Source organism: Acinonyx jubatus, chromosome X, assembly GCF_027475565.1.
Source record: "Acinonyx jubatus isolate Ajub_Pintada_27869175 chromosome X, VMU_Ajub_asm_v1.0, whole genome shotgun sequence".
Classification (NCBI taxonomy): Eukaryota; Metazoa; Chordata; class Mammalia; order Carnivora; family Felidae; genus Acinonyx; species Acinonyx jubatus.
In genome coordinates, this window is record NC_069389.1 from 84,707,402 (window position 1) to 84,851,580 (window position 144,179).

The following is a 144,179-nucleotide window of genomic DNA, read 5'->3' on the forward strand; positions in this document are numbered from 1 at the left end:
AAAGTATGGTTTTAAAGTCACTTGATAGGTGGTCATCTATGAGCAAATATTCTGTTATCCAGCAGGACTTATTCAAACTGTCTATACTGCCATGCTCAAGTTAGAGGATAAGACCAAAGAGCAGCTACTGGAAGACATTGTACTTCCTATCCTAAGAACTTCTTACAGATTGAAAATGTCATGGCAAGTATTTGAGCTATCCAAAACCTGTTATGTGGAAAGGACTGTGCCCTTGAAGTACACAGGTGAATGAATGCAGATATAACATGCACTACTTTGTGGCTTTGGCACAGAGCATAGACACAATGTAAGCATGGGGAAAGTGTGGGTCACACCACACATAGCCTGTGCTAGGTAAATCCTATATATGACAGTAGGGCCGAATTCTGCTGCTTAACCAAACTGTCCAATGGACACATTGATCAACAAGTTGATGGAAAAATTCACCAGAGTTGCTGGGAAAGTGGCAAAGAGCAGAACAAACACTATATACTGACCATTACACCAGGCTTGGAGACAATTCTAAGAAGATATATATCCTATTGGCACAGAAGCTATACACACTACATTATGAATCCACTAGGTGGGATAAGTGGAGAATAAATGGCTAAAAAGACAAGTAGGATAGAATTGCAACTTGAAAGCAAGGCCACTAGGAAGTACTCTTTGTACCTGTGTATAACTGTAGCCGGTCCCAGTGGTAGGTACCAAGGGACAAACATTCAGAAAATTGCACTAGAAGGAAAATCAGGCTATTTCTAGCTCTGCCAAACTTATTAACTGTGGAATAATAGCTATTCCATTTCCCACAGCATGCCTTTCCCCACTTTAAAAGGGAGACAGCGTATAAAAAGCTTTGAGGCAGTTTATAAAAAGCTTTGAGATTTCTAGATGGTATTCATGGGCACAGAGGTCTTAGCATTAGGTAATTTCACAATTTCACCCCAGATTTTATGACAAACTGAAAAATATGCCTCATTTGTCTTTCTGACAATTTAATAAGATTCGTTTAATTAAGCAGAAGTTCTTCCTTAACATAGACATATTTTCAGTGTTTGTCCTTTTGAGATGCTTTGTTCACAGCACACTTCTGATGAATACATTAGGAAGCAATTATAATTTCCAGATATGGAAGAAGATGCAAAAACCAAGTCTTCTCTAGAAGAGGGATAGCATCACTCATCCAATATTAAGAGTAATCAACTGTGCACGTCTTTCAAATTCCCCAAATGAGATAGCATAAATGCTGTTATAGAGAAAATAAATATAGCATCTTTTTCAAAGGACAAAAAAAAAGTAGATAATCACTGGAGAAGTGTCAAATTTAAGAACTCTCCTTCAGCTAATATCTTGGCTGGTCTTTAACTGCCAGGAGAGGCTCAAGACTCTAGTACCTCACAAAAATCTTGCCTTAAAATGGGTTATTTGTGATTTTTTAAATTAATATTTGGTCAACAATGTCTTTTCGACATATGTTAGAACCAGAGTCCAAAGGAACCTTAGAGATGAGTTAGTCCAAGGCTCCAGATTCCAGACAGTACACTGAGATCTACCAGTAAATCCTACGGTGCTACTGTATTGATCTGGAATCCACATTCCATCCACTGGCCTCTTCTATGTCCTGGGAAAAACCCTAGAACTCCCAGTGCAAATTCAGTAGTACTTTAGTCTCCCCTTTTATTTCACTGAGGAACTTTTACAGTAAGCATTTACTGTTAGTGAAAAGATATAAAAGCATCACAAAATTACAGAGAAGTGAAAACTAGTTTCCTTCACTTGGGAAGGCCTTATTAATATGGTTAAACTCTTTCATGGTATATATAAAAGATAATGCCCAAAATGAAATTATTTTTCCAGTTAATTAAGTAGGGACAAGACTAAGTCCAGTGTTTCCTCTACTATACTATGTACCTTTTACTGAATGTAGAACTTAACTTACACAAAGATTACTTTATAGGAGTTGAAGCTCCAAAAACAATAAGGAAAATGTCTTTATCTAGGGTATAACAGAAATAATACTGGACTCGAAAATTAGACAGTACTCAAAATTATACCCAAATGTTCTCTACCTACAGAAATCATCCACAAAATTATTTGGTCTCTGGATTATTTTCATAGTCTTACATTTTGAGTGGTAACAAAACTTACTTGATAAGCTGCTAATGTAAGAAGTTTGGGTAGGAAAAAAAGGCCATTTAAGCTCTGATACTTAGTTTACTTATAAGGTGGTAAGAACCACTAATACTCATTTCAAAAATATTTTCTTCCTATAATGTGTACCCCTCAGGATGGTCATGTACGGTCAGTATAACAGGAGTTTATCTCAGTAATTATAGACAACTAAGCTCTAGTCACTCAAAAACTTTTAAGTAAGTTTACTTTCATGTTACACTTTTATTTTTTAGAATATCATCTTTATTTATGCCTTACGTAAAACATGCAACATGAAAGATCAAACTATTGCCAAGCTAAGAACAAGGCTTTTTCTTGAAAAACAAACAAATATACAAAAACCAACAACTATAAATCATATGCTAAAGCCAAATAAAATAAGGTTATCTATACATAAAAAATACATGAGTTGCCTAAACCTTACCCTTTTAAAAATAACCTAATTCAAGGCCCAAATCCACCCTAACTTCTCTTCTTCTCTGAATCTCTATAGCACACTTTCTGTAATTCACACACTTCCTTGTATTGTCTATATTGTTTTTATACAGATAGGCATTAATTTTATCTCAAACTAGACATTATGTTCCGTTGAGGAAAAAGACTACAGTATCTAGCACTATATGTTGAAAGTTAAGAGGCACGCAGTAAAGACTGGTTGGGCATCTATTTCTCGTCAAACATTTCTCTATGATCCGGTTAGAGTAACAAGGACAATGTTGTGCTGCTGGTAGAATATGGAATCTAGGAGAATATAAGATAAAATTACACACACAGCGTCGACATCTAATAGGTTGCAGCCTGGTAAAGAAGGCAAATATAGTTCTGGTTTGCTAATATGAAAAGCCAAACTACAGAATATTTCTCAACAGCCTAATATTGAAATAAAAAAAAAAACCCAACAACGTGCACACTTTATTGCAACCAAAGATTAAGTAATAATTGTAAATACTACTCTATTTCACATCATCACAATTTGTAGGTGATATATAATCCCAAAAGAACATGCTGAAGATATGGTCATTCAATCAAAAGCAATCTTGACACTGCGTTCCAGCTCCATGTGATGATGATCCTCAAAAACCTGTGTTACCTCTTCTACCTTCCATTGCAGCATGCCTACAGGAGGAAAAGTCATGAATCGTTAATCCAAGGTCAAAATGTCCCAGGAACATAATAACTTACATTCTCCCTTCAACATATGATTTATAAAACATTGAGTTTAATAGCTTTAAGTATTAGAAAATAAAGGGGGGAAATCGTCTATTTAGAAACTATGGAAACAGTGGACAAGACTGTTCTTGATTTGCTCTCTGTAGTTTTCAGGTAAATAACAGTCTACATGACATTTTTGTTCTGTTGAAGAGAATTGAGAACTGCGTGTTACTCATTACAGCCTAAAAGTGCTTTACAGGGTGGTCATTAAATTGAGGGTATAGATTTTGGTAGGTCTTTGCTGTCTATAAGTGAATTAGTACATGGAGTATACTCACATTTCTGTTCCTTTCTAAGGATTTATTTAACTTGGTGGTCTTCAATTTGCTCAGGGGCAGAGCAACAGAAAATACCATTAACTTTAGCATATAAAACACTAACATTCTGTAGTAAAAATAAGTTGTCGATGTAAGCATGATAATCTTAGGTTTTTCTATTAATATGCAGTTGGCCATTTGTTTTAGTGTTCATTAATGCTTATTAGCCAATAAGCAATGGCTGGTGCCCAAGACTTAAGAAAAACTTTAGGAGAAAAACTAAAAATTTGAAACAATATACTTTAATTTTCTTCAGCCAATTAGAAAAGCCCCAATGTTATTCAGTTTTAAAGTATAACAATACATCATCTTATGACATACAGGCATTTTGCAAGATCACACTTTAAGAACAAGTAATTTAAATGATGGTTGCCTAATGAAAGGCTACCAAAACAGTGTATGTTAAGCCTGGCAAAATATATCTCCTTTTTGTTGAAATAACTGCAGCTTGCAAATTTTTACCCCTAAATAACATTTTTCAATGTGATAGAAACACAAATGAGCACTCTAACAAACCATTAACTTGAGGCCAGAACTGTCAACATAAGGAAAATCTACTTAATTTGCTGATTGATACATATTAAGTACAAAGGAGTACATTTATAAAAATTTAAAAAATCAATGAAATGTCAAGAACACAAGCCAGCATTATTAAGAGAGCTTTACTATAAACATTTTGTCATGTCTTCAAATTGAATTCTCAGGACTATTCCTATAGTAACATACTTTAAATTTTTTAGAAGTTTCATTATTTGAAGGCAAAAACTGCATCTAGGCACTCAACTGCCCAGAGTTCAGTTTCCATGATATGCATCAGTGATTGGTTCCTGCAGACCTCTGAAATTATATACTATACTAGATCAATGCTAGTAATAGCCAAAATTTGGGGGAAATACATTATACACTTTTTGAGATTAAAATTAGTGGTACTGAACAATGTGAAAATGAAATTAAGAAAATGATTCCATTCACAACATCATCAAAAAGAATTAAAACACAGTAGAAATAAGCCTACCAAATGAAGTATAAGACCTGTACACTGAAAACTAGAAAATACTGCCAAGGGCAGTAGATCTAAGATCTAACTAAAGAAGATCTAAGAAAATGAAGAGATATCCCATGTTCATGGATTGGAAGACTCAATAGTGGTAAGATGCCAACCCCCCAAAGACTGATCTACAGATTCAGTGGAATCCCTATGAGAATTCCAGCCAGCTGTTTTTGTAGAAATAGAAAAGCTTTACAGTTTACATGGAAAGGACCCAGAACAGCAAAGCAATCTTGAAAAAGAATAATGAACTGCAAGAATTACACTTATAATTTTAAATCTTACTACAAAACTACAGTAATCAAGACAGTGTAATACTGGCATGGGATAGCCATAGAAATCAATGGAACAGTAAGAAAGTCCAGAAATAAAACATATTTATGGTCAATTCATTTTTGATGAAGGTGACAAGGCAATTCAGTGGGGGAAAACACAGGCTTTTGCAACAAAGGGTGCAGACAATTGGATATTCAACTCAAGGTGAATTATGGACCTAAATATAAGAGCAAAACTATATTTGGAAAATAAAACACAAATGTCAATCAACTGATGAATACATAAGCAAAATGTGGATGTCTGCACAATGGAATGATACACAGCAATAAAATGGAATGAATTACTGATACATGTTACACATAGATGAACCTTGAAAACATTAAGCCAGACAACAAAGGACACATATAATATGATTCAATTTATATAAACTCTCCAGAAAATACAAACCTCTAAAGACAAAAAGTAGATTAGTGGTTGCCTTGAGTCCAGAGTAGGAATAGGGATCAACTACCAACAGGCCAGAGGGAATTTTTTAGGGCAATGAAAATATTTTCAAATGGACTATTTGATGTGTGCACAACTCTTAAGCTTTAAACAGCTATTGGTTAAGATGGTAAATTTGTGTGTTTAAGGTATTTCTTAAAAACCACTCCCCACCCCCAGAAGATTCTGGTAAAATTGCTCCCAGCCAGTCCCATTCTGTTGAGGGGACAGATGTTTTCTTCACTTTAGCCTACTTACAAATATTTTAGCTAAAGATTAAAAGACTTTCATAGTAGGGGCACCTGGGTGGCTCAGTCGGTTGAGTGTCTGACTCTTAATTTCAGGTCATGATCTCAGGATCATGGGATTAAGCCCTATGTCATGCTCTGTGTTGAGTGTAGAGCCTCCTTAACATTCTCTCTCTCTTTTTGAAAAAAGAAACAAAAAGATTCTCTCTCTCTCCCTCTTTCCCCCTCCCCTACTTGTGATCTCTCTTTCTTTCTCTTTCTCAAATAAATAAATAAATAAATAAATAAAAGACTTTCACGGAGAATTATGAAAATAAGTGAGTTGGTCATTCAGCTTTTTCTATAGTTATTTTTATTTTAAGTATTACATGTAAATATTAATAGATAATATTAAATTCACTGTGAAAGGAAACAATGTACTTTCACAAATACTGCTATGGTACGCCTCTTATTTTCCTCTTAGAAAAACAAATGGGGCAGTTGGAGAAAAAAATATCCTGAAAAAATGGTCAAAAGACACAAATAAGCAACTTAGAAAGTGAAATACAAATTGTTTATAAACATTTTTCAAATACTCAACCTTATTAGTAACCAGAGGAATGCAGATTAAACAAGGGAAATATTATTTTCACCTATAAATGTTAGCAAAGAATGATGGTGATGGTGGTAGAATGCTAGAAATTATTTGGAATTAGCAGAACTAGGTAATTCAAAGTGGTGCTGAAAGGGGGACTGTAAGCAGAAATATGAATGATTAACAAGCTGACCCCTCTTTTCCTCCACATCCTACATCTGGGTGATTTTCCCTACCCAAGCCCAGCAAAGGACTTTTTAGAGAGGGAAAACCAGATGGGCTGTTGCTCAGGGACACCAGGTAGAGTTAAGGACAAGGAATCTGTACCAAAAATTGGGATTAAATGGAAGTTCACTGCAAGGTGAACACTGAGCCCTGGTCCCTTCTCTAACCGTTCCAAGAACACTGGCTTACCATTAGGTTTATTAATCTCTAGCCAAGTGTTGGAAGATTCTTCTTTGGAGAATATGATCAACTGAAGAGAAAAATCCTAAAGGTAATGGTTGGAGATTCTCCAACGAAAAGCTCTTGCCAAATTATCCTACAGTAAATCAGCAAGGCCCATCTACAATTTAGTGTCTCATTCTTGAATACAAATGGACAACCAAGAATCATCAGATACTTGAGGAATGCCTCTAATATAAGAAAGAAAAAAAACCTGAAAGAAACAACCCAGGAAGAATAAAACATTTTAAAAAATCGATAATATCCTCAGAGAGATGATACTGAATCCATGAAATAAGAACTGGATGTTATTTAACACACACACACACATACACACACACACACACACACACACACACACAAGTCATAAAACAACACAAGCTCTTGCAAAATAAAAATTATGACAGGAAGTAAGATCAATAGAAAGACTAGAATAAAAAGCTGAGTACTTATCTGAGAAATTTAGCAAAAATGCAGCAGAAACCTAATTCAAGAAAATTCTCCCAAACTGATAGTTTCTTCTGATAGAAGAGCTCACTGAATACCATGTCAGTGGATGAATTAAACCTACATAGAGGTACATGATCTGAAATTTCACTATTGTGGGTAAGATCCTGAAAACTTCCATAGGGAAAAAAAAAACATAAAAATGAAGGAGTCACATAAAGTTTCGGGAGTCAGAATGGACCCTCAAAGCTAGAAGACAGTGAACAACATTTTCAAAAGTTTAAGAGAAAATTATTTGGAAGCTAGATTTTGATAGCCAATACTATCAATTAAGTGTGAGGGTAGAATAAAGACCTTTTCCCAAAGAAAATGGAAACAGTAATTTGAAAAGATATATGCACCCCTATGTTTATTGCAGCATTATTTCCAATAACCAAGATGTGGAAGCAGTCTTTAAGTGTCCATCGATTGACGAATGGATAAAGAAAATGTGATGTATATATACTATGGAATATTACTGAGCCATAAGAAAAAGAATGAAATCTTGCCATATACAACATGGGTGGTCTTAGAGGGTATAATGCTAAGTGAAAGAAGTCAGTCAGAGAAGATAAACACTATATGATTTCAGAGAAGATAAATACCATATGATTTCACTCATGTGTGGAATTTAAGAAACAAAACAAACAGATAAACAACAACAACAAAAAAAAACAGACTCAACTACAGAGAACAAACAGGTGGTTGACAGAAGGGAGGTGGGTGGGGAGGATGGGTGAAATAGATAAAGGGGATTAAGAGTACACTTATCTTGATGAGCACTTTGAAATGTACAGAACTGTGGAATCATTATATTATTCACCTGGAACTAATACAGCACTGTATATTAATTATACTTGAATAAAAAAAAAACTTTTCACATGTGTAATATCTCAAAAAATGTACCTCCCTTACACTCTCAGGAAGCTGATGTAACACACGTTACATTAACACAAGGGAATAAACCAGAAAACAAGAAGTATAAGAGCCACGAAACAGGAAAGTCAACAAAGAAAAAAATAGAAGGAATACAAGATGCGAGAGAAGGAAGAATCTAGTTGAGCAGCAAACCAAGAGAGCAACAATGCCAGATAGTAGATTAGAGATAAGAGGGCTCTGGGAGAAAGGAATCCAAGGAGAAATTGATAGATTTAAAGAAAAAGAAGGGAGTTAGAGAACGGACTACTGGTAAATATATAGAAAATTAAGCAAATGATGAAATAAAATTCAAAGGAAAACAAAAACTTGTACAAGCAATAACATATACGGGCTCCATGCTGACAGCACGGAGCCTGCTTGGGATGGGATTCTTTCTCCCTCTTGCTCTCTGCCTCTCTCTCTCTAAAATAAATAAATAAAACTTTAAAAAGAAAAAAAGCGGGCAGCTGGGTGGCTCAGTCAGTTAAGCATCTGACTCTTAATTTTGGCTCAGGTCATGATCTCACAGTTTGTGAGATTGAGCCCCACGTCAGGCTCTGCTGCTGACAGCGCAGAGCCTACTTGGGATTCTCTCTCTTCCTCTCTCTGCCCCTCCCCTGCTCGTGCACACTCTCTCTCAAAATAAATAAATAAACATTTAAGAAAAAAAGAGAAATGACATAATATAGCATGTTACATGGCCAGGCTGTGAGTGACATTTATACAGTCAGAATTCAAATAATAAATACTGTTCTATGTATAATTTATGATATACCTATATTGGTAAGATGACAGAAAAGTGTACTTACATGCATACATTTATATACTTCTCTATATGTAATATGTACATATACTGGGGGGGCAGTATGGTGGTATATTATATACACATACTTAGGTACTACATGCATATACACACATATACACACACAAAATGAGGGTGGTATAAAATAGTTAAATCCTTGCCTCCCATTTTGGGAAGTCAGTACAGAAGGCCTAAAATGGAAAAACTAAAAAGAAACAGTATACATGGTATTTAGAGATCTAGAAATATGTTTTAGGGGCGCCTGGGTGGTACAGTCAGTTAAGCGTCTGACTCTTGATTTTGGTTTAGGCCATGATCTCACAGTTGGTGGGTTCAAGCCTCATGTCGGGCTCTGCACTGTCTGTGCGGAGCCTGCTTGGAATTCTCTCTCTCTGCCCCTCCCCAACTCATGCTCTCTCTTTCAGAATAAATTAAACAAATAAATAAAAGAAAAAAGAAAAAAATTTTTTAAGAAGCAGCTAAAATAATTGAAAGTGATTGCTTCTAGCAAGTGGCAAACGGGGTGTGGACAGGGGAGCTGGTATTTTTCATAAACCTTATTAAAAAACCTTATACTCTACTATCAAGGTGGGAGATGAAGAAGACCTGAAATAAGGCAGTGATAGGAATCTACTGAAAAGATTCAAGAGCTATTAAGAAGTATAATCATCATTACTTACTGGAGAAATAGAAATAGTCTACCTTAAGTTCCCTGAGTAAATAATAGCAATCGTTAGCTGAGAAAAAGAAAAGTAGGAGGAGTTACTGATCTGAGAGGCCCAGGAGAGAGTGAAGATAATGAGTTTAGTTTTACGTAAGTTTAATTTGAGGTGCCTTTGGGTATGTATGTGCAGGTGTTTGTTAACATGGAGCTTTATAATGGAAAGTAAAAGAACCATTAGTAAAACTGATGGTTAGAGATGACAACTGATGTTTAAAAACTGCTGATTATCAGAAAGCCTTGAAAGAGAATACTATTAGAAACAAGGAGAGGTCTCAAATCCATAACCTAAGTTCCTACCTTAAGAAAATAGAGGAAGAGCAAAATGAACCCAAAGCAAGCAGAAGGAAGGACATAATAAAGACTGGTTATCAATGAAATTTAAAACAGGAACACTATATAGAAGAATCAATGAAACAAAAAGCTGATTCTCTGAGGGTAAAAAAAATCAATAAAATTGATTAACCTCTACTAAGACAGAAAAAAGTAAAAATAGAGAGAAAACACAAATCACCAATATAAGGAATGAACAGGGCAGATCACTACAGGTCCTGCAGCCATTAAAAGTATCAAGAGGAAATGCTAAGAATAACTATTCTTAAAACTCAAAACTTAGCAGAATTGTACCAATTCCTAGAAAACCACAAATTATGAAAATGCAACCAAGACACTCTGAAGCATATTCCTATAAGCATTATAGAAATTGAGTCTGTAATTAAAAAGCTCCCCAAAACGAAATACCCAGGCCCATATACAGTTTCACTGGAGAATTCTACCAAATACTTAAAGAGAATCAATGCCAATTCTTCACAAATTCTTCTAAGAGGCCACTATTAACCTAATAACAAACCAAGAAATGATGGTATAAAAAAGAGAAACTATAGACCAATATCTGTCATGAACATTTAAAAATCTCTCACTTAAAAACTTCTAGAAAATTCTAGCAAACTGAATTCAACACTGTATAAAAGAAACTATAAACCATGACCAAGTAGAAGTTATTCCACAAATTTAAGGCTGACTCAACATTAAAAAAGGTATCAATGTAATCCACCATAATAACTAATTAAAGAAGAAAAAACATATGATTATATCAATTGATGCAGAAAAAACATTTGACAAAATCCACTACGTATTCATGATAAAAATTCTCAGCAAGTCAGGAACAGAGCAGGATTACCTAAACTTGATAAAGAGCATCTACAAAAAAACCCTACAGCTAACATCATACTTAAAGCAAAAGACTGAAGGCTTTCTGTGCAAACTCAGGAACAAGACAAAGATGTCTGCTCTCATCACTTTTATTTAACACAGTGCAGGAAGTTCTAGCCAGTGCAATGTGAGGAAAAGAAATAAATGGCATACGGATTGGAAAGGAAGAAGTAAAACTATCCCTATTTGCGGATGATAGAACTACCTCTGTAGAAAATCCCAAGGAATCAAAAACAAAACAAACAAAAATTCCTAGATCCAAGAAGTGAGTTCAGCAAGCAAGCCTACATACAAGATCAACACATAAAAATGAATTGCATTTTTATGTACTAGCAATGAACATGTGGAAACCAAAATTTAAAACATAATACCATTTGTAATCACTATAAATAAAATGAAACAGTTAAGTATAAATCTAACAAAACCAAAATGTACATAATGTGGGTGCTGAAAATTACAAAATCATATGAAAGAAATAAAAGGAAATCTAAATAAATGTTGGGTCATGCCATGTTTTCATGGATGGGAAGATTCAACAAAGTAGAGATGTCAATTCTTCCCTAAACCGATCTATAGGTTTCATGTAATTCCTATCAAATCTCAGCAAATTTTTGTGAGAGGGAAAAGGAAATAAAGTAGCCAAAACAATCTTGACAGGAAAAAAAATAACATGGGAGGACTCACTCTACCAGATATTAAGGCTTACTATACAGCAACAGTAATAAAGACAGTGTGATATTAGTGGAGGAAAACACATATAGGTCCATGGGGTAGAGAGCCCAGAAAAAGAACCACACAAATATGCCAAAGTGATATTTGCCAAAGTGTAAAAGCATTTCAATTGAGGAAGGATAGTCTTTTCAACAAATGGTGCCAGAGCAACCAGGATATCTGTAGGCATAAAAAGGAAAAAAAAAAAACTTGATCTAAACCTCACATCTTATAGAAATATTAACTCAAAGTGGATCATGGCCTTAAAGGGAAAATTTAAAACAATAAAACTTGTAGGAAAAAAAGAGGGGGGGATTTTGGGGATACAGTACTCAGCAAAAAGTTCTTAGATTTGGCACCAAAAGCATAATCCATAAAAAAATGGAGAAACTACACTTCCTCAAAATTAAAAATTTTTGTCCTGTGAACAGCTCTATTAAAAGGAATAGACAAATGAAGACTAGGATAAAACATCTTCAAACCACATAAGCCAACAAAGGACTAGTATATACCCTAGAATATATAATAAACTCTCAGAACATTAAAACAAATAAACCAATTAGTAAATGGACAAAAGAAGAGACATTCCACCAAAGATGATATACTGACAGCAATATAATAAGCATATAAAAAGATGTTCAACATCATTAGCCACCAGAGAAATGAAATTAAAACTGCAATGATATTGCTACACATCTATCAGAATGGTCAAAAGGGAAAAAACAGTGAAAATGCCAAATGCCATTGAGGACACAGACAAATTAGATCTATCACACATCACTGGTGGACATGGAAAATGGTACATCTACTCTGGAAAAAAAAAAGTGTAGCAGCTTCTCATAAAACTAAACATGCAACTACCATATGACCAGCAATTGCACTCTTGGACATGTATCCTAGAGAAATGAAAACTGCTGTTCATACAAGAAATCTGCACATAAATATTCACAGAAGCTTTATTCATGAGTAGCCAAAAACTGGAAACATCCCAGATGTCCTACAACCAGTAAATGTATACATAAACTGTGATGCATACATACTAGGAAAACTGGCATATTAGTCAGCAACAAAAAGGATAAAACCACTGATATATGTAATTTAGATCAATGTCAGAGGAATTACGTTGAGCAAAAAAAGAAAGCCACATGGTTATATGCTGTATGATTCCATTTATACAATATCTTGAAATGATAAAATTTTAGAAATGGAGAATAAATTAGTGGTTTCCAGGAATTAGGATCTGGGTTAGAGGAGTGGGATGGAGGTGGTTCTGGCAATAAAAGGGGAATATGAGTAATTCTTATGGTAATGTAACTGTTCTGAATTTTGACTATGGTAATGGATATACAAACCTACACATGTGAGAAAACTGTATACAGCTGAACGCACACAAACATAATACAAGTAAAACCAGGAAAATCTGAACAAGACAGATTATACCAATGTCAATATCCTGCTTGTGATACTGTTCTACAGTTTTATAAGATGTTACCAGTGGGGAAAACTAGATAAAGAATAAACTGGACCATGGGGTGCCTGGGTGGCTCAGTCGGTGAAGCATCTGACTCTTGATTTTGGCTCAGGATATGATCTCATGTTTCGTGGGATTGAGTCCTGCATTGTAAGCCTGCTTGGGATTCTCTCTCTCCCTCTGCCCCTCCCGTACTAGCTTGCTCGGTCTCTCTCTCTCAAAATAAATAAATAAACTTAAAAAAAAAGAATAGGACCTCTCTATTATTTCTTCAGGACCTCTCTATTATTTCTTACTAGTGCATGTGAATGTACAATTAACTAAATAAAAATTTCAGTGATGAAGACTAACACAAATAAGGATTAGATTCTCAACCTCTTTTCTTGGAAGTGCCTGCTCAATAGGCACATAATACAACTATTTATATGAGGCAACAGTTTTAACAAATCTGTTCTCACTACTTAATATGGTTGGCCATCTTTTTAGCCTTCAATATGGTTTCCCTCATTGTTGCATGCCTGTTAAGCCAAAGCCATATTTTAGGTTCTCGTTACTGCACTTGATCTTAGCCAAAAGTCCAAGAAGCGATAGGTTCTGGTTACTGTAGAACATACCTCTGTATTAGGTTAGTCTGCTGTTTAAAAGCAATCTTGAAATTTCGGGAGGGTAATATAATTAAGGTTTATTTCTCATTCAGATAAGGGAAGAGAGAGATAGGAAGGGGGCAAGGAAAGAAGAGAGAGAGAGAGAACACTGTCCTATTTGTCTTAGCTACTTTTTTGAGAGAGAGAGAGAGAGAGAGAGAATGAATCCCAAGCAGAATCCCATGGGGCTCGATCTCACGACCATGAGATCATGACTTGAGCTGAAATCAAGAGTCAGACGCTTAACTGAGTGAGCCACCCAGGTTCCCTGTCTTAGCTAATTTTAAGAAGATTCCCAGTTTATTAAAACTGAAGAAACACTCAGAATAAATATACCTGAATTCTTAGTACTAACTATGGTCTGATGGGAAGAAGAGTATTTCTAGATGATGCGCAAAGCTCTCATCTCTGCCATGGGAATGTTCATCCTGGTCTTGCTACTGATACATTCAAGTGGTACTCTCTGCTTGTGTATAGCACTACGCTTCATACAAAATTAATAAAATATACATTTCAAGGAAAGGTATAAAAAGAAAAAATGGTGAAGGTATCCTGAAATCTTCGAGGCGACATGGCGGAAACAAGGTAGTAGAATTATTACATTACATCATAAGTGGTCCTCAGACAGTCATCCTATTGAAATATCACTCACTCTTCAAGTCTCATTTCAATTCTACCTCTTCCAGGAAATCAACTAAAGATGTTTCTCTTTCTTTGCTGCCCCCACTCCACACTGTGAACCTGTTCAAGGCAGTGTAGCACTGATGTTTATACATCCTACACCGATTGACAGTGCCATGGCCCACAGTAGGTGTTTTGTATGTAGAGTCACAAATATGTGGTTTTGACTTGCATCTAAAAGAACACATTCCGGGGCGCCTGGGTGGCTCGGTCGGTTGAGTGTCCGACTTCAGCTCAGGTCACGATCTCGCGGTCTGTGAGTTCGAGCCCCGCGTCGGGCTCTGGGCTGATGGCTCAGAGCCTGGAGGCTGCTTCCGATTCTGTGTCTCCCTCTCTCTCTGCCCCTCCCCCGTTCATGCTCTGTCTCTCTCTGTCTCAAAAATAAATAAAAAACATTAAAAAAAATAAAAAAAATAAAAGAACACATTCCAATTATACAGTACTTCAGTTTTCAAAATGCCTATACATATCACCTTATTTGAGTCCCACAATATCCTAAGATGGAGAGAATGAAAAACTCAAGAAGGTAAGGTTCAGTAGCTTCCCAAAGGCCAAAGCTAATGAAAAACGATACCAGGATTCTTATCTTCAGACTCCCATCTACAAGTGCTTTTTCTATTACAGTGTGCCTGTTTATCAAATGCTGTGAAGACCTCAAAGAAAAAGTACAATGCTGAGCTAATAATTGGCACAACAGCATAACGCTATTTGTTGTCCCTTCAAATACTGAAGGGCTCAAAATAAGGCAGGTCTATCTGAACCCCATCTGGGTAGATATCATTGGTGAAATACTATCAGGCCATTTTATCTATGAGGTGGCCATAGAGCATGGGCACAAAAACACCATTACAGCAAGACTCCAGCATATTTACAGTTTTTAGTCACTACCAGGAAGAAAATTGCTTTGGAGAAAAATCTGTATATCTCACAAACAATATAAATCCTATTTGGGAGTGATTTAAATCATGCTACATATAATTCATCTGAGGAGGCTCTCCAGCTTGAAGAAATTCACTTGGGCACAAAATGTACATAAGGAGGATTAGGGAGAAATCTAATTCTGCAGATGCACTGAGTGTGTTTCAAATCTGGATTTACATATAGAAAAGGAATTTTAGAAGTGGAGCTCTGAGAATGCTAACCATCACGCACTACTTCCTAACAGGAGCTGAAGACTTCATCATTTTTAACCTTCGTACCCTAATCTAACCTATAAGAGATTCTTTAGAATCAAGGAACAATGATGTGACAATAAACCTATTTTGTCTGTAAAGGGGAGCAAAGATGAGGAGGCAGCTCATTAAACAATGGAAAGACGTTAAAGTACCTTTTAGTTAGCTGCAGTGGGAAGAAGCATGTGAGTACCTGTCTCTGCTGAGCTTAAGAGACCCTTAAAGTGAGTCTGCATTGTTGCCACATCTCTGGCAGATCAAGAATGTTTGCTTCTCAAGTATCTGAAGTGGAACATTATACTCCAGAACACAATAGATGACTTCACTGATCAACCGATGTCACCAAGATTTCCCAAAGAATTTAATAAAAAGAGAAGGTAAAAGAAACCACCTTAATCAGTAAATCAGATTCTATTTGAGAAGATGAAAGAGGAAGAAGACACTCCATTTGGAATTCAAAGACATCTTTTGGCATCTCAGCATTTGATGCTCTTCAGATTTAAGAGGGATGAAAATTAAATATAAATATTTTTAGAGCATTTATATGGACCGAGCTTCTTTTTTTATTTTTATTTTTTTCTTTTAGAGAGAGAGCAAGCAAGCGGGGGAAAGGGGCAGCAGGAGAGGGAGGGAGAATCTTAAGCAGGCTCCATGAGTTCAGTGCAGAGCCTGACACGGGGCTCGATCTCATGACCCTGGGATCGTGACCTGAGCTCTAATCAAGAGTTGGACGCTAGGGGCACCTGGGTGGCTCAGTTGGTTGGGCACACGACTTCGGCTCAGGTCATGATCTCATGGTCCTTGAGTTCGAGCCCCACGTCGGGCTCTGTGCTGACAGCTTGGAGCCTGGAGCCTGTTTCGGATTCTGTGTCTCCCTGTCTCTCTGACCCTCCCCCATTCATGCTCTGTCCCTCTCTGTATCAAAAATAAATAAATGTTAAAAAAATTAAAAAAAAAAAAAAGAGTTGGATGCTCAACTGACTGAACCACCCAGGCACCCTTTGGACCAAGCTTCTTAAAAAAAATACAGCACGGTGGCCATAGTTAATAATACTGTAGTACATATTTGAAAGTTGCTAAGAAAGATATTAAAAGTTGTCAACACAAGATTCCTGTGATGAGAAAAAAAAAACCTTTTTGTAACTATGTAAGGTGACAGATGTTAACCAGACTTATTGTGGTGATCATTTAACACAATGTACACAAATCTTGAATCATTGCGTTGTACACCTGAAAATACCATAATGCTATATGTCAAATATGCCTCAATTTTTAAAAAAGCGATTAAAAAATACTCAACCCTGGGGCACCTGAGTGGCTCAATCGGTTGAGTGTCTGACTTCGGCTCAGGTTCTCGCAGTTCATGGGCTCAAGCCCTGCATCAGGCTCTCTGCTGTCAACACAGAACATGCTTCAGATCCTCTGTCCCCCTCTCTCTCTGCCCCTCCCCAGCTGGTTCTCTCTCTCTCTCAAAATAAATTTTTAAAAATGTAAATAAATAAATAATACCCAACCCTGAAAAATCTAATTTAGAATAATCCCCTCAACCAATAAATATTAACATTGGGTAAAAATGAATTATGATTGTGACATATCACAAAAAGCTGCTTCTCTGAAATGATCCTGAAGGCATTTTATACAAGAGTTAGTCATGCCACACTAAACAACTTAGAATGCTTTACATCAAAAAAGAAAAAATAAGGTGATCACAGACCAGTACTAATGGGACTATATTTTGGAAACACCACAAAATTCCAGTAGCATTTTTAGTTACTTCAAGGATTCTTCTCTCTCTGCCCTAAATAGCAGCCCAAATGTTGTGAGCTGCTATTAAATAATCATGGGGTTGTAACCCATAAGAGACTGCAAAGATTATGGATGAAATATATTTTAATCGTGATGCTTTAGGACACCTCACCAAAAAAGCAAAATACCATGAAAATATTCAAGGAACTTTTACTTTTTTTTAATGTTTATTTATTTCTGAGACAGAGAGAGACAGAGCATGAGTGGGGGAGGGGAAGAGAGAGGGGGAGACACAGAATCTGAAGCAGGCTCCAGGCTCTGAGCTGTCAGTACAGAGCCCACAACGCGGGGCTCAAACTCACAAACTGTGAGATCAAGACCTGAGCTGAAGTCAGTCGCTCAACCGATTGAGCCACCCAGGCGCCCCTGAAGGAACTTTTAAATAATGGTAAGTAGATGATTTACACTGCACATTCCTTTATTGTGGCACATGATATTAATATTATAGACACAACAATGGTTTGGTATACGAAGAAACAAAAAAATGCTTGTCCTTCACCCCTATCTCCCCCCTCTCTCAGAGAAGTAGCTCAATATATTTAAAATGAATAACAAATTAGCTCAGATTGATTGTCAACTCTGTCATAAGTGGTCCCCAAAGAGCTGGAGTTGCTGCAGTTTCGGTGACTCAGAAGACAGATGTGTGACTGCAGCACCACCATCCAGCAAACCTTGAAATAATGCTGTAAATTTTTACAGAAAGAGACAAGAATGGAAAGTGGTATTGGACTATCATTACTATTAACTCTCAATTATCTATACTAATCAGGAGGAAGAGGCAGAGATAATGTTAAACAATGGATGAATATCAAATCGGAGAACTGGTCAATATCAGCACATGTTCAGACATCCCCTAATTCAATACTTTTGTACTTATCTCTGACCACTTTCTAGCTCAATCCCATAAATTGGTTCCATGTATGCTAGAGAAAGAAAGGGGCCTGCTTCTCTATAACTCACTCATCAATAATGAAAAGTTGACTGGACAGTGTAATACTTTAATATATTTGAATTTTGATGTATGATTTCTTTTTTTCAATGTTTATTTATTTTTGAGAGAGACAGAGTGCAAGCAGGGGAGGGAAAGAGAGAGGAGGCCAGAGGATCAAAAGTGGGGTCTGTGCTGACAGCAGCAAGCTCGATGTGGCATTTGAATTCATAAGCTGTGAGATCATGACCTGAGCCAAAGTTGGATGCTCAACCAACTGAGCTACCCAGGTACCTCAAAAGTGTGATGTATGATTTCCAAGTCACTTTTAAGGATAAGCTGATTCTTAAGTTAAGCACATGATCCTATTAGCATTACAGTTGCTATGCTTTAGGGGCGCCTGGGTGGCTCAGTCGGTTAAGCGTCCGACTTCAGCTCAGGTCATGATCTCGCGGTCCGTGAGTTCGAGCCCCGCGTCGGGCTCTGTGCTGACTGCTCAGAGCCTGGAGCCTGTTTCGGATTCTGTGTCTTCCTCTCTCTCCAACCCTCCCTCGTTCATGCTCTGTCTCTCTCTGTCTCAAAAATAAATAAACGTTAAAATTAAAAAAAAATTTTTTAAATAAGAAAAATTTTATACCAATGTTAAGGATATTAAATCATAAAAACATTTCCCAGAAACCTTTTAAAACACAGATTTTGACATTAAAGCCATTTTAAAAAACTATACACTTAGAGATTTTTCTTTAGTAAAAAATATATTATTTTTATTGTGAAAATAATGTATTAATTTTTCTATAACTATTATTTGGATGTGAATACATGGACTCATTGAAAAGTTTAACCTTAAACTTCTCAGTCCACAGTCCTGATCAGCAGATGTGATCTCATTAACTATTAAAAAGCAAAATAGACCATCACCAACAAAAATCACCTCTTAACATAATTGAACCCTGCCACTCTCCATTACTTGATCATGTCATTTCCTGATATGAAAAGGAAAGGTTCCTTGGGTGGGAACAGCAAAAAGGAGCTCACAGTATCAAGAATTACCAGGCTTTTCCCCCATCTTCATCATGGCCTCCATTGTCTCAGTTGAGGATCTCATTTTGTCTCCAGTTCAATTGCATTTTAAGCAAATAAGTAACTCCCAGTTACTATCCATAACTATCTTATTCTTACTCTTTTTATCCTGTGTTGACTGAGAAATTTACCCAGAAATTAGAACAAAATGTCCCACACAAAGTACTACCATTATCATATTTTGAAAAACCCTTGTCCTCTACTGTTAGGTAACATGTTTGTTTTTACATCCAGTGATGCCTATATTAAAATTGTTTTGAGAGCATACCAGTAGAAAGAACATTATTCTGATAATCAGGAAATTTGGATTCCGGTCCTAGCTTTGCCAGTAATTAGCTGTGTGTTCTCAGGGAAGTCTTTTAAACTCTCTGGGCCACAGTTTCTTCATTTATATAAAGTCCCCTGCAGTGCTAACAAACTTAAGTTTATTAGTAGGAAAACATTGGCCTTGATATTTTACTTATGACAAAGATCTGAGCCAGGAGAAAAAAAATTGACTATAATCTTTCTTTACAGCCCCATTTACATTCTGACAACCCCCGCCCCAATTCCACTCAAGAAGAACTGTTCACTGTAGGAATACAGACAGGAGGACAACTGAGTCAGACTGCATAATCTCATTCCTCAGTGTTTTCCAGTCACCAACCTTCTCCCACATATCAGCCATTCTTACAACTTCTCTAAGGTGAGTGGTTTTCAATGATAATCTACCTGGAACTGCCTTTCCTAGACCCAATTTAACAACTACTTCTCGTCTTTCTCCTTCTCTCTCTCCCCTATACACAGTTATCTCTGATAACCAGTTCTGCCAGTGTCTTACTGACCACCAACCTGGGCCAGGCACTGCTCAAGGAAAGTTCAACATTGCTTCTTTTAATCCTTACAAAAACTCTGAAAGGTAAATATTATCCGTCACGTTTAAAATGAAGATACAGGGGTGCCTGGATGGCTCAGTCGGTTAAGCGACTGACTCTTGATTTCGGCTCAGGTCATGATTTCACGGTTCGTGAGTTCGAGCCCCACATCGGGCTCTGTGCTGACAGTGCAGAGCCTGCTTGGGATTCTCCGTCTCCCTCTCTCTCTCTTCCCCTCCCTTGCACACACTCTCTCTCTCTCAAAAATAAACAAACCTTTAAAAAAGTAAAAATAAAAATTAGTAAAATGAGGATACAGACAAAGAAATTAAGCAACAGTTAAGGTCACAAAACTATTAAGTGATAATGCCTTGACTTGAACCCGTATCTATCAGACTCAGAAACATCTACCCATCAGGTAATTAATACTAAAGCAATATAGAATTTAACATCCCTATGATGATTCAAGAGTTTGGAAAAGGATAGAACATTTCTTCTGAGAGAAGGAAGTAAAGGTGAATGATGATATAGGCAGGTCTGAAAGGGGGGAAAGATGAAGAAGTTCATGGTTGGTGAATTCTTTTAATGAAGAGAATGAGGAATCTAGAAATAAAATAATACAAATGAGAAAACTTGTATTATTTTCATACTACATCTTTAAAAAGAGTAACAACTCTGATTGCCTAACTAGCCCCTATTTATCTCCATTACTAAAGCCTCATTATAGTCCATATTTAGGCAAAAGTCTATAAAAATTATTTCCTTCCCATGTTTTTATTTTAAATCTATAGAAAGTCAAGAGAATAGTAAAAATCACAAACTTGTATATCCTTTATGTAGATTAACCCACTGTTACCATTTTGCCTAAAATTGTTCAATCTCCTTCTCTTCACAAGATTTTGAACAACTTGAAAGCTACAGATATGACTTCTTTAAATAATGTAGCATACAGCTTCTAAGAATAAAATATTTTCCTACACAACCACAACACATGAAAAAAAATTAAAATTTCATTAATATCAATTAATATATAGTTCATATTCAGTTTCCCCAATTATTCTAAATAACATCTTCTTGAGAAAACATAGGTGAAAAGCTCCTTGACACCAGTCTTGGCAATGACTTTTTGGGTCTGACTCCAAAAGCAAAGGTAACAAAATCAAAATTAAACAAATGGGACTACATCAAACTAAAAAACTTCTGCACAGCAAAGGAAACCATTAACAGAATGAAAACACAACCTACCAAATGGAAGAAGATATTTGCAAATGATATATTCAATAAGGAGTTAATATCCAAAGTACATAAAGAACTTATACAACTCAATACCAGAAACACAAATAATCCAATTTAAAAAGGGCAGAAGACATGAACAGACATTTTTCCAAAGAAGCCACAAAGGTGGCCAACAGACACATGCAAAGATGCTCAGCATAACTCATCATCAGGGAAATGCAAATCAAAGCCACAATGAAGTATCACCTCATACCTGTCAGAATGCCTATTATCAAAAAGATAAGAAATAACAAGCGTTGGTGAGGATGTGGGAAAAACTAGGACCCTTATGAACTATCGGTGGGGATGTAAACTGGTGTAGTCACTATGAAAACCAATACAGAGTTTCTTCAAAAATTAAAAATAGAACTACCAATGATCCAGCAATTACAGTACTACGTATTTATCTGAAGAAAATGAGAATATTAATTTGAAAAGATTTATATACCCTTATGTTAATTGCAGAATTATTTATAATAGCCAAGATTTGGCTACAATCTAACTGTCCATTGCTGGATGAATGGACAAAGATTTGGTATACAGAGGTGGGTGGGGGGATGGGTGAAATAGGTGAAGGGGATTAAGAGTACACTTATTGTGATGAGCACTGAGTAATGTATAGAAACTGTTGAATCAGTATATTGCATACCTGAAACTAATAAAACACTGCTAATTATACTGGAATTAAAATTTAAAAAAAGAAGAAGATTTGCGGGGTGTCTGGGTGGCTTAGTGGGTTAAGCGTCTGACTTCAGCTCAGTGATGATCTCACCGCTTGTGAGTTCGAGCCCCACGTTGTGCTCTCTGCTGACAGCTCAGAGCCTGGAGCCTGCTTCAGATTCTCTCTCTCCCTCTCTCTCTGCCCCTCCCCTGTTTGTACTCTCTCAAAAATAAAAAAACGTTAGAAAAATTAAAAAAAAAAAAGAAAAAGAAGATTTGGTATACATACACACACACATACACAGACACAATGGGATACTACTCACCCATAAAAACATGAAATCTTGCCATTTGTGACAACATGGATGGAACTAGAGGGTATTATGCTACGTGAAATAAGTCAGACAAAGACAAACACCGTATGATTTCACTTATATGTGGAATCTAAAAGACAAAACAAATGAACAAACAAAACAAAACAAAACTCATAAATACAGAACATAGCATGGTGGTTGCTAGAGGGGAAAAGATGAAATGGGTGAAGAGGGTCAAGAGGTACAAACTTCAGTTATAAAATAAATAAGTCATGGGGAGGTCATGTACAGCATGGTGACTATAGTCAGTAATACTACAGTGCATACTTGCAAGTTGCCAAGATAGTAAATAACTAAAAGTTCTCATCACAAGAAAAGAATTTTTTTATAATTTTGTATGGTGACAGTTGGTAACTAGACATATTATGGTAATCATTTTGCAGTGTATATAAATGTCGAATCATAATGCTGTACATCTGAAACTAACATAGTGTTATAGATCAATTAGAACTCAATGAAAAATAAAAAGAAAGGAAGGCAGGCAGTAAGAAAGTAAGGCAGGCAGGCAAGGAAAGAAATAAAGAGGGAAAATGAAAAAGAGAAAGAAAAGGAAGGAAGGGAGGGAAAGGAAAGGAGAGGAGAGGAGAGGAGAGGAGAGGAGAGGAGAGGAGAGGAGAGGAGAGGAGAGGAGAGGAGAGGAGAGGAGAGGAGAGGAAAGGAAAGGAAAGGAAAGGAAAGGAAAGGAAAGGAAAGGAAAGGAAAGGAAAGGAAAGGAAAGGAAAGGAATGGAAAGGAGAGGAGAGGAAAGGAAAGTCTTCTTGGTTCTGATCCAGTATCCAATCAAAGTTAACATAGTAGACTTGTTATGTTTCTTTTAAACTAAGACAATTCCCTTAGCTTGGTTTTGAATTTTGTTTCCCATGACTGACTTTTTGAAAAGTCCCAAGCCAATTATGTTTCACGATGTGCTACACATAGAGTGTCTGATTATTTTCTTGTGATTTTATTCAGTTAAACATTTTTGGTAAGAATATTACATCATCTTTCAAACTATCTCACTGGTAGAATGTCTGTTTCTTATGATTAGATTCAGATGAACCATTTTTGATAAGAATATTACATATGTGATACTGTATATTTCTTATCATGTCATGTCAAGAGGCACATCATATCAAGTTATCCTGCTACTAGTGATATTAAATTTTATCAATTGATTAAAGTGGTACTTGTTTGGGGTATGTAAATTATACTTCAATAAAACTGATTTTTTCTTAAAAAAAATAACTCAGTAACATGCAGTCTGTATTTGGTCCATTCCTTCTAGCATATTTTTTCTGCCAAGAAATGATTGACAGTTGAAATATTTATTAAATGAGGTAATGGGGCACCTGGGTGGCTCAGTCACTTAAGTGTGCAACTCTTGATTTTGGCTCAGGTCATGATCTCACAATTCATGAGATTGAGCCCCACATCAGGCTCTGTGCTGACAGTGCAGAGCCTGCTTGGGATTCTCTCTCCTTCTCCCTCTCTCTGCCCCTCCCCTGCTCGCTCACTTTCTTTCAAAACAAATAAATAAACTTATTTAAAAAATATTTTATTTTTTAATAAAATATTTTTAAAAATAAATAAATGAGGCAAGGAATTCAATTTCAGGGTAAGCTTAATAGAAGTGCTCTGTTGAAATTTTCTTAATTGTGGTTCTCTAATTCTATAATTCCTTCTATAATTATTAGCTGACATGTTTCTACAAAGACTTTTCCCTGTACCTCCCATTTCTCTCTAGAGTAGCAGAGATTTTCCCCCCTCAATGTATCATAGTAATCCACTTATTGATACTCTTTTTGATGTTCAAACCATCCTAATTTGGCCAATAGAAGCCCATTCAAGCACCATCTTGTGTTCTGATATAACCTCATTAGTTTTGAACAATCTCTTTTCTTGCATAAAAAGTTCCAAACTCACCCTGTACATTCCCTGCCTGAAACCTGAGATCAGATATTTCCCTAAGAAGCCTTGGTTATAACTTTTAATGGGAATGGTACTTTTTTTTAAGTAGGCTTGACATACACCATAGAGCCCAACATGGGGCTTGAGCTCATGACCCTGAGATCAAGACCTGAGCTGAGATCAAGAGTTTGATGTTTGACTGAGTCACCCAGGTTCCCCTAATGGAAATGGTGTTTAAAAACCAAGATTTAGGTGCTTGAGGTGCTGTTCATTGCTATTGGGGTTTGTCATTGCTTCTTCGATCTTTCTTTTTTTTTTTTAAAGGGGGAGGAGCAGAGAGAGAGAGAGAGAGAGAGAGAGGCAGGCTTCGCACTGTCAGCACAGACCCAATGTGGGGCTCAATCTCACAAACTATGAGATCATGACCTGAGCCGAAATCAAGAGTCAGACGCTTAACCAACTGAGCCACCCAGGCATCCCTGCCTTTTCTATATACAGAAAAAGGGAACAGGAATTCATACTAATATTTGCAATTCAAATTTACAATACAGGGGTGCCTGGGTGGCTCAGTCGGTTAAGCATCTAGACTTTTGATTTTGGCTCAGGTCATGATCTCATGGTTTGTGGGATTGAGCCTCCTGCTGAGCTCTGTGCTCTTAGCACAGAGCCTGCTTGGGATTCTCTCCCTCTCTCTCTGCCCCTCCCCCACCCACATGCACACATGTGTCTCTCTCAAAATAAACTTTAAAAAATTACAATACAAATATAAAAGGAAGAGAAAAATATCTTCTCTTTTATCTTTCAATGAAAATCTTGGTTTCCATTACCATTACTATCCTCATGCCTTTTCTTTATCCTACAATATACAGGATGACAATATTATTACATTAGAATATATATAAACACAATACAGCGCATTATAATTGTGAAACTAACAATAGCCTCTTAAGAAAGTTTAAGATTTCCCTGCAGATCTTTTTATCCTTAAGATTACATCCTAGTAAGAATGTACTGTCAAGAACACACGTTCAAAAATCTGAGCTGGATTATGTTATAAATTAGTTACACGGGTTTGTTTGGTTTCAATTTGTATGTATTCGATTTTAGCACTTGTCTTTCTTCCCACTCTTTTTGGCTTCTTAATTTTGAGTATTTAAACTTTTAGATAGGCCAAAAATCAAAACTATGTCAAAAGGTATACTTGGAGAAGTCCTGCTTCTTCCCTAGCTCCTCCACCTCATTCCTATACACCCCCTAATTTCATGAGTTTCTAGTTTATTCTTCACACACTTATTCTTTAGTGTTCCATTTTATAAAAACAAGCAATTAGACTTCTTGAGAGTTAATGTATACATTCCGTCAGTTAAGCAATACCCCTATAACCAAACTCTCATTTGAGTGTGGTCATGGTGCACAAAAGCTGACTTGCATCACGTTTTCTACTTGTAATAATGGATACCTTCATGTACAAATAAACTCCCACCTGAATTCTCATTAATCCACTGTAGAGAGTCCATATGAGCATTCAGAATTTTGCAGATCTGCTGGAGCTAAAAACACACACAGAAGCTTTAGATTATGGTTATTCAGATACGGTAAGTAAAACAAACATAAAAAATTGAAATTACGAAGTAACTTTTCATTTCTTTTGGTAAGAAATGGACTGAAGATATATAAAATATTAATGACTTTTTGCTCTTTCATATTTGTAATGTTCATTACATCTTCATATTACTTCAATCTAACAATTTTGTAACTGTCAAGAAAGATGCCTATAATTCAATAAGACTGACTACGACATAAAAATAAGTAAAAAACATTAACAGACATTTCACAAGACAAGAAATTCATATAAAACTTAAAATGTTACTTTTTTCAAACAAATAAGCAGCTTTTTATTGAGGTACAATTGACAAATAACATTTTATTACTTTCAGGTGCATAATATAATGATTTGATATTTATATATATTGTGAAATGATCACCACAATAACTCTTGCTAACATCCATCACCATATGTGGTTAAACACATTTTTTCTTGTGATATTAACATTCAAGATATAATTGCTTAGCAATTTTCAAATATGCAACACAGCATTATTAACTATAGTTACCATGCTGTATACATTACATCCCCATAACTTATTTTATACCTGGAAATTTGTACCTTTTGACCACCTTCACCCATTTCACCCACTGCCTACTCCTTGCCTCTGGCAACCACCAATCTGTTCTCTGTATCTATGAGCTCATTTTTTTTGGTGCCGGTGTTTTTCAATTCTACACTTAAGTGAGATCATTCGGTATTTGTCTTTCTTGGTCTCACTTATGTCACTTAGCATAATGCCCTTGAGATCCATCCTATTGTTTAAATAGCAAGATCTGCAAGTCAGCAATTTTTAATAAATGGTAATACTCAGTTGTCAAGTGTATGGAGAAAACAGGTACATTCCTATATAGCCTATAGTAATAAAAACTGACCCAACCTTTCAAAATGTAAATTTTTACAATATATATCAACAATCTTAAAATATTCATATCTTATTCTACTTCTAGGAACCTATCCAGAAGAAATAATCAAATCTACACATAACTGGTCATTATAGAACAATTTTATAATGGCAAAAATTTGGAAACAATATCTCCACCAATTTAAAAAAGCAATCCAATATATTATGGTAAAGTCACCTCTAATGAAATATTATAGAGTCATTAATATTTTCAAAGATTTCCAAAGTTTTCAAAGAATGCTTAAAATTTTGAGAAAACACCATGAAAGAATATTAAATACAAAACTCTATATATGTTTGCTTCCAATGCTGTTCAAAACAAAAGGAGAATTTTTACCAGCACAGCAAAAAGACTTGGAAAAAACATACCAATGTATTCACAGGGTACTGGTAATATAGGTGATTTAATTTTCTTTATAGATTTCCACATTTTCCAACCCTAACACATTGAATAAGTATATGTATTAAGTTTGTAATGAGACACACTAGACATTTAAATTTTTAAAAATATTTTTATGACTATTGTAGTAAAGTCCAGGATATAATAGGAAGAAATGAAAATGTTACACCTAAAAGAACAGTATGTAGTGAAAGTAGCAAATTTAGTGTGTTTTAACATAACAAATAGAAATACAACTTGTACTAGGAACAATGAATTTTTTAAATTTTTTAACATTTATTTATTATTGAGAGACAGAGAGAGACAGAGCATGAGCATGTCAGGGGCAGAGAGAGGAGGAGACACAGAATCAGAAGCAGGCTCCAGGCTCTGAGCTGTCAGCACAAACCTGACGTGGGGCTTGAACTCACAAACCAAGAGATCATGACCTGAGCCGACCAACTGAACCACCCAGGCACCACAATGAGATTTTTTTTAATGTTTGTTTATTTTTGAGAGAGTGCATGTGGGGGAGGGTGAGTGAGAGGGGTATGAAGGATCTGAAGCGGGCTCTGTGCCAACAGCAGGGAGCCTAAGGTGGGGCTTGAACTCACAAGTGGCAAGATCATGACCTGAGCCGAAGTCGGCTACTCAACCTACTGAGCCACCCGGGAAAAATGAGTTTTTGTAAGACAATGTGACTGAATACCATTTGCCGAAATATGGATTTACTTAATAAAAATTTCAGGTATTAGGTTTTCCCTCCCATCCCCAACCCCCCAAAAAGTAAAAACAAAGGTAAATCCCATCATTGTGAATATTGTTAAATATCGTTGCTATCTTTCTACCCTGGTGTATGGCCCACGGTAAAGGAGCTCTGTTGATCTAGTTATAATAAATTATCTGCAAGAATGTTATTGTTCAGCAAATGTTTTCTCTGCTTCTTGTCCAATGATCTATGCTATCTGAGAAAAGAGATGAATTGTTGCTGATCTCTTGCTTCTTTTGTCCTACTATCAAGCAGCAATTATCTTTAATTCACTCATCTTAAATATCTCAATCACCCTTGCCAGGAAAAACAAAAACAAAAGACTCACACCATTTACTCCCTGCTACCAAAATAAAGTAAAACAAGGCTAAGTAAACAAAAAGGATAAGGATAAGATTACAGGCCCCTTTTACTTGCTCTGTTCAGAAACTTCTCGTATTTTAATTTAACACAGAGAGACTAGACAATAGGTCGGCCTCATGAGTAAATCTGCATGTATTTGTCTATGCATAAAAATTCTTTTATAAAATAATTTTGGATTTTATAATCATAATGGTGACCTAATAGGTCATAAAAAGAAAACTTATTTTCTGTCAACTTGCGATCATCTATGTGAACACAAGGAGACGGTAGCATGGATAATCCCAGTCTAATTTGTATTTGTCTTTGTTCAATTTTAGATTCACCCAAAGTAGAGAATGGCATAATTTTTATAGTTAGAGGGTACTTCAAGATCATTTGGTCCACCCTTGACATTTTGCAAAAGAAGGAGCTAAGATCCAGAGATTAAGTGACTTAAATAAAATTCTAATGCTTTCCTAAACTATGCCATGCTGTCTCTTTATAATTAAAAAAGTTAGTAATGTATACATAGATAAAGAACTATCTGTATGATTGGACAAAGAGCTTACTAAAGAATAATCACAATATACTGTATATCCTTTGTCCTCACCTGCCCAGATCCTGGTCCCACTCCGAATTATAATCAACAGATAGAAAGTACAATAGGAGTTCCCACAATGGAAGATTCCTCTTACCATTACTGCCATGGAGTGGGAGGGGGAAAAAGAACTTCATTTAGCTGCTATGACAATAGGGAAAGGTGGAGGAAATAAGCTCTTTAATTGGAGCACAGATAAAGGAAACAATCCTTTCTCATGGCCAAATTAATTCAAAACATCTCAATTCTCATTGGAGGCTCAGCTTTATTTTCTCATGCTAAAATACACTTACATTATAAGTGAAGTAGAATTCTATGAGGCAGACAGAAACGTAATGACCACATCAAACAAAAGTTCTATGGAAAAATATATTTTAAGACTCAAATGGCTGACTTATCAAACTTTTGAGATAGATCCCAGTTATAAATTAAGGATGGCCTGGATATACCTAATAAACTCAAACATATAAACTCACAATTATATGAACACATAGAAAAAGGAAGAATGAGTTAGCCAATGAGTAAGTTGACAGAAAAAGTAAGTACAGGGACATATTTAGCTGTGTGAAGAGCAGGGAGAAAACCCTGAAAATTTAGGGAGGAAAGTCATTTTTTTTTACCCTCCTAGGAATAATCACACAAAAAAGTCATAACCTTTTCTGCTCATAAATATTTCCTGCCCCACTAACTACACCCCAAAGTTCAGATCAACAAAGGCAGGTAAGGAACACAAGAGGACAGGACAAGGTGACTAGCTAGAGGAACCCACAGAATGCTAATTTCATACTAAATCTTGCTTGTCTAAATAGATAAAGCAGTTAACGCACCGGGTCAGTGACGTCTGCAGGACTTCCGAATGTATTCAGGTTTTCGATAATGTCCTTGAGATCTTGGGCCATTCGCTTCAGCTGAGCATCTATATTTTCTGCTAATTTGTAACTGAAAAGGCAGGTAAAATAAAAAGATTAACAAGAAATGCTTTCTCTGCTACGTCTTGTTACTGACATACAAAGATGATGCTGCCAGCTGGATTTGCACCAATCCCCCCCTTCTAAGTAGGTCTCAGTTATGACAAATGACACATTTTTATGTAGGCAGCATTCACAACCTTATTATTAGCATAGTCTAAAAAGACTCCATAGGTGAGGCCTTGTATCCATCTTGCCATTTTTATAGTCACCTATTTACTCTCTGGACAATGTTCCAGGGAGCTCTGAAGCAAAGAAACTCTTTTTAGCTCTTATAATAAACTCCTAAGACCCTTAGATACATGGGAAGTTATTTGGTGTTTACCAGTATTCAATAAGTGCTGAGAGGTCTTTAATGATTTTAAATACTAAATTCTCAAAGTAAAACTTTATATATATCCACCATTCAATAAAAGATGTTTTGAGAAATGAGATTAACAATAATTAAAGGCAGATAAACCTGTTACACATTCACAGCAAATATTAGTTGGCTAAATTCTCAAGAGTTCTACCCAAATTATTTACACACATACATACACACTTACCTAGTCAATAATATGCTCATGAATTAAAGTGGTAAGAGAGTTTTTCAATCTTAATGTGTATAAAGATTAAAGGATTCAATTAGATTTATTCATAGCTAACTATTGCCTTTCCATCCCAAAGTAGTTAAATAAAGGTAATTGGTTGCCTTGATTGTTGAAGATCTTACTAAAGATTCCATCACACTATAAATCTGACTACACAAAAACAACTGGAAAGGAACTAATGTTTCAATTATTCCCTCAAATTACAATTAGGAACCCATGGCCAAAAATGTAACTCTATATGCTTCAAAAAATGGCAGAATGCATAGAAAGCAATGCAAAAAAAAAAAAAAAAAAGATTCACAAAGGTGGAAAGACGAAGCCAGAAACAGAACTAAGGTCCATACAGATTAGCTATACTTACCATATTTAATGCGCCTACAACAAAAAGTTAATTTGCAAACCTTTAGAAAATAAGCTCAGTCTTAACTCATGAATAAGCCATTAATAAAGGTAGTCTGATTTGGTCTCAGTCTGGTTTATGTAGCACATTCAGACAAGTTTTCCTAACAACACTTATTATTTGGCCTGATTACCAAATTTCAGTTGCGGAGAGATGAAGTTACAGTGGGAACACTGGTAATGTTATCAACAACAAAACTGAATCACACACAAATATATTTAGCCCAAGACACTGACAAAAATCATTCAATTTTTGAAAGCTATGCAGCCTGCCCCCAGATTAACAAATTGCCTTTAAAATAGCCAATGATTTATCACTGAAGCAATTGCATGAACATTAGGTTTACAAGAGTCAATATAAATAGGAAACCATAAATATCTCACAATACTATGACACCACACACATAAAACTGGTATTTCTAGTTTAAGAAAAAATTTGACAAATAGAATACCTTTACTGTGGTCATGTATAAGCTTGAGATTAATAAGTGTACACAATGCTATAAAACAAAACTGCCAGAATGATTACTTCATTTTCAAGCATCGTGAAAAGATAAACAGAAAATAGTCAAATAAGTTGAAAAATGGCAACTACAAGAACTTGTCCTTTCCTACCAATTTTTATTCCTTGTCTTTCAATTCTATTTTTTCCCTTTTTTTTTCAGTAGCTAAGTTTTTGCCCCATTGCTTGATCTTTATTCAGTTACTTACGTCTTCCCAGGCTCCGCATCTTCATGCTGCAGATAAGCAGCCCCATTCTGGTCCTTCACAAACTCCTCTAAAGGGGTCAAGAGATCTTCTAGTTCCTTCTGCTGTGACAGGATAAAATCCAATTCTTGTTCCAGCCTGAAAAAACAAGTCAACGGAAGGGCTTATGAAAAGAATTGGGAGTGGCAAAATAAAGTTGAAAAACTAGAGCAAGGGGGAAAAAATGGACAAAGAAATCGATCTTTAATCTTTCAACCTAGAGAGTCTAAGGTTCTACCTTTTCTGATCCAGTTTCACTTTTTCCACTTCTCCATGCAAAGTTGTAATCTATAAATGAAAATAAGGATATGATAATGCAAATATTTGAATTTATATTTAATTTTAAAGCAATATTAATTTTCTTATGCACACTTCAAACATAGGCAATTTACTAAATCAGGGCACTCATTACATAGGAAAAGATTTGTAAGTTGATCATCAAATAGTGGAATAGAAAATTACCACAAAACACAGGTCTATACTCTTGTGTTCATCTGAAAATGTTTGTACAATACACGTAGAATAGTGAGACTATCTTCTTACCTTCTCACCATTCTCAATCAGTGTACGGTCCCAAGCATTGACCTGAGTGGCCTGGTGAAGAAAGTACCTCTCTTGATCCTCTAAATCAAGGCTCCATTTGTTTATCAGACCCTCCAGCTGACCATATGTCATCACAGGAGTTACGATTGCACTAAAAAAGAGGGATGCAAAGGGATACAGGTGTGCTTTTTTAAAAGGGCACATGCACCCCAATGTTTATAGCATCGCTATCGACAACAGCCAAAGTATGGAAAGAGCCAAATGTCCATTGACAGATGAATGGATATGTGTATATATATATATATATATATATATACACACACACACACACACACACACACACACACACACACACACACACATATATATACATACACACACACATATACATATATACACACAATGGAATATTACTCGGCACTCAAAAAGAATGAAACCTTGCCATCTGCAACAGTGTGGGTGGAACTAGAAGGTATTATGCTAAACGAAATTAGAGAAAGACAAATATCATATGACTTCACTCATATGTGGAATTTAAGATACAAAATAGATGATCGTAAGGGAAAAGAAGCAAAAATAATATAAAAGCAGAGAGAGGGACAAAACATAAGAGACTTTTTTAAAATGTTTATTTACTTTTGAGAGAGAGAGAGAGAGGCGTGAATGGGGCAGGGACAGAGAGAGGGAGACAGAGAATCCAAAGCAGGCTCCAGGCTCCAAGCTGTCAGCACAGAGCCTGACGTGGGGCTTGAACTCACAGACTGTGAGATCATGACCTGAGCTGAAGTCGGACGCTTAACCGACTGAGCCACCCAGGCGCCCCAAAACATAAGAGATTCTTAAATATAGAGAACAAACTGAGGGTTGGTGGAGGGGTTGTGGGTTGGGGGGATGGGCTAAATGGGTAAGGGGCATTAAGGAAGACACTTGCTGAGATAAGCACTGGGTGTTATATATAGGGGAGGAATCACTGGATCCTACTCCTGAAATCACTATTGCCCTATATGCTAATTAACTTGGATGTAAATTAAAAGAGAAAAAAAGAGAAAAAAAAGGGGAGCCCATTGTGGAGACAGGCTGAGAAGAAAAGGAGATTTCTTAGCAGAAGAACAAATTAAAGTCCTCAGGAAAATCTAAAAAAAAAAGAGGGATGCAGTATGATCATCTTTTAACTGTATTTTTTGAATGAATAACATAGGAGGACTTAGAGAAGAAAAGAGCACATGAGGAGTTTTTCAGACCTGCTCCCCAACAAAATCATCATAGCTGGTAAAGATTATTTTAAAAAAAACCATTCAAAATCTTTGGAAATTATCCTAGAGGAATATGGCAAATTATAAAAGCTCTACTAAGAAATCTACTAAATCTCAGTAAGAACAGCTGAAATCTGTGCCACACCTGCTTCCTTCCTTCCCCCTCAGCTCAGCATGATACAAGCTCCCTTCTGGGTGCATGTGGCCAAAGAGACAGGACTCCCTCTTCCCACAGCTCTTAATCAAAATGATCCATTTCCGGTCTAAGTAGTATCCACAAAACAGAGTAGGGAGCTGATCTTCCATCCTCCATTGGGCAGAACCGAACAGAACCATGATTCCCCTGCTGGGTGGTATCAAATAGGCTAAGCAGGTGGCTAAGTTTCCATCCCATGACTGGTGGAACCAGGCAATGCCTTAATTCTTCTGCTGGGGCAGTGTCAGCAGGGCTAAGCAGAGAGGTAATCATCAATTCTCTGCTCGCCAGAGGCAGGTAGTGTTCTATTCCCTTCCTCTACCAGGGTCCTGTCAGCGAAGGCCAGTGACAAGCTGAATCTAAATACCCACCCAGCAGCAATCAAGACATAATAAAGACAGGGTTAGTTACCATTAGGTTCCCCCACTTGTCACTAGTGTCAGTGAGACTCAATGGGGGGCTAAACTCTATGCCCACCTGGCATCATCACTGAGAATGAACAAAGTAATGCTAGTCTGCACTCGGCCCCCCTGCTCCCCAGAGCCTGTGTCAGTGAGGCCCAGTAGGGAACTAAGCTTCCATACCAAGCCAGCATCAAGAGGCTGAATGAAATTGGAAGACACAGAATAGTTGATATCCTGCTTCCTCACTCCTTTTGTGTCAGTGACACCCAAAAGGAAGGTGAAATTCTGTCTCCACCCTGCAGCACCTAAGTGGTTAGTCCCCCACTTCCTCTTATTTTGGGGACCCAGGGACCCATTGAGGCAATGAAGTGGTGGGACCCAGTGTCCCACCTTCTTGGGGAATGAGTCAGCAGGGCTGAGGGGGTAGCTGAACTTCCACACCACTCATGTGCATTGAGGCAGTATGAGTCAGCACCCCACTTTCACTGGGGTGGTGTAGGCAGGGTCTAGTAGGAAGCTGAAGATACAAACACACCCAACCCCTGCATTACACCCCAACAAAAGGATTACCTGATTGAAAAAAATTAAAATAGGACCTGGACTCTCCTAACATGATAGACATAATGTCCAGGATGCAACTGAAAATGGTCTGTCCTACCAAGAACCAGGAAAAATCACAACTCAAGAGAGAAAAGACAGTCCACAGGCACCGACAGCGAGAGGTGTCAGATGTTGGCATTCTCTGAAAAGAATTGTAAAGCAACCATCGAAAAATGCTCCAAACAAGCAATTATGAATTCTCTAGAAACAAAAGAAAAAGAGAAAATCTCAGCAAGGAAACTGAAGTTATAAAAAAGCAATTGAATGGAAATTATAGAATTGTAAACTAAAATGAAGGAAATAAAAAGCTCACGTGAAGGGTTTAATAGTAGAGTGAAGACGACCAAGGATAGAATCAGCAAACTTGAGAGTAGGTCAATAGAATTTTCAGAACAGCAAAGAGAAAAGAGACACAAAAATTAAAAAAAAAATCTAAAGAACCCAAAGGACAATAATTAAAGTGGTAACATTTGTATCATTGGAGTATGATAGATTAGAGAGGAAAAGACAGTATGGGACTGAAAAAGTATTCTGTAAAATAAAGACGAAAACTTCCCAAATTTGGCAAATGATATAAATCTACAGATTCAAGATGCTGAGCAAACCCCAAAGTGAATAATACAAAGAAATGTGCACTAAGACACCTAATACTTAAATTTCTGAAAACTAAAGATAAAGAAAGAAAAAAATCTTGAAGGTAGCCAGAAACAGCACATTACTTAAAAGGTAATACCAATTCGAATGACAGCAGATTTCTCATCTTAAACCATGGAGGCTAAAAGGAAGTGTCACAACATTTTTCAAGTACAGAAAGAAAAAAAAAAAACAAAACTGTTGACCACAACTTCTCTATCTGGTGAAAATGTCCTTCAGAAATGAAAGGAAAATAAAGATATTCCCTTGCAAGATTTTTTGCCGCTGGCAAACCTACTCTTGAAAATTGGCTAAACTGGGGGCACCTGGGTGGTTCAGTCAGTTGAGCATCCAACTTCAGCTCAGGTCATGATCTCACGGTTTGTGAGTTCGAGCCCCACATCAGCTCTATGCCGACAATGCAGAGCCTGCTTGGGATTCTCTCCCTCTCCTCTCTCTGCTCCTCCCCCACTCGTGCTTTCTCTCTCTCTCAAAAAATAAATAAATAAATAAATAAATAAAAGAAAAACGAAGAAAAAAGAAAACTGGCTAAACAAACAAACAAACAAAGAAATGAAAACAGAAGAAGGCTTTGGAACTTCATAAAGGAAAAAATGTCATAATGAACAAAAAGGGTAAATATAAGACTATCCTACTTCTCATGAATTTTAAAAATCATATTTGATGGCTGAAGTAAAAAGTATAACACCACATAATGTGGTGTTCAGTACATGGGGGAAAAACTTGAGACAAACTTAAAAGATAAGAGTAAAGGGAGCTACATGGAATTACCAAAGTGGTAAAATGTCAACATGACTAGACGATTCTAAGTTACATATGTATACTGTAACACTTAGAGCAACTACTAAGAAAATTAGACAAAGCAATATACTCAGAAACACTATAAAAATAGAACAAGGGGAGCCTGGGTGGCTCAGTCTGTTAAGCGTCTGACTTCGGCTCAGGTCATGATCTCATGGTTCGTGAGTTCAAGCCCTACTTCAGGCTCTGGGCTGACAGCTCAGAGCCTGGAGCTTGCTTTGGATTCTGTGTCTCCTCTCTCTACCCCTCCCATGCTTATGCTCTCTCTCTCTCTCTCTCTCTCTCTCTCTCAAAAATGAATAAACATTAAAAAAAAGAGCAAAATAGAACCCTAAAAATGGTCTTAATATCCCACAGGGAAATTACAAAACAAAGAAAAACAAAAACAGAAGTAGCAAACAAAAGACAAATAATAAAATGGCAAACTTAAGCCCAAACATACCGATAATTAGCTTAAATGTAAATGTGCTAAATATACCAACAAAAAGGCAGAAATTGGCAGAGTGGATGAAAATTATGACCCATCAATGTGCTATCCACAAGAAACTCGCTTCAAATATAAAGACACAAATAGGCTGAAAGTAAAACGATGGAAAAAGATGTACATGCAAGATTAATTTTAATGGCTATATTAATAACAGATGAAGTCAATTTAGAGCAAAGAAAATGACCAAAGAGGGACGTCGCATAATGATAAAGGAACCAAAGCACCAGGGAAGGCCAACAATCCTAAATGTGTAAGGCAGCCAACAGCAGAACCTCAAAATACACAAAAGCAAAATTGATAGAGCTAAAGGGAGAAACAGACAAACCCACAATTCCTGTTGAGGACTTTAAAAAGCCACTCTCCAGACTGAAAGGAGCTTTAGAGAGGAAAGCTGCAAGGATACAGATCTGAAAATACAACAAAGCAGGATCTAATCATCATACATAAAACACTCCTCCCAATAGCAGAGAAAACAATTTCCAGGTGCCCATGGAACATTTCACCAAAAAAGACTAGATCTTCAGGGTGCGTGGGTGGCTCAGTTGGTTAAGCATCCAACTCTTGGTTTCAGCTCAGGTCATGATCTCATGGTTCATGAGTTCAAGCCTCACCTCAGGATCCTTGTTGACAATGTGGAGCCTGCTTGGGATTCTCTCTCCCCATCTCTCTCTCTCTGCCCCTCTCCCCACTTGCGTGCATGCATGCATATGCTCTGGCTCTCTCTCTCTCTTCCTCTCTTTCTCAAAATAAACATTAAAAAAAGAAAGACTGTATCTTCATCATAAAACAAACCTGAACAAATATAAAAGGACTGAAGTCATATAGAGCATGCTCTCCAACTATAATGGAATCAAAACTAGAAATTGATATAGAAAGAAAATAAAATCTCCAAGCACTTGGAAATTAAACAACATACTTCTAAATAATCTATGGGCCAAAGAGTAATTCACAAAGGTAATCTGAAAAGTAGACAGAATTGAATGAAAATAAAAGTAAAACATAATAGAGTATGTGGTACACAGCTAATGCAATGGTGAGGATATTTAGAGCATTTAATGCTTACATTAGGAAAAAAGAAAGGTCTCAAATCAATAATCTATGTTCATTACTCAAGAAACCAGAAAAAGGGCAATATGAACTCACCACAGAGGGAAAGAAATAATAAATGGTAGATATCAATGAAATTGACAATGAAAACAATAGAGAATAATCAATCAATAAAACAAAAGCTATTTTTTTAATTAAAAAAATTTGTTTAATATTTTTATTTATTTCTGAGAGAGGGAGCGAGCTCGAGTGGGAGAGGGGCAGAGAGACAGGGAGACACAGAATCTGAAGCAGGCTCCAGGCTCTGAGCTGTCAGCACAGAGCCTGACACGGGGCTTGAACTCGTGAACCGTGAGATCATAACCTGAGCCAAAGTCGGATGCTTAACTGACTGAGCCACCCATGTGCCCCCAAAGCTACTTCTTTGGAAAAAGATGAATAAAATTGATAAAAGAAAGGTATCAACATACCAACATAAGAATTGAAAAAGCTATTAAAAGCACAAGAAGGAAATACTACAAACTTCGTACTCATAAATTTGACAACTTAGAAAAACAGACCAAATGAAAACCACACACTACTAAAACTCATGAAAGATGAACAGATAACCTGAGTAGTCCTAAAACCAGTAAAGAAATTAATTTGTAATTTAAAAGCTCCTGCAAAAGAAATATACAGGCCAAGGTTTCACTAAAGAATTCTGCCAAACATTCAATAAACACAATTTGTTACACAATTTTACACAATTCCTTCTATGAAACAGAAGAAGATACTTCTCAGATCATTTTATGTGGCTAGCATAATCCACATATCAAAACCAAAGACAAAATAAAAATGAAAGAAAACAAAACTACAGACCAGTATCTCTCAAGAACTTAATAGAAAAGTCGTCAAGCAAAATACTAGCAAACTAATCTAGAAAAGTATAAAAAAATTATACACCATGACCAAGTGGGATTTATCCTACATTTGTGAGGCTGGTTCAACATTTGAAAATCAATCAATGTGGGGCGCCTAGGTGGCTCAGTGGGTTGAGCATCTGACTTCGGCTCAAGTAATGTGAGTTTGAGCCCCGCGTCGGGTACTGTGCTGACAGCTCAGAGCCTGGAGCCTGCTTCTGATTCTGTCTCCCTAGCTCTCTGCTCTGTCTCTCTCTCTCAAAATAAATAAACATTAAAAAAAATTGAAAATCAATCAATGTCATTCACCATATCATTATGCTAAAGAAGAAAAATCCTAAAATATTGTACCAATTGAGGCAGAGAAAACATTTGACACAAATATGTCCAACTGATTTTTGACAAAGATGTGAAAGCAATTCAGTGGAGGAAGCTGAAGACTCCCTTTCAACAAATGCTGTTGGAAAAATCGGACATCCACAGACAAAAAAAGAAAATGAACCTTACTCTAAACCTCACACTTTACAGAAAAATTAACGCAAAATGGATCCTGATTTAAATGTAAAACTGTAAAACTTTTAGAAAAAACTGAGAATCTTTGGGATCTAAGGTTAGGCAAAGAGTTCTTAAACTTGATATTAAAACACGGTCCATTAAAGAAAAAACTAGACCTCATCAATAAAAGTTTTTGTTCAGCAAAACTCCCGGTTAAAAAGATGAAAAGGCAAGTTACAGAGTTAGAGAAAATATTTATAAACTACAAATCTGAAAAAAAAACTGAATCTAGAATGTAAAAAAACTCTCAATACTTGAAAATAAAAAAAGAAATTCAAGTAGAAAATGGACAAGACATGACATGAACAGACACATCATCAAAGACAGACATGCTGATGGCAGAGAAACACATGAAAAGATGTTCAACATCACCAGTCGTCAGGGAAATGCAAATTAAAACTGCAACGAGATATTATTTCACATCTATTAGAAGGGCTAAAATAAAAAAATAGTGACAACATCAGATCCTGGTGATAATGCAGACAAGCTGGGTCCCTTACACATTGCTGTTCGGTGTGTAAGATGGCACAGCCACTCCGGAAAAGAACTTGGCAATATATTAAAAAAAAAACACACACACACACAACAACCACACCACTCAGTAATTGCACTCTGGGCATTGATCCCAGAGAAATGAGACTTACACTCACAAGAAAAAACCTGTACACAAATGTTCCTCACAGCTTTATTTATAACTGCCAGAAACCAGAAACAACCTAGGTGTCCATCAACAAGTGAATAGTTCAATTATAGTTCATCCACAATACCATGGACTACTTCTCAGAAATAAAAAGGAAGAAAGTGCTGATACACATGACAACCTTATCTTAAGGAATTATGACTAGAAAAACAAAACAATCCTTAAAGATCACATAATATACAATTCATTTGTATAACATTTCTTTAAATGTCAAGGTTATAGAAATGGAGAACAGATTCCTCATTGCACAGGGTCACGAAAAGGAGGGGAAGGTAGTGAGTGTGGCTATAAAAGGGCAACAGGAAGGATCCTTGTGCTGATGGAACTGTTCTATACCTTGACTATATCAATGCCAATATCCTGGATGTGATACTGTACCTCTAGCATAGCAAGATGTTATTATCGGGGCATACTAGGTAAAGGACACAAAGAATTTTTTGTATTCTTGCCTAGAAGTACATGTGAATCTACAGTGGTCTCCAAATAAAAATTTAATTTAAAAACCCAAACAAGGGGTGCCTGGGTGGCTCAGTTGGTTAAGCATCCCACTCTTGGTTTTGGCTCTGATCATGATCTCATGGTTTGTGAGTTCGAGCCCCACATTGGGCTCCGTGCTGACAGTGCGGAGCCTGCTTGCGATTCTCTCTTTCTCTCTCTCTCCCTTTCTCTTTCTCTGCCCCTCCCCCACTCACTCTGTCTCTCTCTCTCTCAAAAATAAATAAACTTTAAAAAAGTAATAAAAAAAAGGGGCGCCTGGGTGGCTCAGTCAGTTGAGCATTTGACTTCAGCTCAGGTCATGATCTTGCGGTCCGTGAGTTCGAGCCCCGCGTCGGGCTCTGTGCTGACAGCTCAGAGCCTGGAGCCTGTTTCAGATTCTGTGTCTCCCTCCCTCCCTCTCTCTCTGACCTTCCCCCGTTCATGCTCTGTCTCTCTGTCTCAAAAATAAATAAACGTTAAAAAAAATTAAAAAACCCCAAACAGTTAGAGAGGGACATGGTATAGATTCTAAGATTATAGGCTCTGGAACTCAACTGGCTGAATTTTAATCCTGGCTCAACCATTATCAAGTGTACAACCAGGGGCAGATTATAAAATTTGTATGTGCTCCAGTTTTCTCATCTATAAAATGGGAACAAAATAGTGCCTACCTCATAGGGTTATTGGGAAGATTAAATGATATGATGTTTGTAAAGCACTGTCACATTGCTAAATATTTAGTAATTGCACAACAAATGTTAGCTATTATTAGTAATAGTAATAATAGTATTATAATGGTAATAAGACAAACGCAAGCTGTTAATTGTTCAATTTATGAAGCTACAGAAATCCTTTATCTGCTCCTTTGACGGAGTCATTTACCTAAAATTCAAACACTATTCTACAGCTATATAAGCAAACTATACTTTGTACATGATAAATAAAATGAAATTCACACAAATTTTCAAATAAACAGGCTTACTTAACAGTCGAAGTAAAAGGTATGGAATTAATACCGACTGGAACAATGCTATTAATCCCAGCTGATGCCAGTGATCTTAGATTCAAAGTAAAGCCACTGGTGGTTGTGGTAGTCGTAGTGGTAGTAGTGACAGTGGTGGTAGTCGTTGTTGATGCTGTAGCTGGAAAATAAAATGCGTGTTATGAAGAAATGAGAGACTTACTTAGTCCTTGATCATTCAGGATAAAAACTATAGAAGCATTTATTTTTATTTATTAATTTTTTTAATTTTTTATTTTATTTTCAAGAGCAAGAGAGACAGAGCACGAGCAAGAGAAGGCATAGAGAGGGGGAGACACAGAATCCAAAGCAGGCTCCAGGCTCTGAGCTAGTCTGCAAAGAGCCTGACGCGGGGCCCAAAGTCACGAACCTCAAGATCATGACCTGAGCCGAAGTCAAACGCTCAACCGACTGAGCCACCCAGGGGCCCCATTTTTTTATTTAAAAAAAATTTTTTAATTTATTTTTGAGAGAGAGAGGCACAGAGTGTGAGCAGGGGAGGGGCAGAGAGAGAGGGAGACACAGAATTGGAAGCAGGCTCCAGGCTCCAAGCTGTCAGCACAGAGCCTGACGCAGGGCTCGAACTTGGGAACCACAAGATCATGACTTAGGCCTAAGTTGGACCCTTAGTCAACTGAGCCACACAGGTGCCCCTACAGAAGCATTTTTTTTAAATGTGAATTTGAACTCAAAGTTGTATGGATTTGCACTTAACATTGTTATAATATGAAGTGATATACAGCAGGCCAGATATCTGGGTTAACTCTTCTGCCAAAAATTAAAAATCCTGGATATATTTGTAGAAAAATAAAATTTACAACTTAACCAGACCTGTAACCATTAAAGAAATTGAATCAATCCTCAAAGCTCTTCCCATAAAAAAACCTTCCAGACCCAGATGAGTTCGCTGGCAAATTCTACTAAACTTGTAAGGAAAGAATAATTGCAATCTTATACAAACTCTGTACATCTATACTTTTGTATACTTACATGAATAGATCTGTGTAATTAATTCCTAGAAATGAAATTGCTGGATCAAAGGGTCAGCATGCCGTAAGTTTTAATATATCTTGCCAAACTGCCCAACCAAAAAGATTTTGCCAATTTACATTTCTATCAATAGGGGAGAGCACCTGTTTCTCTACATTATAGCCCATACTACATATATCTTTGCCAGTCTAATAAATAAAAGTCTCTCAAAGTTTCATCTACAGCCCAGACCTCACTTCTATGTGTCTTTTCCTATTGCACCCCTACTAGAATTCCCAGCCCTCTCTAGATGAAATCCTCAATATACTTCATGGCCTAACTCAAATTCTTCCTTCCTGGTATTTGTCACCCACTTCTCTTCCACTCCACCATTATCCCTTAGTTTTCTGAAACTTCTATAGCACTTTTGGTTTTTCCTACACACTGAGCACTTAAAGAACAATTCACAGAAAACTGTGCCTGGTGGGACCTGCAAATGTCTTCTTTTCTTCTTTTTGGTTCTCTGTATTTTCAAATGTTCTCAGTAATTAATAGATGATGGTTCTGTAACAAGAAATTTGTTATAAAAATATATTATAACACATGTACACAATTGTTTGTTTTACATTAGCCCTGCTTTCCCAATTAGCAGTGTTTTCAGGTTAGTGGCCGTATTAGATAAATACATAAATCATGGTGCCTGCCAAAATATTCACAGCCTATACTGAGGGGAACTGGCCTACTCTGTTCCTGCTGAGGGGCCAAGCTCAGATATTCCTTCTTTATTCCAAGAATTCTGTCCTTTGCTCCTGATTCACAGTCAATTGGGACAAGGGTGGGCATCCGAAGTACGGTATCCATCCCATATACTACTGGCAGCTTATACAAGGGTCTGGCATAGAAAACTCTAGCCAAGCAAGGATAAAATAGGTCAGCATCTCATTTTCAAAAATTTGTAACTATGGAAAGAATCAGACTATAGGTAGAAATATGGAAATATTTCCAAAAATATGGAAAGAATCAGACTTTAAGCAGAAATTTGGAAGTATTTCCAAAAGTGTAGGAAAAAATCAGACAATAGGCAGAGGCGGATTGAAAGGACCTACAGAGGTCACACATGAAGTAGAATTAAGGAGTCTGAGTAAGCCAAAATTAAGAATAAGCTAAAATCGGGGTGCCTGAGTGGCTCAGTCAGTTAAGCGTCCAACTTCGGCTCAGGTCATGATCTCGTGGTTCATGAATTCGAGCCCCGTGTCAGGCTCCATGCTGGCAGCTCAGAGCCTGGAACCTGCTTTGGATTCTGTGTCTCCCTCTCTCTCTCTGCCCTCCCATGCTCGTGCTCTGTCTCCCTCTCTCTCTCAAAAATAAACATTAAAAAATATTAAAAGGATAAGCTAAAATTGTAAGGTAGAAAAAGAGGTAAGGAAACCAATGGAAAGTTTAAAAAAGTAAGGGTAGACTAAGGGAGAAGAGCTGAATTATGTTTATGCAACAGATTCAGGGGGTCCCTAAAAGTTGCCTCTAGAACAACTCTTAAATTCTGATTTCTTTCAAGTTCAGTGCCAGGACAATACCTGTGTTAGATTTCTAAAAGATTCCATTTCCCTTTTGGCCACAAGAAATCTTAAAATAATTTCCCCATTTTTTGTGTTAGCCTTTCTGAGGGTGGAATGAACACCACAAGGAAAGACCATATCCAGTCACAAAGGATCCCTGGGGTCACTTATCACTCCAAACACTTGAGAAGATTACAGACTGGATCCCATGTGGCATTCTTTACAATCATATGTCATCATAATTTTCACCTGAGAATAAAAATGTTATCTGAAAAGAAATCCTTCCCCAGAAATACTGAAACTTAATGACACTATCAAGACCCCTCCTGTATTGATTAGTTCAAACAGAAAAACAGAAAAGCAATTAAGAAAAACAAAGAGTCCTTTTTATAAAGCTTTTCTTCACCCAAAGATTTTTTTCAAAAAAAAAATAGTAATCTGTTTTGGGGCACCTGGGTGGCTCAGTCAGTGAAGTGTCTGACCTCAGCTCAGGTCATGATCTCACGGTTTGTGGGTTCAAGCCCCACGTCAGGCTCTGTGCTGACAGCCTACTTCGGATTTTTTTCTCCCTTTTTCTCTGCCCCTTCCCTTCTCATGCTGTCCCTCTCTCTCAGAAAAAATAAATAAGCATTAAAGAAAGTAATCTGTATTTCCTGACATGGACAGATGTGCAAAGATGATATATAAGAAAAATAATTGTAGGATTATGTGTGTGTGCGTAATTATCCCATTTTTGCAAAACAAATAAATTCAATGTGTGTTTGTATGTGTTTGGAAAAAAAGGCTGGAAAGATAACTACCAAACCATCCTTTCTAGAGACAGTGATATATGTACAGACACACACACACACACACACACTCACACACACACGCACATACGTGTGTGTGTATGATTTTTATAAAAAGAAAAGCAAGCATCATCACTACCAAAATATCTCCACAAAGATGTTGAGTGATACCTTCAGGAAATTAATACCTGTCAGCCTAAACATAAAAGCATCCTGAGTCAAAAAAAATGGTATGATTATTTTAACCTTTTAAGACAGTATTTATCTTTGTTCCTTAGCTTTTATGGTATTTTTAAAAGGTATAAATTAGCTCTGGCATAGAAGATAATACTCAAATGCCAACAGTATTTCAATTCATACACAAAAAAGCCATGGATTTGAGAATGAAAGTTCCATCACAGTCTGATTTTGTAGGTTATGACTTTGGTCTAAACTAAATGCAGCCATCTTTACATTATCTGTGTAGTAAAAGGGAAGCACAGTTCTATAAATACTAAGACATAACTGCCTATCACATTTGTATTTAAATAAATCTCATTCTGATGTTCTTAAAGATGGTTATATAAAATAGTGAAAAGATCCTTTAAAACATCCTACTATCTGATTTTTCTATCCAAACAAACATTTTCCATACAAAAGATAAGACTGATAAAAAGCAAGCTTTCTTGGGGCACCTGGGTGGTTCAGTCAGTTGAGCATCCGACTCTTGGTTTCTGCTCAGGTCATGGTCTCACGGTTCATGGGTTCAAGCCCCATGCTGGGCTCTGTGTGCTGACAGCATGGAGCCTGCTTGGGATTCTCTCTCACTCTCTCTCTCTCTCTCTGTCCCTCCCCTGCTCATGCTGTGTGCTGGTTTTCTCTCTCTCTCTCTCAAAATTAAAAAAAAAAAAAACTTAAAAGAGTTATTATTTAAAAAAAAGCAAGCTTCTCTTAAAACTTGATTATACCTAGGGCAGAGGATAATGCCAAATGGCTATAAATTTGCAGACACAGACACTTGAAAGCTGCCCTACAAGGCTGATCTGTGAGGTGAAAAGTCTGAGCAAGTAAATATGCTTGGGGAGAAGGAATGGTAAGTAGGGGGAAAAACTAACTCTGGGTTAAGGGTGTCAAGTTGAGACATCTGATGGGGAGATGGGCATATAAGGTAATGGTAGATGCAATGGCAATAAGGGGTGGGTTAGGAGCAAAGGTACCAGTTTGCAGGAAGGAATCTGAGACCTAGCTAGGGAGGGGGTGAGTTATGGCCGGGTCCTCAAAGCACATGCAAATTCATATTTCAGTGACTCTACCCATGGCTGAAAGAATCAGTTCTTTGTTCAGCATTTTAAAGGGGGAAATTATGGGTTATGTTATTTGCAAATATGGTAACTTTTAAAGTTCTCAAGACACACCCTTCACAACTCTTATAGGTTGGCTAGTTGCCTAGTACACAGTAGAAACTCAGGTAGGTATCAGTCATGCAAAAGAATAAATAGATGGTGGACTTCTCTGGTTAGGAATAATTTCTTTAAATTTAAAAGAGATTGACTTTTAATTTATGCCAGGTTTGAAGAAAGAATCGTTCAGCCTCAAGTAAACTTTTTAAAAACATTTTTTTGAATGAGCACAAGTGGGGGAGGTGCAGAAAGAGAGTGGGGACAGAGGATCTGAAGCGGGCTCCATGCTGAAAGCAGCGAGCTGGATGTGGGGCTCAAATTCGTGAACTATGAGATCATGACCTGCACCGCAGTTAGATGCTCAACCAACTGAGCCACCCAGGTGCACCTCAAATAAACTTTTAAAATAAGACAAGTAAAAGTTTCCTAAAATGGAGTCTGACTTAATGGTAGGTTTAAGTAGCAACTGACTCCTAGCCACCCCGCTCACTACAAGGCAACGACCGGCCAAGTTCTCTTCAACCTACAACCTAACTGGCTCCTAACTGGCAGAAATAAATTTAGGATGGAAACTCTTGTAATCAGCTTTAGGATAGGGTCAACTTTAATGCAGGTCAAAACTTAGATTAAGTTCTAGGGAAAAATAACTATCAATCTCAATCTACTGGGTCAATGTAAACACTATGATCAATAATAAAAATTCTTAAATTGAAAAGTTGACAAGAATTTGATAGCAGCTTTAAGTATGGTCATATCAAAGGACTACTAGTATCATCGGTATCAGATGTCTCACTACACTTTGGCAATCGTCAGTACTGGTGTACCTTTTGCATACTATGATGAAATGATCAAAACTTAGACGATACTAAAAACTACAGAAATCAATGTACTTACTGCTTGTTATACAGCATACTTCCAATGAGCATCCAAACACATCACACACCCCAATAATTCTAAAATCTTACTAGATACAGTATGAGCTCCTCCACCCATTCCAGGAAATTTGAATCCAAATCCCAAAGTTAAACCACCAAATGCTCCATTTGAAGTTGTTGGGGAAACAACTGCAGAAAAGAACATAAAGATTACCTATTACACCTTAATTTAAAAACAGTGAGTAGTTTATTTAGGGTCTTTTTCATCTGAAGTGTCCTTTACAAACTTTTGGCTAAACTCCAAAAACCTGTGGCTAATCCATTTACAAGAAATGTTCAGAAAAGGCAAATCTATGGAGACATAAAATAGATTAGTTATCTGGGGCTGAGAGACCTTATTTGGATGATAGAAATGTTCTAAAACTGGATTACAGTTTTAGTGGTAGTTACACAATTCAGTAATCTTATTAAAATCACTGATTTGCATGCTTAAAATAAGTTAATTTTATATGTAAGTTTTACCTCATTAAAGTTAATTTTACAAACACTATGGTAGAGCTTTCTTTTCATTTTGTAGGCAAGGACATCAAAGACAGGAATGAAAACAAGCCTGTCAAAGGTCAGAGGGCAAGTCTCTGATTGAAAATCAAATTCATGCAACAACTATAAGTTCTAACCTCAGACATGGTCTTATTCACAAAATCTATCGTAGTGGAGAAGGATATTGCTTACACATATCAAAACGCTTCCAGAATCCCAGTCATGTCTCAAAAGTGGAAGTCTACTTGGTAGAAAATACAACTCAGGTGGTAACCAGCAATTTTAACTAATGTTTACCTATGCCAACTTCACAAGAGGGTAGGGATGGCAGACCACTATTTTTCACCCTGAAGTAGGCATGAGCATTTCCTGGCAAGTTTTATTCCTAGGAATGGCGACAATCTTCCTATAACAGGGCTGCGGGGGAGGGGGGTGGGGGATGGAGGGCATATTACAGCTAGGGTTACAATAACAAAGTCTAATGATAAATGTCATGGCACTGTGAATATATCTTGAAATCAGAGTCAGTTTATATGGACCTGTAAAAAAAGAATTACTCAACATTTGTTGTTACTGTACTAATGGAAGATACATAGCAAAGAAGTTGGGGTTACAAGATAATTAATATCCCACTTCTCAGCTCTACACATCCAGATGTTCCTCTTCAAGGAGAGAAGCCACAAGACATCACACGGTGTCAATTAAAACCCCAAACTGGTCCTTTTGTCATCCATCACTTCTGATAGGTAAAGTGTAAGGACCACAAAACTGGTCTATCTGCAAGAATACATTATAGCAAAACTCCAACATTCATTTCCCATTTTATCTTATTCACATGGATAATAAGACTTCTTCTCTTTCAGACATACTTGGCAAAACTCCCATCTTACTATTCCCATTAGCTTCAAGAAGTTGTTTCAAAACATTACAATGTTAATGAATTATATGCTTAAAATTATCACTTTAAGCTGGAATAATCATGTTAACATAAAATTCACAGCTAAAGCCATGACAATTGGGTTCTTAAGCAAAGCTACTATTGATATCAGCAGTTACAGATGGGTTCAAGCATAATGATAATTTACGAGATGCAAGAGATCCATAGCTTATATTGGCAAATTAAGCGAAGTTGCCTGATGCGAAATACCAGGCTTTTCTCTGCAACCAGTAACTTACATGAGAACCCAGAAGCAACAGTGGAGGTAGAAGCATCTGACACTGAAGTAAACAGCATGGTGCTTGAATGAGTAGTGGCGTCAGCAGTCGATGCTGAAGCCGAACCTAAAAATCAAAGTCATGAGCAGAAATATATGTCACTGAGCAATTTTTAAAAAGTAAAACACCATTATAACAAGGTTCATTTATATGGAGAAACTGAAACAGAGCAAGGAAAATCAGATACTCTGAAATCTAATAAATAAAACACAATAACAGTCTGATTAAAAAAAGTAGTTTATTAGTAATACTGAGTACAGCCAGTCTTCTAGCACCATCATAACAAAGAAATTCCACTTTATGGAAGAGGGGGATCCTCCTCCAGAGCTGCAACATAAGAAGTCCTAGGGACCTATATTCCCCAGTGAAACAACCATAACTGGTAAAAAAGAAAAAAATAATAATAATAAAATGTTGAAATCTCGGGAAACTGTCCTACAGGTATACAGCAAATAAAGAACATTTACTCAAGAAAATCTGCTAAGACTCAGTAATACCAGTGAAAGTCTGGCATATGACCCACAATCCACTTCTCTCCATCCCCATCCTCACCCTGAAGGAAGCCATACTCCAGGCAGGAGCTGCCAATAAGACGGGCCCAGACTCCCAAACAAGGGACAAAGCATTTCATTGGGGAGGGCAAGCAGCCAGCATATCACCTCCAATGCCGATTTAATGGGTTGAAGCAGATTTAATGGGCTGAAATTCTTGGCAAGTACAGCCAAGAGTAGAGGGACTCCCTTCCTTAGGTTAGCCCTCATTCATAGGGCAGAGGCTCTACACCAGGCACATCAAGTTGAGAATACTGGAGCCCCATCACCCTTACCCTGACTGCTTTGCCCCAGCTCACTTGCAGGGCTGAGCTTCCACACCTGAAGAGATAAGCAAGATCAGAGAAAACTGTCACTGCACAGCGCCCAAAGCAATGTTTCAAAGATTTTGCCCAAGGGTAAAGGCGGCCCATAAAAAGAGAGTTCCCAAGCTATCCCCAAAAGAATTGACTTTATTTGAAAAAGAATGTGAGGAAATTCAAGCCAAAAGATTCTCTCTCAAAAAAAAAAATTTAATTAAGAGGAAGCAAGTACCTTCATGAGACCAAGATTTAGGCTGTAGACTAGTTAGTTTACCAGAGGTAACTAGGGAAAGAGAAGGTTGAAGAGGCCTCCTCCTGAGATCAGAAGAATTAATACTCATACATGCTACACTTTGGATGAATCTTGAAAATAGTAACCTAAGTGAAAGGAGCCAGACACAAAAGGCCACATAATGTATGATTCCATTTATATGAAATGTCCAGAATAGGCAAATCCATAGAGAGAAAGTAGACTAGTGGATGCCAAGAGCTGGGAGGAGGGGGTAATAAGGTCTGACTGCTAATGGGTACCCGGTTTGTTTTGGGGTGATGAAAATATTCTGGAATTACATAGTGGTAATGGTTGCACACTCAATGAATATATTTTAGAAACGTTGAATTGAATACTTTAAAAGGGTGAATTTTAAGATATGGAATTATACTTCAATTATGCTATAAAAAAAGGATCCTCTCAATAGAAGCAGAAAAAGCATTTGCGAAAATCGAACACAGCTTCATGATGAAAAGGTTCAACAAACTAGGAAGAGAAGGGAATTTCTTTAACATGATAAAGAGCATTCATGAAAAACCCACAGCTAATATCATATTTAATGGTGAAAGACTGCATACTTTCCCACTATCATGAAGAACAAACTAAGGATGTCTGCTCTTACCAACAATACATTGGAAGTTCTAGTCAGGACAATTAGGCAAGAAAACAAAATAAATGGCATCCAGATCAAAAAAAAAGAAATAGACCTATATCTATTTACAGGTGACATGATCATGATTACAGAAAATTCTAAAGGAGCCACAAACAAAATCTATTAGAACAATAAACAAGTTCAGCAAATCTGCAGGAATCAAGATCAACATAGAAAAATGAATTACAGGGGCACCTGGGTGGCTCAATCAGTTAAGCATCTGACTTTGGCTCAGGTCATGATCTCATGGTTCATGAGTTCAAGCCCCATGTCAGGCTCTATGCTGCAGACAGCTCAGAGCCTGCAGCCTGTTTCAGATTCAGTGTCTCCCTTCTCTCTCTGCCCTCCCCCACTAACACTCTGTCTCTCTCTCTCAAAAATAAATAAACATTAAAAAAATTTTTAAAAAGAAAAATGAATTCCAATTCTATATACTAGCAATGAACAATCCACAAATGAAATTAAGAATGCAATTCCACTTATAATCACTCAAAAAATACTTAGGAACAAATCTAACAAAAGAAGTACAAGACCTATACCCAGGAAAAGATAAAACATCATTGTAAGAAATTAAAGACATCCTAAATAAATGGAAAGATCTCAGATTTGTGGATCAGAAGATTTAGTATTGTTAAGATGATGTAGTAGACAGAAAAATGGTCCCCAAACATAGCCACATCCTAATACCCAGGGCCTACAGACATATTACCTTACGTGACAAAAAGGTCTTTATAGATGTGATTAAGGTTTAGTACCTTGAGATAGGGAGATTATCCTGGATTATCCAGGTAAGCAAAATCTAATGACATAAATCCTTAAAAATAGAGATTATTTCCAGGCTATGGGCAGTGGGAGATGTGACTACAAAAGAATGGTCAGAAAGATACAAAGTTGCTGATCCAAATGGCCATCTAACACATGAAAACAAATTCACTGTCATTAGTCATTGGGAAATTGAAAATCAAAACCACAATGAGATTCCACTTCAAATGGACTAAAATGGCTATAAATCAAAAAGTCAGATAAAATCAAGTGTCGGTGAGGATGAGGAGAAATTGGAAACCTCATACGATGCTGGTGGGAATGTAAAATGGTACAGCCACTCTGGAAAGCTGCCTCACACTTCTTCAATGTGTTAAGCATAGACTTACCATATGACCCAGTAATTCCATTCCTAGGTACCTACACAAAAGAAATGAAAACATATATCCACACAAAAACATGTATGTGAATGTTCATAGCAGCACTTTTCATAATTGGCAAAATGTGGAAACAACACAAATGAACATCAACTGACGAATGGATGAATAAAATATGGTACATCCATACAATGGAATTTTATTTGGCCATAAAAAGGAAAAGGAGCACTGATATATGCAAAAACATGGATGAGCCCTTAAAATTTTATGCTGAATAAAAGAAGCTAATCACAAAAGATCACATATTTTATGATTCCTTTTGTATGAAATGTCCAGAATAGGGGAATCTAGAGCCAGAAAGCAGATTAGTGGTTATCAGGGACTGGCAGAAGGGAGGAATGGATAGTGTCTGCTCATGGGTATAGAGTTTCTTTAAAGGGTGGTGAAAATATTCTAAAACTGCGGTAATGACTGCACAATGCAGTAAATATACGAAAAAGTAATCAATTGTACATTTAAAATGGGTAAATTACACAGCATGTGAATTAAATAATAATAAAACTGTGAAAAAATAATAAAAAAGAAGTCTGGGATAGTTTCAGAAAACAGATTACCTGCCTCTTGCTTTAAAATTTCAAATAAAAAATAAATAAAATAAAATTTCAAATAAAAAAGTATATAAAAAAATAAAGCTAGGGCGCCTGGTGGCTCAGTCGGTTAAGTGGCCGACTTCAGCTCAGGTCATGATCTTGCGGTCTGTGAGTTCGAGCCCTGCATCGATCGGGCTCTGTGCTGGCAGGCAGCTCAGAGCCTGGAGCCTGCTTCTCTCTCTTTGCCCCTCCCCTGCTCGCTCTCTGTCTCTCTGTCTCTCTCTCTCAAATAAAATAAACATTAAAAAAAATTAAGAAAAAATAAAGCTAAAGAAATTAAGTACATAAAGACACAAATGAAATTCACTGGTTAACCAAAAACAAAGTTTATCTTTTTCATCCTCATTCTAGATCATTGTACATGGCACATGGTAGTAAGTACTCAATTAAAGCTTCTGCTGAACTGAACTCACTTTTTCCAGATTCCAATATACAATTACACACATTCTATTTCCTCTTCAAAAGGAGAAAGTACTCAATAAGTAATTGTACTTGAGTCTGTTGTTGCCTACATCCAACTGCTGAGCAACTTGTGGCAATATATAGCGTAAGATCCTGTTATCCAAAAGATCTAGCGCCTTTGAGGGTGAAGAGGACAGGCAGATGCTGGGGAGGAATTGGGGACATTACCACATACCTTTGACTATTTAAAATGTGTACTGTGGAAAATCCCCATGTTTCATTTAGAAGAAGCACGCATATAGTATACTTTTAAAGAGATGATCAATTTTACAGCAAAGGTGTTTTAATATTTATAATTCATTACCGACAGGTGAGGCTAAATTTTTATTATGAGCTTAATGGCCACTTTAATTTCCTCATTTGAAATTGCCCATTCATGTCATCTACTCATTTTCTCATTAAGAGTATTGTCTTATTATTGAAGTGTGTATCAAGGCTATTTAGTCAAGTGTTGCAAAAATTTCCCAGCCCCAGTTTGTCATTTGTTTCTTGATTTTGTTTTTGTTTTTTATGTAGTCAAATATTTCCATCATGTTTTTTCCTTTATGGTTTATATCTCCATATTATGTTTCAAAAGGCTTTCCCTCTTAAACATATAAAAGGTGTTCAACCTCATTTTTATTTTTTATTTTATTTTTTATTTTTTCAATGTTTATTTATTTTTGAGAGAAAGAGAGAGAGAGAGAGAGAAAGAGAGAGAGAGAGAGAGAGAGGCAGAGCATGAGCAGGGGAGGAGCAGAGAGAGGGAGACACAGAATCTGAAACAGGCTCCAGGCTCTGAGCTGTTATCACAGACGCTGGGCTTGAAGGAACTCAAACCGTGAGATCATGACCCGAGCCGAAGCTGGATGCTCAACTGACTGAGCCACCCAGGCGCCCCATCAACTTCATATTTAGGAGAAAATCACAAATTATAACTATTGAGAACAATTTCACCAGACAGATGGGAAGAAATTAAAAAAAAAAAACCTAGTAATACACTCTGTTAAGGACACTGTGGACAAACAAGCAGCCTCTGAGGTTCCTAATGGGAGTGTAAATTGGTATAACCCCTATGGAAAACAATTGGCCAATTTTTTTGTGTTTTTGTTTTTTTAATTTTTTTAAATGTTTATTTATTTTTGAGAGACACAGAGAGACAGAGTGCAAGCAGGGGAGGGGCAGAGAGAGAGAGAAACATAGAACCCGAAGCAGGCTCAAGGCTGTGAGCTGTCAACACAGAGCCCCCCGTGGGGCTCGAACTCACAAACCATGAGATCATGACCCAAGCCGAAGTTGGATGCCTAACCAACTGAGCCACCCAGGCGCCCCAACAAGTGGCCAATGTTTTAAAAATTCCAAATGAATCTATCTTTTGAACCAAGAATCCTTCTTCTCAAAATTTATCTGCAAAGATGTACTTGCACACCTGTAAAATGACATGTAAAATGATAGCCATTTCATCCACTGTATTAGCAAATGAAGAAACAACCTAAATGCCCATCAGCAAGGAACTAAATAAATTATAGCACATCTAGACCATGGAATTCTATGATGCTACAAAAAATACTGAGAGAGGAGCACCCTCAGTCAGTTAAGCATCTGCTTCTTGGTTTAGGCTCAGGTCCTGATCTCATGGTTTGTGAGTTTGAGCCCCACGTCAGGCTCTGTACTGACAGCACAGAATCTGCTTGTGATTCCCTCTCTCTCTCTCTCTCTCTCTCTCTCTCTCTGCCCCTCCCCAACGTGTGCATGTGCACTCTCTCTCTCTCTCAAAATAAATAAATAAAACTTAAAAAAAATACTGAGAGAGCTAGCTATCCATATACTGATTGATGTGAAAAGATCCCCAAAATGTTTAAAGTAAGTTTATAAAGTTTATAAGTTTAAAAAGGAAAGCATAGAACACTGTGTATACTATCATTTATGTAGAAAAAATAAAGGTAGAGGGCTAAGAATATATTTTTTTATTTGCTAGCAAATCCATGAATAAATTCTGAAAGGATATATACAATTACAGTGGTCAGCTGAATCCAGGGAGTAGAGGAGGTGGGGGTAATACAGGGTAGATGGGCGACTATTTATAGTTTTCTTTTTGAACCATTTGCCTGAATATACTACATATTTTGAAATTATACATAAATAAAAGTCCTTTCCCCAACCCAAGAAATACTGTTTACATATTGTCATATTTATCTGCATTTTTTAAATGTTTATGATTTCATTTTCTACCTTTAATTCACCTAGTATTTCTTTTGGTTGATCTTGTTAAAAAAAAACCAACAACAAAATTCAACAGAGTAAATCTGAAGATCTAACTGACTTTATTAAATGATTCATGAATCGGGCAGTATCTCATCTAGCTCGTGGGAATTATACAAAATAATTTTTTTGTTTTTTATACCAAGAAGGGTGCGTCAAGAAAGTTATAAGCAAAAGAAAAGAAAGAATTGTTTCAGGCAGGATCACCTTCTTTTAGGGGGAAGAGCAGGGGATCTTATTATGCAGATGAGCTCATCTTCTTTTGGGGGATGTAGAGGGCCCAAGTGACAGATAACCTCATCAGTGTTTATCAGAAAATTCCTGACTGACCAGTTAAGACTTAATATTTCTGGGGGAGGTTGACACAGCAGTTAGATTAGGTATTAAGCCCTGGCTTATTGATTTGGGGTCTTAACCTAAGTGACACCATTTTGGACCTGTGGTTTTCTTTTCAACAATCTTTTTAGGCAAAAAATCTCCCAAATCACCTGGCTAGTCAGGTACTGCAATTCATTTACTCACTACCCCATCCTCTCTCCCCACAGATTTGAAAATGTCATCTTCATAGACCCAGATTTATTTCTATACTTTAAAATTTTTCACTAATTTTTCTTTCACTGTTCCACAAGAAAATTTCAATTATAGCACTAGAAGTCATGTGCTTTTATATTACACAATGTTTTAAATTTACAGGAAGAGAATAAACTTAACATACATTTTCATGTATTTTCCTACACGTACTCCATCATTTTCCTTAAAAAACAAAAGACTTGACTAGTCTCATGCATTTATTCCCCCATTTAAACTTTAGACTCTAGTCAAGTCCCTCTTTCCTTTCCCTCTCTCCAAATTTCTATTTTAAAAAAGCCCAATTTGGGAGTCATTTGTCCCCCACCACAGGAAACCACAACATCATTATAGTTTCAACCTATTCCAGAAAGGTGACCTTTTAAAAATCATTCTGAAATTTCCTGATCAGTACTAGGGAGGTAATCTGCATGATAAAAGAAACAAACAAACAAAAAAACCCTGCTGTTCCCTTGCAGCCAAAAGACACACAGCCAGAAACAATCCTTTCTTTTCTTTTGCTAATAACTTCTTGCCCCACCCTCCTTCCCGTAAAAACCTTCCATTTTGTATAATTTCTTGAAAAATCTCTCTACTTGCTAGATGGGATGTTGCCCAATTCATGAATCACTTAAAATGCCAATTACCTCTTCAAATTTTACTCGGTTGAGTTTTGTTTTTTAACAATTCCCATTGTGGTTTTATAAGAATTACATTAAATGTGTAGGTTAATTTGGAGATACATGACATTTTTATATATCGAGTCTGTGCATTCAGTGGGTCTCTTCACTTATTCATGTCTTCTATTATATTCCTCAGTAGAATTTTGGAGTTATCTTCAAATAGGTCATGCACATTTCAAATATTTATTGCTGGGCATTTTGAATTTTTGGTTGAAATTGTTAATGGGACCTTTTCCCATTAAATGTATTTCCCAACTACTATTGCTTAAACATGGGAACACTATTGAGTTTTGTATTTACACCTGGCCATATTACTGAAACTTCTTCACTAGTACTAATTTAAATTGCACTTGATATATGCCAATATTTAAAAATCCTAATCTTTTGTCTCAGGCACTGGCATAATTTCAGGGCCTGACCTTAAATCACATACCCAGAGGTAACTAAGGAAGAAAATACTGTCTAATATGATTTGCTTTTAAGTTATAGGAGTCCTACTCTTAAATAAAAAAGGATTTAAGAGACAGTCTTATTTTCCTAATCATAGAACTAGAGCAGGGTTTTTCAATGTGGCATCACTGACATTTGGGGCCAGGTAATTCTTCATTGTGGAAGACTAGCCCATGCTGAGATATAATAAGAAATGTACAGAGGTGCCTGGGTGGCTCTGTTGGTTGAGCGTCCAACTCTCGATTTCAGGTCAGGTCATGATCTGTTGGTTGGAGCCCTGCATCAGGCTCTGTGCTGACAGCGCTGAGCCTGCTTGGGATTGTCTCTCTCTTCCTCTCTCTGCGCTGCATCCCCCACCCCTATCCCCGCTCACGTGCTCTCTCAAAATAAATTAAATAAACATTTTTTTAAAAAAAGAAATGTACATTTGGTCTGTGTCCCCTTTCCTGGACAGATCCTAAAACCCTTGTAATTTCCTAAGTGATAAAAGTGATAGAAACATCTTTCGTTATAATATTTGGTTTTTGTCCCCAGTTCATGAAATAGCTCCAGAAGTAATATAGGTGAAAGGACCCCCTGGTTATTTATTACCAGGCCTATACAACTACACTTGATTTACATTAATGAGGTGAACTTTATTTTTATTTTTTAATGTTTATTTATTTTTGAGAGAGACGAAGTGTGAGTGGGGGAGGAGCAGAAAAAGAGGGAGGCACAGAATCGGAAGGAGGATCCAGGCTCTGAGTTGTCAGCACAGAGCCCGACACTGGGCTCAGACCCACGAACTCTGAGATCATGACCTGAGTTGAAGTCAGATGCTAAATCAACTGAACCACCCAGGTGCCCCTTAATGAGGTGAACTTTAAAGAGCCCTTAATGATGAGCAGCTGGTTGCCAGAGAAACCAACCGACTGCAGCAGCGTTAGAACTTTTACGCCACCTTCTCACCTCTGGAAATGGGAGGGGCTGAAGATGGAGTTCAATCATCATTGGCTGATGATTGAATCAATCACGCCTACATAATAGAACCTCCATTGAAACCCTAAATGAAGGGGTATGGAGATATTCCAAGTTAGTGAACACATGGAGGTTGCTAAAAGGGTGACAACACCTGGAGAAGACAAGGAAGATCTGGGCCTCCCCCCCCATACCTTCCCCTATTTCCTATGTTGTATCATTTATAATAAACCAGTAACTGTAAGTAAAGCGTTTTCCAGTGTTCTTCTGTGAGCTGTTCTAGCAAATTATCAACCCAAGGAGGGAGTCATGGGAATCCCCAACTTCTAGGCAGTAGGTCAGAAGTACACGTGACAACCTAGGACTCACAACTGGTATCTGAAGTAGTGGTCAGTTCCGTGGGACTGAGCCCTTGAAATATTTGGTCTGTGATAACTCCAGGTAATGAGGATCATAACTGAATGTAGGGAACCCAGCTGGTGTCCAGAGAGTTGGAGAATTCGTTGGTGTGGGAAGAACCCCCCCCCCATATTTGGTGTCAGAAGTGTTGAGTGTAGGGGACACGAGATTTTCTTTTATGTGCACTGCAGGATATTTTGCAGTGTGACTCTGAATAAAGGAAACCTCATTTAAAATGGGGTTGGGAGGCCAGAAGAGGGAGCTCTCACACCATACCACTTGCAGCCCTTTGCAGGCCCAATAGGAAAAAGACTGTTTTACTAAGCCAGCAGAAGGAAGATCTTCTCCTTGCTTGGCAACAGCCCAGCCAATGAGAGACTGTCACAACACAGCCAAAGAAAAGCCACTACACTTCAAACACCCAATTTACTCCAGTGGACTTGTTTACAACAGTCCCTCCCAACTCCCCCCTTTTCTCTAAAAGAGCTTTTTTCTCCTTTGTTCTCCAGACTTGCCTATGGTTTTGCTGTAGCTTGCTTGTCCCAAATTGCAATTCCTCCTCTATTCAAACCCATTTTGCTAGCAAAAAAACTGGCTCTTTTATTTTCAAGGTCAATCAAGGTCAAAAGCAGCATCCCTGGGCTCTACCCACTAGATGCCAGTAGTACCTCCCCAGTCTCAACAGCCAAAAATGTCTTCAGGCATTGCTAAATATCCCCTAGGAGAGGGGACAAGTCATCTCCAGCTGAGAACCACTGGACTAGAGGAAGGGTTCAATATAATTTTCTCCATCCAGTGCTATAAGGATACCCAAACCAGCCTTAATTCCTTGATATTTAAGAAACATAAGAAAATGCCAACTATTTTAACAAGTTGTTGGCCATAGAAAATAGCCAAGAATGTTTTCAACAGAATTGGGAAAGGTAGACTTATGCTACAAGATAGCGGGGCCTGCTACAATAACTAAAATGGTGATATTAGAACAATAAAGGGCAAATCAATAGAACAGAATAGGAAGTCCAGAAGCAGAACTAATCATATATAATAATTTGCTGTATGTGGAAGTCAGCATCTCAAATCAATAGGAAAAGAATGGCTATTTAATGAAGTATAATGGTTGAACTCACTAATCACTTAGAAAAAAATAAGATTCCTAAAAATATAAACTGTAATAAAACTACAAAATTTAAGGATCTTGAGACGGAAAAGGCCTATTTGTCCAGAGAGAGAAACTCAGAAGAATAAGAGATGTGACAATGTAAAAATTAAATTCTTTGGGACTTCCTTTCCAGGAAAATGGGATGCAGGTCCTTTTCCTTACTCAAGTAAAAACCACTTATTCAACTAAACATTATATATAAAACAAACATAAGAAGACCCTAAAAAGTGGTGAGAAGAAGGCAAACCAGAAAAGGATCCTGAGACCCAAGGAATGATATGATGGTGAGTTCCACAAGTTTTCTTTTTGCCTTGTATTTCCCAGGCTTGGAGTTGAATAGGCTAGCAGCCCAGAAATACCAATGGATATAGACCACTCCCCACTCCCCACATAAAAGCCCCAATAAAAGCCTGCTCTGTAGACGAAAGACAAGGAAAGGGGCAGACTAATAAGACAGAAATCTTTTAGACAATAACCACTCTAGTATAACCAAACGCCACATAAAAAACTGTGGCCCTACTTCCTACCTATCCTAGCAAACACTAAGTGAGGAGCCTAAACTTCTACCCATGTGAGACTGTAATGAGGTGTCCCAATAGCTGTGCCAGAATGGTATTAGAGAAGGTCAAGTAGGGAGCCAGGTTCTTCATCTCTGCCAGCAGTTTGTGAACCCTCTCCTCACAGTGACGTGGCAGGATGTTCCACCATTGCCCACCAGTAATTAGGAGACCCCTGCCTTGGGCAGCAATGGAGACCAACAGGGAAAATGAAGTTTTACTCCTACCTTATGGTAACGAAGCAGCACCCCTCTATTCCTGTTAGAGCAATGTCAAATAAAACCAGCTAAAGCAAAGAAAAAAAAGCCTCAAATCAGATTCAGTGTCTCATAACATAATATGAAAATGTCCAGGTTTCAATTAAACACCCATCCTACCAAGAATGAGGAAGGTCTCAAACTGAATGAAAAATGACATTAGCAAGATGACAGAAACGTTAGAATTAATGATCAAAGATTTGAAAGCATCCGTGATAAAAATGCATCAACAAGAAATTATAAACACACTTGAAACATGAGAAAAAATAGCCTTACCCAAGAGAAAGAAAGAAAAAGAAATGAAAATAAAACCTCAACAAATAAATAGAAGATATAAAGAACTGAACAGAAAATTGAGAACTGAAAAAGACAATAACGAAAACACAAACACAAACTTAAGCGGAAGGATTTGAGAGCAGACAGAGACAGGAACCAGTGAAATGGAGGCTAGGATGATAGAAGTCTACACCAAGACATATAAAATCACTACACTTTGGAAAACTAAAGACAAAAAAAGTCTTTAAAGCAGCAAGAGAAAAACAGCATCTAATTTATAGGGGGAAACCTATTTAAATGATAGATTTCTCATCAGAAACCATGGAGGCAAGAGGGAAGTATAACTGTATTTTTCAAGTGCTGAAAGAAAATAACTGCCAACCCAGAATCCAATCCTACAGCTAGTGAAAATATCCTCCAGGAATGAATAGGAAATGAAGATATTGAGAGGAAAACTCAAGAGAATTTGTTGCCAACAGACCACCTTAAATGAACAGCTACAGAAGTCTTCTAAACAGAAAGGAAATGACAACAGAAGGAATCTTGGAACTTCAGGAAGGAAGAAACAACAAATAGAGCAAAAATATGGGCAAATACAATTGGTTTTCCTGTTTGTTGTAAGTTTTAAAATTATGTTTGATGGTTAAAAATTATAACCCGGCCTGATGTGGTTCTAAAAGTATGTAGATAGAATAATTTAAGACAATTACGTTACAAATAGGGGTGGGTTAAGGGACATACAGGGAGAAAGGTTTCTATACCTCGAACAGGTAAAATAACAATTAGACTATTATACATATATATGTATTACCTAGAGCAACCACTAAAAAATCTATACAAAGAGCAACTCTCAAAAATACTATAGTTGGGGCGCCTGGGTGGCTCAGTTAGTTCAGTGTCCCAATTCAGCTCAGGTCATGATCTCACGGTCCATGAGTTCGAGCCCCATGTCAGCCTCTGTGCTGACAGCTCAGAGCCTGGAGACTGCCTTGGATTTTGTGTCTCCCTCTCTCTCCACCACTCCCCTGCTCATGTTCTCTCTCTCTCTCTCTCTCTCTCCCTCTCTCTCAAAAATAAAATAAAACATTAAAAAAATACTTAAACTGAAATGGAATTCTACAACATGTTCAAGTAATCAATAGGAAGGCAGGAAACAGAAAACAGGAGAATGAAAAATACAAACAAAACAAAAAATAAAATGGCAGACTTAAGACCTAACATAGCAATAATTATGGAAAATGTAAACGGTCTAAATAAGCTGATTAAAAGTGAGACTGACAGAGGGTATTAAAAAACCATGACCGACCTGTATGTTGTCTATAAGAAACTCACTTCAAAAATAATGATAGAGGCAGGTTGAGAATAAAAAGATGGAAAAAAGATACTATACAACAATAAGTAGAAATGTATATATTATTATCAGATAAAGTAGACTTCAAAGGAAAAAAATTACCAGAAGGGCATAATTACATAATGATGTTACATAAAGAGCCAATCCCCCAATAAGTCTTAGCAATTGTATATATATGTACTAACAACAGAGCTTCAAAATATGTGAATCAAAAACTGATAAAAGTGAAAGAAAAATAAACAAATCCACTATTCCAGTTAAAGACACACGTCTCTCTTACCAATTGATAGAACAACTAGACATAAAATCAGCAAGGATACAGAACTCATCAAAACCATTAACCATCAAAATCCAATTGTCCTTTATAGCACACTTCGCCCAACAAAACAGAATACACGTTCTTTTCAAGTGCCCCTGGAACATCTACCAAGATAGATTTTGTACGGGGCCATAAAACAAACTTCAACTAATTCAAAATAATAAAAATGATATAGTATATTCTCCAACTACAATGGAAAGGGACCAGAAATCAAAAACAGAAAAACAACAGGAAAATCTCCAAACATTTGTAAACTAAACACATACTGAAATAACTCATGGGCCAAAGAGGAAGTCTCAACAAAAATAAGAATTACACCGAAGTAAATGAAAATGAAAATACACCCTACCAAAATTCATAGGATGTAGTTAAAGTAGTGCTAGCAGGGAAATTTATAGCAGTAAATGTACACATTAGAAAAGAAGATGTACGGCATGGTGACTGTAGTTAATACTGTATTGTATATTTGAAAGTTGCTAAGAGAGTAAATCTTTAAAGTTCTCATCACAAGAAAAAAAAATTATAATTGTGTATGGTGATGGATGTTAATTTAATTAGACTTATTGTGGTGATCATTTCACGATATATACAAAGAGTGAATCATTATATTGTATACCTGAAACTAATATGTCAATTATATTTCAATTTTAAAAATTAAAATCAGAAGAAAAGTTTCTAATCAATCATCCATGTTCCCACCTGAAAACCTACTAAAAGAGCAAAATAAATCCAAAGCAAGCAGAAGAAAATAATAAAGAGCAAAAATCAATGAAATAGAAAACAAAAATAGAAAAAAAATCAATGACACAGAGTTGATTCCTGAAACATCAATAAAATTAACAAACCTCTACTAAGATTAAAAAAAAAGGGTCACCTGGGTACTTCAGTCGATTAAGCATCTGACTCTTGATTTCAGCTCAGGGCATGATCTCAGTTTTTGAGTTTGAATCCTGCATCAGGCTCTGCATTGACACCTTGGGGCCTGCCTGGGATTCTCTCTCTCTGTTCCTCCCCCTGCTTGTGCTCTCTCTCTCAAAATAAATAAATAATCTTTTTTTATAAAGAGATTGAAAATGAAAACAGAGAGAAGATACAAATTACCAATAGCAGTAGTGAAACAGCTTATCATGACACACCATGTGGACATCAAAAGAATAATACTATACCCACAAATTTGATAATTTCAAAGAAATGGACCAACTAAAAACACACAAACTACCACAAATCACTAATAAGAAATACATAATTTGGAATTCATAATTTTAAAACTCCTAAAAAACAAATCTCCAGGTCCAGATGGTTCCACTGGAGAATTCTACCAAATATTTAAAGAAGAATTTCTTTCAGAAAACAAAACAGGAGAAACACTTCCTGACCTAATTTATGAAGCCAGTATCATACCCTAACCAAAACCAGACAGACGATACAAAACAAGAAAACTGCACACCACTTTCTCTTATGAATATGAATGAATCAAAAAAATCAAACAAAATATAAGCAAATAGAATTCAGCAATATATGAAAGGATTATAGACCAGGACCAAGTGGGATTTATCCCAAGGATGCAAAGTTGGTATAATATTTGAAAAATCAATGTGATCCACATGACTGTATCAACTAATGAAGAAAAAGCATTTACAAAATTCAATACCCAGTTATGGTAAAAGTCTCAAAAAAATAGGAATAGATGGGAACATCTTCAACTTGAGGAAGGGCATCTACCAAAAACTACAGCTAACACCATACTTAATGAGAAACTAGATGTTTCTCCCTACGATTGGGAAAAAGAAAGGATGCTTGCTCTCATCACTCTTATCCAATGTAATATTAGAACTTCTAGCTACTACACTAAAGCAAGAGGAAAAAACCTAGATAGGAAAGGAAGAAATGAAACTGTCCCTATTTTCAGATAACATGACTGTCTTGTCTGTGTAGAAAATCCTAAGAAATCTACAAAAAAACTTCCTAGAATAAGTGAGCTCAGCAAGGTCAGAGGATATAAGATAAACATACGAAATCAATTGTATTTCTATATACCAGCAATAAACAAGTCAATGTGAAATTAAAAATACAGTACCATTTACAATCACTTTAAAAAAGAAATACTCAGGTATAAATCTAGCAATGAGAAAAAAAATGCCCGTTGGATAGCACTTCTGTCTTTTGTAAAACCCTATTATCCACTGACATTTCCCAAAGCCCTATGTAAAAAGGACCCATATAATACATTACTATTTTTGAATGCTTTTTTTTTATCAGACTATAAAAGACATGAACAGATTGGATATACATATGACAAATAAGCACAGGAAAAGATGTTCAACATCATTAGCCCTTAGGGAAATAGAAATTAAAACCATAATGTAATATCACTATTTGCGAAAAGAGCTAAAATGAAAAATAGTGATAATACCAAATGATAGTGAAGAGCAGAGAAACTGGATCACACATACTTGCTGAGGGGCATGTAAAATGGTATGGCCATTCTAGAAAACAGTTTGACACTTTCTTACAAGACTGAATATACAACTACCATATGATCTAGCGATTGTACTCCTGGGCATTTAGCCAAGAGAAATGAAGACTTATGTTCACACACACAAAAACCCTATACATAAATGTTCAGAGCAGCTTTACTCATTACAGCCAAAAAGCAGAAATAACAGATATACATCCCTGGGCAAATAGTTACACAAACTGCTGTACGTCCATATCATGGAATAGTATGCAGCAATAAAAATAACTGATACACACACCAATCTGTATGCATCTATAGAAAATTAAGCTGGGTGAAAAGAGCCATCCCTAAAATATCTCATTGTATGATTCCCCATTTATACAGAATTTTTAAATGACAAAATTATAGCAACGGTTGCTTTGAAATGGCAAAATGAAGGATCCTTGTGGTGACAGGACTAGTCCATACCTTGACTGTCAGTATCAACATCCTGGTTGTGATAATGTATGATAGCTATGCAAGATGTTACCACTAGGAGAAAATGGACAAAGGGTATGTGGAATCTCTATGACTCCTTACAACTGCATGAGAATCTACAATTATGGCAAAATAAAACACTTAATTTAAAGAAATAAAATCTTTTAATATTTATAAAACACTAAGAAAAAAATGTAAACAAATTGGGAGAAATACTTCTTACACAAATATCAAAGGGTTAAGATACCACAACTACATTATCAACAAGAAAGATAAATGCCATATTAGAAAACTGAGCAAAAGGTACAATGAATTTATTCACTCTCTCACACACACACACATAAATGCAATTACTCAATAAATAATTCAAAAAGAAGTCATCCTTGTTAGTAATTAAAGAAATGTAAATCAAGATAATGGTAATATTATTTCCACTGTTAAGCTACCAAATTAAAAAAACAAATACACAAACTAGTTTCACTGTTGTTTTTATGAAAATCTGCATTTCTCTGCAGTGTTACATATGTTGGCTATTATCCTTTTTGTGTGTTTGTTTTTTTAATTTGGTAGCTTAACAGTGGAAATAATATTACCATTATCTTGATTTACATTTCTTTAATTACTAACAAGGATGACTTCTTTTTGAATTATTTATTGAGTAATTGCATTTATGTGTGTGTGTGTGAGAGAGAGAGTGAATAAATTCATAAATTCAGAGCCATATAAGAGCCATCCCTAAAATATCTAGGCATTCACCTATATGGACTTCTAGGCATTCTAGGCATTTCACCTATATGGACTTCTTGAATCCCCACAACCCTATGAGGTAAGTGCTGAGCACTTTTGGATGAGCAAACCAACCAGTGAGAAGTTAAAATAACTTGCCAAGGTCAAAGAACTAGTAATGAACAGAGCCAAAACTCAAAACATTTATTTCATACATTTTGAAAATAACAGATATGTATTATTTCTAATACCAAAAATTCATTTGTATAAAATTAATGATGTCCCCCAAGGTAGTGACCAAATATTCTAGCACCATAATTATTTTAATGTTCCACTTCATCTCTTTATGTACTACCATGCCATACCAAACAATCAAAATTGGTATTATCACTACTACAAATTATAGATAAGTTATATATTTCTATGTATCTATAATTTAAAAAATATTTTTCCTTTTTGGTTGTTCCCAAAAAGCTCTGAAATTATTACTATAAATATCTAATTTAATAAAATGTGCTATAAAGTAAAATATATTAATATCTCAGTGTATTTCCCAAGTTCTCAAATATTTACATTTATAATAAAACCAAGTTTATATGGTTTATAAACCAGAACTCCTTATTAACTGTATTTTGGCTTAGCAAGACCCTAAATTCCTTCTCATTAATGTTCAGTAAAGGTTAAATGTATTTTACTGAATCTTAATTATTTGGAAACTGGTAATCCACACAAAATATTTTACCATTCCCTAACCATGCCACAGAACTGACGTTGCATTATTATTTCAATATTCTCTAAACTTTTACGTCACTCCAAAAGCATTTTCTTTCCTGTTCTATTGTACCTCTTGATAAGTTTCATTTCAAAAGTTTTATTTTCAAAATGGAAAACAACATATCAACAGACTGCAAATAAGAATATACTTGCTAAACACAAACATTAAATAATTGATCACAACTTTTCAGTATAATTCTCACTACTAAATGCAGATTTGTCTAGACTACTGGTTCCCAGAAGGTTGTAATATTTTCCAAAACAAACATTCCTTGGTTCTAAATCTAAAACTGCAACACCAGAAGGAGCAGTTTGGATTTAATTGCTATCACATTTATCAATAACACTAAACTCCAGCAAGAGAAGTGAGTAATATTTGGATTTGAACCAATCAAAAAAGAATCTCGGGGCACCTGGGTGGCTCAGTCGGTTAAGCCTCCAACTTTGGCTCAGGTCATGATGTCACGGTTCGTGGGTCCGTGCCCCAAATCGGGCTCTGTGCTGACATCTCAGAGCCTGGAGCCTGCTTCAAATTCTGTGTCTCCCTCTCTCTCTGCCCCTCCCCCACTCGTGCTTGGTCTCTCTCTCTCTCTCTCTCTCTCTCTCTCTCAAAAATAAATAAACATTTAAAAAAAGAATCTCAAAATCAATATTTTTTAAAAAAAATTTATTTATTTTTGAGACAGAATAAGCTGGGGAGGGGCAGAGAAAGAGAGAGAGAGAGAGAGAGAGAGAGAGAGAGAGAGAATCCCAAGCAGGCTCTGCGCTGTCAGCACAGAGCCCCATGTGGGGCTCGATCTCATGATCCATGACCTGAGCTGAAATCAAGAGTCAGACACTTAACCAACTGAGCCACCCAGGTGCCCCTGGAAATCAATCTTGAATACCGTGCTTCTCTGTTGGAGAGCGGAGTTCAAACCTTTCCTGCAGGCTCTCCACCAAGGCTGAAAGGAACAGTTGGTTGTGTAGCAACTGTTCTGCTAGATGCTGAGCAGTAGGAGTGAGGGGTAATCCTGCAAATGCTATTGGTTGAGCTGCATTCTCCATTGCTGAGACAGTATTGAAACTGGCCCTCCCAGTCTGAGGTGTACTTTCTTTCCACTGAGGAACAAGAACCCTGTGGCAGTTGCAGACTGAGCAGCAGAGGTGGTAGCAGAGCCGAAAGCAAAAGGCTGGATGCTGTCACCCAGTGTGAAGGAACACTGCTTGTTAAAGAATTAGTAAGAGTGCTGGTACCCAGCCCCAAAGCCCCTATAATCACTTGCAGGTTGTTGAAAGCAGGTGTTGCCCAGGTTTAATTTTGGTGCATTTACTCCAAACAGAAAAAGGAAAAAAAATCACATAATAATTCTCTGGCACATTAAATGGTAGCTAGATAACATAGCTCTTGTCAAATTAGGTTTTAAGTATGAACAGTTTACGAGATTTTGTTCTATACGTTTTCATCTCACTACAGAAGGAAAGATAACCAAATATTACAAGTTATTACATAACTAACAGAATTGAGGAGAATTCTAGAAAGAATACCCCAGCTTTCATTGGACCACCACATGCTACTGAAAGAAATGGCTGGATCCATCTGGATTGACAGAAAAGGCACTAAAAGAATGCTCTCTTTAAAATTTTGAAATGCAGGAGGAAAGAATGTATACTCAAGGTCATTACAATGATCAATAGATAAAGATCGAGAGAGAGAGAGTTAATAAGCAAGTAGCCTAATTACAAGATGATATATGTCCAAAACTCAGTGGCTACCCCTCCTATGGCTCACATAAAATGAAGGGAAATCACAGATCAGAATTCAATGTGCCTTGTACCTTAAAATCTCAGATGGCTTCAATTTATAAGACTATCTTGGGAATGAGTGGCAGAATTCCAAATAGTTGACTTAGAAATGCCATACCATTTGTTTAGCCTTTCCATACTCTAAATGGAAAGTTTGTCTAATTGCCTGTGTAGCCACTAAAAGAATCAAACAGTACTGCTCTTACCCTACAGAAAACTCAGTTCCTTCTGGAGCAGAAGTTGATATAAATGGTATACCAAAGCTGAATCCTTTAGTCTGTGGAGCTGGAGCTGCGTTGCTGAATGAGAACAGGCCAGTAGAAGATGTCCTTATTTATAACTGGTTGGGATGGAGTCCCAAACTTAAACCCTCTTGGACCAGGTGTAGAGAAAGTAAACCCTGTAGCTGAAGTAGTGGCTATTATCTGCAGAGCCCAAGGTGAACATACCTATACAGGTACTGGTTCCTCCAGAATTAAATAAACCCACTTCTGACTCCAAACCCTATATGGGGGTAAGAGAGGAATGGAAGAAAACCAACTTCAGAGATCTCAATGAGACCTTCAAGTCAAGATGGTGGATAGAAACCACACTGGAATCACTCTCACATACTCCAAACTCCTAGAAATATCAGTTAAAAGGTACTTCATAAAAACACTTTCAAAAGTACAAAGCAGACTTTTTGAAGAAAGAAGGCAATTTTTCAGGTGCCAGATAGAGAAGGAATTCTTTTCTATAAGCAGAAGCTGAAGCTGCTTCATTAGCCCAAGGGGGAGACCTGAATGATATATGTGCCTTAACAGTTGTAAATATGCTGGATTATGGGTATGATCTGGGGCCACCAGGGTAAGGCTCCCCAATCAAGAGGCCTAATGAAGCTTCAATCTGGGAAAGAGATTTAAGGAAATGGAAAAGGTGATGGGAACATGCAGAAACCCCAAGCAGGTAAAGAAGATATCCATAGATGGCTTAAATTCAATTTGCCTTTATGGAGTAGAAACCTTAAGCTAAAATGCTAACATAAAAACTGATTAGGAGTTCATGAAACCTTCAGGATCCAAGTAGGTTGCTCATGTCCTCAGGAAAGAGGTGTCCCCACTTCCTAGGTCACATAGGGTCAGAAAAAGCCCCCAGAAAATTAACTCCTAGACAAGAATTATAAAACATCCAAGAAAGCAGTCTACAGACCTGAAAAAATGACAGAATTGTCATTCAAGGAATTAGAGATAATAAAGAAATATGAATGCCACATTAAAATATGTTTAATATGTTTAAAGAGCTCAAGAAACAAATAATATCCATAAAACAAACAAGTAAATGTGAAAAAGAACCAAGGAGAATCTAAGAAATGGTTATCACTATTAGAAATTAAAAGGCTCCTCAAAGTATGGAAAGAGCCCAAATGTCCATCAATGGATGAATAGATAAAGAAGACGTAGTATATACATATATATTACTCGGCAATCAAAAAGAATGAAATCTTGCCATTCGCAACTACATGGATGGAACTAGAGGGTATTATGCTAAGCAAAATTAGTCAGAGAAAGACAAATATCATATGACTTCGTTCATATGAGGGCTTTAAGATACAAAACAGATGAACATAGGGAAGGGAAGCAAAAATAATATAAAAACAGGGAGGGGGACAAAAACATATGAGACTCTTAACTATGGAGAACAGAGGGTTACTGGAGGGGTTTGGGAGGGGGGATGGGCTAAATGGTAAGGGGCATTAAGGAATCTACTCCTGAAATCATTATTGCACTATATGTTAACTAACTTGGATGCAAATTAAAAAAATAAATAAAAATTAAAAAAAAATAATAAAAGAAATTTAAAAAGAAATTAAAAGGCTCCAGAGATAAGACTAGACCCAATTGACAAGAAAAAAAAATCAATGAACTGGAAGAGAGAACAGAAGATATCTGCCAGAATACAGGGAGGATAAAGTGATGGGGAAGAAGAGAGAAATTAGGAGATAAGAAAACAAAAGAAAAGCTTCAATATATATCCAGAAGGAATATCAGAAGAAGAAAATAAAACGGCAGAGACAATACTCAAATTTAATAAAGGAGTTTGCTAGAAATGAAGAACAATGAGTCCTCAGATTAAAAATTGCAAGCAGACAACCCCTCCCCACCACACACACACACACACACACACACACACACACACTATATACAATATATTCAAACACTAGAATATTAAATACAGAGGGAAAAAATCTGAACATTGCCAGAGAGAAAAAAAAAGATTTATCTTGTAAGGAGTAACAACCAAGGTGACAGAAAGCTCCTCATTAGCAACAATAAACGCTAGAAGATGATAGAATATCTTTAAAGTGTTAAGGGAAAAATCATTGTGTACTTATAATTCTACCCAAGTCAAGATTTATAAAATGGGATGTGTCTAAAGATCAGTTTTTAAACAATAGCTCTGAAATGCAATTCTATGAAATCAGTTTCAAGAAATATTTCATCAAAGTTAAGAACCCCATTACTTTATGCACCAGTAAGAAAAAAAAAGGCCAACCTGTCACAATTCCTTCTTATCACTTAAAGTTTTTTATACTTTTTGAAAGAGCTCTTTTCAATGTAGACAGATTTTAATCAAACACGCATATCTTAAGAAAAAACTATTCAGAATCCAATTTTCAACTCCAATTTTTTGATGTCTTCTGTGCCACCAGGAACACTGTTGATGCAGTATCAAAACCATGGTGATAGCAATGAGTTTTTTGGCTAACATTTATGATATTATCATATACCTTCACATGATAAATATATAATATATGACCATATATTATATGATATACAATAATATGCAACTATAATATAGTTTATAGTAACATAACACTTAAAACCTCAGGAGAGTGGTACCCTTGGGAATGTAAGAGTAAATACAGCAAAAGAACTCATTAAGAGAACTAAAAGCCATTTAGCTATATGCTTTCAAGTCAGCTTTGCAAATGTGTAGACTAGTGTCCTTTTGTCTCTCATTTCAGCATAATTAATAACTAGAGTCAGTTAACCATCTCCACCATTCTCTCCCCACAACCACTGGTTTCTAGGAGTTAAAAGAGATGCCCCGTTGTCTCAAGGTTTGCACACAAGCCACCCGTTATGCAAGTTTTGATCCTAGATATTCTGAAATTACAGTGCATACAGGAACAACTATGATATCACAACTGCCACATGGCCAAAGGGGATTATAAAACACCATCATCTGTTAACTAAGACTCATTTCAATTTCAGAGATGTTAAACTATGAAAAATTGAACTTCTTAAAATTGACGAAATATGGTTATCTTGAGTAGTATTAGTGTCATAGATATCTTGAGTAGTATTAGTGTCGTAGATATAAGTGAACATCTACCCACAGGTAATTCTGGAGGACAGTATTTGTCTGAATGTGTTGGTTATGACATGCTTATTTTTTGTAATGTTTATTTATTTATTTGTTTTGAAAAAGAGAGCATGCATGTGAGAGCAGGGGAAGGGCAGAGAGAAAGACAGAATCCCAAGCAGGCTCCATGCTCAGCACAGAGCCAGACACGGGGCTCAATCTCACAAACCATGAGATCATGACCTGAACTGAAATAGACACTCAACCAACTGAGCCACCCAGGTGCCCCTGACATGCTTATTCTTAAGTCATATACACATCTTAAAACTTTTTAAATGTAAGCCCCAAATGGTAATTTCAAGTGTAATTCAGTCCAAGAAGGCACAGAAAGAAAGGCTTATTAGAGTTTTTACTGTACTCTTACATTCCCAAGGGTACCATTCTCCTGGGGTTTTAAGTGCTATGTTATTATAAACTATATTATAAAAATATATTACTGTTACACGATATATAGTTATATGTATTATATATTTATGATATGTAATTATATGATAATAAATATGTATGATATGTAATTATATGATAATATTATAAATGTTGACAGAAAATTTCATTGTTTTCAAACCATGGTTTTGAGACTGTAATAGAAATGAACACTTTCAGATTTAGGTATTGTCATCAATGTCACACTGCAGGCCAAAGGAGTCTTTTGTGGTAGTTATCAAAAGGTGGAACGTTTTTTCCTATCCTCTTGTATTTGTGAGCTTTCTACTCTTTTGGAAGTAATTTAAGAATTTCCCTGTTAAATGTAGCATGTACCTTTGAATTTTTCCTAACTCAGAAATTTGAGAAACAAAACAAAGCAAAAATCACATTTAGACTAAAAATGCATTTTTTGTCACTAAGAATTTGGCATTAAAGATTCTCTCCCCTCCATCTCATTTAGATATTAAATCTTTCATATTCTTACACTTTTTCATTTTTCAATCTATTTTCCTTAACCATTTTCTGACAAAGGTGTTTAAAAAGTCTCCCCTATTGTTAGGGATTGTCAATTTCTCTTCATAATCCCATTGCTTTTTGTTTTACATATTTCAAGACTACATTGTTATGGGTATAGGTTCATGGTTGATAGTCTCTTGGAGCCTTTTCTTCTTTTCATCAGTGTGAAATGTCTATTGCTAAATTGCCTTAAAAAATATTTTGTCTGCCATTAATGTTGCCTCACAATTTTTCTTTTGTTGGTATTTGCCTGGTGTGTATCTTGTTCCATACCTTTGTTTTCAACCTTTCTGAGACCTTTTAAGTATAGGTTTTATACATAGCAAAGCTGAAAATTTTTAAATCCAATCTAAAAGTCTCTTACTGAGTGACCTTAATTTATTTGCATTTATTGCTAACTACTCACCTAGACTTATTTCTTCCATCTTATTTTGTTTTTTTTTTATTTGCTACGGTATACATATCTTTTATCTCTGTCCACATATTTAGGTTGATGGAATTTTCTTTATTCTTTTTATTTTTCCCATGCTTGGAAGTTGCATATTCTATTAATTTGTATGGGCTTCTTTTTTTAAATGTTTTTATTTATTTTTGAGACAGAGAGACAGAGTGTGAGCCGGGGGGGGGGGGGGGCGTGGAGCAGAGAGAGAGGGAGACACAGAATCTGAAGAAGGCTCCAGGCTCGGAGCTGTCAGCACAGAGCCCGACGTGAGGCTCGAACCCGTGAACATCATGACCTGAGCCAAATTCAGACGCTTAACTGACTGAACCACCCAGGTGCCCCTGTATGGATTTCTTTTCTTGAATTCTTTCTTTTAACATACAGACTTAAATTCATGTTTCTTCTAAAACAGTCTGAAAGTAATCAGTGTTCCCAATCCTTTTTAACAAACAGGATCTTAGCTAGCACACTTCAGCTTCCCTATGTATATATCATTGCTTTATTAAAAAATGGAAAACAAGTCCGTACTCCCTATACGTGGCTTTAAGTGGGGATATCTGTCTCTGTCATTGATGAGTTCCTCAAGCCAAACTCTATTTCTCTTCATCCACACTGCCTGTTTATAGGAGCTGAAAGTTGACAAAACTACAGTTTATGTTGAGCCCAGCTTTTTTTTTTTTTTTTTTAAATCCTGGATGTCTTAATGCAAGCACAATGTTCAAAGAAAGAAATACTGGATGGTAAAAGATTTCTGCAAAAAAAACCCATTAGGCCCAAAGACATCATCAGAGCTCACTGAAAAGGTTCTTAGAAATGGGAAGACACTCCCTGCCTGGCAGTCCGGTCTAAATGGGGCTTACTGATTTCCGCAACAACTGGATAGAAAGAAAACTAAGCAGTGAGTGTTGCTGCCCATCAGACTATGCTAGTTACTTAAATGCACTGGAACCTCAGTTTCCTTACCTCTACAATTCAGACAGTTCCACTAAATGAGTAACCATTTTTTTTATTTTAAAAAATGTTTTATTTATTTGTTTTTATGAGAGAGAGAGAGAGAGAGAGAGAGAGAGAGAGAGAGAGCAGGGGTGGGGCAGAGAGAGAGAGACATAGGCACAGAGAGAGAATCTCAAGCAGGCTCTGCACTGTCAGCACGGAGCCTGATGCAGGGCTGTAACCCACAAACCTCATGATCCCAGCATAAATCAAGAGTTGGACGCTTAACCGACTGAGCTCCCCAGGTGCCCCACCAAAATATTTTTTAACCAATAAGTTTACAAACAGCCCTCCAAATATATTACCTTGTCTGATTTAATTTAATGTAAAGTGCTATATAAAAGCTTTCCAATATATAATACTGGGGTTCTCCTCACTGTCAGTGAGGGATCAGCAAATCAGAGATATCAGCACTCTTGGAGTTGGCCCTGAGACTAAACATAAATTGCATTTCAAATTAGAATTCAAAAATAATTACTACACATCTATCTAATTTATCAGCATGAAAATTATCTTCTCTGTGTACTACCTATCATCATTTATTGATCCTAGGAGTGTTCTGGGTAATAGGAAAACCAAATGGAGATCAACAAATTATGGTAGGTCATTTCAGGACACATCTTTACCACTTAAGTTCTTGAGTCTCTTACGTAATATAAAGAGGCAAAGATAAAAGATAGCATAAAAGAATCTGAAACTCCATATCTTCTCATTAACTACAACAAATCATAAAGAAACTTGATATCCGTTGTATAGTTGAGGAAACTGAGGCTCTGAAAATACTAAATCACTTTCCCAAGGCCAAGCAACTAGTAAGTGAAAGAAATGGACACAATACTTCATTTTAATATTAGCGTAAGGAACACAATATTAGAAAGAGAAGTCTGTATCTCAAATGGCAGAAACAAAATAAGTTCGAGTACCTATAATAAACCATTTCAGCATAAATGTTTAGAGGCATCTTATAAAGTATAAATGATTTGGGGGGATCACTCATGCTATTACTCCCTGATATTACTTTGAGAAATGATTGTCAAGTGGTGATGAGCACAGAAGCTCAGCCATGTAATTTGTTAAAAATGTTTCCTTTCTTCTTTGAAGCAAATAGACTATTCTCTCTTGCAGGCAACACTCCCCCTAAACTGCTTAGTTACCTGACAACCATCAAGCCTCACTAATTTACTTCACCGTCTCAAGAACATCATGACTACTAAACAATGGGGCGCCTGGGTGGCTCAGTCGGTTAGGCGTCCGACTTCAGCTCAGGTCACAATCTCGCGGTCCGTGAGTTCGAGCCCCACATCGGGCTCTGGGCTGATGGCTCAGAGCCTGGAGCCTGCTTCCGATTCTGTGTCTCCCTCTCTCTCTGCCCCTCCCCCGTTCATGCTCTGTCTCTCTCTGTCTCAAAAATAAATAAACGTTAAAAAAAAAAATTAAGAACATCATGACTAAATGATATGGCATGATTAGTCATGTTATAAAACCATCTTCATAAATAGCAACTTTTGATAATATATATGATTCTTTAATATATCATTAATTATCGGGATGCCTGGGTGGATCAGTTGGTTAAACATCCAACTTCGGTTCAGGTCATGACCCCATGGTCTGTGAGTTTGAGCTCGGCCTCAGCCTCTGTGCTGACAGCTCAGAGCCTGGAGCCTGCTTGGGATTCTGTGTCTCTCTCTGCCCCTCCCCCACTCATGCTCTCTCCCTCTCTCTCTCTCTCTAAAATAACCATTATATATATATATTATTAATATCAAAATGTTATATGTATATATATATATCATTAATTATCAAACTAAGGAGAGAGGCAGAAAAGCAAAGGAAAAGTACAAATTCACTGAAGAAACCCCTTGTTCCACCAAGAGAGCCTTCCAGAAAGCAGAAAAATGTAAGCTTCAAAAGTAGGATCCTTATTTGCCACTGATAATTATGGATGCCAACTCTAGAGGTAGAAACTGGGTTATTAATGCTTTATTTGAAGTGTTTGAGTCCCAGAAGAGAAATGGATAGGGAGAGGTGAAATTAGTCCAGCCATTTTTAAGGGAAATAGGAAGGGATCAAACTTGTAATGATGATCATTTTATTTTATGCCACAATAAATACAGAGCTACTGGAAATGGTACATTAGCTGGGAGTTCATATTAAACATCTTAAGCAGTATAACTTACCGATTATCTTTCACATTAACTTCTTTTCTCCTCCTTTATCCAATAACATATCAAAGCTATGATGTCAGAATCGTATTTTGAGAGCTTTTAGAAAGTTTTTTTAATCCCCAAATTAAGACCAATTTTCCAAATATTAAAAGTGTGACATTGTGGAGGCATGCAATTTGCCAGCAAACAGGTTTCATTGTCAGTAAATGCCTAGAGCAGTTACAAAATTGGAAAAGGGAAAACCAAGGGTGGGACCAAAGGGGAGGGTGGGCCAAAGGACTCAGAGAGGGAGAAACATGGAAGCCCTTAGAAGGACCCAAGAGTGAGCAGGGTGTGTGTGTGTGCAGTAGGGGGCCTCATGAGAGGGCAGACGGGGAGGGCAGAGACCCAAAGGGAAGACATGGCTAATCGGAAACTGGGCAGAGGGACCAAGAAGGCCAGAGTGGGGTTGGGGGATTGGGAAATGGGGGAAGATCAGGGTTATGGGGAGGGGGGAAGAGAAAGAGAAGAGAGTACTTGAGAGAAGTAGTCAAAGAAAGAAAGGAGGAATGGCATTCAAATACAAACAAAAAAGCCTCAAAGGCATACCCACTTTTAGAAGAACCCTCCCCAAAACATTGTAGAAGTATAGCAAAAAACAAACAAATAACCCCCCAGAAACTTCTGAAGCACAGTGTGCATAGAAACCTTAAACATCCAACTCTTGATTTCCACTCAGGTCATGATCTCATGGTTCCAGAGATGGTGCCCAGCATCGTGGCTCTGCACTGCAGGTGCAGAGCCTGATCAGGATTCTCTCTCCCTCTCTCTCTCTACTCCTCCCCCGCTAGCATGCACTCTCTCTCTCTCAAAAATAAACATGAAAAAAATTTTTGAAAATTAAAAAAACATCTTACACAAGCATGCAAGTAACAGTAGTCATTCAAAAATCTCAAAAACCATCGTTTTGCAAAGAAAAATAGATTTGGCTAATATAGTTTAAGTTTACTTTAAAAAATAAATCTCACTTTTCTCAGTGCTTCACTCCACAAAAAAGGCAATCAAGTACATGCCTTTGAAAAATAAGCACAATTCTTATGTTTGTCATTTTTGACTGTGGTAAAATATGCATAATGTAAAATTTACCATTTTAACCATTTTAAGTATACAATTTGGTGGCATTAAGTATGTTCACAGTGTTGTTCAACAGTCACCACTATCCATTTACAAAACTCTTTCAGTGCCAAACTCTGTACTGGTACTGAACAATAACGCCCTGTTCCCCACTCCCCCGGCCCCTGGTAACCTCTATTTTACTTTCTGTCTCTATGAATTTGCCAATTCTGGGAACTTCATATTACTTGAACCATACAGTATTTACATGATTAATATGAATATTTGTATACTTGAAACAACCTAAATGTCAGCAACAATAGGGAAATGGAGATTTTTTAAAGTGGCACAGTTATAGGACAGAATACAGCAATAAAAGATAGCTAACTTTATCTATATTTAGCAATTTGGAAAAATCTCAAAAACAACGGTGACCCAAAAATGTTGCGGAAGAGTTAAGTACAGCACACCACTTCTGTAAATGTTAAAGGACATACAAAATCATATTACAAATCATTTACGGCCATCCACATGTGAATGCATTTAAAAATATAGATTGGGAGGGGCGCCTGGGTGCCTCAGTCAGTTAAGCGTCCAACTTCAGCTCGGGTCATGATGTCGTGGTCCATGAGTTCGAGCCCTGTGTCGGCTCTGTGCTTAACAACAGCTCAGAGCGTGAAGCCTGCTTCAGATTCTGTGTCTCCCTCTCTCTCTGCCCCTCCCCCACTCATGCTCTGTCTCTCAAAAATGAATAAATGTTCAAAAATAAAAATAAAAAATAAATTAAAAATATAGATTGGGAAAATATACAACAACTTCAGAAGAACAATTATCTCTGGGATGGGAAGGAAAGGAGACTGGGAAGGGGTACAAAGAATTAGTTATAATTTTTTAGTTCTTTAAAAAACAATACCTAAAGAAAATATGGCAAAATGTTAACAACTGTCAAATCTTTCGTAGGTATGTGGATGATGGTATAGAATAGTCTCTGTGCTTTTTGTTCGAAATATTTTATCATTTTAAAAAGAGGGACTAGTTAATGTTTTAGAATGACAGAAAATAAGACAATATGTGTGCTTTGAAAAGGGAGATGTGCTAATAAAGGCCAATTATAGCTTTTATTCTCCCAGTCAACTTAATTGGACCTTTTATAAAAAAGTTTTTAATTACAAATGAATACGCACTCATATAATCTTTGGAAAAGATATTCATAAAGAAAGCTAATCAGCATGAGTGTTATTATGGCACTTGAATCTGCTAGGATTCATGTATCTTTTAAAGTAAATCATTTTGAAAATGTCTATACTCATTACTTAAAAAATACATCCCATCTAATTCATATGTACAATAGATATTATGGTTGATCAGTGCTTCTCTAGCGACAAAAACCTACATGGGTAAATTCATACATCTAAAGTGGGGAGTGGCAAACACTAGCATCTCAGGTCCAGATCCCTGGTCTTCCTGTTAAGATTCCCCTTGAGTTTCATGTAAGGTACAAGTTATATAAATGATTTCAAATAACCCAAATTTTACAGTGTTACTGATAGCATGAAATTACTGGAAATAATTTTCTGTTGTTGGGTTAGGCTGAATAAATTATAGCCATCTCACTCTATGGACCATTAGAATGCTATTACTAATAAAAATTTGAAAACTATCAACCACATAGAACAGATTCCCAGAATAATATTAAATAAAAGGAACAAAACTTATACAAGCAAGGATTAAAATTATTTAAAAATATGGGTACATATGAATAAAATAGGAGGGGAACAGAAATAGCAGTTATATTTTTGGTAGTAGATTTGAGGGAGATTTTTCACCTTTAATTTCTTTTAATGCTGGCTGAATAAATTACTTAACTAGTTAGTGTTTTAAAACAGTTGTTCTATATATTACAAGAGAAATATGCTAAACTAAATCCCTTTTTCATAGCGATAACCCACAAAATCTTTTAGGTGTATTTTTTATTTTTTTAGATCTCTCAAGTTTCCTTTCATTAAAACCAAGCCAGCAGTCAAAAGCCAGAAATTCTGTTGCCTCTGCAAGTCAGAGAAGCTCTCTTCCTGTTTCAACTTCTGCCTCTAGATCTGACCTGCTATCAAGAATATTAGACTTCATCAAGTGACTTTATCTCTGAGATCCACTTACTTACAATGTGATCCTGGGATAATCACTGAAATGCTCTAATGTTTGTGTTCTTCTATCCCTAAATTTCTGTATTTACAAAATTCTCCAGGGAAGCCAAGTACTCACGGATTCATCTCAGATCTAGGGCTCATCCCCTACTTTCCTACCTCCTCAACCCTGGGGAAAACAGTGCTTAACATTGGATTCCACCTTGCCAGGGGCAGGCCAAACCTTGAAGAGGCAATTAAATCCCCAAAGATAAATAGCCTTTGCTCCTCAAGAAGTAAACTATGGTTTACTGAATCCTTGTGCATCCGGCACTAAACCAGGCACTTCAAAAATGTTACTGGAACCACCTTTCCCTACCAGAGACACACATAACCAGATGCTGGAGCCAGGGAAATCAGCATTTGCGATTTAGGGGCCAAGGACAGGTGGCCCTAAGATGGGCCACTTTGGTATGTAGATTATGCTGATCTGAAAACAAAAGCCCAAAGACTCAGGAAAAAGCTGACTCCCCACCCCTCCTCCCTGCCCTCAGCAACAGCTGCCTGAAAGATTTTAGATGAAGGACCTGCTCCACGAAGAGAGCTATCACGACAGATAACTACATTATAACATGAACTAGGTATAGTAGACAGGAAGGAACCAAGCAAAGCCTGTTTGATTAAAGTCCTAAGTCCTACAGTTGCTGAATGGCCCAGCAAACATCTGTTTACCAAACATTTACTCTTTTTCATCTTCCTGTGAGTTGTGTTCCTTCCCTTTGAAGTCCCAGACCCTTATCCCCCTTTTCTCCTTAGTTCAGGATGACATATAGACTTCATTTTGCCTGTCTGGAATTTCATGTCTGTAGATTCCCCTTATGTATGAAATTAAATTTGATTTTCTCCTGTTAATCGGTCTCATGTCAATTTAATTCTTAGTCCAGCCAGAATTCTGAGGGACAGAGAAAAATTTTCTTCTGCCCCAACAGTGACAAACATCCTGTGTGATTCCTAAACACACGCAAGTTTGAAAACCAAAGATCGAAGTTTTTCAACCTGAGTGAGGATTCATTACTGGCTTGTACTCCACATTAAAAAAAAGTACATAATGGAGACTATCAGAGTAAACTGCATGTAGTAAGTATTGTTTTTGTGAAATGGTTGTCAATTATATATTGGATATGTATATACTGGGCCACAATATAAATTTTATTTCTGTGAGTCACAGCAAAAACGTCTGAAAAGTACTAGCTAGGCATTACCGACATAGAATAATGCACAATGAAGAAAATAGAAAAAAAGCAATCAAGAGACAGCATAGCATATAGCTACACTCCACAAGTTATCTATCTTAGAGAAATAACAAAATTTAAGACATTTGTAGTCATAAGGGATATTGTGGTATAATTAATTTGGCCAAAAAGCCAGTAACTTTACTTTTAGCCAATAACTTAAATATACTTCCATTTTGTTTGTTTGTTTACTGTGGTAATATAACAAGGAGAATGGACAAATTACTCAAGTTTCACTTCACCAGATAGGGAGGAAGCTAGAAAAATATGATAGCCAAAGAAGGAAAGAAATTTAGTTAATTCATTAATCGAATTCCAATCCCTGGATAATCAAAAGTAACAACCATCCATGAAAGCCATCCTATCTTTCCTTGCTTACAACACTCAAATAATGTATTAGGGGCCCCACTACCAAACACAACTAACCAGTTGCGAACATTCCAAATGTATATTAAGCCACCCCCCTTTTGCTTAAAACCAAACCACGGAATCCACGGGAAACTAGGGTCACAACTGCACGTCTACGTGAAGTGAAGACACGCAGATTGCCAAGCAGTGGCAAGCGGGCGGCGTGCCTGCGTTTCTCCACTCCAAGGCGGGAAAAAGCAGGGGACCAGGTCCACTGTGTCACTGGGAGCGGGAGCAAGGTGTAGCAGGGATGCTCACCGCAGGGGTTCAGGCCCAGAAGTCATGCCCACAGCAAAGGAAAAGAAACGCGATCCCACCTTACACACAAAACACACCACCCCCAGCGCACACACACGTTCTGAGCCTAGGAAAAGAACCGTGATCCCACCCCCACCCCACAACACACACGCAGTCGATGAAAAGCGCGCTCCCACCCTACACGCCCCCTCCCCACACACCACACAAGCCGAGCTAAGGAAAAGAAGCGCGGTACCACCTTACCTGCGCTCGCTCGAGTACACACACACACACACACACACACACACACACACACACACGCTGAGCCTGAACGAACCACAACCTGTGTCTCTATCGCGCGGCGGGGAGGGGGAGTGGGGAGCGCGTGGAGAGCTGCGGCAAAACCTTCTCAACCCCCCGGGGCCACCGAGCCTATGCATCCATTCCCGCTGCCCAGGAGCCGCGGGAGGAGTCGTCCGGTTTGGAATTCACGTGCGGGAAAAGTGTAATGATGAGCGAGCCCGCCGATGCCTGGGACAAACGAAAACCTTGCAAACTTACCTTGGTGGCTGCCGCCGCCGCTCGCCGTCGGGGCTCCCAAAGTAAATGGGAAGGGCCTCCGAGACTGTCTAGCGGCCGGAGAGGCGGAACTGGGCCTACTCGGACCAGGGGAAAAAACCAGCGTCTACCACGGACCGGTTGCAGCTGGAGTGACGCTAACCGAGACAGACGCTTAACTGGGGTCCACCTAGTTAACTGGAAAGGGCGGCCATTGACCCCGACTGGCACGAGCTCGGATTGGTTGATTCTGGTGTTGTTTCAAAGGAAACTCTTCTCTGATTGGCCAGGAAAGTCAAGCGGGAACCCAGAGGTGGTGGGTGGAGGGGGCAACAAAATTGTTACCTAGGCAACACAGAGACGCAGAGCTTTCCGCAGTCTATTTTCGGAGCCTCGCCAGCTACCCGAAAACTGACCCAGGTGAGGAAGCCCGAACCTTAAGAAGGGAAAAGAAAGGGTCCTCAAATGCCCTGGCTACCAGAGAAACTGGGGAGAACTCTGGAGTACTTACCACCCTGAGAGATACCCAGAAAAGCCACAAATTGCAAATAGAACAGACCTTTTCCCTAAATTCCCCTGCCCTAGACACTAGAAGCAGGAGGCGGCTTTAAACAACTCGGTCTTTCAGGATGTGAGTGAGAGATAGGGCCAGTTTACCATACAGGGAATGGATGCTGTTCAACTGTCTGAAAGCCAAAATGAGCAAGTGAAGGCTTCCCAGTGCCTCTGTCAACTCACCACACTTATGGTTGTAACACTAATTTGAGAGTGAAAACTGTGTCCTTATAGGTAGATCTGGGTGCTCCAAGTTGGAGCAGCCACTGTTCCTTCTGTTTTACATGTACAGACATGGTTTATCCAGAGTGCATTGGTTAGGATATATATTTTTAGGGGGTATAACGCTGTTCAAACGGGGAAAAAGAAGTGGCCCGTGAGCTTGCTACGTAGACAATGGCCTGAGGGTTCCAACGGTCTTGGTCAGATCCGTTGAGGACTGAACAGCGGGCCACACTTAAGTGGGCTAGAGCGTGGTGTGTAAAGACTACCTGTACTTGGCAAGCCTGCTACTCACCAAGGACTGATTGGGAGAGTATTATATATCGTTGGACTATACCTGTCAAAAAGTAAGAAACCGTGTCAAAAAATAAAATCTGATTAAGGGGAGAGAACAGAATTTGACCAGAGGGGTAGGGGTCATTTCTCCTAAGACCTTCCTGTTGTGACAAAGATTCAGAACAGAGACTAATTCCCAAAGAAATTAAGAAAAAGGCCTGTTGACTTAGGGAGAAACTGTCAAAATAGTGAAGGAAAATTTGCTGTCTCCTTTTTAGATAAAGGTGGAGTATGAGAATGAGAGAAAAAAATTACTGACAAGTGTATTAAGTTTGCCTAAAATAATAATAGAGGAAGTATTGAATCAAAAGAGTCTCATTTATTTTATGAAATATTCCAGGTACTTTCAAAAGTCATCTTCTACTAACTGTATTTTAAATTTGTAAAAAAAAACTCTGTTAAGTCCTCATAGTTACTTATGACTTGGTACATTTTATAGCAGTGAAAGTTTGAGACCTAAAAAAGGAAATAATTCTTGGTATTGTAAAGGCAAAGCCAAAAATGAATTATTTTTAATAAGCAGGGAATTATTGATGTGTATACTGTAAAAAAAATGTAAAAATTAGCCAGTATATTGTAATTTAATTCAGACATAGGCAAAGATGATGTTTACTTTTGTGTTTTCAGAAGAATTTAACATAAGAATTGCTAACTAAGTATTATGTAAATAGAGTTGCAGAAGAAATGCCAAATTATTTAAGACAGTAAATGGATTTTTGTTTTGTTTCATTTTGTGTTTTTTAAGAGAGTAAATGGCTTTTGAATACTTTGAAATCATTCGGCTAGCAACAGTGCTTTACATAAGGATATGTGTTTACCTGTTAAACAAGTTCCCAAAGGATACTACTTGGTATCAACCAGCCTTCACAAAGAGAGTCTGACTTAATCTCAGGTTACTGATCTTGCTTCAGTGCCATGGGTCTGGAGCAATCCTGGTTGAGTTTTTCTAGTCCCTAACTGGTTTCAATGTTTTGGTAACGAGTTGTTTCTAAAGCGTCTGTCTCTTTAGCTCTTGTGGCTGGTACCAAGAGAGAGTCCCCCAATCACACCTTTATGTAGGAAGGCCCTACGTGCTCAAGTTGATGTCCAGAAGATGCTGCCATTGGAGTCAGCCTAGCAATGGAGAGTGAGAGAAATAAAAACAGAGGGCCTAGAAATTTTATTTTATTTTTTTATATGAAATTTATTGTCAAATTGGTTTCCATACAACATCCAGTGCTCATCCCAAAAGGTGCCCTCCTCAATACCCATCACCCACCCTCTCCTCCCTCCCACCCCCCATCAACCCTCAGTTTGTTCTCAGTTTTTAACAGTCTCTTAAATGCTTTGGCTCTCTCCCACTCTAACCTCTTTTTTTTTTTTTCCTTCCCCTCCCCCATGGGTTCCTGTTAAGTTTCTCAGGATCCACATAAGAGTGAAACCATATGGTATCTGTCTTTCTCTGTATGGCTTATTTCACTTAGCATCACACTCTCTAGTTCCATCCACGTTGCTACAAAAGGCCATATTTCATTTTTTCTCATTGCCACGTAGTATTCCATTGTGTATATAAACCACAATTTCTTTATCCATAGAAATTTTATTTTCTAATAACCAAATCTCAAGTTGATTTGGCAATATATTTTGTTTTTGATGAAACTACTGCTTACATTTAATTTAAATGTATTATTGGCCTATTTAAGTGACAATGCCAGATTCAGGCAGTGTGGCTCTGGAATTTTTTTTTTTTTTTAATCACTACACTACAAGAGTACTCTAAGCAAAAGGAAAAATACGTTCTCAGGTACAAAGGCAGGAGATTATAAGCTATGTTTAATAAGCAGTTCAGTTTTTAACAGAACACATTGCATGTAAGAGAATTAATAGGGAGGGGCAGAAAATTAGATGGGTGTAATATTCTAAAGGATCTTGGTTGCCAGCCTTACGATGAACCTAACATATGTCAAATTTACAGGTAAAAGATAGCCCTACAAATAAATAACACTGCACAGTTTGTAAAAAGGCATCTTGCTTTAGTTTTTCCAATGTGATCTGTTTTTGTCAAACTTTAAAGTTTTTAATAGTTTAATTATTCTTAATTTGTTAAACTTCTAAAAAAATCTAGTAGAATCTTCATTTCCCTTGAATTTAGAATATTTTTTCCAAAAATTCATATCATTGTTTTTCTCTTTTGATACTTTGAACTATTTAGTTATTCACAAAGTACTAGTGATTCCTTTACATCTCAAAATATAATAACAAGCTTGTCTTGATTTATTATTTCGTGTTTGCAGGTTATTATTACAGTTGCTATGGTAAAAATTATTTTTGCTTAAGGGCCAATTTCATTATGCTATCTCTACTCCAATTTAGCTACTTGTGAATCTATGCCATTTTATGCTAGCATAATTTGGATTTAAGAAGTCTAACTCCTAATATGCTTTGGATACATAGAGTGTTACTATCAATTATTGTGAATGATTTGTTGTATACTCGAACATGCATCCCAAGAAGTGGCATCCCCTTTAAAGCAATCACGTTGGGAGTCTATCCACTTGCTGTTGGTATTGCTCAAATTACTTTTGAAAATGCTCTTTCATGATCACCTTGAGGTCTGTAGCTTACTTATTCTTTTGAACCTCCTCAAAGTACCAAATCTTCATATTTTGAAAGTAGATGTGATACCTAGATACATCTAGAAATCACTTGGAGGCAAATCTGATTTTTAATCATAAGGATGTCTATTTTCTTAGTAATACATATGAAGGCAATCCCAAAATATTTTGAGCACTGATAGCATAACTTACATCAGCGTATAACCTTCCAAGGTGACTACTTTGAAATACAACATTCGTATGAATTTAATCATGCTTCATTCAGTATTCATAAACTACTGACTATATGCCAGCTCCAGTTTTCAAGACTCTCGGCTTACAGGTATGGCTTCCCACTGCCCACACTGCCCTGCCTCTCACCAGATGAGAACAAGGCCAGAACTTCTTCCCAACTGGTAGGGATTTAAAATAAATCTGCTTTCCCTAAATCCTGTATCCACCATACCCACTGAATGACAGCGTTGCAGCAGGTAGCTGCATAGAGTGACGCAAGAAAGCCTTGGATTCAATGTCTGGTTGTCTTTTCCAGCTGTGATGTTGAACCCTGCCATATTCTGAACCTTTATCCCTAACTGCCAACTCTCCAATTATTCTCAAGAACCAGATCCTGCCTCCTATACCTCGACCTATGGACCAGGGTTCTGCTTCACCTATATAGACCTCCCTCTAACCATGCTTTTCAACCTTTCTGCCTTGAAACATTGCTCATGTCCCCAGACTCCTTCTGTCATGTCCCTCCCAAGAAGACGAAAATCTATGAAGAGCAGTTCTGATTGCTACCTCAGATACTATATTTTGGACTTCTGAATACACTTCTTCTGCATTAGCTTGGCTGGTTCCAGTTTATTCCCCTATCACCAGCTCACCATTGAGCTCTTACAAGCATCATCATTAAGTATCTGTGTGTGCTGGCACCATGTGCCAAACAATAATAATTTTATATAGCTTTTCACATTTTAGCAAACTCTTTCACCTACATTGTATAATAAGGCCATCACAAGTTTGTAAGGTAGGAGATAGAGGAATAATAAAAGTTTCTATTATATTTGTTTTTTTTTTAAGTCTCACTGTGCAATCTCAACTCAAAATACTGTTCATATCATTGCATCTGATATCTGGATCCATTTCCCCTTTTGCTGTCAAAGGTAGAAAATGTGTCAATAAACTTTTTTGCTTTTAGTGTTCAGCAAATATTTAATGACACATAATCAACTAGAACTTTTGAAATATAAACAGGAGCCTCTTTGTTTAATTTAATATGTGTCAATTATTCATTTCCATAGCAGACTACCAGACCATACTGTTAGAAGATTGCTTTCTCACCACTTATTTTACCTTTTGCAATTTAATGAGTTTCCAATGTAATGAGTTTTATCATTAACTTATTTAACATCATTATTAGAAGTGATATTCATGTCCAGCAAAATTAAGTTTTTAAAGGACCAACAATAGCTCACATATGTTGAGTGCTTACTATGTGCTAGGTACTGTTCCAAGCTCTTTTACATGTATTGAGCTACGTAATTCTTGTAACAACCCTATGAGGTAGCAGTATTATTATTCCTATTTTATAGGTAAGGAAAAATGGGGTTAAATGACATGCCAATGTCACAGAGCCGGGAAGTAAATGATAGAAATCTAGGCAGCATGACACCAGAGACCTTACTCTTAACCACTATGATATACTGCCCCTATGGTAGATTTAACATTTCTTTCATACCCTTGACTTCTTCAATAAGCATTTAGATCAGTTTTATATTTAAAAAAGAAAGTCAAAATAATAGTAAAACATAAAACAGAAGGTTTGTGAAACACCATCTGCATGCAGATTGATTTTGATAGGTGATTGTACCAGCACACATTTGAAAATCCCTTTGTATTACTGTTCTAGGCACAATGCAGAAATTTTAGTGGATCGTTTAGTAACAGCACTAAAGAAGTGTTGCCAGTGAATTGAATTTATAAAATAACATTTAAAAATATTAGCAGAGGTGTAGAAAAGATTCCTATTACATTTCTGTTCAAATCATTAGCAATAGTCTTTATTCAGGTTATTCATTAAAGTCTGTGACACTTTCAAGATTTTTAAGGACTCTGAATTCCTACCCCAAATGTAACTGTAAGGACTATTTAAAAGACTGATGGTTGGTAGGATCGTAGGTAGTTGAGATTTTCCTATTTATGCTTTTAATGTATTATTTCCTCAAATTTCCATGATAAACATATACAGTGTCACTATTACAATCATAAAAACAGTTCATTTATTTTGTGTAACTTTTCACTAAAGTCAATGAATCAACCCTCTAGAATTCTCAAATGGCAATATAATGCTAGGCATCATCAAGGGTTGATTAAAAATTTAATCTTCATATCTTCAATGAAATAGAAAACCAAAATATCTCTCTCTGATTATATTCTTCCTCAGAATATGGAACCTGAAAATATGGAGTCTGAAAATACAGAAACCGAAAATATGGAAACTGAAAACATGGAATCTGAAAACATGGAAATTGAAACCATTTCTTCAGTTTCAGCCCTGCAAGCTCTCTCTAAGCTACTTTATCCTGAAGAGGATGATTTTGAGGCTGGACAGGTGGTCGTATACTTACAGATGAATCAATTCTGTTCATGCTAAGTTGTTAAACTGTATTTGAACAACTCGTTCCAACCTTTGCTATGGGAGCAAGGCTGTGTCATCTGATACATTCACAGGAGGCTGTAGGACTGATTATTCATGAGAGTATAACCTCTAGTACATTTCTAGCAAACATAATTATATTTTTTTCTAAACTACCTGAACAGTGAATAGGAAGATAGTTCTGTAACTATGGTAGCAATAGCCACATTTTAAAATGTTTGTCATTTATATTTATGGCCAAAGAATGCTTGACAACCATTGAAATGAGTGGTAGCTAGGACTTTTAAGCCTCTAGACAGTATGTGTATAAACAATAATTTCATCTAGACACTATTAATTAGGCCCCCATAATCCAGTTTCCTTGATTTTTTAAAATTTGTCTACACATGAAAACAGAACAGAAAATAATTTGGGCCAAATAATGGGGCAAACTAGCTTTAGCCTACTAAAACTGACTTGTGTGATACATGTTCAGATAGAGCTGTGGAATCTAATTTGTTGTACAATATTTGGGATCAGGACAGGTAACCTCAGGGAGGCTTACAGCAGCAATATGGGCTTCATTTTGTGGAAGGAGAGTTCCAGAAACTGACCGGCCACTCCACAGTCATTGGCGGTATTCCCAGAATAATCAAAATACTTTTATGTAACCCCTTGCTCTCCATTCTCCTACTCCTTAGGTATCAGCAAATCTTGGCTGTCAGACTGCTTATGTGAAGGCAAATAAAATTGGGGGCAGAAACCTCACACTATAGCAGAATATGTCAATCCGCTTTAAATTATTTTAGTGAAGTTGTTATTATGACCAGTTTGCCACAAATAAACCATCTTCAGCGAGCAGGCATATCAATTTGCTCCTCCCCAAATTCTTTTCTTCTATTGTGTGGAAAAACAAGTATAATCTGAATATGCAGCAAATTTGGTGGCTCAGATCAACACTGGATTGATCTTGCACCATCTGGGAAGAATTAGAGGGAATGTGCAGAATCAAATAAAGACTAAGACATGCAATGAAAATAAAATGTGTAGATGGTAACTGAATCAACTTGGAGCCAGGGTTAGAAACCAAGAAGCTTTGGTCAGGCAGGAGTTACTAGGGGCCAAACAAAAATCAGCACAATAATAATAGCATTGAATACATACAACAAATAAAACATTGGAGAAAAATTTAGGAGCAATGTATCAGTGAAGTTAGGAGGGCAGGTTCATTTTTGCTGCCTGAAGCTGAAATAGAATAACGATACAGCCTGCGAAGGGTAAGGGTAGGGTTATGTCATATACAGAAAATATGTTAAATATCTGAGAAACAGCAATCTCGAATAAAGGCAAGTGAAACTTGTAACTGGAACAGATTCAGAGATAAAGATTCACCCTGGTTACAAAGCCTGTTCTCTTTGGCGTTTACGTATGGGGATGTTTATTTGCATCTAGAGGTGATTCTAGGAGAACGATGAGTGATTAGGAGAATAGAGACACTAGGATAATTTTACCAAATTGTACAATTCATAGAAGAAAATTACTGTAATAATGTATGATTCTGTATATCTGGGTTATAAACAATTTTGAGGTAATTGGTCATTCAGACACCCCTGTACAGCTATCATTAGAGGATATAGAATTGGAGTATCAGAACAGTGGGAGAATAATTAATGTTTCTAATGAACTATTAAATTTTCCAGGAGAAAAATGGTTTTTCATTTTTTAACATGTATGAATCTTGATAACTGTGGAATGATTACAAGAGTGATGTGGTTTTGAAAACACTCTCTCTGAAAACAGCATTAGAACTGTTGCATACACGTTGGTTTATTTACAGTCCCCATCATGCATTAAGAATCTAGGAGATTGGGAAGAGACTGCTTTTGAAACTCAAAAGGGGATCTTAAGGCCTGTGGGAAATAATGCTCACCACTCCACAGACATTGTAAAAAAGTTGTTCTAATTCTCTTACATATTGCAAAGTGGCATGAATTGCAATGACAAATTACTCAGATAATTGGATGTGGATCCATGGTAAAAGCTGAAATGATTATTTTTATAGAGAACATTTGCAAGAGGGTTTTTAATGTTTTTATTATCCTGGTTCATCTTTTCACTTGAAATTTTTGTTTTTAATCATTTATTTTCATTAAGTTAATAAACTGCAATTCCCTCTCTGTTGTGATGTACTGATTGAATCATCACTGTGCATGGAGAGCATACTAATTTTTTTCAGGAATGTTCGAGTTTTTATTTGTATGGATTTTAATTTTCGGTGGAAGGAGTCACTCAACAAAACAAGAGGTCCTCATGTTCCAAGAAATGCTTTACTCTGATTGACTATTAGTATTCTAGTGATTAATAACTTAAGAAAAGCACCACAAGTTTATATGACCTTAGTGATTAAAAAGAAAAAAAACATACAAAATACGGTCTTGGGATTTTCACATAAAAATGCCTGTAACACTTTAACCGCAGACATAGCACTTTTGAAGCACCTTTTGGAAAAGAATGGTTACTGTCTCAGAAACCATTGAGATGTTACAGATTAGTTTCTGATTTATAGCTGTTGGAATAGTTTAGTATAATAAAGACACAGGTGAGCTTTGCCACTGGCTTTCAAGGACAGACACTATTCCTTTTGCCCAAATAGGACATCGTAACTCTTCTACATGTCTGAAGTCTTGGGAGATAGGGGCAGGGGCCTGAGAGAAGAGAGCTAGAGATGGTAGTTTGCCAGGATGCAAGGAGATAAGACTTTTTGACTGCCAGCAATGGAGTAAATTGGAGCTGCGGAATCTGGCATCAGCAAGAACAATCAGTAAAATACTGGGGTTTTCTTGAGATATCTAAAGACCCCTGAGAAAGACCAATGAGGCAGTTGCTGCTATGCTGAAGGTGTAATATGTGTTATACTTCAGTGAAAAAAGGAAAATTGTTCTTGTACTGGGGAGTAGAGTAGCAGCCCTGTGGGGGTATGTTTCCTTGCACAAAGGATGGCAAAATCAACTCGTAAGATGACTGAAGTGGTTTAGCATGTATTTGACGATATTAATTGGGGGTTGCTGTTTAAATCCATTAGTTCAGTGTCATGAGGTGGTATGACGAGGAAGGGTTTCATACCCACAGTGGAAAAGAAGTAAAATCTGTTAACAGGAGTTTTGAATGAGTTCTTTGATATGTATATACTTAAGACCCTAGTTAGTGGTTTGTTTTTGTTTCTATAAAACTTTCCCATCTGTTTCCATCTTCTACCTATGACCAGATACTGCCCAAACCCAAAATTGTCAATGCTTTTACACTAATACTTTGTTCTGACCTTCAAAGAGATGAATGTGGCTCATCCCCCTATCCGCAGGGATACATGATTCACTGGGCTGGAACTGGGGATTTAGTCTGATCAAAGACTGCCTTAGGGTCTATTAAACTAAATACTTTTTGAAAGGACAAGGAAAACACATTCTAAATAATACTTGACATCTGTCTCTCTGTTGTATAACAACGATGCTTAATTAAATGAGAAGCACTATGAAATTTGAGATGGAAAACTTACCAACTTTCAAGTATTATCGGTCACGTAAGTTGAACAAGTAGTAATTACAGAATGTTGGGCTTTTTTTTCTTCTTTCCCAGCCAAATTGTTCATCTGCTTTTGGAGCCATGGGTCCTGGGAATATTGGACCACCAAGAATAGAAGAGCTCAAAGGTAAGTTATTTAACAAAGCATATAGATCACTATAATTGGTATAATCTTTTCTTTGGGAGCAAAATTGTAGGCAGAGTAATATTAACACTAGGATTTGTCAGAGATGAACTCAAATAATTGTGGAAGTGATGAACAGCCATTTACATATAAGATGATGTTTTTACTCTACTATTGTAGGTAAGTCATTTTTCTACTAATGGAAATTAATTCGCCTTAAATTATTCACATTCATTTTTTGGCATATTTCCCGAGATGTTAAACCAAGAAAGTCATGTGTGGTTAAATAACTTTTTTATTATTTAGGGTCTAGTTACCAAGTTGCTTAGCTTCTTCACTTTCTACCCTGCTATATCTGCTATATTCTGGCAATTTTACAGGATTCATTAATTCATTCAACAAATATTTATTGAAAGCCTGTTATATGCCAAGCATTATGATCATCTCTGGGACTATGATGAAGATCAAAACAGAAAGGTCTCTGCCCCAATTGAGCTTATAGTATTTTGGAGAGCACAATAAAACAAATAACGACACAATTTGATCTTACACCAAAATACTTATAAATTAAAGTCCATTTATATATGATGGGCTTTAATTATACATTAAATAGGGCAACTGATATAGTTATTTAATATATAATTAAATATATTAAGTATATAATGAAATATGTTTATATTTATAATATATATTCATACTTATATAATATATTTAATTATAATACATAATATACAATACATAATTAAATATATTTAATTAAAATATATATTTATAATTAAATAATTATAAATATATAAATATAATACCTATAGTTATACGTATATAAATATAATACATAATACATAATTAAATATATTAATTATAATATATATTTAATTACATATTAACTGGGTGACTTATATAGTCACAGGTCCAATAAACCAGAATAAATATTTCCGGGGATGTTTTCCCAGCATTTTGGCCTATACATTTTCATATAGTTTAACATTTTACACATCTTCGAAAATATAGAATGCTCTAATTCTGTCATGATGACAGTTGCCAGAGTTGGATAGGGAAAGGAAAAGAAGTTCCTTCATCAATTTAGCTGATTGTAAAAGATTTCATCGGGAAAAATGTTTAAAATAATGGCTCAAATGAAGTCTGAGAGAATGATTTTAAAATTTCAGTTATTAGACTCTACATACTGAAGAATCTATTTACCTAGTTCAAGAGATGTTGGGGGGCACCTGGGTGGTGCCTGGGTGGCTCAGTCGGTCGAGCGTCTGACTTGGGCTCAGGTCATGATCTCGTGATTTGTGAGTTGGAGCCCCACGTCGGTCTCTGTGCTGACAGCTCAGAGCCTGGAGCCTGCTTCAGATTCTGTGTCTCCATCTCTCTCGGCCCATCCCCTGCTTACACTCTATCTCTCTCAAAAATAAATAAATGTTACCAAAAAAATTTTTTTAAAGAGATGTTGGAAGACTAGTTCAAATTTTAATGTATTTCTATGCTGCCGGTATTTCTGACATAATGTCTAATAACCTCTAAATTCTGAGAACAATGAGTCATTTGTAACATATTTTATATAAATCTGTAATTAGGCTTCACAAAGCCCATGCTAGATAGAGGCAGATAATTTGAAAAGAGTGGCAGTATTGAAAACCTAGTAATCAAGTGCATTTCTGGGGATGTTTAAAAGGAGAACTCAAAATAATGTTCTGCACCTAATGTTGGTCTGCATTTGCTGCCCCAGTAGTTGGAACAAATGTAAGCTGAGTTTTTGCATGCCTCGTTTACTTTTAAACATTTAAAGATGACATGTAGAAACCCAGGTACATGCTCAGTCCTACATAAAGGACAAGTGATAGAGATTTTCTTTGAGGCTCCCATCTGCCTGAGGAAAATACTGGATTAAAAATTGACCATTGTATCCACTGTTTTCAATTTCTTTAACCAACAGTATTTTTAAAGAATTATGTCATGCTTGCATGGAAAAGGTATCAAAGAACTTCTATATAGTAATACACAATGCAAGATAAGACATTTCTACACAAATCAGATTGATTGTATGTTTGATTTGTTCTTTTACATAAATATTTTACATGATCCTAGTATTTCTATGTATATCTATGTTCTATATGTTTCATATAAGATGTTACTTCATATATTGAGTATATATGCTATATGCATATACATATGTGCACACACACAGAGGCTGGAAAGATATACATCAGAATGCTCTCATTGATTATCTTGGGTGGTTGGATTACAGATTATTTATTTTCTTCCTTTTGCTTATATGTTGTTTCTAAATTTTCTCAATTATTATTATAATTTTATGACATATTGGTTGTGTATTGATTCAAAAACGTCAAGTTTTTACAAATTAAGCTTGTTTGACCAAAAAACAAGCTAGTGGTAACAAATAGAAAATGTTTGACTTTGACGATCCCAAACTGCGTGTGAAGAACGGGAGCAATTTTGAGGGGGAAAACAGACAACAACTTCAGCTTTATCTTCCCTTTTTTTTCACAGTCATCCCTCAAAACAGTGATGAAAATGTCGAGGATATCTGGAATCCAGAGGAAGTTCCAGAGGGAGCAGAGCACCATGACACGTGGGATGTTAGAGAAATACCAGAGTAAGTCAAATGAAGGCGGGAATGTGTTTGGGGCTGAAGTTCGATGTGTCATCCAATACCATTCTATTTTTGACAGGATTCATAAAGTAACTTCTACCACATGAAATAGAAGACTGCAGTGACACACAGAAGCCATGTGTAATTGATAATTTTTTTCCTTGTGGAGCAGAAACAAAGTAAAACATAACACCTCCCTTTAGTTATTATCTAACAAAAAATGAAAAATAGTCATTTCCATTACAAAATTGTATTCAGTGTCAGTAGTATAATGTGGAACTAACACTGGGAAAGAAAAGCCCATTAAATTACAAGCATTCATACAAACTAAATTATTATACCATGTTTATGTGTCAAAGACCTGCGTTTAATTACTCAATATTCAATTTCGGTAAAAGGCTATGTTCTCCCTCCGATTATCTATTATTACCTGGACCTGTTTACTAGTTATTTTAAGATTCTGTTTAATATATTTTGCAAGCAGGATTGAAGCCTCACCTTGTAGCTTTTTCATTAGGAACTGTGAATATGAATTGTAAATATGGAATTTAGGATTATTAACATAAAAAGTTCCTTCACTTTGATAAAATAAATCACCCACAATTTCAAGGAACTGAAAGTGTGTTCACATTCATAATTGAAACTAATGGTTAAATACACTAAGCATTAAATATATGTATTTTTTTATATTTTAGTTAACGTACAGAGCAATATTGGTTTCAGAAGTAGAATTCAGTGATTCATCACTTACATACAACATCCGGGGCTTTAAAATAAAATCTTGATTGAGTATTTAGAATAGCTTGAAAAACAAAGGCAGTACTTACAAAATTATAATGTACTTTATAAATTCTTGAAGACTTCTATGGTAAGTGATCTGACAACTTTTCTAATTCTGACTATAAAATTGTGTCCAATGTTAGAAAAAAAAAAACCTTATGCATCTATCTTCTACTTCCATTCTGAAAATAGAAACAGTGGGAGACTGCAGATAATTAACTGGAAAAAAGTATCCAACTATCGCATAAACAATGTAAAAAAAACCCTATAAACCTCATAAAAAAAAAATCAAAGGGGATTTTAAAACATTTCTGTGTGCATCTTAAAAACGAAGAGAGTAAATCTCAGGTTATGTTTATACAGTGCCCACGCATCCGTATAAAAGGTAAGAAGTAAGCCACTCATTTGTCATACTGTCTAATGAATGTCAAACATCCATATGTGGCAAGTTCCAAATTTGAGTAAATTTTCACTTCTCATCTTGATGTTTGATGTTCTGTAGAAATAACATCCATGAAAGCTTTAAATGAATAAGAACTCCAGTCAGGGTATGAAGAAAATTGCTTTATAAAATTTTTTAATCTTATTTTCCATTTTATGCAAGTAAATTTCAAAATGTCCCAATGGGTAAAGAAGAAAATGGGTAAAGAAAGTGAGCAAGCAGCTCACAAAAAAGAATCATGAGTGGCCACATGCAAAGTAAGATGGGCCTGAGCTGAGTCACTGGCCTTGGGTAGAAATGTGAGGATCTTTATTTGAGAGAGTCTTAAAGGAATATATGGTATTCAATTAGATATAATGAATGAGAGGAAAGCCTCAGAAATGATGCTGAGGGTACCAACTAGGGTGACCAGGTGAATAGTGAGGCTATTGACTGTGATTGGGAACGAAGGGAGAGGGGAAACACTGAGTTTGGTTTTGGATGTGTGGACTGTAAGGTGCCTTTGGGACATCCAGGCAAACGTAGACAGTTGGAAAATTGCATCTGGAGATGAGGAGAAAGCAGCAGCTAGAGCAAATCCATTTGGTAGTCATGGAGTGTGGATCGATAGCCTTCTGTTTTGTTTTGACCTGGCTTCACCTTTGTAAATATAAGGTAAATGTTATAGTTATAGTTATAGTCTATTAAGAAAAAAGTGCCCCATATCAAATAGCTACTTATTGCTAGCCCTGTTCAAACTCAAAGAAATCCCTTTTCCATTCTTGGGGATTCCTATTTGCAAGTGGTCAGAAGTTCAATATAGTCCTTTAGTCTTCCTATCCAGAGATTTACCATTTCTTCATAAGGGTAGAATTAAATGGAAAAGATCATTTGTAAACATTTGCTTACTACATTCCACCTAAAAAGATAAGGTCCATTGTGGCTGGGTGATTCTAGAAACCATCCTGTCCCTAGGGTCCCTAATTTGGGGACAAAGAAAGATTTGTGAATTGTCATGGGTGAGGTGAAATGTCAGGAAAATCTTTCACCGGGCTAAGAACTCTGTAGGCCTAGGGGCACCTGGGTGGCTCAGTTGGTTAAGTGTCCAACTTCAGCTCAGGACATGATCTCGTAGTTCGTGAGTTCAAGCCCCATAACAGGCTCAGTGCTGACAGCTCAGAGTCTGGAGCCTGCTTCGGATTCTGTGTCTCCCTCTCTCTCTGCCCCTCCCCTGCTCATGCTCTCTCTCTCTCTCTCAAAAATAAATAAGCATTAAAAATTAAAAAAAAAGAACTTTGTAAGCCTAGATTGTAAACACTGCAATGTAGTTGTGCTGACTGCATTACCAGTGTTTCCACTGTAGAATTTTAGAGGCAAAAAAGATTATAGAGGTCATTGAGTTCAAACCTACCCTTCTCCCCACGACTTTGTGACTTGACCAAGGTCACACAGTTAATGACAGAAAAAGTACTAAACCTGGATTTTCTAACTCTACTCTGTGGCTTCAATTTAGCAGAGGAGGATTTTTATCTATCCATCAAACCCTGGGTTATGGGCCTACTATTTTTCTGAGCCATCGTTTTCCAGGAAGAAAAAAAAGAACTTTTTTTTCCCTTCTACTTTTAATCACCTTAGAAGTTCCCTTAACCCTTTTTATTTGTATAGCTCTAAAACAGTTAAGGTTAATTTTTTGAAAATAAGTAGATACAATATAAATCCTGATTTACAGCGTTAGGTATTTTTGACTGTATTTCTAGACTTCTATTTCTTTATGTTCTGCTATATGCCTGAAAAACTGTCAGAACTTTATTTTTTGTAATAGCATGTCCCCGTAGTTTCTAGTTTTTTTGCCCTGTGAGAAAATTGCTCTTTCTTTTGAGTCTCTGTATCATTGACCCCTTTTTTTTTCCAGGTATGAGATTATATTCAAACAGCAGGTGGGAACTGAGGATATGTTCCTAGGATTTTCGAGAAAAGACTCTTCAACAGCATGTTGTGAAGATCTAGTGGTGAGCTTCTCTCCATTTTCCATATGACCATTATGGCTAAATTGACTGACTGACTGTTTTACACATAATACCATAGGCAAGGCAGTAAACTCTTTAAAAATAATGGTTGCTATATTTTAGGCACTAATGGAATAATGGGATTGATAGTTTAAAATTGGTAAACATGTACAAAATAAACTCCATTTACACATATGGGTAAGATTTACAAATAAACATAGTAGAATCATATGACATAATACACTATTTCTAGCCCTATTAAAACTTCCATTTGGGACGCCTGGGTAGCTTAGTTAATTGAGCATATGACTCTTGTTTAAGGCTTAGGTCATAATCCCAGGGTCATGGGATCAAGCCCCACATCAGGCTCCGTGCTGAGCATGGAGCCTACTTAAGATTCTCTCTCTGCCCCTCCCCCCTCTCATGCTCTCTCTCTAAACAAAACAAAACAAAACAAAACAAAACAAAAACCTACTCATTCTGATTGGACTGAATTTTCTTTCATCCTAGTTCTGTTCAATGAATGCCATCTGATTGGTTATTAACTTATGATGAGTTGATGGCAACCAGAATGAAATCTTCCCTTCCCTGAATCTCTCTTACTTCTTCTAATGACTCAGCTTATAATGGTGAGATTTAAAAAGGGACTTTTTCTTAAATTTTGGATCTGAACTTCTGATTTAAAACTCTAAAAAGATGTATAAAATGTTACTTGACTCCCTTATCCAAATGATTCTATTTCTATGTAATAATAATAACAATACCAATGACATCAATGAGATCACCTTACTTTTGCTTATTTGAGCCTCGTAATGATCTTGTTGAAAAGTCTGGACCTACCTAAGAGTGTGGAATGCAACTCTTTTTGGTAGCATATACTAGTAATTCTGGTCTGGAGAATTTTTTTTCCCTGAGATCAGGGACTATACGTATATCTTTCCCCCTCTCTCATAATACTCTACATTATAGAGTACTGAGGTGCCCATTGGAGATGCTTAATATTTTTTCCTTAAGCAAATGATAAATGGTATCTCTCTGTTGCATGAACTTCAGGTTTTCTCTTATTAGCAAAATCTAAGACATTCAATTGAATCAAGTAACATAATGGGAATAGCGAGTTTAAGTACCTCAGGAGATTTTTCACATTCTAATGAGTTAAGGTTTCAAGTGATCTTGAAGTAATTAGCTCCCAGGGTTTTACCAGTAATATCCCAATTCCTCTCTTTTAAATAACTGTAAAATAACATTTTTGATGTCTAGTATTGAGGATTGCTATAAACTCTGGAGGAATTTCAGGCCCTAAGTAAATAACTGTTGTGAGCCTTTCCATTTCTCTCTTGTAAAACGCTACTAGTATTAATAATAAAGGTATCCTGAATGAAGACTCTTGGAACCCAAATTGTACCTCAGAGTACTATACAATTTATGTAAAACTCAACAAGTATAAGCAGAAGAAGACCTGATCTCTTCCTTTAATGAACTTCTAATTGACTGGGGAGACAGCACTAACATAAATGAAATCATCTTATTATTAACAATGAAACTCAGTGTTGACAGTTTTAAGTCTACCAGGAGTTTAGAAGGTTTGGCTGAGGCACGGATGGCACTGAATGGAAGCCGCATGAAATATTTGTTGGTGCTATAGCACCTCACCATATGTATACTGTTCTTTCTTTTCATACATTCAGTCTTTAAACACTTAGTACCATTGCATACCAGGCACTGTTCTAAGTACTAGGGATACAAAGATAAATAAGATACAGTCAATTACCCTCAAGGAATTTATAGTAAAGGGGATGGAAGACTAACAAATCATTGCAATCCAATATGGTAAGTACATATTTAGAGGCATATACCAGGTACATGGTGACATAAAGTGGAAAGAGATCAACACCCGGTGGACAGGATTTTTCCAGTGGACAACATTCCAAGAAGGGCATTCCAAGCAGAGGTAAGGCACATGGGAAGGTATCTAGGCATGAAATAGCCTGGCCTATTTGAGTAAGCTGTGCGTATAAGAATAATAAAGAGTAATTGTGGACAGTGGTGTACTGGTAAGCTGACTCTCAAAAAAGAGGAAAAAATCCCTGATTTGTAGCTTAAATTTTATCCTATAAGCACATTAATGGTGATATCCACTATCGTTGCTTAACCCCACTGGTAAGACTTGGACTGAAGAGGTTGTCGACTGCATCTCAAGTATTTCTTCTTCAAATGTATAAGCTTATTATTCCTGTTGATAATATAGCATTTTCTCAGATCTAAGACATCATCAAATTGTAATCATGCCACTTACTTAATAAAAAAAGGAGCAATAACTATACGACCACGTTAAATGTACACATTGGTTGTGTGATGCATCCCAGTATCAGAAACACTAAAATGTGGGGGGAATTACACCTTAGAATTGGCCAAATTTCTTATTTGGGGGCTGGACCTGGTCTCTATATAACAATCCAAACCAGAGACTTCAAAAAGAAGACCTCTGTTTAAGCTGAAGAGGATAGTAACACAAACAATCTGTTTAAGTACAAGAAGGGATTTGGGATCTAAAAATTCAGGAGGACCTGGGATTTATACCTGGGATGCAGGGCTAGTTCAATATCCGCAAAACAATTAACATGATTCATCATGTCAATAAAAGAAAGGACAAGAACCATATGATCCTCTCAATAGATGCAGAGAAAGCATTTGACAAAATACAGCATTCTTTCTTGATAAAAACCCTCAAGAAAGTAGGGATAGAAAGATCATACCTCGAGATGATAAAAGCCATATACGAGCAACCCAACACTAATATCATCCTCAGTGGGGAAAAACGGAGAGCTTTCCCCCTAAGGTCAGGAACAAGACAGGGATGTCCACTCTTGCCACTGTTATTCAACACAGTATTGGAAGTCTTAGCCTCTGCAATCGGACAACACAAAGAAATAAAAGGCATCCAAATTGGCCAGGAGGAGGTAAAACTTTTACTCTTCGCAGAGGACATGATACTCTATATGGAAAACCCAAAAGATTCAACCAAAAAACTGCTGGAACTGATGCATGAATTCAGCAAAGTTGCAGGTTATAAAATCAATGCACAGAAATCGGTTGCATTTCTGTACACCAACAATGAAGCAACAGAAAGAGAAATCAAGGAATCGATCCCATTTACCATTGCACCAAAAACCATAAAATACCTAGGAATAAATCTAACCAAAGAGGTGAAAAATCTATACACTGAAAACTATAGAAAGCTGATGAAAGAAATTGAAGAAGACACAAAGAAATAGGAAAAGATTCCATGCTCCTGGATAGGAAGAACAAATATAGTTAAAATGTCGATACTACCTAAAGCAATCTACATATTCAATGCGATCCCTATCAAAGTAACACCAGCATTCTTCACAGAGCTAGACCAAATAATCCTAAAATTTTTATGGAACCAGAAAAGACCCCAAATAGCCAAAGCAATCTTGAAAAAGAAAACCAAAGCAGGAGGCATCACAATCCCAGACTTCAAGCTATACTACAAAGCTGTAATCATCAAGACAGTATGGTACTGGCACAAGAACAGATACTAAGATCAATGGAATAGAATAGAGAACCCAGAAATGGACCCACAAACGTATGGCCAACTAATCTTGACAAAGCAGGAAAGAATATCCACTGGAATAAAGACAGTCTCTTCAGCAAGTGGTGCTGGGAAAACTGGACAGCGACATGCAGAAGAATGAACCTGGACCACTTTCTTTCACCATACACAAAAATAAACTCAAAATGGATGAAAGACCTCAATGTAAGACAGGAAGCCATCAAAATCCTTGAGGAGAAAGCAGGCAAAAACCTCTTTGATCTTGCCCGCAGCAATTTCTTGCTGAACACGTCTCCAGAGGCAAGGGAAACAAAAGCAAAAATGACTTTGCTTTTGACTGCAAAAGCTTTTGATGCTTTTGATGACTGGGACCTCATCAAAATAAAAAGCTTCTGCACAGCGAAGGAAACAATCAGCAACCTAAAAGGCAATCAACAGAATGGGAGAAGATATTTGTAAATGACATATCAGATAAAGGGTTAGTATCCAAAATCTACAAAGAACTTATCAAACTCAACACCCAAAAAACAAATAATCCAGTGAAGAAATGGGCAAAAGACATGAATAGACACTTCTCCAAAGAAGACATCCAGATGGCCAACCGACACATGAAAAAATGCTCAACATCACTGATCATCAGGGAAATACAAATCAAAACCGCAATGAGATACACCTTACACCTGTCAGAATGGCTAACATTAACAGCTCAGGCAACAACAGATGTTGGCGAGGATGTGGAGAAAGAGGATCTCTTTTGCATTGTTGGTGGGAATGCAAGCTGGTGCAGCCACTCTGGAAAACAGTATGGAGGTTGCTCAAAAAACTAAAAATAGAACTACCCTACGACCCAGCAATTGCACTACTAGGCATTTATCCAAGGGATACAGGTGTGCTGTTTCGAAGGGACACATGCACCCGCATGTTTATAGCAGCACTATCAACAATAGCCAAAGTATGGAAAGAGCTCAAATGTCCATCGATGGATGAATGGATAAAGAAGATGTGGTGTATATATATATATATATATATATATATATATATACACACACGTACATACACACACACACACACACACACACACACACACACACATACACACTGGAGTATTACTCGGGAATCAAAAAGAATGAAATCTTGCCATTGGCAACTACGTGGATGGAACTGGAGGGTATTATGCTAAGTGAAATTAGTCAGAGAAAGACAAAAATCATATGACTTCATGCATATGAGGACTTTAAGAGACAAAACAGATGAACATAAGGGAAGGGAAACAAAAATAATATAAAAACAGGGAGTGGGGACAAAACAAAAGAGACTCATAAATGTGGAGAACAAACTGAGGGTTGCTGGAGGGGTTGTGGGAGGGGGGATGGGCTAAATGGGTAAGGGGTACTAAGGAATCTACTGAAATCATTGCTTCACTATATACTAACTAATTTGGATGTAAATTTTAAAAAATAAAAAATAAAGTTTAATAAAAAACATTCATGAGGACCACCCCTTCCTTTACCCTCTCCAGCCTCCAAATAAGAAAATAAGATTTATGAGTTTTAAAGCAATTGTCCTAAACAAAATTCTCAGTTAGGAATATGCACGTCTTCAGCAAACCTTTCATTCTTTCCTTCTAACCCCAAGCCAAGGAGCTCCATTATCCAAATCATGCCTGCTGCTCCACTCCCCGAGTTCATAGCTACCAAGCTTCCTTGCCTTAATCTATATTTAGGCATTTAATGTTTTAAGTAAAAATTGTATGTATTTAAGGCGAAGTGTACAACAAGATGATATGATACACGTATACATAGTGAAATTACTGTAGTCAAGCTAATTAACATATCCTGTCCTCACCCACTTAGCATTGTGTGTGTGTGTTTGTGTGTGTGTGCGTGTGTGTGGTTGAGAGTACCTGAAATCTACTCTCTTAGCAGATACCCAGTATTCAATACGGTATTAGTAATTATAGTCATCATGCTGTACATTAATTTTACAGCTACATCTAGGTTTGCAGGGTTTTTTTTTTGTTTTTAGCTGCCAACCATTTACTTCAAACAAAATTCTATGAGAAAACCCAACATATAAAACACATAAAAGTACCCCTGCCTTGGTTAAAAGGGTACTATCGCCCATGAGACAGCTCCTAGGAGAAAAACTGGGCCTCTTTGGAACATGGTTTAAAAGATGCTTATCTAGGCTTTTCTCCTTGTAGTACAGTTGAGAAAATAAGGTCAAGCTTGCAAGGTATCAAATACTCATATAAATTAACGGAAGAATAATAAGAGAGCCAGAAGGCTTTTTCCTCCTTGGTAACACTATGTTTTTCTTTAAGCCTCATGAGTATAATGCCTCTGTCTTGTTCTATTTTACTTTTTTATTTTTAATTTTCTCTTTTGTTCTCTATACTTTCCATCCGTTCCCACAAGCATCCCACTATCAGGGGTTTGATATATATCCTTGAATACGTATTTACCATTGTTTGCTATGTGTTTTTTTTTTAAATGTTTACTTACTTGTTTTGAGAGAAAGATAGAGAGCGAGCTAGGGGGAGGCAGAGAGAGAGAAGGAGACAGAATCCCAAGCAGCTTCCGCGCTGTCACTGCGGAGCCTGATGCAGGGCTCGGACCCACGAACCATGAGATCATGACCTGAGCTGAGATCAAGAGTCCGATGCTTAACTGAGCCACCCAGGCGCCCCGCTATATTTTTTAATTTAACAAATACTTATTGAACACTTGCCATAGGCCAGATACTCAGTATATAGTGTTGACAAAATAGATAAGTTTCTCCTTTTAACGAGCTTACTGTCAAGACATCAAGTAGTCCATAAGCAGCAGCAGACTTCCATAGATCCATCCAATAAGGAAACAGTGAGCCCCAATGCATATAGTTGATTGATTACACAGGCAGCATAAGCAAGATCAGTATAATGTCATCTCCCTTTGCCCCACAGGACAACATCAAACTAAAGTGGCCAGATGACAGGGGACACGGGCAGTAGGACACTCTGTTGCTGAAGGGCAAACTCTAGACTGTAGCTGAATTATTTTATAGCCTGCATCTATAGCCAAGAGAAGGGAGACAGAAAGCCCTTCTGCCTTATGGGAACCAGGGAGTAGGGTGAGAAACGGCCTCCCACAAGATAAGGAGCCTCCCACAAGGTAGAAAGACAGATAGGAAACAGACTTGAGGCAACTCCTCACAAGACTGTCTACCTTCCCACGTTCCAAGAGGATCACAGGATGTCCTGCCAAAACTTGGGGCAGGCTGTAGTTGAATCTTGCATATGTGGCCTATGGGGATAGTGCAAGGTCACTGGGGTGCCATGGCAGAGCCATCTCCCTACATTCACAGTCTACAAATAAACGTTTTTATCCAGATTGTTTTCACTTAACATGAAATAATAATAATAATAATAATAATAATAATAATAATAGCAAAGCAATTTGTATAATGCTTACTATGTGTTAGGCATTTCTCTGTAAACTTTGCATATAGCAAATCATTAATTCCCGCATTGACCCTATGAAATAGGTGCTCTTATTTTCATTTTACAGATGAGGTTGCTGAAGCACAAAGAAGTTAAGTGGCTTGCTTAAGGTCACACACTTAGAATCTGGTAGAACTATGATTTGAACCCAAACAATTTGAATTTGATAGAAGTGTGTATAAAGTGATATGGGTGCAAAGAAGTAGTCCAAGCAGACTTCACAATACAGGTGGCATTTTGCCTGGACATTTGTTTTTTTGGTTTTTTTTTGTTTTGTTTTGTTTTTAGCGATAAGAATTTATTTATTTATTTTTAATATATGAAATTTATTATCAAATTGGTTTCCATACAACACCCAGTGCTCATCCCAAAAGATGCCCTCTTCAATACCCATCACCCACCCTCCCCTCCCTCCCACCCCCCATCAACCCTCAGTTTGTTCTCAGTTTTTAAGAGTCTCTTATGCTTTGGCTCTCTCCCACTCTAACCTCTTTTTTTTTTCCTTCCCCTCCCCATGGGTTTCTGTTAAGTTTCTCAGGATCCACACAAGAGTGAAACCATATGGTATCTGTCTTTCTCTGGATGGCTTATTTCACTTAGCATCACACTCTCCAGTTCCATCCACGTTGCTACAAAGGGCCATATTTCGTTCTTTCTCATTGCCACGTAGTACTCCATTGTGTATATAAACCACAATTTCTTTATCCATTCATCAGTTGATGGACATTTAGGCTCTTTCCATAATTTGGCTATTGTTGAGAGTGCTGCTATAAACATTGGGGTACAAGTGCCCCTATGCATCAGTACTCCTGTATCCCTTGGGTAAATTCCTAGCAGTGCTACTGCTGGGTCATAGGGTAGGTCTATTTTTAATTTTTTGAGGAACCTCCACACCGTTTTCCAGAGTGGCTGTACCAGTTTGCATTCCCACCAACAATGCAAGAGGGTTCCCGTTTCTCCACATCCTCTCCAGCATCTATAGTCTCCTGATTTGTTCATTTTGGCCACTCTGACTGGCGTGAGGTGATATCTGAGTGTGGTTTTGATTTGTATTTCCCTGATGAGGAGCGACGTTGAGCATCTTTTCATGGGCCTGTTGGCCATCGGATGTCTTGTTTAGAGAAGTGTCTATTCATGTTTTCTGCCCATTTCTTCACTGGGTTATTTGTTTTTCGGGTGTGGAGTTTGGTGAGCTCTTTATAGATTTTGGATACTAGCCCTTTGTCTAATATGTCATTTGCAAATATCTTTTCCCATTCTGTTGGTTGCCTTTTAGTTTTGTTGGTTGTTTCCTTTGCTGTGCAGAAGCTTTTTATCTTCATGAGGTCCCAGTAGTTCATTTTTGCTTTTAATTCCCTTGCCTTTGGGGATGTGTCAAGTAAGAAATTGCTGCGGCTGAGGTCCGAGAGGTCTTTTCCTGCTTTCTCCTCTAGGGTTTTCATGGTTTCCTGTCTCACATTCAGGTCCTTTATCCGTTTTGAGTTTATTTTTGTGAATGGTGTAAGAAAGTGGTCCAGTTTCATTCTTCTGCATGTTGCTGTCCAGTTCTCCCAGCACCATTTGTTAAAGAGACTGTCTTTTTTCCATTGGATATTCTTTCCTGCTTTGTCAAAGATTAGTTAGCCATACTTTTGTGGGTCTAGTTCTGGGGTTTCTATTCTATTCCATTGGTCTCTGTGTCTGTTTTTGTGCCAATACCATGCTGTCTTGATGACAGCTTTGTAGTAGAGGCTAAAGTCTGGGATTGTGATGCCTCCTGCTTTGGTCTTTTTCTTCAAAATTACTTTGGCTATTTGGGGCCTTTTGTGGTTCCATATGAATTTTAGGATTGCTTGTTCTAGCTTCGAGAAGAATGCTGGTGCAATTTCAATTGGGACTGCATTGAATGTAGATAGCTTTGGGTAGTATTGACATTTTAACGATATTTATTCTTCCAATCCATGAGCACAGAATGTTTTTCCATTTCTTTGTATCTTCTTCATTTTCCTTCATAAGCTTTCTATAGTTTTCAGCATATGGATCTTTTACATCTTCGGTTAGGTTTATTCCTAGGTATTTTATGTTTCTTGGTGCAATTGTGAATGGGATCAGTTTCTTTATTTGTCTTTCTGTTGCTTCATTATTAGTGTATAAGAATGCAACTGATTTCTATACATTGATTTTGTATCCTGCAACTTTGCTGAATTCATGTATCAGTTCTAGCAGACTTTTGGTGGAGTCTATCGGATTTTCCATGTATAATATCATGTTATCTGCAAAAAGTGAAAGCTTGACTTCATCTTTGCCAATTTTGATGTCTTGATTTCCTTTTGTTGTCTGATTGCTGATGCTAGCACTTCCAACACTATGTTAAACAACAGCAGTGAGAGTGGACATCCCTGTCGTGTTCCTGATCTCAGGGGGAAAGGTCTCAGTTTTTCCCCATTGAGGATGATATTAGCTGTGGGATTTTCATAAATGGCTTTTATGATGTTTAAGTATGTTCCTTCTACCCCGACTTTCTCGAGGGTTTTTATTAAGAAAGGATGCTGAATTTTGTCAAATGCTTTTTCTGCATCGATTGACAGGATCATATGGTTCTTATCTTTTCTTTTATTAATGTGATGTATCACGTTGATTGATTTGCGAATGTTGAACCAGCCCTGCATCCCAGGAAGGAATCCCACTTGATCATGGTGAATAATTCTTTTTATAAGCTGTTGAATTCAATTTGCTAGTATCTTATTGAGAATTTTTGCATCCATATTCATTAGGGATATTGGCCTGTAGTTCTCTTTTTTTACTGGGTCTCTGTCTGGTTTAGGAATCAAAGTAATACTGGCTTCATAGAATGAGTCTGGAAGTTTTCCTTCCCTTTCTATTTTTTGGAATAGCTTGAGAAGGATAGGTATTATCTCTGCTTTAAATGTCTGGTAGAATTCCCCTGGGAAGCCATCTGGTCCTGGACTCTTATTTGTTGGGAGATTTTTGATAACCGATTCAATTTCTTCGCTGGTTATGGGTCTGTTCAAGCTTTCTATTTCCTCCAGTTTGAGTTTTGGAAGTGTGTGGGTGTTTAGGAATTTGTCCATTTCTTCCAGGTTGTCCAGTTTGTTGGCATATAATTTTTCATAGTATTCCCTGATAATTGCTTATATTTCTGAAGGATTGGTTGTAATAATTCCATTTTCATTCATGATTTTATCTATTTGGGTCATCTCCCTTTTCTTTTTGAGAAGCCTGGCTAGAGGTTTATCAATTTTGTGTATTTTTTCAAAAAACCAACTCTTGGTTTAATTGATCTGCTCTACAGTTTTTTTTAGATTTTATATTGTTTATTTCTGCTCTGATCTTTATTGTTTCTCTGCTTCTGCTGGATGCCTGAACATTTGAAGTCCCTAATAGTTTGTCAGGGTGGAAAAGCTCTCCGAGAAGAGTAAGCAGCAGCATGAGCAAAGGCATAGTGCTATGAAAGCATATGATGTGTTTTGAGAGCATTTGTGATGTTCTTGGAACCCCAGAATGTACTGGCATGGAGTAATACAAGATAAAACAGAATAAGCAGCTTGGAGCTAGTTGGAAAAGCCCTTGAAGGTCATACCATGTGCTTTGGACTGATTGCGTCCCCCTGAAGTTCACATTTTGAAGCTCTAACCCCCACCGTAATGGTATTTGGAGATGGAACCTTTGAGAGGTAATTAGGTTTAGATAAGGTCACAAGGGTGGGGCCAGCGTGATGATATTAGTGCGTTTATACAAAGATACCAGAGAGCTTGCTCTGCTTGGTTTCTTTCTGGGCCATGTGAGCACCCTGTGAGAAGGCAGCTTTCTGCAAGTAGAGAAAGAGCTCTCACCAGAAACCAACCATACTCGCACGTCTGGCATGCTCAGAATTCCTGTCTGTAGTATTGTATTATGGCAGCCCCAACAGATTAAGACACCGTGAAATGTGAACTTTTGTGGGCATTAGAGTTACTAAACATCTTAAAGCAGGTGAGTTAAACAATTAGATGTTGTATTTCATAACAACTCTAGTGGCAGATTATCGTGGAGAATTTGGCAGAGATGATGGTAGGAGATGAGTGCGAGTTAGGGAGATTGGTGTTAGGAAAACCAATTGATAGACAATATCACTAATTCAGGTGAGAGAGGTAGGCCCCTGGAGGGTGGCAGTAGAGATAGAGAGCAAGGTAGATATTTAAGAAGTAGTATTGATAAGATTTATTTTTTTTAACGTAATTTATTGTCAAGTTAGCTAACATACAGTGTCTACAGTGTGCTCTTGGCTTCAAAAGTAGATTCCCATAATTCATTGCCTACATACAACACCCAGTGCTCATACCAACAAGTGCCCTCCTCAATATCCATCACCCATTTTCCCCTCTCCCCTGCTACCCCATCAAACCTCAGTTTGTTCTCTGCATTTAAGAGTCCTTTATGGTTTGCTTCCCTCTCTGTTTGAAACTATATTTCCCCTTCCCTTCCCCCATGGTCTTCTGTTAAGTTTCTAGAATTCCACATATGGAAAGTTGTCAAATGGGATATGTACGGAAGAAATAGGAGTCAAGAGTTCTAGTTTGGATGACTGGGTAAATGGTGATGACATGAATCAAGATAGGGGAATGTAAAGTGGTTTGTCTCTGGATGGTAGTCTTAGAGATGGTTTTTATTTCTTTTTGTTCATCTGAATTTTACACTTTATTTACAATTACCATTTATTACTTCTGGAATAAGAGTAAACAGTTTTGTTTTTGGTATGGGGATCAGGAATGCAATGCAAAAGAAAGAAGACAAAGTTCTAAGAGAAATATATTAAGTTTGGGTTATATTGAGTTTTGAATTGCCTATAAGAAATCTTGCTGGAAGTGTCCAAGGCTGTTAGAAATATAAATCCATGTGAAACTCAAAGACGGGGACTGGAGATGTTGATTTTCAGAATTGGGGTTCTCTGAGGGGTTAGAATATACTACCACAGAGTACTGGCTTTGCATTGGGCTTGTAATAAAGGATAACTGATCTTAAGTAGCACATGTATGCTTGGAGAGGGGGAGGTATTGAGAGGGACACTAGGAAACTTGCAGAAATGGGACTGAGGACAGAATACATAGCCCTTGGGATGGGGTCAACATTCAGAGACAGAGTTCAAACAGAGGCACTGGAAATTCTCACTCCAGTTCCAAGCCAGGTATCAAAAACCAAGAGGAATCAGATCAATGAAGTGACGTTGACTCTGGGTCATGGCTTTAGAGGTAAAAACAATGTTGACGAGAGAAGCCAAACATGTGTAATAGAAACAATGTGGCAAAGAATAGGGAACAGCCTACCCTGAAGAAATAAGGCTGACTGAAGTACCTGACCTCTTGGATGTCAGTTGGGGGCCATGGAAAAATGAACTTCAGGTGTCAAAGGTATGTAGGAAGATAGTCTGTCTTCCCCCAGAGGACTACTCGTGGTAAGAAGGGGTATGTGTGCAGTGGGGAAGTAGGTCAGTGGATTCCCATTTTCACCCATGTGTGTTGAACAGCAGATTATCTCTAAAAGCCCAAAGTAAATGGGGCTAGAGTTATTGATATTCTGCCAAATGACCCATTGTTCTAGAGGATGAGAAAAGCAGCCTGCACATAGCTTAATACTCTTTTTGAGCAATGGATATATAATATTTTGGCTCTTCTGCTTTAATGCATCCATATTGATAAGGGGACATTCTGATGTGACCTATGAAACAAGCCATTTAGTCTGTTTCTTTTTCATTATCACCTCCTTCACAGGGATATGAGCCTTACTCCATCTCCAAGTCTCACTGAGAATGAGGTGAGAGTTAGGGATGGGATAGGAGTCAGTCACTATCTGGCAGACACAACCAGGAGTCACATGTTTATCACACGTATTCATCTCGGAAAGCGCTACCAATCATTCTGAGCAATGTGTCTGCCTATCTTCTGAGAATCCACTTGTTTCCTGAATGGTCTGCTTCTCAAATCCTGATTTTGCTCTTAAGGTTAAAACAGTCATACTTATTTACTTCTAATGAATACATAGATTTGGCTACATGATAATTGAATGGATTCTCTTTTCCATATAAATTCTAGAGGACAGACACATTTTTTTGCAGGCTTTCTGATTATGCTAACCTTATTGGATTGGTTGCAAATTAGACTGTGTTTCAGGGAGACAGATATTTGAGCTGTAATACAATTCCTTATTATCAGCTCTAGGCAGCACAGTAAACCTTCAATTAAATTCTAATAGTAATATAATATATTTATAGTTAATATCCTAGCATTCTTTCATAATGATGGTAGGGGGGTGGATACCTCCTTAAAAGTTGATCTAATTGTATATATTTAATGTATTTCTGATTGTGAAAGTTAGATGTATTTAAATTTTTAAATACATTTAATACATAATACATAATGAGAGAGTTAGATGCAGAATGCACATGGGGTGAGAAGAGAGAGAGATGGGGAAGAATTTGAGATGGGCTTAAGGTCAGGTATGAAGTAAGAGTGAAAGATGTCTTATACATATTACTTAGTTAAAAAATCAGTAATTTTACATTCTGATGATGCCATTTTGAGGCGGTTTCATCAAAATGTCTGAATCACATGTCTGGAATCCTTGAACCAGAACTGGCAGAAACTTCTGAATCCATGCAAGCAGATTGACAGACTGACCCTTGGAAAATGTCAATATTTGAGGGATGGATAAGGGAAGAGAACACCTGGGTTTTAAATGCTCTTGTGTATGTACCCAGGAGTGGAATTACTGGGTCCTGTGGGAATTGAGATGTGACATTTTTAAGTAAAATCTTACCAAACCAATAAATAGTCCCATTTTGTGTGTGCGTGTGTGTGGAGGCGGGGGTGGGTGTGGGGTACGTAGGGATCATGTTGTTATTTCTCTTGTTGTATTAACGACTTTTATGGACTCCTACATTTCTCTAGGAAATGTGGAATAGGAGTTTATACCAGGATACTACAAATGGCATCACCAACTCACACCCAACATGAAAATTAACCACTTTTTATTCAAAGTGCCCACTGATATAAAGTCCGTTGAAAGTCCCCAACCTTAGCAGGTGCACTAGTATGCACCTTCAGACAATGAAAGTTACAGGCAAGGAACCTTAGTTCAATTACAGATGGTTACCCTTGGGCTGCTCATTAAACTTCTCTGTATCTCACTATCTCCATCTATAAAATGGGGGTAATCCTGCATCTCAAGATTGTAATGAGGAAAGGGCCTAGCCATGCACACATAGCTGGAACTTAATAAATATTAGCTCTCATTTCCCCATACTTCCCTACCCTCTTCAAATTAACTGTTCTTCAAGACAAAAGTATTTTTCTTCTCATTTTCTCTTTCAGGTTAAAATTAAACTGCCGAATACAAACCCTTCTGAAATTCAAATTGATATCCAGGAAATGATCCTTGACCTTCGCACTCCTAATAAGTGAGTAAAACTTAGAATTAGAATAATGTATTAAAATATTAATGAATCTATAATCAATATTCTTAAAGTGTACATTGTTATTTTTCATCACTCCTAAAGTTTGACAAAAAGTGAAAAAGTGAGTTATTCATTCAGATGTTTGATCTACATAATATAAATATATATGTATATATATTTTTTGAGACACCTAAAACACCTAGTTTTTTTCTGCTTTGCACCCGTACATTTGGAGTAGATTGCTACCACTAAAATACAGCCTTTGACATTCAGATATGGTTTACTTATCTGTGAGGAAAAATAACGAGAGATGAAAATCTCTTAAGTTGTAAGTCTCGCTTGTGGCTTTTTGTACAGAGATGCCATAAGAGAAGCAATATCTTTAAACTTTCTGGTTACCATGGGACTCTAAGGTTCAATTTGACTGTATCCATCTAAAAATTAACAGAAAAGTCTTGTCATCAATTCCTTAAAGCAAAAATTCTAACAAATTGGGGTGCCTGGGTGGCCCAGTTGGCTGGATGTCTGGCTCAGGTCATGATCTCACAGCTAGTGAGCTCAGAGCCTGGAGCCTGCTATGGATTTTGTCTCCCTGTCTCTCTGTTTATCTGAAACCTGGACAAATCAGTCCCGTCTCTCAAAAACAAGTCCATAAAGAGGAAATCAATGGAACCCGGTGTGTGATAGATAAAATATCTAAATATTTCCTTGCTTGTTTCACTTTTCATCTGAATGTAAGCACACTTTGGTTGACTGCAGTGGCTCTTTCTCTGTTATTCATGAGCGTTTCAAACTGGGTGTGGTAAGCAGTCAGCTGCTGGCACATTTTCTTTCTTCCATTATCAGTATCAATAATCTTCCCCTGTTGATCTTAGGGTTTCAAAAAAATAAAAAGTAGATCCCTCATACAAAAGACTTCTATGTATAAATGACCCAATGTACATACATAGCTTAACCTTGATTTCTATAGTAGATGCATTTAACCCAAAATGATCTACCCATGGATATGTATCAAGTACTTTCTCATTACTTATGTAATTTCAAAACTATATTCTCACAAAAATTGTCTCCTGTTATAAAAATTTCATCCACTATTCCTACGATTTACTTCGAGGAGCAGTGTCATTTTTTCATTCTTATTATATATGCTTTTATTCTTCCACACAACCTCTGCAAGGAAAGTTGCTTAAATTAACAGTTAATCTTCCATAATATTGGTGCGCTTGTTAAAAACACATACATATCTACACACCGTGGAGTTAATTTCCATTCTCCTAGCAGTTCTCCATCAATCTTCAGGCAGCTGCTATGCTGCCACTCCAGATATCTATCAGAGCCCACCAAATGAAAGACTCACACAGAGATACTTGTCCATGTACAATGTGGACTACACTAGAATTTTGGGATCATAATGTTCTTATATATTAAATAGTGCAGAGAGGTGCTGTCTCTTAAGAAAAAAATCATTAATTATGATAGAAGACTGAAGATAGGCTGTTATCGTTTTTGTCATTTTTCCTTAACACTTCCACATTCTTTGGAGCCACGCTGTTATCTGAAATTGTGTTATTGGAAATGTGACTTGTTTTTGAGGTTATTGGTATTCACATATACTTTCTTTAGTTTCTAACTTTGACAGCATATCACACTATATTTACTCACCCCCAGAGAGAGAAGAGAAAACCTCCTGTTCATTAATCTATAAGGCAGAACACGTGAATCTATTTTAACTGAATTGACTGGTAAGATCAGTCAAATGACAGTCAATTGCATTAGAACTATCAAGAAAACCCAGATTTTTAGAATTATACAACCAAAAGAAATAAAGCAATGTCTTAACTTCTTTATTTTTTAAAAAATCATTGTTTTTGCACGTTGATTCCCAACATGGAGTAGACAGAAAGGAGGAAAGATAGGGGAAATTAGATAATTTCCCAAGGACTTTTATCTTCATATGAGGTTTCACTATTTTTTGAAGTGTATTCTAAGAATATCATAAATGAATTCCTTGAATGTGATAGTAAAAACATATTGTAAAGACAAGTATGAATTAATTTTTGGTTGAATGCTGTTTTATTCTCATCTTTGCTGTGCTCCTTTAATTCAGACTGAGAATTGACTGATACTCAAACTCAAAAGATGTTTTCAAATTGAAATACTGAATGTCAGCTCAGTAGCTATTTCTTCACTTTCTTTGAAAATAGTTATGTCTCCAATAGAAAACGTTTAAAAAGTCATGTTTTTTAAACCCAAATATTTATTTTTTAATTTAAATTTTGTTAGTTAATATACAGTGCAATATTGATCTCAGGAGTAGAATTCAGTGATTTCATCACTTACATACAACACCCAGTGCTCATCACAACAAGGGCCCCCCTTAGTCCCCATCACCCATCTAGCTAATCTCCCACCCACCTCCTTCCATCAACCCTTAATTTTTTCTCTATCATTAAGTCTCTTGTTAACTAACCCAGAGATAAAATCATTTATTAACTACATAAAATAAAAACTACATTATGTGAATATGCACAGAACAAGGTTGTCCTGTATTTAAATCTCTTGCAAGGAACATCAACTTGACTTTGCTATATAAATGTAAGGATGTAAGTCTCTAGAGTTCACTGTATAGATAATTCTTTTGTCTTTACTTTCATATATTATCATTCACTTTTAAACAATTTCTAATGAAAAGTAACACTGGACAAACATTTGATCAGTGCCTAAACTGTAGCTTCTTAAAAGCAAGTATACTATCAATGTAAAGGCAGAGGGATTGAGTTTAAATGTTTATTCATATTTGATAGTACTAATGTGTTCTAGGTACTCAAATGTTATTTTGCTTTTCATTCATTTATGTATTCACTCAGCAAACATTCATAAAGTCTCCTGCTACAACTGGGGGGACATGAAGATAAGATATAGTCCTGTCCTTCAATGAATTGTACATGGATAAGTATTTGTAGAATTTTATTTTGTTTATATATAAATCTCAATCCAGATATTAGGCAGTAAAACAGACTAGACAAAAATACTTCCCTTCTCCTAAGAGCCTAAATAAGTTGCACAGTTTCTGTTCAAAATTTTAGTATTTGAAGCCATACTACTAAGGACTAGCCAGGAATGCAGGCATAGATGGATCATTCCAATGGCCACTGTCTCTGCTGAATTTATTTCTCTCTGGACGGAGAAGTGCACATTATCACTGGAACTCCTTCTTCAGCTAATTTATAGTTGTCTTTTAGTGCAATGAAGCTACCACCACTGAGCTTTGCTTTATTTTTAAAGTGAATATATTATCATTTGTAGAATAAAGTATAAAGCAAATCTAACTCCAGCTCAAACTATATTGTGAACAACTTTAAAAAAGATGGACTTAAACACTTTTTGCACCCACTTTTTTGAGATGCCAAATATTACATGATATATTAAAATACATCATGAGGGGCACCTGGGTAGCTCAGTTGGTTAAGTGCCCAACTTAGACTCAGGTCGAGATCTCAAAGTTCGTAAGTTCAAGCCCCACGTCGGGCTCTGTGCTGACAGCTTAGAGCCTGGAGCCTGCTTCGGATTCTGTGTCTCTCTCTTTCTCTGCCCCTCTCCCTCTCACACTCTGTCTCTCTCTCTGAAAAATAAACACACATTACAATTTTTTTAATTGAAATAAATACATCATGATATCATTACTTCTGGTGGAGAGAGATGTTTTTCCTACTACAAGTATCTGGAATAGAACAAGAGTAACAGGAAATTTCTCTTCTAGAGAAATGCGATCACACAAACATGTGTGATAAATACTTTTAATGAGCCCAGTTTCCTAAACTTAGGTCTTGCAAATGAGTGAGGAGGCAATCGGTTTTCAAGAGTTTGTTTTCAAATACTAGTTCTTTATACAAGGATTCAATAAGTACCCCTAAAAAATACCAGATTCCTTTACAAACTTGGATCCTATACCTTTTAAAAGAGCTTTTCTGTCCACTTTTTATAGAGATACTGAAGGCTTCTTTATGGAGAATGTGAGGTAACAAGTGCTTCATGCATTTAATTTTCTCCAGATACCAGCATGTGCCGACCCCATGCATAATTCAGATTCATACCACTATGACAGAATTATGGATGGCTCAGCCCAGCAATGCAGCTAAAGCATACAGCTATCTAGCAACGGAGCCCCACAACTGCAAAATAAACCCAGCAATCTCTCACAGGGATTTTTGTCAATGTATAGTAGAAAGAACGAGAAGCAAGCACAGAGAAGCACTTTCATTGATCTAGTATTAAAATCATTCCAGGCCTGAATTTCAATAACTATACATGTAGTAGAGACTCAGCCTGAGGTTGCATCAGCAGAATTATTATAGAACTATTCCAATTTTCAGATTTGTATCAGTTAGTCACATTCCATGTACACATAAGCATGGCTGGCAACATATCTATCCAACCAACTTAGAGTTGCAATGGCTCTGCTCCTCTGCTTATAAATCAAGCCCGAGAGTATGTTTATATAATGCAAAATGAGGTCAATCTTGAAAAAAGAGTGGGGGCATCAAAACCCCTGCTTGTATTTTTAAGGCCAAAAAGGCTGATATATTATGTGTGTTAATTTGGCATATTTTTGAACTCGTACTTACAGTGTCTAAATATTGTTTTTTTTGGTTCCTAACCTTTTGATGGTATATATTGCTTCCTGTTATCTTATTAAAAGTGCGATCAAAACCACACTGAAATATCACCTCACGCCAGTCAGAGTGGCTAAAATGAACAAATCAGGAGACTATAGATGCTGGCGAGGATGTGGAGAAACGGGAACCCTCTTGCACTGTTGGTGGGAATGCAAACGGGTATATCCACTCTGGAAAACAGTGTGGAGGTTCCTCAAAAAATTAAAAATAGATCTACCCTAGGACCCAGAAATAGGACTGCTAAGAATTTACCCAAGGGATACAAGAGTGCTGATGCATAGGGGCACTTGTACCCCAATGTTTATAGCAGCACTTTCAACAATAGCCAAATTATGGAAAGAGCCTAAATGTCCATCAACTGATGAATGGATAAAGAAGTTGTGGTTTATATACTTGATGGAATACTACTTGGCAATGAGAAAGAATGAAATATGGCCTTTTGTAGCAACGTGGATGGAACTGGAGAGTATTGTGCTAAGTGAAATAAGTCATACAAAGACAGATACCATATGTTTTCACTCTTATGTGGATCCTGAGAAACTTAACAGAAGACCATGGGGGAGGGGACGGGGGGAAAAAAGTTACCAAGAAGGAAGGAGGCAAACCATAAGAGACTCTTAAAAACTGAGAATAAACTGAGGGTTGATGGGGCGGTGGGGGGGGGGAGGAGAGATGGGCATTGAGGAGGGCACCGGTTGGGATGAGCATTGGGTGTTGTATGGAAACCAATTTGACAATAAATTTCATATTAAAAATAAAATAAAATAAAATAAAATAAAATAAAATAAAAGTGATATCTTCTTGATATTACTTTAGGAAGTTGATTCTAGGTTTTTTATCTTGTCTTATTTTGTTTTGATTTTTAGGAAGCTGTTGATAACCCTTCCCCACCCTGTGGAATGCAACAGTGCCAAAGCTTTCTATATCCTGGAGACGGAGACTCTTGAAGTCGCCCTAACAATGAAAAGAGACTTGGATTTTATTAACTTCTTCTGAAGCTTCATGAACAAGAAGGAAACATGGTAAAACAGCACTGCTAAAAAATTTTTAAAAAAACCTTTGAAAAATTGGCAAATGTCTCCTATCTTTTTTATTATTCTGACATAGTTCATAAAGGGTCTAAATTCAATTCTAGTGAGTTCCTGGTCATTTACCATCATTCCTATTACTCTGGTGGGAAATACTGTTTTCTTATATTCATAAGTTATTCCATTTTTTTGGTGATAGCTGGATAGAATTTGCAGGTTAACCAATTAGATTACTGCATGGTCAATTCAAACTGAAATATGACCATGAAATGGTTGGTCCACTTATTTCAGTAGTCTGAAGAACTTAAGCCAATTAATTATACTATGATACAATCAGTTCCATTGCAATTGGTCATTATTATGCCAGAAAAGTTTATTTGGCTGCCTTCTCATTGATTTGATCAAATGATTTACAGTATTCTCTGGTTAGGTTCTCACAATCCTGGGATGTACAAATAACAAAGGATTATAAATAGTTTGGTACGCTATCCTAAACAACATGTTTTACTTGAATAAGAAATACTTCAGAACACACAGTGTTATTTAGCTTCCTCAGTCCTGCTTTCAGTATCTGGATCTGGTTAGGTTAAAAATCTTCTTCCTTTTGTGCACTAATAATTACTAACAATACCTTTTGGACTACTGTGTGTATATTTAGTATTGAAATCCTTGACATTTAAAAGGAATATAAAGAAAAGTGTGGTGCATTTACAAAACCTGTTCTCTTTCATTTCTTATCTTTATTCATAATTGGGCATACCTATTTTTATGAGTTATGTCAATGCCCCCTGCCCCTTCTGGACTGTATTGCTGAAGTTTATTTCAGAATTATTTATGAATAAATCTTATTTTAAAGCTCATGTAACTAGGCCTCACACATCACTGTAGAACTGTGGAGTTAACTGGGAGTGAAATTTTGAGAAGAGATGAAAAATTGAAAGATGTTTATCTCATCTAAGTGAACTATTAAGGAACTAAATAAGCAGATATTTTCCAGACTTACGTATGTAGATAACTACCAAGCCTCTAGTTTGTAACTAGATCTAATAGAAGGAAAAGACTGAGATTTTGGCAAAAATAGTTGTGTTAAAACATTGAGCTCTTGTAGAGAATTCACCATTGAAATCACCACCATGACATTCTTCTGTGGGGGGCAAGAATTGAGGGTGGGATTAACTAAAAGGAACTAGTGTCTGTGAATTTAAGTCCATGATGTTACAGGAACAAAAAAGTGTCCTACTTTGCTTCCTCAGCATCTTTTTTCAAGGCTGTATTTTAAAAATTTAAGATTACACCCTACGGTGTAAACTCTGGGGCAAGCCTAAGCAGTAACCAATATTTTTCTTCTCTAGAGAGCAACAGTGAGTCAGTGGAAAATGTATCTCTTTTTCCTATGTACTGGCCCTAATTACAAAGACCATTATTATTCAAGCTGACTGAATGTGCACAAGTTGTCCCTGGAAGAGAAGATAGAGCATATCCAGGCCAACTTGAATTGGGCTTTGGTTTTGTGGTACTGTATCAATTATGTAATGAAACAGAGCTTCAAGACAATGAAATGTGATCCAGTAATTTATACCCATCTGCGCATCATCCTACTTCACTGTCCTTGGCCTCAGAAGTAACAACTTTGTTGTCATTGTTGTTTTGTTTTTAAGCTAATTCCCAGGACTTTCTTCCTTTAAAGGGGAATAGTCCAGTAAAGCAAATGTAGGATAAGAAGACAAAAAGGAAATTCATCTTGTCAGCATTTTTTCTTTTTTTTAATGTTTCCTTATTTCTGAGAGAGAGGGAGAGGGAAAGAAAGAACACAGTGGGGGAGGGGTAGGCAGAGAAGGAGACAGAGAATCCTAAGTGGGCTCAGCGCCTACAGTTTCTGCGCTGATGGCAGTGAGCCTGATGTGGGGCTCAAACTCATGAACTGCAAGATCATGACCTGAGCCAAAGGCAGACACTCAACCAAATGAGCCACCTAGGCACTGCTTTGTCAGCATTTTTCAATGAATCTTAGCCATAACCAGGAGAACTGGAATTTAAAACCACAGTTGTGGCATATCATTAGTCTTCTCCTTTATGAACTTCTTTGCTTCATTTTTTGGTTCCATAATCTCCAGTAGCACCACTTGTGAGGATTCAATCATTCATTCATTCACTCATTTATGCATTCTTTCAACAAATATTCACTAAGCACTTACCAAGTTCCTGGCACTATATCAGGTGCTGGAGATACAACAATGAACAAACCAGATGGGGTCCCTGTCCTTACAGAGTTTATCAAGGCAGATGAACAATAACCAAGTAAACACATAAACATGTATTTTCAAGTTTCTTTTTATTGGTATGAAAGAAAAGAATGGGTGCTTTTTAAAAAAATTTTTAATGTTTATTTTTGAGAGAGAGAAAGAGAGAGAGCAAGCATGAGCAGAGGAGGGGCAGAGAGAGAGGGAGACACAGAATCCGAAGCAGGCTCCAGGCTCCAAGCTGTCAGTACAGAGCCCAATGCAGGGCTCAAACTCATGAACCTTGAGATCATGACCTGAACCGAAGTCAGACACTCAACTAACTGAGCCACCCAGGTGCCCCTAAAATGGGTGCTTTGAAAATACCTATCAGAGAAACCAAACTTAAGTCTGGGGAGTGAGAGAAGAAAAGGCTTCCTTAAGGTTCTAGCCAAAACATGAAGAATACTTAGGACTTAGCCAGGCAAAGACAATATTGGGGTAAGGAGAGCAGCATGGCTTCCAGGTACAAAGGGTAGCAAATGTGAAGACCCAAATGGAAAGAACTTGGAGAGTTCAAGGAAATGAAAGCTGGTGTGGTTGGAGTAGGGTGAATCTGGGGAGTGACTGGAGGTAAGGTTGGAAATGTAGGCTGGAGCAATGTCATGTAGAACCTTGCAGGCCGAGGTTAGGAAACTGGATTTTATTCTCAGTGCTTTGGGAAAGAGACTGTATTAGGCCACAGTGAAAATGAGATCGGTTATGATGCTATTGCAATAGCCAGCCAAGTTATTATTCTACACATTACCCTAAGTACAATTCATTGTTGATTTTTTTTTCTAATTAGAAAAACTATGTATATGCTTACATGTTCCAAACAGGAAAATTTAACACACAGAAAAGCTATTTAAAAATAAAGCAAAGCTGGGGGGCCTGGGTGGCTCAGTTGGTTAAGTGACCAACTCTTGATCTCAGCTCAGGTCATGGTCTCATGGTTCAAGAGTTCAAGCCCTGTGTCCAGCACTGTTCTGACAGAGCAGAGCCTGCTTGGAATTCTCTCTCCCTGTCTCTCTGTCCCTACCCCACTTGTGCTCACTGTCTCTAAATAAATAAATAAACGCATAAAAAATTAAAAATAAATAAATAAAAATTTTAAAAAGCAAAGCTAAAAATCACCTGTAAGCTAACAAACCATGAATAACCACCTTTACCATTTTTAGTGTCTCTTTTTGACATTTTTTTTCAATGTGTAACATAGATATTATTTTTCCCTAAATGGGATAATATTGCACAAACTGGTTTTATAACTTTCTTTTAATTTCCAAGTAAATTCTTTTTTTAATTTTTGTTTCTTGGAATTCTAATTTTATTGCAATGTGATAAAAGATCTATGTGTGCTTTTTAAAAAAAATTTTAAATGTTTATTTTTGAGAGAGAGAGAGAGTGCGCAAGCAAGGGAGAAGCAGAGAGAGAGATAGAGGGAGACAGAGAATCCCAAGCAGGCTCTGTGCTGTCAGCGCAAAGCCAGATGTGGGGCTCAAACCCATGAACCATGAGATCATGACCTAAGCTGAAATAAAGAGCTGGACACTTAACCAACTAAGCTACCCAGGTGCCCCAATCTATGTATATTTTTAAAGAATGAGTATTTGGTAAATATTGGGTATAGAATTTTATATGCATCAATTGAAGTTTTTGTTAATGTTTATTTTTGAGTGAGAGAGAGACACAGAGCGTGATTAGGGAGAGGGGCAGAGAGAGAGGGAGACGCAGAATCCAAAGCAGGCTCCAGGCTCTGAGCTGTCAGCACAGAGTCCGACACAGAGCTTGAACTCACAAACCACAAGATCGTGACCTGAGCTGAAGTCCGGTGCTTAACAGATTGAGCCACTCAGGCACCCCAAAGTTTTTTTTTAATCGGCTGGTCAAATCTACATTCTTATTAATTTTTGGTCTGATTTCTCTATCAACATGGAGAGGTATATTAAAATTTTCGTCCTATGATAGATTTGTTGGTATCTGCTCGTAATTCAGTCAAGTTTTGCCTTATGTATTTTGAGGCAATATATTTAGGTGCAGAGAGATATAGAACTGTTACATCTTCCTGGTGAATTCTTTCTATTATCAATATACTATGACAGTTTATCCTTAATAATATTTGTCACTTTGTATGTTTTGTATGCATTATATGTTTTGTATGTTTCTATATTTAACTTTAACATACCTACATCAATTTTGGTTAGTATTTGCTTGGTTTGTCTTTTTCCATCATTTTTTATGCCCTTATGTTTTAGGTGACTTTTATGAAAAGAATGTAGCTACATTTTGGATATTTAAATGCAAACAATATTCTGTCTTTACACTCACAAGTTTTACTCCAACCACGTTTATTTTTACTAACAATATATGTGGATTTATTTATATCCCCTTTTCACGGGATTTTTCTTATTCTGCTTTTTTTCTACACTTTTTTTTCCTTCTTTCATGACTTTTTTCCCATTAGTCAAAAATTTTTTTATTCTTTTTTATCTCTTACAGGTTTGGAAGTTATGCATTTTGGTTCTTTCTTTTCCTTTTACTTAAAATGTCTAAACTGTCTCAAAGCTCTGCCCTCCCTTAAAACATTTCAAGGACTTATAAAATTTTAACAAAACCATACCTCTCCAACTTTGCTTTTTTTAATTTTTATTTTTTAATCATTTATTTATTTATTTTGAGAGGGGGTGGGGAGCAGAGAGAAAGGGGAAAGAGAGAATCCCAAGCAGGCTCTGCACTCTCAGTGCAGCCACCTGGGCACCCCTCCAACTTTGTTTTTATAGCCCAAATTATTCATCATCCTCATTTTTTTTTTTACAACCAATGCTTATTTAGAGCTATCCACATGTTTACCAATATCTGGCTCACCATTCTCTTTTCCACATCAGTGTTTCCTTTTTGAAGTAAATATTTCAGTATTTCTTTCAACAAGGGTTTGTGAATTCTTGATCCTCTCAGTTCATTTTTGGAAATGTTTTTACTGCTGTCACTCTTGAATAATAATTTAGCTGGGGAAGGGGGTGCCTGGCTGGCTCAGTTGGTAGAACATATGACTCTTCATCATGGGGTTGTGAGTTCAAGGCCCATGTTGGGTGTAGAGGTTACTTAAAAATAAAATCTTTTAAAAAATAATTTAGCTGGGTTTAGAAATCTAAGTTGACAGATATTCTCCCTCAGAACTTCGAAGATGTCATTTACCTGTATTCTGGCTTATATTTTGTAATTTCAAAGTTGGCTGTCTATCTCGTTTGGATGTAATCTGTCTTTTTTCTCTTGTAGTTTTCAAAATTTTTCTCTTTGTTTTTGGTGTTCTGCAATTTGACTATAACATGTCTGGATAGAAATTTAACTTTATTTATTTTATTTGGTACCTGTGCTTCTTAAATCTTTTATCAATCCGGGAAAATCCTCAGCCATTATCTCCTTGAATGTTGCCTTTCTCCAATTCTATTTTTCTTCTGGAGAGCCTCTTAGATTAATGTTTCACCCTTCATTCTATCCTCCATGTCATTTTGCCTCTCCATCATATTTTCCATCTCTATTTGTTCTTCATACTGGGCAATTTTCTCAAATTCCATCCCCCCTCCCAGCCTGCTCCGTGGCTCTTAGGATTCCAAACTTGCTGATGTTCATGTCCACTGAACCTCACTTGTGTTAGATCATTTATTCTTGTAGTTTCTTATTGCAGTGTCTTCCTTAATGGGTTTTTTAAAAAATTCTGTGAAACTTCCATGGTCTGTGTTGTGGGACCATCCATTCAAATCAGTTCTACCTTTACTTCCACCAAGAGCATCAGGGTAAATGTTCCTGGTAAAGCAGATGGTATAAATTACAACCTAAAACCATGTGAGTTCCAAGCCTGTGCTTTAGTTCTCAGAATTTTTTTTCTTCCATCTAGGACTCAGATAGAGACAGATAAATTTCCTTGTTGTTTCCCTCTGTTAAAGATGAAGATTTTTTTCCAGTCAAACATTTACAGAGAGTACAGCCCTTCCAGGGGAACTTTATGATGGTACCATTGGGCCAAAGACCTCATCTCCTGTCCCTGTGGGTTTTTTTTAAAGTTTTTATTTTAATTTCAGTTAGTTAACATACAGTATTACATGAGTTTCAGGTATACGATATAGTGATTCAACAATTCCATCACCCTGTGCTCATGACAAGTCCACTTCTTAATCCCCATCACCTATTTTACCCACCCATCTTCCACCTCACCTCTGGTAACCATCAGTTTGTCCTCTATAGTTAAGTCTGTTTCTTTGTCTCTCTCTGTCTCTGTCTCTGTCTCTGTCTCTCTCTCTCTCTGTTTTTCCCTTTGCTTGTTTGTTTTGTTTCTTAAGTTCCACATATGAATGAAATCATATGGTATTTGTCTTTCTCTGACTGACTTATTTAACTTAGCATAATATTCTCTAGCTCTATCTATGTTGCTGCAAATGGTAAGGTTTCATTTTTTATGGCTGAGTAATATTCCAGTGTGTGTGTGTGTGTGTGTGTGTGTGTGTGTGTGTGTAGACACCACATTTTATTTATCCATTCATCCTTAATTTGGATATTGTAGATAATGCTGCTATAAACATAGGGGTGCATTATCCTTTGGAATTAGTGTTCTTGTATTCTTTGCGTAAATACCCAGTAATGCAATGGCTGAATCATACGGTAGTTCTATTTTTAACTATTTGAGGAAGCTCCATAATGTTTTCCACAGTGGCTGCACCAGTTTTAATTCTCATCAACAGTTCAAGAGGGTTCCTTTCTCTACACATCTGAATCAACACCTGTTGATTCTTGTGTTGCTGATTTCAGCCATTCTGACAGGTGCGAGGTGATATTTTATTATAGTATTGATTTGCATTTCCCTGATGATCAGTGATGTTGAACATCTTTTCAAGTGTGTATTGGCCATCTGTATGTCTTTGGAGAAATGTCTGTTCATGTCTTCTACCCATTTTTGAAATTGGATTGGCTGGGTTTTTTTTTTTTTTTTTTTTTGGTTTCATTTGTATAAGTTCTTTATATATTTTGGATACTAACCCTTTATCAGATCTGTCATTTGCAAATATCTTTTCCCATTCCATAGATTGCCTTATACTTTTATAGATTGTTTCCTTTCCTGTGCAGAAGCTTTTTATTTTGATGTAGTCCCAAGTTTATTGTTGCTATTGTTTCCCTTGCCTCAGGAGACACATTTTTAAAAAAAAGTTGCTATGGCCATTGTCAGAGAAGTTACTGCCTGTGTTCTCTTCTAGGATTTTTATGGTTTCAGGTCTCACATTTAGATCTTTTATCCATTTTGAATTTATTTTTGCGTATCATATAAGAAAGTGGTCCAGTTTCATTCTTTTGCATGTAGCTGTCCAGTTTTCCCAACATCATTTGTTGAAGAGACTGTTTTTTTCTCACTGGATATTCTCTCCTTCTTTGTCAAAATATAATTGACATATAGTTGTAGATTTATTTCTGGGTTTTCTTTTCTGTTCTGTTGATCTATATTTCTATTTTTCTGCCAGTACCATACTGTTTTGATTACTGTGGCTTTGTAATATAACTTGAAGTCTGGAATTGTGATGCCTCCAGCTTTACTATGCTTTTTCAAGATGTCTTTGGTTATTCAGGGTCTTCTGTGATTCCATATAAATTTTAGAATTATTTGTTCTAGTTCTGTGAAAAATGCTGTTGATATTTTGGTAGGGATTGCATTAAGTGTGTAGATTGCTTCGGGTAGTATAGATATTTTAACAATATTTTTTTTTACAATCCATGAGCATGGAAAACTTTTGTATTTATTTGTGCTCTCTATAATTTCTTTCATCAGTGGTTTATAGTTTTCAGAGTATAGGTCTTTCACCTCTTTGTTTAAGCTTATTCCCTAGGTATCCTATTATTTTTGGTGCAATCATAAATGTGATTGTATTCCTAATTTCTCTTTCAGCCGCTTCATGATTGGTATAGAGAAATGCAAGATTTCTTCACTAACAGTTCTTTGGTGTAGTCTTTTGGGTTTTCTATATATAGTATCATGTCACCTGCAAATACTGAAAGTTTTACTTCTTCCTTACCAATCTGGATGCCTTTATTCCTTTTTGTTGTTTGATTGCTGTGTCTAGGACTTTCACTATTATGTGGAAGAAAAGGGATGAGAGTGGATATCCTTGTCATGTTCCTGACCTTAGAGAAAAAGCTCTCTGTTTTTTCCTGTTAAGGATGATGCTAGCTATGGGTTTTTCACATATGGGCTTTATTATGTTGAGGTATATTCTCTCTAAACCTACTTTGTGGAGGGTTTTTATCATGAATGGATGTACTTTGTCAAATGCTTTTTCTGCATCTACTGAAATGATCTCATGGTTCTTATCCTTTCTTTTATTTATGTGAGGCATCATGTTGATTGATTTGCAAATATTGGACAATCCTTGAAATTCAGGAATAAATCCCACTTGATTGTGGTGAATGATTTTTAAAATGTATTGTTGGACTCAATTTGCTGGTATTTTGTTGAGGATCTTTGCACCTATGTTAATCAGAGGTATTGGCTGTAGTTCTCTTTTTTTGTGGTGTCTTTATCTTGTTTTGGTCAGGGTAATGCTGGCCTCATAGAATGAATTTGGAAGTTTTCCTTCCTTTTCTATTTTTTTGGAAACGTTTGAGAAGAATAAGTATTAACTCTTTAAGTGTTTGGGAGAGTAGGATCCACATGTGAAGCCATCTGATCCCAGACTTTCGTTTGTTGGGAGTTTTGATTACTGATTCAATTTCTTTGCTAGTTATCAGTATGTTCAAATTTTCTATTCCCATTTCAGTTTTGATAGGTTATATGTTTGTAGGAATTTATCCATTTCTTCTAGGTTGTTCAATTTTTTGGCATATAGTTTTTCCTAATATTCTTTTATAATTATTTTCATTTCCATAGTGTTGGTTATTTCTTCTCTCCCCTTTGTGATTTTATTTATTTGAGTCCTTTGTCTTTTTTGTTCTTGATAAGTCTCGCTAGAAGTTTATCAATTTTATTATTTTTTTAAAAAGAACCATCTCCTGGTTTCATTGACCTGTTCTATTGTTTTTCTAGTTTCTATGTCATTTATTTCTGCTCTAATCTTTATTATTTCCTTCCTTCTACTGGTTTTAGGTTTTGTTTGTTGTTCTTTTTCTAGCTCTATTAGGTGTAAGCTTAGGTTGTTTATTTGAGATTTTCCTTGCTTTTTGAGGTAGTCCTGTATTGCTATATACTTCACTCTTAGAACTGCTTTTGCTGTATCCCAAAGGTTTTGGACTGTTGTGTTTTCATTTTCATTTGTTTCCATGTAATTTTATATTTCTTCCTTGATTTCCTGGTTAACCCATTCATCGTTTAGTAGCATGTTATTTAACCTCCATGTGTTTATGGTCTTTCCAGATTTTTCTTGTGGTTGACTTCTAGTTTCATAGCATTGTGGTCAGAAAAGATGCATGGTATGACTTCGATCTTCTTGAATTTGTTGAGACATATTTTATGAGCTAATATGTGATCTATTCTGGAGAGTGTTCCATGTACACTGGAAAAAATGTGTATGCTGCTGTTTTAAGATGGAACGTTCTGAATATATCTGTTAAATCCATCTGTTCCAGTGTGCCATTAAAAGCCATTGTTTCCTTGTTGATTTTCTGTTTACACAATCTGTCCATTGATGTAAGTGGGGTGTGAAAGTCCTTTGCTATTATTGAATTATTATCAATTAGTTCCTTTATGTTTGCTATTAACTGTTTTATGTATTTGGGTGCTTTCATATTGGGTACATAAATATTTACAATTGTTATATCTTCTTATTGGATTGGCTCCTTTATTAATATATAATGTCCTTCTCTGTCCCTTGTTACTGTCTTTGTTTTAACATCTACTTTTTTCTGATATGAGTATTGTTACCCCAGTTTTCTTTTGACATCCATTTGCAGGGTAGATTTTTCTCCATCCCCTCACTTTCAATCTGCAGATGTCTTTAGGTCTAGAATGAATCTCTTGTAGGCAGCATATAGATGGGTCTTGATTTTTTAATCCATTCTGTCACCCTATGTCTTTTTATTGGAGCATTTAGTCCATTTACATTCAAACGATTATTTACAGTTACACATTTATTGCCATTTTGTTACTTGTTTTGTGGTTGTGTCTGAAGATTTTATCTGATCCTATCTTGTCCTTGTCTCTTTCATGGTTTGCTGATTTTCTTTGATGATATATTTGGATTTCTTTCTCTATATTCTTTGCATACTTATTAGTGTTCTGGTTTGTGGTTACCATTAGCTTGTATATAACCTCTTCTGCATATAGCAGTCTACATTAAGTTGATGGTCATCTAAGTTTGAAACCGTTGTTTACTCCTCCCCTCTCCATGTTTTAGGTATATGTTGTCATATTTTACATCCTTTTATTTTGTGAGTTTCCTGACTGATTTTTACGTAAATATTCATTTTACTGCTTTTGTGTTTCCTACCTTCATACTGTCATTTTTGGTCTCTCTTTTCCACTCAAAAGGTATCCTTTACTATTCCTTGCAGAGCTGGTTTAGTGGTCATGAGCTACTTTAGCTTTTGTTTGCCTGTGAAACTCTTTTTTATTTTTAAATCAATGTCAATGTTTGTTTTTAATTTTTTTATGTTTTATTTTATATTTGAGAGAGAGAACGAGAAAGAGAGAGAGAGAACAGGGGAAGTGCAGAGAGACAGAGAGAATCTGAAGCAGGCTCCATGTTCCAAGCTGTCAGCACAGAGCCCAACATGAGGCTCAAAGTCACCAACAGTGAGATCATGACCTGAGCCATAGTCAGACACTTAACTGATTGAGCCACCCAGGTGCCCCATTTTTTTGTAATTTTAAAAAATCAGTGTCAGTGTTTTTTAAAATTTTTTTTTATGTTTTAAATCTGAAACTCTTTATCTCCCCTTCTATTCTGAATGATAGCCTTGCTTGATAGGATATTTTTGGCTGCAGATTTTTCCCATTCAGCACTTTGAATATATCAAGCCACTCCCTTCTGGCTTGGACATTTTCTGCTAAAAAATCCCTGATAGCCTTATGGGGTTTCCTTTGTATGTTACTGTCTTCTTTTGTCTTACCGCTTTAAATTTTTTTCTTCATCACTACATTTTGCCAATTTAATTACAATATGTCTTGGTATGGATCTGCTTTTGTTGGCTTTGTTGGGGGTTCTCTGTGCCTCCTGGATCTGGATATCTACTTCCTTCCCCAGGTTAGGGAAGTATTCAGGTATTATTTTTTTCAAATAACTTTTCTGCCTTTTTTCTCTCTTCTTCTTCCAGTACTCCTATAATATGAATGCTATTACATTTGATGGAGTCACTGAGTTCCCTAAGTCTATTGTAGTTTTGCATAATTCTTTTTTCTCTCTTTTGTTCAGCTTGATTACTTTCCATTTCTCTGTCTTCTGGGTTGTTCATTTGTTCTGCTTCTTCCAATCTGCTGTTTATTGCATCAAGGGTGTTCTAATCTCATTTATCGAACTCTTCATCTCTGATCTTTTTTATCTCTGTGTTAAGGGTCTCATGGATGTCCTCCACTCTTTTCTGAAGTTCAGTATCTTTATGATCATTACTTTAAGTTCTCTATAAGGCATGTTACTTATATCTATCTCACTTAGATCTGTGGCCATGGCCTTTGTCTTTCATTTGGGACAAATTTCTGTCTTCTCATTTTGTCTAAGTCTCTGTGCCTATTTCTCTGTGTTGGGAAAATCAGCTATGTCTCCTGTTCTTGAGGGTAATGGCCTTATGAAGAGGATTTCCTGTTGTTCACTGCCATGTAGTATCCTCTGTTCCCCAGGGTCTGGCACTTCCAGGAATGTCTCTAATGTGTGCTGCATGTTTTCCACTGTTTTGTCCTGACTGCTTTATCCTTCAGGCCAGTTGTATGCAGAGGCTCTCTTTGTCTGTTGTAGGCAGTGTTTGGTCCTTGGACTGAATGTGGCTCATTTTAACTAAGTGTGCTCTGGTCTTCGTGTGAAATGAGACCTATCACCTCTGCCATCAGAACTGAAGCTCTGCAAATCTCCCAGGTTGGGAGACAGTATTGGCAGAGGTTTGGGCCAGTCTTCTGGGGGAGGGGACCCTGCCACATGAGGCAAATGTGACTGGGAAGTGTGGCTCCACTGGAATGTAAGGGGGCAGGACTTGGTATAAGCAAGTTAGGTACCAACTGTCAACACTGGGCTGGTTCCTGCAGGTGGCCCTGTGCTTATGCTGATGGGCAAGGGAGGGCAATGGTGACTACCAGTTCCTTATTCCCAAATGGTTCTCTCCATGACTGCTACCACTCAGGGACAGACTCTGAGATGAGCAACTAACCTCCCCACTGTGTGCCCCAGGCCCTCTTCAGATTGCTGTTGCCATGTTGTATGTCCCACAGGTGGTTTGCCCTGTCTTCTCTCCAAGAGTAGCCCCAATACCCTTTGGGCTGTGTCCCAGCCAAGCCCACTGAACTTTAAAGCTCTAGGTTTTTAACCCCACTAGTTGCAAGAACTCACAAAATTCAGCCCCTATCACTTTTCAAGCCAATTTCTATGGAGATTTGTTTTCCCTGTGCACTCCCCTGTGTATTTGTTTTCCCTGTGCACTCCCCTGTGTGCTAGTCTCTCACCTTTCTCTGCTACCATGACTCCCTCCCCACCACAGCAGCCACGATCCATTTCTTTCCCAAATCATGTCTCTGTACTCCCTACCTTCTTTGATATGTCTTCTCTACTTTTAGTTGTGCCAGTCTTCAGGTCGTTTTCTGGGGGTATTTAGGATGATTTGATAGTTATCTACTTGTATTCATGGGATGAGGGAGCCTAGGGTCCTCCTATTCTGACACCATCTTCCCCTCTACCCCCTGTGGTTCTTAAAAGTTGAAACCCTCTTTTCAGGACAACCACAACTTCCACTCATAAGGTTACAACTCTAATTTTCAGTTTCATCTTCATTTCTGGAATCCAGGGGTTTTCCTTTATTTCTCGTGAGCTTAGTTATGCAATTTTTTTTCATTCATGCAATTAGAATAATGTCTGTATATTTCATCTTGTACTTGTATAAGTTTGTGTCAAAAGGGTTTTCAGCTAATTTAGTTGTCCATATTGTTGGAAATGGTTAGTCTGCTTTCTTAACTTAGCAAAATATTTTTAATATCTTCCCATGTTAGTAAATATTCTTTAACATAATTGTAGGATAAATATTCTGTAACATAATTGAATTGAATGTACAATTCAATTGTAAATAATTGAATTTCCAGAAAATCAGTCTCCAAGTAAGGTAAGAGTGTATAAGAGAGTGCTCTTGCTAGAAGTGAAATTGCTAGATGAATGCATTAAATTTTTTTAATGTTTATTTTTGAGAGAGAGATAGAGCACAAGTGGGGGAAGGGCAGAGAGAGAGACACACACACAGAATCCGAAGCAGGCTCCAGGCTCTGAACTGTCAGCACAGAGCCAGACGCAAGACTTGATCCCATGAACCGTGAGATCATGACCTCAGCCAAAGTTCTATGCTCAACTGACTGAGCCACCCACGCGCCCATAGATAAATGCATTTTTAAATATTTTGATAGATTTAGCCATGTTGCCTATCAGAAAGCTTATACTTCCCCCAATGGTATATGAGTACTTATTTCTCTGCACTATAAGAAATCCCAAGTATCATCATCCTTTTTCATTTCCATTTTAATAAGGAAAAATAGCATCATATTATTTTCACAAACTCTCTTCTTTGACATTGTTTTGTGTTGGTTTCAGCCTATCCATACTGATACTAACAGCTAGGAATGCCTGGGGCACTCACCTGTGCCCCTACTACCTTTGGCTAACCACACAGACACATCCCCAACCAGAGTCAATGTGCATCTGGACTGGTTCTTGTAGTTCTTATTGTGATTGTAAGATATTCCTCCACAACAACTAGCAAGGAACTTTGGGAAAACAAGGATTTTTACTTACAGATTCAGGAAGGTACACAGCATGCCAGGGCCACACAGGGAGTTCACAGGTAAAGAGAGAATGTGTGTTCTGTTTTTATTGGACAGAGGGTGAGGTGCCTAGGCTTTCCTGTGTCCACTTTTCATTGGTGAATTTAAAACATAGAAGTGTGAATTAAAGCATAGGGAGAGAAAAGCAGTCAGTTATCTAGTTTCACCCAGGGCTTTCTAAAAGAGGAACTTCATAGGTGGGAGTGGTCTGGCTCTTTATCTACTTGAGTAGCTGGTAGTGTTTATTTGAGATGGATGTCTTCGAAATGGATGCTTTAGCAATCAAAAGTTTGCCAGTCACAATAAAAAAAGTGAATCGTGAGGTACCTACACTACAGACATACTACTGAGGTTGAACAATTTTTTATATATTTATTAGCCATTTATGTTATTGTTTTGAGCACTGTTTTTTCATAATTTTTGTATCAGAATATTTAATTTTTTCTTACTGATTTGTAAAAGCTTTTATATATTAAGAATATCAAATTTGGTTATCTATAATATATTTTATAAATAGTTTCTCTAGGATGTTCTTTACCTTTTCATTTCGTTTTTAGTATTTTTAATAGGTAGTTTTTATTTTTATGTGGTATATTTGTAGATGGATTACCCTCTTATTTTTATTTTGGTAGTTTTAAGGCTTCATCTTATACTTTTAACTGCATCCATCTGGAAATTATTTTAGAACAATTAATTTTTAGCCTACTAATACTAGATTTGAGCATTATAAAGTACATTTAAAACATTCACTGTCACACTCTGACTTCTTCCATTTAATTTTAACCATGAAATCATCCATAAATTATGCTGTTAGAAGAGCAGTTGATGATTTGTAATATATTATAAAGTAACAGAATTTGAGTGCCATGCACTTTTAGTCAACTCTTACAACAAGATAATTTTGAAATGTTTCTATTTGACTTTAAAATACATTTCATATATATACGAATAGGTTTTACACTGAATTTATACCAGTGCAGATTTAAGAACTCTCCTGTGAACATCCAACTAGAGATGAGCTGGAAAGCAACCTGTTTTCCTCATCTCACCGATCTGTTTTATTTTTGCTTATTTGTTTCTTACTCCATGCAGAAAGGACAGTATCACCTTTCAGCCTAAGAGTGCTTTTATCTAAATATACCTGTCTGAATATTCCCACATTCAGGAGGGGGTTATTAAACAGATGGGTAACTAAGGCAAAGGTAATTTTCTTGTTTCCAAACTTTACCTCGTGGATAACTTGGGGTACAGAGAAAGGCAAGCCCAAGGTTAACATGGAATCTTTCTGCAAGTAAGAAAAAGCTTTCCCCCACCATACATTGACAAAAATGCCCCCAAAAGGCACCTTCCACAAATAAACTGAACACAAAAAGGCACAACCCTCAGAGGCCAACTAGGAGGAGGCACTAAACAGTGCCTATGCTGAATTTTGGCCTCAACTTGCTCCCTCTTGCTCAGATGCCTTTGGCCCTACACAACTTCAGACAGTCCATCTCTGCATCTGCATTTTTTCCCCCTCTACAATCCTTACTGGACTACAAAATTGAAAGGTCAATTGAGGAATCCAAATAAAGTCTCTAGTTTGGTTAGTAGATTTCTCAGTTTTGATCACTGTATTATGGTTATGCAAGATATTAACACTAGGGGAAGCTGGGTGAACTATGAGAATGTTATACAACTTTTGTCACTTTTGGTGAGTCTAAAATATTTCAAAATAAAAAGTTTGCTTAAAAAAAGCTAGTAGAAGAGAAAGCTACAGGATTATGATCATAGCATTACTACTCTGTCTTTCTTTGCAGCTTGGAACTGTCTTTAGTTTTTGCCATGGTCACCTGTGGTATGTTTCATATTTTGCTACATATACTCCACCAAGCAGAGAATCTGTTTGTGGATGACAGCTGGCTTTATTTCCCAAATACAATCTGTTCAACATAAAGAAATAATGAGCTTTATCTCAGTTCTAATAAGGCTAATTAATGAACTTTGCTAGACACTGTGGAGGTGGTATACAGAAATACACAGTCAAAAAAATCTACAGTTTAGTTTGGGAAATATGAGTAACACACAATATAAAAGCAAACAAATAAGATGTTATGTAAGTGTTAAATTGTGTACCACAAGACATTAACAAAAATGGTGGAGTGAGAACCACTGGATACTCTTCTTCATAAAAGCAATGAGAAAAGTAGCAAAAACTCTTAAGAATTTATTTTCTAAGAACTCTGAAAATTAGGAAAAGCTTGCAAGAATTCAGGGAGTACTTATTCAAGAAAAATGGCTGAATCTGAGTAAAAACAGCAAGATTTGTGGCATTTTAATTTACCTTATTCCCACCTCCAGCCTCTCCCCAGCTCCACGGTAACTTTGAAAACTAGTGGGCTGCAATCATGATGAAAACAAGCAACCTAGAAACCAATGGAGGGAGCAAAATGAGACTGGAGCTTGTAGATGGTCAATTTTATGTTCCGATTTGACTCAGTCACAAAGTGTCCAGATATTTGGCTAAACATTATTTCTGGGTACATCTGTGAAAGTGTTTCTGGGTGAAATTAGCATTTGAATCTCTGGACTCAGTCAAGCAGTTTGCCCTCCCCATTGTGGTGGGCATTATCCAATCCCTTGAAAGCATAAAGAGAACAAAAAGGTAAAGGAAGAATTTGGCCCTTCCTGCCTGGTTGCTTGAGCTGGAATCTTGATCTCCTCTTGCCCCTGGTGCTCTTGGTTATAAGGCTTTCCGACCCAGACTGGAATCTACGTCATCGGCTCTCCTGGTTCTCAAACATCAGACTCATACTATATTATACCACTGGCTTTCCCAGTCTCTAGTTTGCAGATGGCAGATCATGGATGGGACTTATCAGCTCCATAATTGTGTGAGTCAATTCTTTATAATAAATAAATATATACAAATTATAAATCTATATAAATTATAAATGTAATTAGAGAGAAAGATCTCTTATTAGTTCTGTTTCACTAGAGAACTCTAATATAGAGTTCTTCAAATTTCCATGCCCAGTATTACTCTAATACCTAAATAAGACAGACATCACAAGAAAAGAAGACTACAAACCAATATTCTTTATGAATATAAATGCAAAAATTGTCAACAAAATAGTAACAAACTAAATCCAGCAACATATAAAAAGAATCATACAGCATGATTAAGTAGTATTTATCCCAGGAATGGAAAGTAGTTTCAACATATGAAAATCAATCAATGTAATACAGCATATTAATAGAATAAAAGACAAAACCATATGATTATTTCAATAGATACGGAAAAAGTATTTAACAAAATTAAGTATCTTTCATGTCAAAAGCACTCAACAAATTAGGAATAGAAGGGAATTTCTTCACCCTAATAAAGGGCATCTATGAAAAACCTAAAACTAGCATACTTAATGGTAAAAGGCAGAAAGCTTTCCCCTAAGATCAGGAACAAGACAAAGAGGTCCACCCTTACCACTTGTATTCAACATTTTACTGGAGGTTCTAGCCAGGGCAATTAGGTGAGAAAAAAGAAACAAAAACCATCTATGTTAGAAAGAAATAAAACTAACTCTATTCTCAAATAATATGATCTTGTGTATTAAAAATGAACCTACAGATTTCTGCATATAGAAAAACCCAAAGGACCCTAAAAAAAACCTCTAAGAGTTAATAATTGCATTTACCAAAGCTGTAAGAAACAAAATAAACATACAAAAATAAGTTATATTTCTATACCTTAACAGTGAACAATCTGAAAATGAATTATAAAAACAATTCCATTTACCATAGCAGCAAAAATAATAAAATGCAGAGGAATAATACAAAAAAAACCCTACAAGTCTTGTACAAGGAAACTACAAAATATTGTTGAAGGGAATTAAAGAAGACCTAAATAAGTAGAAAGACATCCCATGGTCATGGATTAAAAGACTTAATATTGTTAAGATGATAATATTCCCTCAAATTAACCCATAGACTCAACGTGAGTGCTATTGAAATCACAAGTGGCTCATTTGCAGAAATTCGCAAACTGATTCTAAAACTTATGTGGAAATGCAAGTGACCCAGAATAGCCCAAAGAATCTTAAAGTAGAACAGAGTTGGAGAACTCACAATTCCCAGTTTCAAAACTTACTATAAAGGTATCATAATCAAGAATGTTTAGAATAGGCAAATCCACAGAGATTTGTATTTGCCTACATCTGGGGAACAGAGGAATATGGAGGAATGGGCTAGTGGGTATGAGGATTCTTTTAGGGGTGATAACACTCTTTTAGAAATAGAAAGTAGTGATGGTTTGTGGCTCAATATTATTATGGTTCAATATTATGTAGTGCTTTGACATTTGAAATGAGGGGGAGGGTGTGGCTCTAGTGGCCTAACTATGAGCCATCCTCCTGAATCTACTCCTCTGAATAAGGTCCCCTAGCCAAACAACTCTCTTTATCACGGGGACCAGGAAAATACCTGCTTATCCTTAGGTAAAAGGTTTTAGTTCCCTGCTAGCCTGTGAAATTATTCAAACAAACCAATCACATCCTCTTGTGGGAACCAACGATCACTCCACCCTCCTGACACTACAAAGCACGCCTCCCACAGCCTCTGCTTATTCACTCTGTTCCCAAGTATAATTCCTATGTGACCCTGTTTGGTATGCTCTGTCCTCCCCCCAGGATTTGGTATGTGATTAATAAACTGTTAGCAATCTCATTTGTTCAGCATTAGGTGTCATGTGTTTGGCCATCCCTATAACCTTAAAGTGGGATTCCATGTCTCACCTATGGGGTGAAGAGCAGGCAATCCAAACATGGCTGCACCTCTTTGTGAATACACTAAAAACCACTGAATTGTACACTTTAAAAGGGTGGATTTTATGGTATGTAAATTATAAGTCAGTTCAAAAATCATGAAAAAATTATGTGCTACAGATGATAAATTCTGGAGATTTTTAAAGGAAAAGGAGATTGGGGAAAGCTCCATATAAGAGATGGGTCTTGATCTGGCTTTTGTAGGATGGCTGAGATTTGGGAGCTCCAGGTAAATGAAGGCCCAGAATAAGAAATGAATATGATAGATCTGAAGCTCAGTAGGGAAACTGATCTGACTAAATTGGATGATTGCTTTAGGGATTTGCAGAGAATAAATCTGGCCAGGTAGGTGGAGTAAAAATTAGAGAGGAGCTTGAAAGTCAGCAGAGGAGTTTAGTCTTGATCCAGTAAATCCAGATTTTTTTTAATCAGGCAATTGACATGATACAGAGAGGAGATGCAATATGTAACTAGCAATTAAAGAGCATAAGTTCTACAGTCAGACAGACCTAAGACTGCAATGTGACTCTATCTCCATCCCAACCACCGTACCTTTACTATTTCACAGCTTTAAAGTTAGTTAATACCTCTGAATCTTGTTATGGCAACGCATCATTGTCACTTTCATTAACTGTGCTAGCATTCTCCCACTTACTGCTTGTTCTAAATATCCTTTCTTTTTTTAAGCCTAGAATGATTGAGCAATAAGACTCTGGAAAGGCTTGCTAACCTGATCCTCTGTTACATTTGAAGTGCTTAGAAAATTGTATTGTTTTGAAACAGCTTGACTAGAACTGCGCTAAAATTTGTCTTTCATTGATTTTATAGGAAATAATGTAAACAAAATGGTATGTTGCTTCAAAGTATTGAGAAATTCATTTTATGAAGACTTCAGCTTGTGTTTTAATGGCACAGATGCCTGCTGCAATGCATAACAGTTGGAGCAAACAATACATTACCTAAAAAGCTTAAAAGGAAAAGCTGAATATGAGTTGTCCATAGCGACTTTGAAAAGCTGTATATTCTATGTAATCTAGAAGAGCAGATACATATATAGGACTGCACACACACTTGGGAAAACCTAAGAAAGCCATAAGCTTTCACCTCTGGCTGACTCTGAGGCTCTGTGTAAGCAGGGAGTGCAGGCTATAGCAGAGTTGTAAACTGGCTGAGAATTTAAGGAATGCCCAACATGCTTACCAGGCCCCTTGGCAAAGGCTGGGAGATATTTGGTTCTAGGCATTTAAGGAAATCGCTAGTCATTAGCTTCCCTCTGAATGAACTGAGCAGAGACTTCACTGGCCACATATGACAAAGAAGGCAGAATTTACTGAATTAGTTCAGAAAATTTAATGAACAAGCAAAGAACAACAACAACCAGCAATAACAACAAACTCTAGGGAGAAGGAATGACATAATTTCCAGGATTGTCAAGTTATATTATTTAAAATATACAGTGTTTGATGAAAACCTATGAGAAATGGGGAAAAAGGGAAAACATTATGGCCACAACACAGGAAAAACACCAAGCAATAGAACCTGCCCATAAGGAAGCTCAGACATCAAAATTACTGGACATAGAGTTTTAACCATTTATTGTATGTATGTTCAAAGACCTAAGGGAAACTGCATCTAAAAAACTAAGGGAAATTATGAGGACAAATGAACCAGATGGAAATACTGAAGTTGAAAAGTCAATAAATGAAATGACAGTTTCCCTAGGGGGGCTCTACAACATATTTGAACCGAAGAGTTGTGAACGTAATGATAGATCTGTTGAAATTATCAAGTCTAAGGAACAGCAAGAAAAAAAGAATAAAGAAAAATGAACAGACCTTCAGTGACCTGTGGGATATCATGAATTATACATATATATATATATATGTATATATATATATATATATATATATATATATATATATACACACACCAATAAGACCCCCAGAAGGAAAGGAGAAATAAAAGGAAGCACAAAGAACACTTGAAGAAATATGACTGAAAATTTGATGACATTTGATGAAAAATATCACACATAAAAGAGGCTCAGTGAAATCAAAGGACAAACTAAGAGATCCACACTGAGACACATCATAATCAAACAGTCAAAAGAGAAAAAAATTTGAAAGCAGCAAGAGAGAAGTGACAAAGCATACAGAAAGCATCCTTAGTAAGATTAGCAGCTGATTTCTCATCAGAACCATGGAGCCAAGAGGCAGTAGGGCAACATATTTAAAGTGCTGGAAGAAAAAAACTTTTAAATGTCAACCAAGTATTCTATATCTGGCAAAACTGCCTTCAGTATTGTGGGGAAACTAAGACACTCACAGATAAACAAGAACTGATGGAGTTAATCTCTAGCAGAAGTATTCTCCAAGAATACTAAAGGGAGTTTTTAAGGAGGAAATAAAAGGACACAAGATATCAACTTGAATTGACATGAAGAAATAACACTAGCAATGGTAACTACATAGGAAAATATAATAGATGATGCAAATTTATTTTTGTATGCAACTCCATTTTTAAATATCTGACTTAAAAGACAACTTCATAAACTAATAACCATAGTTCTATGTTGATGGATACGATGTATAAAGATGTAATTTGTGAAAATTTTATGGATAAAGAAGGGGTAAATAAAGTGATATAGGAGCAAAATTTTTTATACTATTGACATTCCATTGCTTAAAAACAAATTTAACATTTATTTATTTTTTGAGAGACAGAGAGAGAGACAGAGTGTGAGTGGGGGAAGGGCAGAGAGAGGGAGTCACAGAATCTGAAGCAGGCTCCAGGCTGTCAGCAGAGCCCCACATGGAGCTTGAACTCACAAACCGTGAGATCATGACCTGAGCCAAAGTTGGATGCTTAACTGACTGATCCACCCAGGCACCCTGCATTGCTTTTAATCTAAACTAGATTGTTATAAATTAAGAGGTTAATTACACTCCCTAGAACAATCACAAAGGAAAAATACTCAAAAATATCTAGTAAAAACAAAAGACAAGGAATTAAACTGGCACACTAGAAAATATCTATTTAACATGAAACAATGCAGTAATTGAGGATTAGTAAAACAAACAAACAAAAAAAGGCACAAGACATGTGGAAAAAATAGCTAAATGGCAGACGTAAACCCTATCTTATCAATTATTACAATAAATGTAAATGGTTTAGGGGTGCCTGGGTGGCTCAGTCGGTTAAGTGTCCAACTTTGGCTCAGGTCATGATCTCACAGTCTGTGAGTTTGCGTCCTGCATCAGGCTCTATGCTGACAGCTTGGAGCCTGGAGCTTGCTTCAGAGTTTGTCTCTCTCTCTCTCTGCCCCCCCCCACTCTCTGTCTCTCTCTCAAAAAATAAATAAACATTTAAAAAATTTTAATGTAAATGGATTAAACTCTCCAATCAATAGGTAGAGATTGACAGAATGGATAAAAATCAAAATCCAACTATATGCTCTCTTCAAGAAACTCATTTAAGAATTTGAAGATATAAATATGTTAAAACTGTGGAAAAAATACATCATGCAAACAGAAACCAAAAGATTGGTAGAGTGGCTAGCTAATAGTATACAAATAGACAAGAAGAAAAAAATTGTTTAGAGAGACAAAGTGGGATATTTTATAAGACTAAAATGATCATCAGGGATGGGGAATTAGGGGATGGAGATTAAAGAGTACACTGATCATGATAAAAAATTAAAATAAAATGATAAAAAAGATTAAAATTATCAATCCAAAAAGAAGATATAACAATTACAAACACCCAGGGTGCCTGGGTGGCAGTCCGTTCAGTTTCCTGATTCTGGGTTTTGGCTCACGTCATGATCTCACAGTTTGTGAGTTCGAGCCCCACATCAGGCTCTGTGCTGACAGTGTGGAGCCTGCTTGGGATTTTTTCTGTCTCTCCCCTGCTTGTGTTCTATCTCTATCTCAAAATAAATAAATAAACTTAAAAAAATTTACAAACACATATGTACCTAACAACACAGACCCAAAATACTTGAAGCCAATACAGGCAGAATTGAAGAGGAAAATAGACAATTCAACAATAGTAGCTAGATATTTTAACACACCACCATCAATAAGGGATAGAACAATTAGAACAGCAAACAGAAGACTTGTACAACACTATTCATCAACTAGATATGACAAATATCTAAACAATATTCCACCAGTAAAAGGAGAATACAAATTCTCAGCTGCACATCAAACATACTTCAGGATAGAAGCTATGTTAGGCCATAAAACAAGTCTTGATAAATTTAAGAGTTTTCACATCATACAAAATATGTTTTCAGATCACAAGGGAATGAATTTAGAAATCAATCAATAACAAAAGGAGATCTGGAAAATTCACAAAAATGTGGAAATTAAGCAACATATTCTTGAACAACCACTGGATCAAAACAGAATCACAAAGCAAATAAGAACATATTTTGAGATGAATGAAAACTAAAACACAATATGCAAAAACTTACAAGATGGAACTAACTCAGTGCTCGGAGGGAAAATTATAGCTGTAAATACATACTTTAAAACAAAAAAATACAGGTGGGGCGCCTGGGTGGCTCAGTCAGTTAACCGTCAACTCTTGGTTTCAGCTCAGGTCATGATCTTGCAGTTTGTGAGTGAGCCTCCACATCAGGCTTTGCACTGGCAGTAGAGAGCCTGCTTGGGATTCTCTCTCTCTCTCTCTCTGTTCTTCCCTGCTCTCTCTCTCTCTCAAAAATAAATACAAACTAATACTTTTTTTTAAAAAAAGATCTCAAATTTAAAAAATCTTACCTTCTATCTTAAGAAACAACAACAAAAATGCAAATTAAACCCAAGGCAACTAGAAGGAAGGCAATATAAATATTGAAGGGGAAATAAGTAACATAGATAATAGAAAAACAAAAGGTGAAAATCAATGAAACCAAAAGTTGGTTTTTGAATAGATAAACAAAGTTGTCAAACCTTTAGCTAGACTGACCACTTAAAAAAAAGAGAAGTCTGAAATTCCTGAAATTGGAATGAAAGAAGGGCCATTGCTAGCAACCTAAATAGAAACAAGATGTATTAAAAAGAAATACTATGAACAATTATATCCTGGCAAATTAGATAACTTAGATGAAATGGACAAATCCCTAGAAACACACAAACTACTGAAGCTGATTTAAGAAGAAATAGAAAATCTGTGTAGACTCGTAACAAGTAAAAAGATTGAAGTAGTAATAAAAAATTTTCTCACAAAGGAAAACTTCAGACCAGATGGCATCAATGATGAATTCTACCAAATGTTTAAAAAAATTTAACACCTATCTTTCTCAAACTCCTCCAAAAAATAGAAAGGAAGGAAAACTTCCTAACACATGTTATGAGATAGGTATTACCCTGATACTTATAAACCCAAAGACATAAAACAGCAACAACAACAAACCAAAACTAAAGATCAATATCCCTTTATAAATATAAAAGCAAAACACTCAGCAAAATACTAGCAATATGAATCTAGCAACATATAAAAAGAATTATACACTATGACCAAATGGGATTTATCCCATGAATGTAAGATTGTTTTAAACATTCAACAAACTTGAAATAGAAGGGAACCCCTTCAACCTGATAAAGGTCATGTATGAAAGATTCACATCTTACATCATAATCAATGGTGAAAGATTGGCAGGTGTTCCCTAGGAATCAGGAACAGCACAAGGATGTTCACTCTCACTACTTTTATTGAACACTGTGCCAAAAGCATTTACCAGAGCAATTAGTCAAGAAAAAGAAATAAAAGTCATCCAAATTTTAAAAAGGAAAAAAAAAACTATCTCTACTCACAGATAGCATGATCTTATACATAGAAAATCCTAAATAACAAAAACAACTTCTAGAGCTAATAAATGAATTCAGCAATGTTGCAAGATATAAGACCAAGATACAAAAATCATTTCTATTTATATACACTAGAAATGAATGATCTGAAAAGGAAATAAAAAACACAATTATACAGGATCAAGAAGAATAAAACACTTAGGAATAAATCTAACCAAGTAGGTATACCACTTGTACACTAAAATCTACCAAAAAATTGTTGAAAGACACCAAAATGACCTAAATAAATGGGAAAACATCATGGGCTTATGGATTAGAATACAAAATATTGTTAACATGATGATAACACTTAAAGCTATCTACAGATTCAATGCAATCCCTATCAAAATACAACTACCTTTTTTCAGAAATGAACAAGATTATTTTAAAATTTATATGAAACTTCAAGGGACCCTGAATAACCAAAATAAGCTTGAAAAAGAACAAAGTTGGAGGACTTAGACTTCTCAATTTCAAAATTTACTACAAACTACAGTAATCAAAATAGTATGGTATTGGCAGAAGGATAGACCTATGATCAATGAAATAGAGTTATATAGAAACTCATACACTCTAAATTCAATTGATTCTCTCTTTTTAAAACCTTTTTAATGTTTAGTTTTGAGAGAGAGAGAGAGAGAGCAGGGGAGGGGCAGAGAGAGGGGGGGACACTGAATTTGAAAGCCTCCTTCAGATTCTGTCAGCACAGATCCCAATGCGGGGCCTGAACTCATGAACCACGAGATTATGACCTAAGCTGAAGTTGGACGCTTAACCAACTGAGCCACCCAGGCACCCCTCAATTGATTTTCGAAGAGGTGCCAAGATCATGCAATGTGGAAAGAACAGTATCTTAAACAAATGAAGCTGGGACAAGTGGATATCGCATGCAAAAGAAGGAATGTGGACACTTACTTCATGCCATATGCAAAAATTAACTCAAAATGAATCAAGGACCTAAATGCGAGAACTAAAATTATAAGCCTCTTAGGAGAAAATACAGAGGTAACATCTGCATGACTTTGAATTTGGCAACAAATTCTTACTAGATGTGACAAAAACACAAACAAAAAAGAAAAAGTACATAAATTCAATTTTAACAAAATTGAAACTTTTGGGCATCAAGGAAGTGAAAAGACAGACTGTAGAACGAGAGAAAATATTTGCAAATTATATATCTGATAATATTTTATTACAAATATTATATAAAGAACCCATGCTGGGTCATAGGGTAGGTCTATTTTTAATTTTCTGAGGAACCTCCACACTGTTTTCCAGAGTGGCTGCATCAATTTGCATTCCCACCAACAGTGCAAGAGGGTTCCCGTTTCTCCACATCCTCTCCAGCATCTATAGTCTCCTGATTTGTTCATTTTGGCCACTCTGACTGGCGTGAGGTGGTATCTGAGTG

General features: G+C 36.8%; 2 protein-coding genes across 5 annotated transcripts; one reads left to right on the plus strand and one right to left on the minus strand.

The window, feature by feature from the left end:
* Positions 1 to 2,370: 2,370 nt before the first annotated feature.
* Positions 2,371 to 82,048, minus strand: NUP62CL (nucleoporin 62 C-terminal like). 3 transcript variants are annotated; one of them, XR_008289811.1, is made up of 11 exons: positions 81,838 to 82,048; positions 48,679 to 48,783; positions 47,053 to 47,151; positions 41,357 to 41,516; positions 32,302 to 32,452; positions 31,997 to 32,046; positions 31,723 to 31,857; positions 29,882 to 29,993; positions 25,940 to 26,006; positions 22,522 to 22,639; positions 2,371 to 3,288 (listed from the first exon to the last, which is right to left on the minus strand). XR_008289811.1 is itself a non-coding variant. In XM_027054898.2 (10 exons), exons 2-10 carry the CDS (start codon positions 48,734 to 48,736, stop codon positions 3,194 to 3,196), a joined length of 927 nt encoding a protein of 308 aa, XP_026910699.1. In that variant the 5' UTR covers positions 48,737 to 48,783; positions 81,838 to 82,047; the 3' UTR covers positions 2,377 to 3,193. The 3 variants fall into 3 exon arrangements, 2 of the variants coding, with proteins under 2 accessions (XP_026910700.1, XP_026910699.1); XM_027054898.2 differs by lacking the exon at positions 22,522 to 22,639 and having other exon boundaries at positions 2,377 to 3,288; positions 81,838 to 82,047; XM_027054899.2 differs by lacking the exons at positions 22,522 to 22,639; positions 47,053 to 47,151 and having other exon boundaries at positions 2,376 to 3,288.
* Positions 82,049 to 82,129: 81 nt separating this feature from the next.
* DNAAF6 (dynein axonemal assembly factor 6) lies at positions 82,130 to 118,558 on the plus strand. 2 transcript variants are annotated; one of them, XM_027054896.2, is made up of 7 exons: positions 82,130 to 82,254; positions 87,967 to 88,134; positions 91,792 to 91,864; positions 94,379 to 94,484; positions 97,595 to 97,691; positions 112,093 to 112,178; positions 117,718 to 118,558. In XM_027054896.2, exons 2-7 carry the CDS (start codon positions 87,970 to 87,972, stop codon positions 117,845 to 117,847), a joined length of 657 nt encoding a protein of 218 aa, XP_026910697.1. In that variant the 5' UTR covers positions 82,130 to 82,254; positions 87,967 to 87,969; the 3' UTR covers positions 117,848 to 118,558. The 2 variants fall into 2 exon arrangements, with proteins under 2 accessions (XP_026910697.1, XP_026910698.1); XM_027054897.2 differs by lacking the exon at positions 82,130 to 82,254 and adding an exon at positions 82,801 to 82,958 and having other exon boundaries at positions 117,718 to 118,557.
* The last annotated feature ends 25,621 nt before the right edge of the window (positions 118,559 to 144,179 follow it).

Coding starts and splice junctions, on each gene's coding strand:
- NUP62CL (XM_027054898.2), bottom strand. CDS start 48,736: ATGCTGTTTACTTCAGTGTCAGATGCTTCTACCTCCACTGTTGCTTCT. Junction 31,858..31,996: donor GTGAAACTGGATCAGAAAAG/GTAGAACCTTAG, acceptor TTGTTTTTTCAG/GCTGGAACAAGAATTGGATT. Junction 26,007..29,881: donor CTGCAGACGTCACTGACCCG/GTGCGTTAACTG, acceptor GTGTGTTTTTAG/CTCCAGCAGATCTGCAAAAT.
- DNAAF6 (XM_027054896.2), top strand. CDS start 87,970: ATGGAACCTGAAAATATGGAGTCTGAAAATACAGAAACCGAAAATATG. Junction 91,865..94,378: donor AAGAATAGAAGAGCTCAAAG/GTAAGTTATTTA, acceptor TTTTTTTCACAG/TCATCCCTCAAAACAGTGAT. Junction 94,485..97,594: donor GATGTTAGAGAAATACCAGA/GTAAGTCAAATG, acceptor TTTTTTTTCCAG/GTATGAGATTATATTCAAAC.